Source organism: Salvelinus alpinus, chromosome 12 (genome assembly GCF_045679555.1).
Source record: "Salvelinus alpinus chromosome 12, SLU_Salpinus.1, whole genome shotgun sequence".
Lineage (NCBI taxonomy): Eukaryota > Metazoa > Chordata > Actinopteri > Salmoniformes > Salmonidae > Salvelinus > Salvelinus alpinus.
This window is the reverse complement of record NC_092097.1, coordinates 3630454-3770478: the sequence shown is the minus strand read 5'-3', so window position 1 is coordinate 3770478 and position 140025 is coordinate 3630454. Positions and strand designations below refer to the sequence as shown.

The 140025-nt window shown below is 42.5% G+C and overlaps 1 protein-coding gene across 2 annotated transcripts; it reads right to left on the bottom strand.

Moving 5' to 3' along the window:
* Window positions 1-29721: 29721 nt before the first annotated feature.
* LOC139535386 (protein TMEPAI-like) lies at window positions 29722-109808 on the bottom strand. 2 transcript variants are annotated; one of them, XM_071334740.1, is made up of 4 exons: window positions 109395-109808; window positions 43799-43953; window positions 42224-42277; window positions 29722-41470 (listed from the first exon to the last, which is right to left on the bottom strand). In XM_071334740.1, the coding sequence occupies exons 1-4, from the start codon at window positions 109498-109500 to the stop codon at window positions 40868-40870; spliced, it is 918 nt and encodes a 305-aa protein (XP_071190841.1). In that variant the 5' UTR covers window positions 109501-109808; the 3' UTR covers window positions 29722-40867. The 2 variants fall into 2 exon arrangements, with proteins under 2 accessions (XP_071190841.1, XP_071190842.1); XM_071334741.1 differs by lacking the exon at window positions 109395-109808 and adding an exon at window positions 51834-52014.
* Window positions 109809-140025: the final 30217 nt, after the last annotated feature.

Below are 140025 nucleotides of genomic sequence, written 5' to 3'. Positions count from 1 at the left end.
GAATGAATGGGGCCATGTATCGTGAGATTTTGAGTGAAAACCTCCTTCCATCAGCAAGGGCATTGAAGATGAAACGTGGCTGGGTCTTTCAGCATGACAATGATCCCAAACACACCGCCCGGGCAACGAAGGAGTGGCTTCGTAAGAAGCATTTCAAGGTCCTGGAGTGGCCTAGCCAGTCTCCAGATCTCAACCCCATAGAAAATCTTTGGAGGGAGTTGAAAGTCAGTGTTGCCCAGCAACAGCCCCAAAACATCACTGCTCTAGAGGAGATCTGCATGGAGGAATGGGCCAAAATACCAGCAACAGTGTGTGAAAACCTTGTGAAGACTTACAGAAAACGTTTGACCTCTGTCATTGCCAACAAAGGGTATATAACAAAGTATTGAGATAAACTTTTGTTATTGACCAAATACTTATTTTCCACCATAATTTGCAAATAAATTCATTAAAAATCCTACAATGTGATTTTCTGGATTTTTTTTCTCATTTTGTCTGTCATAGTTGAAGTGTACCTATGATGAAAATTACAGGCCTCTCTCATCTTTTTAAGTGGGAGAACTTGCACAATTGGTGGCTGACTAAATACTTTTTTGCCCCACTATATATATACCGTATACAGTTGAAGTCGGGAGTTTACATACACCTTAGCAAAATACATTTAAACTCAGTTTTTCACAATTCCTGAAATGTAATCCTCGTAAAATTCCCCTGTCTTAGGTCAGTTAGGATCACCACTTCATTTTAAGAATTTGAAATGTCAGAATAATAGTAGAGATTGATTTATTTCAGCTTGTATTTCTTTCATCACATTCACAGTGGGTCAGAAGTTTACATACACTCAATTAGTATTTGGTAGCATTGCCTTAATTGTTTAACTTGGTTCAAACGTTTTGGTTAGCCTTTCAAAAGCTTGCCACGATACGTTGGCAGAGCTGGTGTAACTGAGTCAGGTTTGTAGGCCTTCTTGCAAGCACACGCTTTTTCAGTCCTGCCCACACATTTTCTATAGGCTGGAGGTCAGGGCTTTGTGATGGCCACTCCAATACCTTGCCTTTGTTGTCCTTAAGCCATTTTGCCACAACTTTGGAAGTATTCTTGGGATCATTGTCCATTTGGAAGACCCATTTACGACCAAGCTTTAACTTCCGGACTGATGTCTTGAGATTTTGCTTCAATATATCCATATAGTTTTCCTGCCTCATGATGCCATCTATTTTGTGAAGTGCACCAGTCCCTCCTGCAGCAAAGCACCCCTCAACATGATGCTGCCACCCCCGTGATTCACGGTTGGGATGGTGTTCTTCGATTTGCAAGTCTCCCCCTTTTTCCTCCAAACATAATGATGGTCATTATGGTCAAACAATTATATTTTTGTTTCATCAGACCAGAGGACATTTCTCCAAAAAGTACGATCTTTGTCCCCATGTGCAGTTGCAAACCATAGTCTGGCTTTTTTATGGCGGTTTTGGAGCAGTGGCTTCTTCCTTGCTGAGCGGCCTTTCAGGTTATGTGAATATAGGACTCGTTTTACTGTGGATATAGACACTTTTGTACCCGTTTCCTCCAGCATCTTCACAAGGTCCTTTGCTGTTGTTCTGGGATTAATTTGCACTTCTCGCACCAAAGTACGTTCATCTCTAGGAGACAGAACGCATCTCCTTCCTGAGTGGTATGACGGCTGCGTGGTCCCATGGTGTTTATACTTGCGTTCTATTGTTTGTACAGATGAACGTGGTACCTTCAGGTGTTTGGAAATTGATCCCAAGGATGAACAGTTGTAGTTCTGTGACTAAATAAAGTACATTTTCGTAAATAAACTGTGAACAACGATGAAGCCATGTTTGTGTGTGTGTGATGATATATTATTTAATTGTGTAATATTACACACTCTCTCTCTATCTGTCTCGCAATGTATAACATTTCACTCAATGCATTCCAAAGTAACTCTGTCTGTCTGTCTGTCTGTCTGTCTGTCTGTCTGTCTGTCTGTCTGTCTGTCTGTCTGTCTGTCTGTCTCTGTCTGTCAAATTCAAATGTCAAATTCAAGCTGCTTTATTGGCATGAAAAACATTGTGTCAATATTGCCAAAGCAACAATGTACACAATATACATTGTAATAAAATTATAAACAATGACAAATAATAATATAGAATGGCAGTACATAATAATACAAAATTAAATATAAAAATAGTAACAATAAAATGGTAACAGTCAATAATCGAATGTAATGTAATAAATATAAAAAAGAAAAAAAAGAAATGAAACTATAACTAACTTATAACTAAATAACAGTCATCTTCACCATTACATCGGTACTACAACTACTATCATCATTACCACTACTACCACCACCACCATCATTAAACTGCTATCATTTCCATTACCACCCATACCACTACTATTTGGAATGATAAACAACAATAATAATAGTAATAACAATAACAGTAATAACAATAACAGTAATAATAAGTAAGTTACTGCTTACTATGCAGATGTTATTATTCAGTGTCCCTCAGGCTATGGCAGGCAAATACATATTTGGCTGCAAGAGGAGCCATTGCTCCTTCGCCCATGATTATTTTTAGTTTTTCCTCTGGGAAAAAAAGTTAGTTAAAAAATAGGTTAAAAATAAGTTAAAATTTGGAATAAATCTAGTCATTTCTGTGAATAATGAATCTCTTGGTGGGGAATATTTATCACAGTAAAGGAGAAAGTGCATCTCTGTTTCTACCTCCCCTGTCGTGCCGTGACCACATACACGCTCCTCTTTGGGTAGCCATGTCTTTTTATGTCTGCCGGTTTCTATTGCCAATCGGTGGTCACTCAGCCTGTACTTGGTAAGGATCTGTCTCTGCTTCGTATCTCTGACAGAGTAGAGATAATCAGCCAATTCATATTCTCTGTTTAGGGTCAGATAGCAATTTAGTCGGCTTTGGGATTTTGTTTCGTTTTTCCAATGTTGTATATATGAGTCCTTTGATTGGTTCATGATTTTGTTTATTGTAATTCTTTCTTTTGAAGCAGTGCTGGTGTCAGCTTGGTTGGTTAGGTCCAACACCAGCTGATTGAGAGGGCTCGTTTCTGGGCTCAGCTCTTGGGTTTGAAGTGCTTTAAATTGCAGACTCGAATTTGGACTTGAATTTAGATGTAGCCAACATTTTTATGATCTTTTCTGTATTTTCATTATTACTGGAAAGCGGCCCAATTCTGCCCTACGTGGTGTATTTCTCTGGACTTGTAGGAGTTTCCGACAGAATTCTGCATGTAGGGCTTCAATTGGATGTTTGTCCCACATTTTAAAGTCCAGTTTATTGAGTGGCCCCCAAACCTCACTTCCGTAAAGAGCTATTGGTAGGATTACACTGTCAAATATTTTGGTCCAAATTCTAATTGGGATGTTGATTTTGAATAATTTAATTTTTATTGCATACAATGCTCTGCGGGCTTTTTCTTTGAGTGCATTCACTGCCCTATTAAAGTTTCCCGATGCAGATATGGTCAGACCAAGGTAGGTGTAATTTTTTGTGTGTTCAAATATGGTGTTGTTCAGGGTGAATTTATATTTGTGTTTCTGACATTTGTTTTGTTTTTGGAAAATCATGATTTTAGTTTTTGGGAAATTTACTGCCAGGGCCCAATTATGGCAATAATCCTCTAGAATATTAATGTTCTGTTGAAGACCTTCTTTGGTTGGTGATAGAAGTACCAAGTCATCAGCATATAGCAGGTATTTGACCTCTGTGTCAAATAGTGTGAGTCCTGGGGCTGGAGAATGGTCCAACATGTCTGCTAATTCATTGATATAAATGTTGAAAAGATTTGGACTCAAACTACAGCTTTGTCTCACACCTCGACATTGTGAAAAGAATTCTGTTCTTTGGTTTTTGATTTTTATTGCACACTTGTTTTCTGTGTACATACATACAAGTCATACACCTTACCACCAAGCCCACTTTGGCGAATTTTGTAGAATAGCCCTTCGTGCCAAATAGAATCAAATGCTTTTTTAAAGTCAATAAAGCAAGCAAAGATTTTGCCCTCTTTTTTTTGGTGGACGTGGTTATCAATTAGTGTGTGTAAGGTGTATATATGGTCAGTAGTGCGATGGTTAGGGAGAAAGCCAATTTGACATTTAGTTATTACATTTTTTTCTTGAAGAAAGGTTTAAATTCTTGAATTCAAAATGCTACAGAAACCTTTCCCAAGTTACTGTTTACACAAATTCTGTCTCTGTCTCTGTCTCTGTCTCTCTCTCTCTCCCTCTGTCTCTCTCTGTCTCTCTCTCTCTCTCTCTCTCCCTCTCTCTGTCTCCCTCTCTCTGTCTCTGTCTCTCTCTGTCTGTCTGTCTGTCTGTCTGTCTGTCTGTCTGTCTGTCTGTCTGTCTGTCTGTCTGTCTGTGTCCCTCTGTCTCTCTCTCTCTCTGTCTGTCTCTGTCTCTCTCTGTCTCTGTCTCTCTCTCTCTCTCTCTCTCTCTCTCTCTCTCTCTCTCTCTCTCTCTCTCTCTCTCTCTCTCTCTCTCTCTCTCTCTCTCTCTCTCTCTCTCTCTCTCTCTCTCTCAGGCTATGAAAAAAGACAACAGACATGCCATTGACTCGAATCAAATCACATTTATTTATGAAGCCCTTCTTACATCAGCTGATTTCTCAAAGTGCTGTACAGAAACCCAGCCTAAAACCCCAAACAGCAAGCAATGCAGGCGTAGAAGCATGATGGCTAGGAAAAACTCCCTAGAAAGGCCGGAACCTAAGAAGAAACCTAGAGAGGAACCAGAATTTAAAAAAATGAAAGGACCAAGGCTGAGCATGGACTTCATTGGCATTTGTACTTTGGTCCTTGGGCCTTTAAGGTTAGAAAGTCTGTTTTGGAACCACTATCTGTTTTGGCAATTTATCAGTCCAAGTATAATTCTGAACTGCACATTTTCACATTTACAATAAATTCGAAGTCCATCCTACCTTCCAGGCCTCCTCCTTCAGGTGAGCCTCGATGTCCCTCACCTCCTCCATCAGGTCAATGGGTCCGTTGTTGTCAGCACAGCCCTGGTCCGACTGGACTTTCAGGGCTTTGACTCCCCGCCTGCCCTTCCTCTTCTTGCCCCTCTTGGAGGGAGCTCCAGTGGGAGGGACGGGAACAGGCCACACGCTACTGCTGCTGAATGACTCATTTACCTGGATGGACTCCAGAGAGTGAGATCCGGGTCGAACTTGGGCTCCGTCCACCCCTACCACGTTCTTCAGTGGGGCCAGAGCTATGTGTTCAAGCCTTCGTGGCAAAGGCCTCGGTGGAGCTTTCGGCCGCGGAATGCACTGAATAGAGGGGACGAAGTGGTGCGCGAAGGTGCTTCCAACCCCGATGAGAGCAGTCCGGACATAATTCTCATGGATAGCACTTATCTTTCTTTGCTTTACTTCCATGGCCTCTCTCTCAGCTCTCTGCATCTGCAGAAGTCTGGCATCACTGATGAAGCCACGATGGCCCTCTGGGATTGGGTAGCTCTCCTGATAGCCCTGGATCACAATGGTACAGTATGAAATGAATAGCAGAAGTGAAGTAGACAAAATAGTTTCTACAGTGTGTCAAAAAGCTTGTAGCTAAAGATTTTATGGATGTAGGCCTACTGTATGTCTATGAAACCACAAAATAAACACAGTGATATTTTTGAAAAAACTTTTGAAATACTGATGAGCCTTACAAAACTTGAAAACTTGTCCTGGTCATCCTGTTGGTTTAAAGCCATGTTTTGCTTCCTCAAGTTTTCGATGACGATTTTCATCTGAGAGTTCTCCTTCTGGAATTTGTCAAACTCACTTGATTTTCTTCCTCGATAAGCCATTGATGATGAATATGAACACTCTCAAAATAAGAACTTAACCTATCTCTGTGAGAGATCTATCATGAAATGAGTGGAAATAGAATTTTGCTTGTCAGATGGAACCAGCAATGACATCATGGCAAGGCTTCCATTACATTGTGATGTCATAATGGGGTCTGTTGACAGTGCTGAGCACATTAGCACATGGTGAACATTAATGAAAGCTTTTTGATTCCCATATAAAATCATAAATGTGGTGAATTTGTAAATTCTATATATACACTGCTCAAAAAAATAAAGGGAACACTTAAACAACACAATGTAACTCCAAGTCAATCACACTTCTGTGAAATCAAACTGTCCACTTAGGAAGCAACACTGATTGACAATAAATTTCACATGCTGTTGTGCAAATGGAATAGACAAAAAGGTGGAAATTATAGGCAATTAGCAAGACACCCCCAATAAAGGAGTGATTCTGCAGGTGGTGACCACAGACCACTTCTCAGTTCCTATGCTTCCTGGCTGATGTTTTGGTCACTTTTGAATGCTGGCGGTGCTCTCACTCTAGTGGTAGCATGAGACGGAGTCTACAACCCACACAAGTGGCTCAGGTAGTGCAGCTCATCCAGGATGGCACATCAATGCGAGCTGTGGCAAGAAGGTTTGCTGTGTCTGTCAGCGTAGTTGTCCAGAGCATGGAGGCGCTACCAGGAGACAGGCCAGTACATCAGGAGACGTGGAGGAGGCCGTAGGAGGGCAACAACCCAGCAGCAGGACCGCTACCTCCGCCTTTGTGCAAGGAGGAGCACTGCCAGAGCCCTGCAAAATGACCTCCAGCAGGCCACAAATGTGTATCCTCAATCCGGTTGGCCCAAATAACCACATTTAGCTATTTCCTATAAGTGATTATCAACCAAAATATAACCCACAGACATGGACCTTAATGAAAATCATCATTAGACTTTGCCACAGCAAAGTGGGGAAATTTGGCCCTCTGGCCCATGGACTAATTTGGGATGCATACTGTGTCAATCATTGTGTAGTCCATATTTGGCTCTTAGTGTGTTTTTATATGCAATTTCCATTGTAAATTCAGAATGCATTTCATTTTTTTTTTTAACTGTGAGCAATAAAACCAAATTCTGTTGTCATTGACATCAGAAAAGTGTCCTACAGATTGTAGCTGAGGATCAAACTGACTGACTGCACTACACAGACTCCCTGTGACGACAAACAAATGCAATTCTAGAGCTCAATGCGATGATTACAGTTGACCTTTTTACATTTCTATTGTTTGGATATCAACAACTCACCTCTGAAGTAACAAGCTATAAATCCATGTGAAAACAAATCCCCTCCATCGTATTCATTCTTTTATAGAAATAAGTTCCTCCAGCCTGTGTCTTGAATAGTGATTTCCGCCTCGTTCTAGTGACACTATACAACCACTAGATGGGATTGTGTTTACTAAAGTACATACTTTTCCAAAACCCAATCTGTTTGATTATAAGAGGAATGTATTAATAGTCACTACCCTTTCCAAGCCACAAAGCCTGTTTCTACAAAGGAATTAATAAACTGTTGAGGAGACTGCAGTGGAGGAAGGACCAGAGTTATTCCAAAGACCATTTATTCTGGAACAGAGTAATACATTTAAGCTTTATTTATATAGCACATTTCAAACATGAATGCAACACAATGCACTTCACAGGAAAAAACAATGAAATAAAAACTTTAATATTTACTACACAAGAGGATAAAAAAAACAAAATAAAAATGTAAAACTAAGACTAAAAAATAACCCTAAGGAAAAGCTAAAAAGGTGTGTTTTAAGATCTCTTAAATGTGTCCACAATTTTAGCCCCCCTCGGGTTCTCTGGCAGGCTATTCCAGAGGCAGGGGGCATAGTAACTAAAAGCTGCCTCTCCATGCCTCTTGGTCCAAGGCTTTGGGCTAGTTAAAAGGCCAGTGCCAGAGGACCTGAGGGACCTACTGGATACATAACCTAAAAGCATATCTGATATCAAATCACGTTTTATTTGTCACATACACATGGTTAGCAGATGTTAATGGGAGTGTAGCGAAATGCTTGTGATATGTATCGGGGTGCACAATTGTGGATTGATTTGAAAACCAGTAGGAGAATCTTAACATTAAGTCTAAAACTTACAGGTAGCCAGTGCAGAGACCTTAAAACCGATATAATGTGTGCTCTCTGTCTGGTCTTGGCCAGTACCCATGCTGCAGCATTCTGTATGTTTTGCAGTTGACCAATGGCTTTCTTGGGTAGACCAGGAGAGCATTACACTAGTCAAGCCTGCTTGTGATAAAAGCATGGATGGGTCTCTCTATATCAGCCTGAGATAGAAACGGATGTACCTTGGCAATGTTCCTCAGGTGGTAAAAAGCAATTTTGGTCACATTCTTCAGAATCTAAAATTATACCAAATTTTTTTTCCTGGTGTTTTATCTTTATTGGCCGTGAATTAAAATGTGCAGCCAGATTCTCTCTGTGCTTTGGTTCCAATAATAAGTACCTCGGTCTTGTCTTAATTTAGCTGTAGGAAGTTATGAGCCATCAAAGTATTTAAATGCTGTGTGTGTTGATTTATCTACAAAGTAGCATAACAATGGTTGGACTGTGAAACCATGACAAATATTAACAGGCTACATGTACAGTGCCTTCAGAAAGTATTCAGACCCCTTGACTTTTTCCACATTTTGTTAGGTTACAGCCTTATTCTAAAATCGATTAAATTGTTTCCCCCCCCTCATCAATCGACACACAATACCCCATAATGACAAAGCAAAAACAGGTTTTTAGAAATGTTTACTAATTTATATTTTTTTTAAACAAACAAGCTAGGCACACCTGTATTTGGGGAGTTTCTCCCAATCTTCTCTGCAGATCCTCTCAAACTCTGTCAGATTGGATGGGGAGCGTTTCTGCACAGCTGTTTTCAGGTCTCTCCGGAGATGCCTGATTGGTGGAGTGCTGCAGAGATGGGAGAACCTTCCAGAAGGACAACCATCTCCACAGAGGAACTCTAGCGCTCTGACAGAGTGACCATCGGGTTCTTGGTCACCTCCCTGACCAAGGCCCTTCTCCCCCGATTGCTCAGTTTGGCTGGGAGGCCAGCTCTAGGAAGAGTCTTGGTGGTGCAAAACTTCTTCCATTTAAGAATGATTAAGGCCACAGTGTTGTTGGTGACCATCAATGCTGCAGAAATGTTTAGGTACCCTTCCCCAGATCTGTGCCTCGACACAATCCTGTCTCGGATCTCTACTGACAATTCCTTTGACCTCATGGCTTACTTTTTGCTCTGAAATGCACGGTCAACTGTGGGACCTTATATCGACAAGTGTGTGCCTTTCCAAATCGTGTCCAATCAATTGAATTTACACAGGTGGACTCCAATCAAGTTGTAGAAACATCTCAAGAATGATCAATGAAGACAGGATACACCTGAGCTCAATTTAGAGTCTCAGCAACGGGTCTGGATACTTGTGTAAATAAGGTATTTCTGTGGTTTATTTTTTATAAATTTGCAAAAATTTATAAAAAGCTGTTTTTGCTTTGTCGTTATGGGGTATTGTGTGCAGATTGATGAGGGAAATGTTTTATTTCATCCATTTTACAATAAGGCTGTAACGTAACAAAATGTGGAAAAAGTCAAGGGGTCTTAATACATTCCAAATGCAATACTTTCATAACAAAACATACATTACAAACAAAAAAGTGCACCAAAAAAATGGCTAGTCTTCAAAATGAATAGAAAATGATGATAATAAGACAGGTGGAATTTAGCTGAGAGTTGTTGGAACGAAGTAAACGTGCCGTCAATATACAAATCATTACAGTTTTTTTCAATTGCTAACAAACATTCAATACTGAAGCGACTTTTTCAAAACTCTTCAGTCTGCGTTACCAACATGCATCTTGGCCAAACAGTTCATCTCACCTCCAAAACTCACTCAAACCACCAAAACACTTCATACATGTCTCAAAATAAGCTCATTCGACCATAACACCGGCAACAATTCTCACTCAGAAAGCATACATTGTCACTCATAACACACTGACCTCAAAAACCCTAACAGGGAGCATTACATAAATGTACTTTTCTCTTTGAAGTTTGAATGAATCAGTATTTCATTATAGAATAAGAATGACACCTTTTCACTTTATTGACCGTACTAAAGTATATGTAACAAGAATGAATCAGAAATGCAGCAATTTGCTTCAATAGCCTTTATTTTTTCTATATCTTTGCATATAGTAATTTACTTGTGAAAAATAAAAAGTTGAAACAAATTCCTGAAATTCCAGGTCTGCACTAATAATTACAACAAAAAACATCAACAACATGTATAGTATAATCACTCATACTGTACAGTACTGTGAGGGTTCTAGTTCTCCCTCTCTCTTGCATTTGGCCACACGTTCTCATCAACATCACATCGTATGTCTTCTCTGGCGATGCATCTTGGATAGTATCTTCTGGAATGTCTAATCCAACCCTGGCAGTCTTCAGGAGAAGTGTCTCCACACCCCACGTTCATGGCATCCAGTGAGGACATCTGGCCATGTGGATGGTGGTCATAAACCTTCCACCTCCACGCAGAGAAAAACTCCTCTATGGGGTTTAGGAAGGGGGAGTATGGAGGCAGGAATAGTACTGACATCCTGGAATGTGCAGCAAACCAGTCTGTGACTGCAGCAGAGTGGTGGAATGCAACATTATCCCACACAACAACAAAGGTAGGGGAGTTTGTTGCCCCTCTCTCCTCTGCTGGCACAAGTCCATTATGCAGGTCATCCAGAAAAGAAATTAGCCTCTCTGTATTGTAGGGGCTAATGAGTGGTTTGTGTAAGAGCAAACCATCATTGGACAGTGCTACACACTCTGGTGGTTAATTTCTTTACTATCAAATGAAGAGACAAATTTATCACACAAGTCAGAGTTATACTTAAACTAAATCTTTCATCACTTATTAATAAGGGAGCAGGTCAATACAACGCACACATATAAAGTGAATCGATTGAGTGCTCTACGATAATGATGGCTGGTCGACAATTCACGCTCAGATGATTTGTTGAGAGCCCCGAGACAAAAATACAAAGGTATTTCATAGCCGGGGTGTATCTTGGCTATAAAATACCTTTGTATTTTTGTCTCTGGGCTCAACCTACATGACGAACAACAGATATATAGAATGGGTCACAAGGTTAAGATTTGTATGAAAGATACCTATAATACACAGCAGACAGTATCTGCGTCAACAGTTTTCATTGTGTAGAGACCAGTGTTTGGCCCTCCGGCTCCAAACTGGAGCCATCTCTCCCTGGTACGGTATAGAACAGAAACATTAACTCGTGCTCTGGAATGCTCTTTAGGTTTTATCACCCAAAAGACAACGTAAATCTCTCCTGTCAGTGTTATCTCCCAGAGGCCCAACCTCAGTAGAACACACACACAATAGTTAAGAATACTCTATTCTGTTGAATAAAACAACCATTTGATGCAATAAAAGTATTATAACATAATCTTGCAATTTTTCCACCATAACACATTGTGATTTTAGCTCCTCTCTGGCCTGGGACATCCACGGTTGCTCTCTGGACAATCACATTTCTTCTCCCGCGGTGTGTTTTTGCCAGGTTGAATCCAGCTTCATCCACAAAGATTAATGTATGTGCAGTTTGCCTGGCTTCCATCTCCATTACTCTAAAATACAGTAAATCCACAGTTTTACAGCACTTTACATTATGCATAGCTGTGTATGTACCCTGTTTGGTTAATGAACAGACATCTTACCTGGACATATTGATACCGGAGTTCTTTCACACATTCACCGTTTCTCTCAAAGGGTACAGTGTACCACTGCTTCATCCTTATTTTATGTTTCTCTAGGACTCTGGCAATTGTCGTTGTGCTGACCGTATTCACATTCCCAAAAGTGATATTGTCTGCCAGCACTCTCTCCTGAATTTCCCGCAGTTTTATTGCATTGTGGCCAATTACCATGTCAACAATGGCAATTTCATGCGCATCTGATAATATTCTGCCTCTCCCTCCTGTGGGAGGCAACCTTTGGATCCTACTGAAAACATAAGACAATCAATATATTTCAAAATGTCAGTACATGTAAAAATGTGAACATACTGTATTGTACTGTAATATGTAGTTCAATTATCATTGAAGGATGCACAGCTCACCTGTTGTTTTGCCGAAAAATTCATACTATTGATGCAACTGTTGAACGCTGCAGATTTGGTTGCACCCTTAACCTGTTTGGGCTGCAGGGGCAGTATTGAGTAGCTCTGATAAAAGGTGCCCATTTCAAACGGCCTCGTACTCAATTCTTCCTCGTACAATATGCATATTATTATTACTATTGGATAGAAAACACTCTCTAGTTTCTAAAACCGTTTGAATTATATCTGTGAGTAAAACAGAACTAATTTGGCAGCAAACTTCCTGACCAGGAAGTGGAAAGTCTGAAAACGATGCTCTGTTCTAGGGCCTGCCTATAAATGGGCATGATACGTATTAGTATACATGCACGTCATACACCTTCCACTAGATGTCAAGAGGCAGTGAGAGAAGAAATGGAGTGTTTATCTTGGTCTGAGGTGGAATAAATGCTCTTGGCATGACGTGTCACCCATTTCCTGTTTTCTGGAACGCGCGAGAAGGGACCTGGTATTGCCTTCTGGAAAGCTGTCGTTATAGACGGCTACTATCTCCGGCTTTGATTTTATTTGATAAATGTGACAATATCATCGTAAAGTATGTTTTTTCAATATAGTTTTATTAGATTATTGAAATTTATTCGGGACGTTAGGCGTGTTGCGTTGTGTGCCTTTGTTCAGGAAGGAGAGCTTCGCGCCACTTGGCTAGTGTGCTTGCTAATTCAAGAGGGAAAAAGGACGTTCTAAAACCAAACAACGATTGTTCTGGACAAAGGACCCCTTGTACAACATTCTGATGGAAGCTCATCAAAAGTAGGACCCATTTTATGATGCTATTTCATATATCTGTCGAACATGTTGTACTAGTAGTTTGCCCCCAGATTTTGGGCACTCTCTCGCTATAACTAAGCTGGATGTCGTAATGAAGTTATTTTTAGAATTCTAACACTGCGATTGCATTAAGAACTAGTGTATCTATCATTTCCTATACAACATGTATTTTTTAGTAACGTTTATGTATAGTTATTTGGTCAGAATATGTGAGTGGCAGAAAAATATCCGGACGTTGTGGGAAAAAGATGTTACGTTAGCACAATGTATAACCACTGATTTCAGCTCTAAATATGCACATTTTCAAACAAAACATAAGTGTATGTATAACCTGATGTTATAGGACTGTCATCTGATGAAGCTTATCAAGGTTAGTCAAAAATTATATATCTTTTGCTGGTTTGTTACGATCGCTAACTTTCGCTGCTGGTAAATGGCTTGTGTTTCTGGCTATTGTGGTAAGCTAATATAATGCTATATTGTGTTTTCGCTGTAAAACACTTAATAAATCGGAAATATTGGCTGGAATCACAAGATGCCTGTCTTTCATTTGCTGTAAACCATGTATTTTTCAGAAATGTTTTATGATGAGTATTTAGGTATTTGACGTTGGTGTCTGTAATTACTCTGGCTGCTTCGGTGCTATTTCTGACGGTAGCTGTGATGGTAGCTGCAATGTAAAACTGATTTATAGCTCAAATATGCACATTTTTCGAACAAAACATAGATTTATTGAATAACATGTTATAAGACTGTCATCTGATGAAGTTGTTTCTTGGTTAGTTTGGTTGGTTCTTGGTTAGTTAGGTTGGTTTTGTGCATGCTACCTGTGCTGTGAAAAATGTCTGTCCTTTTTTGTATTTGGTGGTGAGCTAACATAAATATACGTGGTGTTTTCGCTGTAAAACATTTTAAAAATCGGACATGTTGGCTGGATTCACAAGATGTTTATCTTTCAAATGCTGTATTGGACTTGTTAATGTGTGAAAGTTAAATATTTCTAAAAAATATATTTTGAATTTCGCGCCCTGCACTTGAGCTGGCTGTTGTCATAATTAAACCAGCCTCTCTCAAAGAGAGACCATGGTTAAGAACATGGTCAATAATTGTGGCCCTTATCTCATCAGAGACCACCGCTCTTGGTCTTCCTCTCCTTTGTCCTCCACGTATTCTCCCTCTCTCTGCCACTCGTCTTTTTTTTCTTTTCAAAATAATTTTGAAGTCATCCTATTTTGTCTGTTTGCCAACGAAACTAAAAACAGCACAACTGGGTAGGCTTTCAGCTGAAACTTCAATCAGCTGTGTTTGTAATGTGTCACGCCCTGACCATAGAGAGCTTTTTATTCTCTATGTTGGTTAGGTCGGGGTGTGACTAGGGTGGGTTATCTAGGTGATTATATATCTATGTTGGCCTGGTATGGTTCCCAATCAGAGGCAGCTGTTTATCGTTGTCTCTGATTGGGGATCATATTTAGGTGGCCATTTCTCCATTGTGCTTTGTGGGATCTTGTCTATGTATAGTTGCCTGCGAGCACTACATTAGCGTCACGTTTCGGTTTGCACTTTATTGTTTTCTTTGAGTTTCACTTCCAAATAAATAGGATGGAACCATACCACGCTGCATCTTGGTCCACTCATTATAACGATCGTGACAGAATGATTAAATATTCTGCAGAGATTTTCTATATGTTTCAATCTGGTTACTGCAGAAATGCACGACATTTGCCATCATTCTGTTTTCAATGTGTTTTTAACAGTTTTGGAAACAGTGTGTCAGCATTTGAAAACATGTGCAGCAAATAAATAGTTTAGCAGGTGGTGGAGTGTGAATGAGAAAAGAGTTCATGGATTTCGGAAAATGTGGTCATTGAATGCATTTTGTGTGAAGGTTTGGTCCAAATACACTTCTGTTTCGCTGACTGTGTGAAGAGTTTTGACAATGTGACTTCAGTTTTGACCAATGCATGTTAGCAATTGAAAAAACTGTAAATGATTTGATGCCAAGGCTGAACCACATGGAGACGGCTCCATCTACTAGGGAAGTGATGGAAAACTTGATTTCTGAGTAGAAGGGCCCTTAATAGGGGGCTCCCGAGTGGCACAGCATCTCAGTGCTAGAAACCCTGGTTTAATCTTGGGGTGTATCACAACCAGCTGTGATCGGGAGTCCCATAGGGCAGTGGACAATTGGCCCAGCGTCGTCTGGGTTAGGTGAGGGTAAGGCCGGGGTAGGCCATCATTGTAAAATAAGAATTTGTTCTTATTAACTGACCTGCCTAGTTAAATAAAGGTTAAATACATTTATTTTTTAAAGAATAGGTTTGCAAACGAAAGTGACGTCTAAACTGGTTACAGATCTTGAGAGTGGTTTTTACCAAAATGTTAACCTGAAGTAGCAGACTGAATAGGGGAATGTGCCAAAGCTGAGGATGGCATACATGAGGAAGATTCTATCTTTACCTTGTACTCAGAGACTAGGCCAAATGCATTAAGAACAGATAGCACAATGGGTAAGGATACATAGGGGTTTGAGATATAGAGAAGCAAGTCATCAGCATAACATTAGCCCCTTTGTTCGATGTCACCTCTGAACACTCCTGTTATATGTGGGTTGGATCTAAATGCAATAGCGTGGGGCTCGATGGCGATGGAAAAAAGGGAGGGACCTCAGACACCCCTGTCTAGAGCGTATGAAGAGAGGGAAATAGTCTGAGTTGGTGTTATTCATTCTGACAGATGCAAGTGGAGAAGTGTATAGTAACTTGATCCAAGCAATCCATTTTTTACCAAAGCCACATTTTTCTAAAGTATGAAAAAGGTAGCCCCACTCCACTCTCTCAAAAGCCTTCTCTGTGACAATACAGAGGCGGATGCAAGATGCAAGCAACGATGGTTTAATGAATACAGTTTACAGCAGCAACAGGACAGACAGACTGTACTCAGACGGAATCCGACCCAGGGACTAGGGCGCATCTTCCGATGATAGCGTGCTGAGAAATCCAGGGGAGTGTGTCCGGATGGGTAGGAAGGAGCACAGAAGATAATCCACACAAGGGCGGCGAGAGAATGAGCACGGACACACGACACAACCTCAGGGAAGTAACAACGATCTGACAACAAGAAACACTGGTTACAGAACATATAAAGGGAAGATAAGTGATTCCAGCTGGCGCAGACAATCAGGCCGAGATTGGGAACCACGCCCACACAAACACGGGAGAGAGAGAGAGAGAGAGAGAGAGAGAGAGAGAGAGAGAGAAAAAGAGAAAGAGAAAGAGAGAGAGAGGCAGTGGATTCATGAACCGTGACAATACCCCCCCCCCTAGGAACGCCTCTTGGCGTTCCCAGGCGAATTTACCTGTCGATTGAAATCATCGATAAGGGAGTGATCCAGAATGTCCCTAGCAGGTACCCAACTTCTCTCCTCCGGACCGTAACCCTCCCAGTCCACCAGGTACTGGAATCCGCGTCCCCTCCTTCTAGAGTCCAAAATACGATTGACAGAAAAGGTGGGTTCCCCATCAACAAGTCGTGGCGGCGGGGGAACCGGGACCGGCGGGTTAATGCGTGCCTGAAACACAGGTTTTATTTTAGACACATGAAAGGTAGGATGAATTCTCCTATACGCCGGAGGAAGCTTGAGCCGGACCGCCACCGGACTAATGATCCTGGTGACTTTGAACGGGCCGATAAATTTGGGGGCAAGCTTGTTCGAAACGGATCGGAGTGGAATGTTCTTAGTAGAAAGCCACACTCTTTGGCCAACGACGTATACCGGAGGCTTCGACCGGCGGCGATCGGCCTTAGCCTTGGTGCGCGCCCCCACCCGGAGAAGAGTCTCACGGGCTCTGCTCCATGCGTGACGGCACCTCTGGATGAAAGCGTGAGCGGAGGGAACAGTGACCTCGGACTCCGTACTGGGAAAGATAGGTGGCTGGTAACCTAAACTACACTCAAACGGAGAGAGACCCGTGGCTGCCACTGGCAACGAATTGTGAGCGTACTCAACCATAGAGAGTTGTTGACTCCAGGAAGAGGGATTCTTAGAAACCAAACATCGCAACACTCTCTCCAAATCTTGGTTGGCCCTCTCCGTTTGACCGTTGCTCTGGGGATGAAACCCTGAAGACAGACTGACACTCGCTCCCAGTAACCTACAAAACTCTTGCCAAAACTTGGACACAAATTGGGGCCCCCTGTCAGAAACTACGTCCATCGGCAGGCCATGTAAGCGAAAGACGTGATCCACGACAGTTACCGCTGTCTCCTTGGCAGATGGTAATTTAGGCAAGGGAATAAAATGAGCCGCCTTCGAGAACCGGTCCACCACGGTCAAAACAACCGTCTTGCCCTGGGAGGGCGGGAGGGCGGTAACAAAATCTAGCGCGATGTGGGACCAGGGTCTCGAAGGGACCGACAGCGGTTGGAGTAACCCATCTGGGGGTCGATTAGAAGTCTTCCCAGTGGCACAAACCGAGCAAGCCAAGACAAAACTGTGAATGTCACGAGCCATCAGTGGCCACCAAAAGCGTTGCTTAACCAAAAAGCTAGTGCGGCTGACTCCTGGATGACACGCTACGTTGGAGCAATGCCCCCACCGAATAACATCGGACCGACACCCCTCCGGCACAAACAACCGATTAGGCGGGCAACCGGGCGGAGGCTTTACCCCTTCTAAGGCCGTTTTGACCCTCGATTCAACCTCCCATGTGAGTGTGGAGACCACTAGGGTCCCGGGTAGGATGCACTCGGGAGTGGATGGGCGTTCGGAATGGTCAAAAATGCGAGAAAGGGAATCGGGTTTGACATTCTTGGAACCCGGGCGATACGAGAGAGAGAAGTCAAAACGTCCGAAAAAGAGTGCCCACCGCGCCTGCCTGGAGTTGAGTCGCTTGGCGGTTCTGATATATTCCAAATTTTTGTGATCGGTCCAAACTATAAAAGGTACCCCCGAACCCTCTAACCAATGGCGCCACTCCTCCAGTGCTAACTTCACTGCCAACAACTCTCTGTTGCCAATGTCGTAGTTGCGTTCCGCAGGTGATAACCGATGGGACAGGAACGCGCAAGGGTGCATCTTGTCGTCAGAAGAGGAACGTTGGGAAAGTACCGCACCTACCCCCACCTCTGAAGCGTCCACCTCCACCACGAACTGACGCGAGGGATCGGGAGCTATGAGGATGGGGGCCGAAACAAAGCGGCTCTTGAGTTTGGCGAATGCAGCCTCGGCTGTATCGGACCACCTGAACGTCACTCTGGGGGAGGTTAAGGCGGTAAGAGAAGCGACTATCTGGCTAAAGTTGCGAACGAAACGCCGGTAGAAATTGGCGAATCCCAGAAACCTCTGTAGGGCCTTACGGGAATCTGGGCTTGGCCAATCCACCACAGCCTTAACCTTGTCAGGATCCATGCGAATACCTTCAGTCGAGACGATGTAACCTAGGAATGGAACGGATTGTGCATGAAAAATGCATTTCTCCGCCTTGACAAAAAGTCCATTCTCCAACAACCTCTGAAGCACTCGTCTGACGTGCTGAACGTGTTCCTGGAGAGAAGAAGAAAAAATCAGTATGTCATCCAGGTAAACATATATGAACTGATCAATCATATCTCTCAGCACGTCATTGACGAGTGCCTGGAAAACCGCTGGGGAGTTGGATAGCCCAAAAGGCATGACCAAATATTCGAAGTGCCCTCTGGGGGTGTTAAACGCGGTCTTCCATTCGTCCCCCCTCCTTATGCGAACCAAATGATATGCATTACGTAAATCCAACTTAGTGAACACGGATGCTCCCTGTAACCTTTCAAAGGCTGAGGACATCAACGGTAAGGGATAGGTATTCTTCACTGTGATGTTATTCAACCCACGGTAATCAATGCAAGGACGCAGAGATCCGTCCTTCTTCCCCACAAAGAAGAACCCCGCCCCCGCTGGAGAAGAGGAAGGACGAATGAATCCAGATGCCAGAGAATCAGAGATGTATCTCTCCATAGCCTCCCTCTCAGGAACAGAGAGTGAATATAACTTGCCTTTAGGCGGAGACTCACCTGGCAATAATTCTATTGCACAGTCATAGGGACTATGCGGAGGAAGAGAAGCAGCACGGGACTTACTGAACACCTCCTTCAGGTCGAGGTATTCAACGGGCACGTTAGACAAATCCACTGCCTCCTCTAGAAACACAGAATCAGACACAGATGAACAAGCAGACACTAAACAGGACTCAAGACACTTGTTACTCCACATGGATATAGAGTTATGACCCCAGTCAACTCTGGGGTTGTGTTGGGTGAGCCAAGGGTGGCCGAGAACTAATGGTGCAAGGGGTGAGTCCATGAGTAGAAATGATAGTGTCTCAGTGTGATTGCCAGAAGTGATGAGTGTGATAGGTTCAGTGGTGTGAGAAATGTTGGGGAGTTCTTGACCATTGAGAGCGTTGACGGATATCTTGTGCGTGAGTGAGGTGATAGGAATCTGGAGTTTGTGAGCGAGCTTGAAGTCCATGAAATTACCCTCTGCTCCTGAGTCCAGTAAGGCTTGGGTGTCGTGCGTGTGGGTGGCCCATCTTAGTCTTACCGGGAGGAGAGTAGATGATGAGGTCTTCTCAGTGGTGACACCACCCGATAGTAGCCTCATACTTACTACCGGGCCTGATCTTTTACCGGGCAGGAGTGGATAAAGTGGCCCGCTCTACCACAGTAGAGACAGAGTCCTTGGGATCTCCGCCTCTCCCTCTCTTCCCGGGAGAGGCGAGCTCTCCCCAGCTGCATGGGTTCGTGAGCGGAGGCTGAACTGGCCGTGTTCCCGCCGCTGGCATGCCAGCCCTCCGTGTCGTTATACGGTCTGTTAGGGCATGCTCGGCGGCCAATACGACTCAGACGAGCGTCGACCCTCAAGGCTAGTTCCACTAGTCCATTTAAACTCCTGGGAAGGTCCAGAACATAAATCTCCTTCTGGATCCGGTCCTCCAGCCCATGCAGGAACATGTCCCACTGCGCCTCCTCGTTCCACTGACACTCTGCGGCCAGAGTGCGGAATTGGATGGAGTATTCCGATACTGAACGGTCTCCTTGGCGAAGGTCAGCGAGTAGTCTGGCCGCCTCCCTACCCGCCACGGCCCGATCGAAGACCCTTCTCATCTCCTCGGAGAGTGTCTGGAAAGAGGTGCAGCATGGGTCCTGGTTCGCCCACACCGCCGTTCCCCAAAGAGCCGCTTTGCCTGATAGCAGTGTGAGTACGAATGCTACCTTAGACTGTTCACGGTTGAAGGTCCGTGGCTGCAACAAGAAATGCATGGAACATCTCGTAAGAAAAGCTCTGCAATAGTCAGGATCACCTGAATAACCCTCTGGTGTCGGTAGCCGTGGCTCTAGCTGGGAATCCGGCTCTGGCGGGGCGGGTTGAACTGCCGGTGTAGGTGGCGCAGCGAGACCCCTCAGATGTTGTAATTGTTGGGTCAGCTGGGATACCTGCGTCGCAAGGGCTTGTACTGCCCGACCTGTGCTGGAGATGTTCTCCTCTTGTTGATCCATTCTCGTGATACTGCGGGAAATGAATTCGGTCAGACTCGTTGAACTCGCTGCATCCATGGTCTGGTCAGATCGTTCTGTGACAATACAGAGGCGGATGCAAGATGCAAGCAACGATGGTTTAATGAATACAGTTTACAGCAGCAACAGGACAGACAGACTGTACTCAGACGGAATCCGACCCAGGGACTAGGGCGCATCTTCCGATGATAGCGTGCTGAGAAATCCAGGGGAGTGTGTCCGGATGGGTAGGAAGGAGCACAGAAGATAATCCACACAAGGGCGGCGAGAGAATGAGCACGGACACACGACACAACCTCAGGGAAGTAACAACGATCTGACAACAAGAAACACTGGTTACAGAACATATAAAGGGAAGATAAGTGATTCCAGCTGGCGCAGACAATCAGGCCGAGATTGGGAACCACGCCCACACAAACACGGGAGAGAGAGAGAGAGAGAGAGAGAGAGAAAGAGAGAAAGAGAAAGAGAGAGAGAGGCAGTGGATTCATGAACCGTGACATTCTCAGCATCTTTAGAGTTTAGAATATTTGGCTACTTTGAGATTGAAGGATTCTACATATATTGTCTGATATTTAAGAAAGAATGTCTATTTTTTATATATCCTGTTTGGTCAGAGGAAATAACAGATGGTAAAACCGACTCCAAACGCATAGCTAGTAGTTTAGCTCAGAGCTTAACTTCTTTGCGCTACGGATCCCTTTTACGGGATCATTTCCCTAAACAACCGCTGAATTGCAGGGCGCCAAATGCATAAATATTACAAAAAATATTTATAATCATGCAATCACAAGTGAAATATACCAAAACACAGCTTAGCTTGTTGTTAATCCACCTATCGTGTCAGATTTTGAAAATATATTTTACGGCGAAAGAAATCCAAGCTTTTGTGAGTGTAGCTTTCAATGCTACAACAGCTAGCCCCAAATTAGCATGGTCACGAAAGTCAGAAAAGCAATAAAATGAATCGCTTACCTTAGATAATCTTCGGATGTTTGCACTCACGAGACTCCCAGTTACACAATAAATGTTATTTTTCTTCGATAAATATTACTTTTATCACAAAAAAACGCCATTTGGGTTGCGCGTTATGTTGAGAACTACAGCCTCGTTCCGGTCCTGAAAGGAAGATGAAAATTTCCAAACGTATCAGATTAAAAAATATTACTAAAAATATTTATAATCATGCAATCACAAGTGAAATATACCAAAACACAGCTTAGCTTGTTGTTAATCCACCTATCGTGTCAGATTTTGAAAATATATTTTACAGCGAAAGAAATCCAAGCTTTTGTGAGTGTAGCGTTCAATGCTACAACAGCTAGCCTTATATTAGCTTGGTTAGCTTGGTCACGAAAGTCAGAAAAGCAATGAAATTAATCGCTTACCTTTGATAATCTTCGGATGTTTCCACTCACGAGACTCCCAGTTACACAACAAATGTTCTTTTTGTTCAATAAATATTACTTTTATCACAAAAAAACGCGATTTGGTTTGCGCATTATGTTGAGAAAACCAAAGCCGTGTTCCATTCGACAAATTCCAAAAAGTATCTGTAATGGTCGTAGAAACATGTCAAATGTTTTTTATAATCAAACCTCAGGTTGTTTTTAACAAACATAATCGATAATATTTCACCCGGACCATAACCTATTCAATAAGAGACAAATGGAAAACGGGGTGCCCCTCTCTCGCTCGCAGGAAATATTCAGAGGACACCTGACTACTTTTGAAAGATCTCGCTCATTTTTCAAAATAAAAGCCTGAAACTATGTCTAAAGCCTGGTCACAGCCTGAGGAAACCATTGGAAAAGGAATCTGGTTGATTCCCCTTTAAATGGAGGTTAGACGGGCCAGGGAACACAGATTTTTTTTTAAATATATAAAATATCCACTTCTGGGATACATTTTCTCAGGTTTTTGCTTGCAGAATAAGTATTGTTATACTCACAGACAATATTTTGACAGTTTTGGAAACTTTGGAGTGTTTTCTATCCTAATCTGTAAATATGCATATATATGCATATTCTACGATCTGGGCCAGAGAAAATGTCCGTTTACGTTGGGCACGTTATTTAAAAAAATATATATATATTCTGACCCCTAGCGCTAAGAAGTTAACATCCACATCCACATCGAACAGTGAAATTGGGCGATAGGACCTGCAGGAGAGAGGGTCTTTATTATTTTTCAATATAAATGAACTGGAGGCTTGTGTTAAGGTTTGAAGGAGAGAGACTGATTCAGAGGATTCAATAAACATATTATTCAAGAGCGGGTCTAATTTATACAGAAACGTCTTATAAAATTATATTGGGTTGGAGTCTGTTTGATTGAGTGTGTGGACAGGTGTCTTTTATACAGGTAACGAGTTCAAACAGGTGCAGTTAATACAGGTAATGAGTGGAGAACAGGAGGGCTTCTTAAAGACAAACTAACAGGTCTGTGAGAGCCGGAATTCTTACTGGTTGGTAGGTGATCAAATACTTATGTCATGCAATAAAATGCTAATTAATTACTTAAGAATCATACAATGTGATTTTCTGGATTTTTGTTTTAGATTCTGTCTCTCACAGTTGAAGTGTATCTATGATAAAAATTACAGACCTCTACATGCTTTGTAAGTAGGAAAACCTGCAAAATCGGCAGTGTATCAAATACTTGTTCTCCCCACTGTAATTGTTTTTATAACTTTGCACAGTAAGTAGTCACCATCCCTAAGTGAGGTCAGAGAGCGTATCAGCCTGCCAAAACCGCCCCTTTCCTGCAAACTGTATAAATGATGGGTTAAGAAATTAACATACCATACCAGAAAGACGTGAAGCTGCAGCTGCACGTTTAAATTGGTTTGAACTTTGCATCTCAACACGAGGTGGAGACGATAAACTCCCCTCCCGGACAATCACTGGTATGGCTGATTAGCTGTCCTAAGTAAATTATCTTCGAAAGCGAATTTAAGTAGGACCATCCTGTTACTCTGTCAAACCATCGATACGGCTGGCTAGCCTATCTTCAAAGAAACCTCTTCAAGAGTGAATGAAAGGAAAGTCAACTCTGTAGTTCTGTTCAGGACTACATGACAAGTCACCGGACACCGGACAACTACAGAGAAGGTTGGAACCATTTTGGACAATTAAAGCCTTACAAGATTGCCGTGAAAATGCCAACTCCCTTTCCAAGGCTGTCCTGTTCACCGAGAGAGATCCACGGCAAACCCAGGCATTTTACGTAAATACAATCATGATTTCTTACTCAAAGCAGGAGGTGGTTCATGTGCAAAGTATATGGTTACTGTAGGTGAGTATTTTCTGACTGTACCAATGTTAAGTGTCAATGTCCCTCTCTCTCCCTCTCTCATCTCTTCTTTAACATGCAGCCATGTTGTTGTCATTCCGCTAGGGACCTGTTTTCAGCGTATTACGTCTCCAGTCAATAACTGATGCAAAGTGTGTTTGTTTATCCTGTGTTCCCATTTAATTAGCTAGTAAATAAATAATTAAACCAATTTGGGTAGTACTGAATCAAAAGTAAGGCTCGGGTTTTTGCAGATGGAAGGAGGTTATGACTGTTCAGAATGATGATTTGATTTGAGGTTATGATTAATAAGTTGACTGTTTATAGATGTGATAGGTAAAAACCTTTTAGAGTTTAATTCAGGAGATGGTAACTCTTTAAAGATCCACTCTCGTGGTGCTCCAGATCCTAATGTGCTAATTGTTACATGATTAATTTAATCGGGTAACAATTAAACATAGTTAGTTAATTAGATAAACAATAGTCTTCAGATTAATGTTAAAGTCAAGTCACGACAGAGTATTTAAAAAATGTATCAAAAGCCGAGGGGTCAGCAGACTGTTTCCGAAGTGTATAAACAGTCCTTAAACTTGTTACTCATTAGGTGGGGATCTATTGTTGCACCTGTAGGCGTTTGAATGATGTGTTGAGCAGAGGAAGACTGGTGAAGTGGATGAGAAAGCAATTTACTTGCCTTGTCACCATACTCATAGTGAGTATGTTGCGACTTATGCAGCTGTTCCTCAATTTGGCCTGTTGACAAGGTATCGAATTCAGCTTGTAAAGAAAGACGTGGTGGTGAGGTAGCGTAAGTATTGTCTAAATGCAAAATACTAATTGTCAGTTCAGAGTCTCTTTTTTCAATTGTTTTGCTTTCAAAACTAGTATATTTTAATATTTTATTCATTTTATTTAACAGTTATTTAACTAGGCAAGTCAGTTAAAAACAAATTCTTATTTACAATGGCGGCCTACCCCGGCCAAGCCCTAACCCAGACGACGCTGGGCCAATTGTGTGCCACCCAATCACGGCCAGTTGTGATACAGCCTGGAATCAAACTAGGGTCTGTAGTGAGGCCTCTAGCACTGAGATGCAGTGCCTTAGATCGCTCTGCCACTCATATGACATGATTTGATCTCTAATGTAGGCCTTAAACTGAAACGTTGGGATGTCGTTAGTAGCTATAAAAACATAATTCTGAGCAGTCACAAAACATTCATCAGACAGCAAGCGCATATTAAAACGCCAAGGTGCACGAGGCTTAGTCCCACCAGCAAACAATAGCTCTAAAGTCAGAAGGGTGTTTTTTTTCACCTTCATTTAAACAAGTAGGCTAGTTGAGAACAAGTTCTCATTTGCAACTGCGACCTGGCCAAGATAAAGCAAAGCAGTGCGACACAAACAACAACACAGAGTTACACATGGAATAAACAAACATACAGTCAATAAAACAACAGAAAAAGTCTATATACAGTGTGTGCAAAAGAGGTAAGATAAGGGAGGTAAGGCAATAAATAGGCCATTGTGGCGAAATAATGACAATTTAGCAATTAAACACTGGAGTGATAGATGTGTAGAAGATGAATGTGCAAGTAGAGATACTGGGGTGAGAAGGAGCAAAAAAATATATATATAACAGTATGGGGATGGGGTAGTTGGGTGGGCTATTTACAGATGGGCTATGTACAGGTGCAGTGATCTGTGAGCTGCTCTGACAGCTGGTGCTTAAAGTTAGTGAGTGAGATATGAGTCTCCAGCTTCAGTGATTTTTGCAATTCGTTCCAGTCATTGGCAGCAGAGAACTGGAAGGAAAGGCGGCCAAAGTAGGAATTGGCTTTGGGGGTGATCAGTGAAATATACCTGCTGGAGCGTGTGCTACGGGTGGGTGCTGCTATGGTTACCAGTGAGCTGAGATAAGGCGGGGCTTTACCTAGCAAAGACTTATAGATGACCTGGAGCCAGTGGGTTTGGCGACGAATATGAAGCGAGGGCCAGCCAACGAGAGCATACAAGTCGCAGTGGTGGGTGGTATATGGGGCTTTGGTGACAAAACGGATGGGACTGTGATAGACTGCATCCAACTTTCTGAGTAGAGTGTTGGAGGCTATTTTGTAAATGACATCGCCGAAGGCGAGGATCGGTAGGATAGTCAGTTTTACGAGGGTATGTTTGGCAGCAAGAGTGAAGGATGCTTTGTTGCGAAATAGGAAGACGATTCTAGATTTAATTTTGGATTGGAGATGCTTAATGTGAGTCTGGAAGGAGAGTTACCAGTCTAACCAGACACCTAGGTATTTGTTGTTGTCCACATATTCTAAGTCAGAACCATCCAGAGTAGTGATGCTGGACGGGCGGGCAGGTGCGGGCAGCGATCGGTTGAAGAGGATGCATTTAGTTTTACTTGCATTTAAGAGCAGTTGGAGGCCACGGAAGGAGAGTTGAATGGCATTGAAGCTCGTCTGGAGGCTAGTTAACACAGTGTCTAAAGAAGGGCCAGAAGTATACAGAATGGTGTCGTCTGCGTAGAGGTGGATCAGAGAATCACTAGCAGCAAGAGCGACATCATTGATGTATACAGAGAAAAGAGTCTGCCCGAGAATTGAACCCTGTGGCACCCCCATAGAGACTGCCAGAGGACAACATGCCCTCCGATTTGACACACTGAATTTTGCCTGAGAAGGTGTTGGTGTACCAGATGAGGCAGTAATTTGAAAAACCAAGGCTGTTGAGTCTGCCAATAAGAATGTGGTGATTGACAGAGTCGAAAGCCTTGGCCAGGTCTGTGAATACAGCTGCACAGTACTGTCTCTTATCGATCTTAACAGTACCACCGGGAAACTAAAATCCACAGAGCTATGAATGCAATGACTGACAGTCCATGATATCAAAATGATAGTTTTAAACAGATTTTGAAGCTATACATTTTATTTACAAAGACTCAAATGACAACAAAAAAATTAACAATGGAAGTATACAACTTTTGATTTAGGGTTACGATGTGTAAGTTATAGCCTTTAAGAATCAATGGTATATTGTCAATTGAAATAGCCAGAAACAGGATTGTGAATTTGAATATGCTGGAGGTTTATATGCTTCAGTGTAGCTGTAACTGCTAGAGTTTGTCAGGTTAAAGTTACATTTCAGCAAAATTAAATATTTAGACATCAAATCAAAATGTATTTCTCATACACGTGTTTAGCAGATGTTATTGCAGGTGTAGCAAAATGCTTGTGTTTCTAGCTCCAACAGTGCAGTAATATCTAACAAGTAATATCTAACAATACACACAATCTAAAGTAAAATAGTGGAATTGCGAATATATAAATATTTGAATGAGCAATGTCAGAGCGGTATAGACTAAGATACAGTTGAATAGGACAATAGGATACAGTATATGAAGTGAGTAATGCAAAATATGTAAACATTATTAAAGTGACTAGTGTTCCAATTATTAAAGTGGGCAGTGATTTCAAGTCTATATATATAGGGCAGAAGCCTCTAATGTGCTAGTGATGGCTATTTAACAGTCTGATGGCTGTTTTTCAGTCTGTCAGTCCCAGCTTTGATGCACCTGTACTATCTCGCCTTCTGGATGATAACGGGGTGAAAAGGCAGTGGCTCGGGTGGTTGTTGTCCTTGATTATATTTTTTGCCTTCCTGTGACATTGGGTGCTGTAGATGTCCTGGGGGGCAGGTAGTTTGACCCCGATGATCCGTTGGGCAGACTGCACCACCCTCTGGAGAGCCCGCGGTTGCGTGCGTTGCAGTTGCCATACCAGGCAGTGATACAGCCCGACAGGATGGTCTCAATTGTGCATCTGTAAAAGTTTGTGAGGGTTTTAGGTGCCAAGCCAAATTTCTTCAGTCTCCTGAGGTTGAAGAGGTGCTGTTGCGCCTTCTTCACCACACTATGAGGGTGGACCATTTCACTTTGTCAGTGATGTGTACGGCGAGGAACTTGAAGCTTTCCACCTTCTCCACTGCGGTCCTGTCGATGGGGGGATGCTTAGGGGGGTGCTCCCTCTGGTGTTTCCTGAAGTCCACCATCGGCTCCTTTGTTTTGTTGACGTTGGGTGAGAGGTTATTTTCCTGGCACTACACTCCCAGGGCCCTCACTTCCTCCCTGTAGCTGTCTCGTCATTGTTGTTAATCAGGCCTACTACTGTTGTGTAGTCAGCAAACTTGAAGATTGAATTGGAGGTGTGCGTGGCCACGGAGTCATGAGTGAACAGGGAGTACAGGCGGGGGCTGAGCACACATCCTTGTGGGGCCCCAGTATTGAGGATCAGCGAAGTGGAGGTGTTGTTTCCTACCTTCACCACGTGGGACGGCCCGTCAGAAAGGTTCAGACCCAGGGCCTCAAGCTTAATGATGAGTTTGGAGGGTACTATGGTGTTGAATGCTAAGCTATAGTCAATGAACAGCACTCTTACATAGGTATCCCTCTTGTCTAGATGGGATAGAGCAGTGTGCAGTGCAATGGTGATTGCATTGTCTGTGGATCTGTTGGGGCGGTAAGCAAATTGAAGTGGGTCTAGGGTGTTAGGTAAGGTAGAGATGAAATGATCCTTGACTAGTCTCTCAAAGCACTTCATGACAGAAGAGAGTGCTATGGGACAATTGTCATTTAGTTTAGTTACCTTTGCTCTCTTTGTTTGGTTGGCTGGGGAGTAGGGGCTACAGGTCAATTTGGAATATAGAATTAGTATCCAACTAGTCCTCAGTCTCTGTGTAGGCTACTGTGTGTGGTCTATTTATAATAATACATTATAAAAGCCTACCTACCTCCTGTTGGATACTGAGTGTTAATGCCTACACCAGAGAGGAAGAGGCAAAACGAGAGGGATAACTGTGCCCAAAATCTGTCTTCTCCAGCAGGTGGCGTTTAAAACAAATGTTCCGCTTACCAATCAACCAGTTTTTGTATGGTCAATGAGAGTCAAATTTTGTAAACAATAAATGTAATCGCTTATTTGCCAAGTGTGGCTTACTTAATCAAATATACGTTTCGTTATGCTTAAGTTGTTACGAATGTACTGATATAAGTAGGACACGTGACATCCCGGAAACTTATCACACTTGTATCTACCCTCTCATTGGCTAGAATGGTCCCACCTGATCTTGCTTCCTCCCGACTGGCTTTTCATTGTTGGAGCGGCCAATGGTGTATCTGGTCAACATAATGGATCATCTGTATCTACACAAGCATGGTGGGAGTAATGCTTGCAGTGGAGTAATGCTTCAACAAATGTGTATGACTGCCATCTTGTGGTAGTAAATGTTCTCATTTTAGTCATTTAGCAGACACTCTTATCCAGAGTTAGTCATCTTTGAAGATAGCTACAGTCGGTGAGACAACCACATACCACAGAAAAGACAAGTGTGCAAGTATTTTTTAGTAGTATTTACTATCACTATTAAATGAGCAAGACTTTAATTAAACAGGTTGAGTAAAGGACTTTACTCATATTCTATAGCCTCTAAACAGTGAAATGCAACCTGAGAAATTGTCAGCCCATAAGAATAATTTAAGAATTCTTATATGGGTACTCCTGCAACATGTAGCAAGAACCATAACTGCTATATGTCTTAAATTAAGTAGGGCACATTCATACACAGCCATAATATAAGAACCATATGTTTTCCTTATGATGTCACATATACAGTGAGCTCCAAAAGTATTGGAACAGTGATAACTTAGTTGTTGTTTTGGCTCTGTACTCCAGCACTTTGGATTTGAAATGATACAATGACTATGAGGTTAAATGTGTCACTCTCCTAATACTTTTTGACCTCACTGTATTTGACAAACATAGGAATTGCGTAATAATCATATATGTTGTGTTTTCTTATAGAAAGCCATACTCATAGGATTTACTTTATAAAAATGTATGTCAATTCTTTCCATAAGGGAGGTTGTACATTGACATTATGCCTCATAAGAAATTGTGTAGTTGTGGACTAATGTCTGTATTTTACTCTTCATGGTCAGTGATGTGAAAGTGAGAGAGTAAAAAGACAAGCAGACAGTTTTTATAAAATGTTTTTATTAGTTTAATTGGGGTATAATTGAAATGTGTCAGATTCATAGCATGTTCTGTAATATACATTGTCTCTTGTTCTTATCAAATATAGATACAAACCCACCAACACTTTAAGGATCCAATATACAGTACCAGTCAAAAGTTTGGACACACCTACTCATTCAAGGGTTTTTCTTAATTTTTTAAAACTATTTTCTACATTGTAGAATAATAGTGAAGACATCAGAACTATGAAATAACACATATGGAATTATGTAGTAACCAATATATTTTAGCGTCTTCAAAGTAGCCAGCCTTTGCCTTGATGACAGCTTTGCACACTCTTGGCATTCTCTCAACCAGCTTCACCTGGAATGCTTTTCCAACAGTCTTGAAGGAGTTCCCACATATACTGAGCACTAGTTGGCTGCTTTTCCTTCACTCTGCAGTCCAACTCATCCCAAACCATCTCAATTGGGTTGAGGTTGGGTGATTGGGAAGGCCAGCTCATCTGATACAGCACTCCATCACTCTCCTTGGTCAAATAGCCCTTACACAGCCTGGAGGTGTGGTGGTTCATTGTCCTGTTGAAAAACAAATGATAGTCCCACTAAGCACAACCCAGATGGGATGGCATATCGCTGCATAATGCTGTGGTAGCCATGCTGGTTACGTGTGCCTTGAATTCTAAATAAATAATTTACAGTGTCACCAGTAAAGCAACCCTACACCATCACACCTCCTCCTCCATGCTTCACGTGGGAACCACACATGCAGAGATCATCCGTTCACCTACTGTGCATCTCACAAAGACACAGCGGTTGGAACCAAAAATCTCAAATTTGGACTCATCAGACCAAAGACCGGTCTAATGTTCATTGCTCATGTTTCTTGGCCCAAGCAAGTCTCTTCTTATTATTGGTGTCCTTTAGTAGTGGTTTCTTAGCAGCAAAAAGTTATTGAAATTTTCCGGATTGACTGACCTTCATGTCTTAAAGTAATGATGGACTTATTAGTCTTTTACCAAATAGGCCTATCTTCTGGATACCACCCCTCCCTTGTCACAACGCAATTGATTGGCTCAAAGAAGGAAATAAATTCCACAAATTCACTTTTAACAAGGCACACCTGTTAATTGAAATGACAACCTTATGAAGCTGGTTGAGAGTATGCCAAGAGTGTGCAAAGTTGTCATCAAGGCAAAGGGTGGCTACTTTGAAGAATCTCAAATATAAAATATATTTTGATTTGTTTAACATTTTTTTGGTTCCTACATGATTCCATATGTGTTATTTCATAGTTTTGATGTCTTCACTATTATTCTACAATGTAGAAAATAGTAAAAAATAAAGGAAAACCCTGGAATAAGAAGGTGTACTCAAACTTTTAACTGGTACTGTATATTAAAATAAACAATGTTGATACACGTAAGCAATTATTGTCGACAATTGTAGGACCTATATATTTACTGCAATACATCTCGGCATGGAGCTTGTTATAGAATAGAACTGATTTTATATTGACAGTATTACCTCTTCATCAGTACACAAAGCGTCATAACAAAACAAGCACCAGGATCGTCCATTTTTCTGTACAGTTAATAAGTTGCTTAAGAGTTTTATAAATATGCTTATACTGCAACCTTATGTTTAAAAAAAAAATCAATCATCACTCGTGTAAAAAAAAAAAAAAATATATATTTTTAAAAGTCGCAAAGCAACACTGATTTGAAGGGCGAAACAAACAAAGCAACAGAACAGTTAAAAACTGTCAAAACAAAGGAAAAGAGCCCAGTCCAAAAGATTCTGGTTAGGTTTATTCCTTCTTTGAAAATGCCTTTTTTTCCCACACTGAAACCCTCAACAGTAACTTTTTGAAAGAAATAATGCAAATAACAATCTAAAACAGATGATTAAGTACATTTTTTTTTAAATAATGCAGTAGAGGGACATGTATTGTATACTAGTACAAGTTCTGTTTGCTATGTTCCACTGTATATTCATAGAGGTGTGCCCTTAGGAACCTGTCCATCCCACGCTTCTCCCTTTTGGTTTACTTTAGTGCTTCAAGTCTGACATTTACTCTTATCGGTATGTATGCAGTGGAGTTGGAAATGATCATCTTATGATAGAACAGGGAGTCAATTCTTTATTGTATTTTTTTGGTATTGCAAATAAGAAGGGCGATTTGTTTCATGTGAAAAAGCAAAATAATCCAGAGCCCCAAAAAATGGCACTATAACGCATTACAAAAAAAGTCTCAACCACAGAAGGCACACATCTAGAACTGAGCATGTGGTGGAGAAGGGAATCTATCGTGATTTGGGTATGCAGACCATTGGGTAATATGGCAGATTTGAACCCAGTCAGGTCCACTCTACAGTGTCAATATTAGGACAGCCTCAATCGCTGCTGTCCTAATATGGACACCGTACTACTCACACTGGCCAAGGAGACTGTAGTTGGAAGGGTGGAGGAAGGTAAATAAAGTTCTTACCCAGGGTGATGCCTCTACACCTGACCCCATCTGGTTTCTCCTCGTACTCATTTTCAAAATGGCACCCCCAAAAGCTAGAGGAACATTTTCCACATTAAAAACTACAGAGCATGTTGACGACAACTTAAGGGTGAATAGTAGCAAAGGCATCATTCTGGCACCTGATCGATCACCTAATAGTACTTCCCATCAACTCTACCAGTTTGACTTAAGTGCAGAAACTTGTGGTCCTGGATACATTGAAACAAAGTGATGCCCAACCTAGTTTGGGCCATTGTCTCCAAAGCCTTACTCACTATGGTAGACAGTATTGCTTGTGAAGACACCTGGTGGTCACACCATGGAATACATGTTCTGTTATTCATTTGCGAGTTATACAGCAAAACCATCATACACATGTACAATGAATTGGAGCAAAATGTATAACCATTTTTTTTTTTTTTACAACAACATAGAAAACAATCATTACATTTCTCCAAGTTAAACAACGACTACATTATCAAAAGGCAAAGATTAGGTATATTGCAACGCTCTCCTTGACACCTCTATCAACATTATCATGATTGTTATCATCAACTATAAGTCTCTGTCAATATGTGAGTCAGTCTAGGGCCAGTCTAGGCAGATTGATAGTACAGACGGAGCCCAATCTGTCAGCACAGGCAGGCACACAAACACCGAACATTTTCAATGGGACCGACAGCCAGCCTATGGCAGCACAAGCGGGTCTGTGTGGGACTCCCTCATTGAACACAGGCATCTCTATGGAACAGGAAGAGCTCATTACAGACAGGGAACGGGGGTGATCGAGTCAACCCTAAAGGCACACCATTTGAAATCTTTGGGATTATCTGTTTTGTCTGAGTGGTTCTGGTTTGCTTTCATCTGAGCACCCGGTCTAGAGGGTACAGTTCATTAGCGGGGCAAGGCAGCGTACATTACCAACACAAACAAACATGTTATGGGAGAATGAAAAACATTGGATCTCGCAATGACTTAAATTTCTCTATGAAGTACATTGTATTAGCAGATATGTTGAAAAGTTAAGTTCTGAGGAAAAAGTTGCTCTTTACTTGATGCAACTTGACATGATACCCACATTATGTTGTTTTCATTAACATTCCTTCATGTCTGTCGTCATTATCCATGACATTTCATTTCAAGTGCCGAAAAAAGGTTGTTGTAATGAACAGTCATGCAATGTTACGACGGGCATAATGCCAAGTGTTATGTCAAGATTACAAAGCAGTATGGTTTGGTATGCCAATAGTGGGTCCTCCTTCTTCGTTTCTAATGGGTCAATTCCCACCCTGCCTGCATAGTTATCAGTCAGCACTGGTTTCCCTGAAGAAAATACTGGAATCCAACCAGGAAACCTACACAAGCTCCCCTGAGGTCATCAAACTGCATCATGAGATGTCACCAGGGGTGAGAAGTCAAAGAGCCACGCCCCTTAGATCAATCCTTTAGCTGCTTGCTTATGAGGGGTCAGACATTTTTCTTTTGATTTAGGTATTTGTCCTCAAATTGAATGTAAAGATACAGTACAAAATAAATTAAGCAGGGCCAATGGGAAGAAAGCGAGAGGGGCGAGCGGACAGCCTTGTCTGGTGTTTTTTTCCCGTCGACATCTGTCCTCTCTTCCCTCCCTCTCTCTTCTTTGCTGTGATACCAGCTTCAGTTGGGACACCTTGCAGTTTGAGTCTTGCCTCGGACGAAGAAGTTGAATCATGTCAATAGAGAAGTGCGACCAATGCTGACAGAGGGAGATTGTGTCTCTCTCCTTCTTAATTAAAGTGCTAAGAGATGCCTGTTGGAGAGAAGCCCAGACAGTAGGCGGATGTGTCCAGCGTACAGTTGCCTGCTAATCTCTCTCCCTCTCCCTTTCTTTTCCTATCCTCACTACCTCTCTCCCTCAGCGTCTTGGGGCAATTTCACCCTACTTCTGGTCAGACCATCTGGGCTCTCTGCAGATAAAGGACTCGAACTGGAGTTTAAAGGTATGATGGCTCTGTCATTCATGATCACACATGTACACAAAACTCCAGGAACCTCATTTATAAACATTGTGCGTGTACAAAATATGCATGCGCCAGTTTTCACGCAAAAGTTGGCATTCATAAAAACTGACCTTGACAATTGAATGTGCTTATTCTCCCACAAACTCTAGACCATGGGTAAGCACAGTTTTTAGTGGTTGAAGTATTGCATTGCAAGAAGGCAAATGTACCCTAGTAGCCTTGTGCAAATTGGGAATATATAATGACTTATTCATAACAAAAAAACAGGTAGCTAAATATAATAATAAGATGCAATCATTTGCTGTTAGTGAGAAGAGCAAAATTCAATTTTTTTCATCTTTGCATTCTAAAATAATTTGAAATCTATTTCCGATTATTCATTCAGTTTCCATGATAATCGCAGAATAAATTCCTCACCTTTTCTGACTGTGATGGTTTCATGCTAGCGAAATAGCCTATAGGTCTACAACAAGATAGGATGGGCTACCATTCGTCCCATCTCTCATTTAATTGGACCACTTCATAATAGTAAAAAGATAAGCTTCCGGTATTTGAAATATTTTGCTCTATTCGATCTGATGTGCAGTTTAACGGTAGAAGAAGGCTCACCATTTCCATTGACGTTTGAATACTACGTCTGAATACTGTAATGTCAAATTTCTCGAGCAGCCTAAACAATATTTTATTTGTAAAAATGATGCATAATATCATAACGACTGCACCTTTTCTGGCCATGATAGTTCATATTCCCGAAGTAGCAATACAACAAACGACCATGCACATCTCTCATTTAATTGGGCCTATTAGAAAGGCTATTATAATTTCATTTTTGTATACGTTTTTGCTCAATGCAGCCGAAATGGAGTGCAGTTTATAACATACAGTAGAATTTAACAGGTGAACAGACAGTTGATCTTTTGCATTGAAGTGTGTAGGCTACCACTGTAAGTAGACCTACTGTAATTTAAATGTTTTTCCGAATTCGTGGACAGTGCATCACATGTAGGTTCGTGCGAAAGTAAATGCAAAACATTATTGAATAAAAAGTCCACAACAATTTGCAATTGTTTTTGTGGTTCAGAAATGGTCAAACAGCAAATGTCACTGAAAAAAAAGACATTTTGACAACACCTCCAAAGACATTTGATCAAGTTCACAAATGTATATTTCCTTTAGATATAATGTATTGGCCTAATTTCAATACTACCAAATTATACAGCAAATAAGGCTATTATTGTCACGATAAAAGGTGAATGATGAGTGTTATTCAGGCGCAGTTATAATGCTCAATTCACATGTGGACAGTTTTTTTCGACAGGTCAGATTTTTAATGGGAAACATGCATGTATGGCGTGCTCCAAGTGTATACATTTATTTATTTTTCTTCCAGAAATAGAGCACGCAGCTATTGAGAGTAAAATATACGCAATGGTTATAAATGAGGCCCCACGTTTCCTTGACAATAGAGGTGAATTTTTATTTCTCGTTCCATTTCATTATAATAAAAAATAGTGCAATTCCTTTGAACAATTAGGCTATATAAATAACTCTAAAATCGCCATTTTTAAGTTTGTTTATTTGTTTCCATATATGTGTAAATATATATATACACATATATACACGCATATATATACACACATAGATATATATATATACACATATACACATACAAATACATTATATATATATATATATATATATATATATATATATATATAGTTGAAGTCAGAAGTTTGCATACACTTTGGTTGGAGTCATTAAAACTTGTTTTTCAACCACTCCACAAATTTCTTGTTAACAAACTATAGTTTTGGCACGTCGGTTAGGACATCTACTTTGTGCATGACACAAGTCATTTTTCCAACAATTGTTTTCAGACAGATTATTTCACTTAAAATTCACTGTATCACAATTCCAGTGGGTCAGAAGCTTACATACACTAAATTGACTGTGCCTTTAAACAGCCTGGTGTTCTTCGGCTTGCAAGCATCCCCCTTTTTCCTCCAAACATAACAATGGTCATTATGGCCAAACAGTTCTATTTTTGTTTCATCAGACCAGAGGACATTTCTCCAAAAAGTACGATCTTTGTCCCCATGTGCAGTTGCAAACCGTAGTCTGGCTTGTTTATGGTGGTTTTGGAGCAGTGGCTTCTTCCTTGCTGAGCGGCCTTTCAGGTTATGTCAATATAGGACTCGTTTTACTGTGGATATAGATACTTTTGTACCCGTTTCCTCCAGCATCTTCACAAGGTCCTTTGCAGTTGTTCTGGGATTGATTTGCACTTTTCACACCAAAGTACGTTCATCTCTAGGAGACAGAACGCGTCTCCTTCCTGAGCGGTATGACGGCTGCGTGGTCCCATGGTGTTTATACTTGCGTACTATTGTACAGATGAACGTGGTACCTTCAGGCATTTGGAAATTGCTCCCAAGGATGAACCAGACTTGAATTATAAGTGAAATAATCTGTCTGTAAACAATTGTTGGTCAAATTACTTGTGTCATGCACAAAGTAGATGTCCTAACCGACTTGCCAAAACTATAGTTTGTTAACAGGAAACTTGTGGAGTGGTTGAAAAACGAGTTTTAATGACTCCAACCTAAGTGTATGTAAACTTCCGACTTCAACTGTATACACACAGTACCAGTCAAAAGTTTGGACACACCTACTCATTCAAGGGTTTTTCTTTATTTTTAATATTTTCTAAATTGTGGAATACTAGTGAAGACTTCAAAACTATGAAATAACACATATGGAGTCATTTAGAAAGCAAAAAAGTGTTACAAGAAATCAAAATATATTTTAGACTTTAGATTCTTCAAAGTAGTTACGCCTTGATGACAGCTTTGCACACACTTTGCATTCTCTCAATCAGCTTCACCTGGAATGCTTTTCCAACAGTCTTGAAGGAGTTCCCACATATGCTGAGCACTAGTTGGCTGCTTTTCCTTCACTCTGTGGTCCAACTCATCCCAAACCATCTCAATTGGATTGAGGGTGGGTGATTGTGGTCATCTGATACAGCACTCCATCACTCTCCTTCTTGGTCAAATAGCCCTTACACAGCCTGGAGGTGTGGTGGGTCATTGTCCTGTTGAAAAACAAATGATAGTCCCACTAAGTGCAAACCAGATGGGGTGGCGTATCACTGCAGAATGCTGTGGTAGCCATGCTGGTTAAGTGTGCCTTGAATTCTAAATACATTACTGACAGTGTCACCAGCAAAGAACCCCTACACCATCACACCTCCTCCTCCATGCTTCACAGTGGGAACCACACACACGGAGATCATCTGTTCACCTACTCTGCGTCTCACAAAGACATGGCTGTTGGAACCAAAAATCTCAAATTTCGACTCATCAGACCAAAGGACAGATTTCCACCTAATGTCCATGCTCGTGTTTCTTGGTCTAAGCAAGTCTCTTCTTATTATTGGTTTCTTTTAGTAGTGGTTTAATTGCAGCAATCGACCATGAAGGCCTGATTCACACAGTCTCCTCTGAACAGTTGAAGTTGAGATGTGTCTGTTACTTGAACTCTGTGAAGCATTTATTTGGGCTGCAATTTCTGAGGCTGGTAACTCTAATGAACTTATCCTCTGCAGCAGAGGTAACTCTGGGTCTTCTTTCCTGTGGCGGTCCTAATGAGAGGCAGTTTCATCATAGCGCTTGATGGTTTCTGCGACTGCACACCCCCCCTACCTTGGCACAACACAACTGATAGGCTGAAATGCATTAAGGAAAGAAATTCCACAAATTAACTTTTAACAAGGCACACCTGTTAATTAAAATGCATTCCAGGTGACTACCTCATGAAGCTGGTTCAGAGAATGCCAAGAGTGTGCAAAGCTGTCATCAAAGCAAAGGTCGGCTACTTTGAAGAATCTCAAATATAAAACATATGTAGGTTTTTTTAACACTTTTTGGGTTACTACATGATTCCATATCTGTTATTTCATAGTTTTGATGTATTCACTATTATTCTACGATGTAGAAAATAGTAAAAAATAAAGAAAAACCTTTGAATGAGTAGGTGTGACCAAACTTTTGACTGGTACTGTTTATAGAACACACACACATACATTGATACATATATAGTCATGTCTAAAATGAGTGGCACATTTGATAAAGATGAGCAAAAACCTTACTAAAATAAATACTGCAAATACTGCGCTATATTGTATGCTACCAAAAAGTTGGGAAATTACATTATTTTATACTAATACAATAGCTCAGAGATGCAAGATAGGTGGCAAAATTATTTTCACCCCTGTTTTATGAGATTGGAGAACACATTGGGAGGGATCTTAGACCATTCCTCCATACAGAATCTTTACAGATCCTTGATATATCTTGCCTGCGCTTATGGACTGCACTCTTATTCAAACCATAGGTTTTCAATGGGGTTCAAGTCCGGACACTTTTATTCCCATTGTAAAATGTTGATTTTCTGGTCAATTAACTACTTCTCTGTGGATTTTGATGTGTGCTTGGGGTTATTGTCTTGCTTGAATGTCCACTTGCGGCCAAGTTAACGTCAAAGGCCCGCCACCATATATTACAGTAGGAATGAGGTTATTTCCTGTATTTGCATCCTTCTCTCAATGCCAAACCACCACTGGTGTGCATGGCCAAAGAGTTCTATTTTCATGTCATCTGACCATAGCACAGGTACCAATCTGTGCAAATGCCATTTAGAAAATTCCAGGCGTTTACATTTGTCGGTTGCTTTCAATAAAGGCTTTTTTCTAGCAACCCTTCCCAAAGACATATTGGCATGGAAGTGGCGTATAATCGTAGATGCGACCAAGTTTTGTAATTCTCCAATTTTGGCCTTTAGATTGTTCACTGCCTCCTAAGCCATCTTCCTCACTGTGCATGGGGACAAGATACACATGCATCCAATACCAGGCAAGTTGACCATTGCTCCAGTGGTTTTAAACTCCTTAATTGTTTCCCTAATAGTGGTAAGTGGTATATTTGTTTTTTGTGTGCTTATTCTTTTGTACCCATTGCCTGATTTATGAAGGTCAACAACCATTTGTCTCTTTTCATTTGTGAGTTCTTTGCCTTTCCCCATGGTGATAGATGACAAAGGGATTTTACATGCATGTTACCTCATTTTTATACCCCGGTGAAACAGGAATTCATGGAAAGCCATAATAAAGTTCCTTAAACTGAGATTAATTTTAAAAAGTAGAATGATATTACAGATAAAATGTTGTTTGTTTTTACTTCTAAGAATCTGTAGGGTGCCAAAAAGTACTTGTTAAACAAAATCTCTTTCTCTGAGCAATTGTATTAGTATAAAATAACTTAATAATCTTTTTTTGTTGTTGCATACAATAAATAATTATTGTATTATTTATTTTATACAGTCTTTTTTTGCTTATCTTTATCAGGGTGTCAATTATTTGTATATGTATAGATAGCACAATGTTAAACACGTTTGAGTTGGCACACCAACAGATTACCGTTTTTACCTTTTCTTCTAGAGCAGACAAAACATTTTTTTTAAAACGTATTTTTATCTTTAGAATCCATTTGTTTACAAAAATACCGCCGCTCTCCTCTCTTATGATACATATTGCAGATTGATTTTCTTTTTCTCCAGATAAACAGTCTTGAATCTTGTGCAAACATCTCTTTAAAAAAGATCATAATAAAAAAAACAAGAAGAGTATTCGCACACAGGAACTCCTGAACTTCTCTGGCCAAAGACACACAGACAGTACTAAACTCAAATAGACAAAGAACTAAAGTACAGTACTAACCTCCAGATAGTACGATGGATATATATCACTTCAGTGGGCACAGTGCTGAACTCAATTGACCCAGACTCAGGACTCTAATCCAGTACTCATGTTGACACACATGGCCTGACATCACAAACCCAGTCAGCTGTCAATCATGTGTTTCCATAGATGCCAACGTTGACCACCGCACCCTCTGATGCGGATTGATGAGGAGCGACGGGGATCTGTCTGGCAGTGAGGCTAACTGGGTCATGAGCTGAGAGGCTAACTCGGGCTAACGTATGAATCTAAATCTTGGAATCCGTGAGAGCCTGAACCTGTCAACCTGTTACAAGAGTGCTATCAAGGCCCTCCCTGTACAAGCCAGGTACACAGACAGTATTCAAAGCCAGAAAGGGGTTAGGGGGAGGCTCACTAAAATAACCATCTGCATCTCAAAAAAAGGAAGACCTGGTCATTCTGAAAGACTCCCGGAGGAACTAAGGATAAACTACGAGGAGATAAGTAACTAGAAAATGATGCAGTTTGTTGTGAAGCCCAATGCAAAGGGACACAAAAACAAAATAAACCTAAACACTTGGAGAGAATATTGTTTTGTTTTGTTGTTTTTGCATTTGCCAGTACAGAAAAAAAGCTGAAAGCAAGGGAAAAAAACAAGTAAATATTTATACAACGTAAGTTTAGGGGTGACGGGTTTCAGTAAGACGGTGACCGTGGCTAAAGATAAGAGGGGAGTGCAGTCCTTTGTCTTTGTGCGCCTGCCCCCCCTGCCACTGCATGTCGCCCTCTCCAACCCTGCTTGCCACCAACAGTTCAGCTAAAGTGCGCCGAGAAGGAGAAAGCAGCCTTGGAAACAACGCCCGAGACCAACACTGTCGTCACACCTGTTCAGGCGTCTGCTTCTCCTTTTTGTTGCTCACATTCCTGCTCTCCAGGCTGCCCAGGTGGGCCTGCTTGAGAATCCCGTGGAGTAGCAAGGACGGCGACGAGGTACCCGGGCCTCCTAACCCGACTCCACGCCCCGTGTCCCTGCCGCCACTGGAAGTCTGGTGGTGGTGCCTGGGTAGTGAAGAGGGGTGGTAGTAGTGCCCTATCACCTCGCTATAAGTTGGTGGTGCCCCTTCCACTCGGCTGGAGTAGGCCTGGGCAGCCGTGGCTACCGTGGTAGTGCTGACCCCGGGGTTGAGGCTGGGCGGTGGGCACAGGGAGGTGTCGAGGAGGTGGCTGTCATAGACTGTGCGGTTGGGGGGCGCGCGCACCGACTCCCTGTTAAGCTCCATCTGCTGCTCAGGGTCGCGGAGCTGCAGAGTGCAGGGGCCCTGGTAGGGCGGGGGCTCTTCGCCGTCCGACAGCGAGATGGTGGGCGGCAGGTCAATGATGGGGTGGGGCAGGTAGGGGTAGGTGGGCTGGAAGCGGGCCAGACGCTCCCTCTGCAGATAGGAGGGGACGCGGTCCGGGGGACGCGTGGTGTACACCTGCTGCTGTAAGGGAGGAGGACAGGAAGAGTAGCACACACATTTATATTTGGTCATTCATCTTCGTGAGGACAACACAAAAAAAGTTTAACAAGGTATTTCCAATGTCATCTCCTTGTTCAGAACCCTCTTTTATCCACAGTGACTTAGTGTGAGGGTATATTGATACAGCACCATTGTTGTCATTGCTATGCTATGAACATCAATAAACTCTCATAGCCCATCTGCTCTAATATCCAAGGACAAATCCATAATTAATTTCCGGACAAACACAAGTAGTGTTCCCAGGTTCCTGGGTAGGTTCTTCAAGTCTAGGGTTACGGGCCAAATGGCACCCTATTCCCTATACAGTGCACTACTTTTGGGGCCCTGGTCAAAAGTAGTGCACTTTAAAGGGAATAAGGCCCAGACTAGGTCCCTGTGTTTAGGGATGACCCCTATAGACCTAAAGCAGGGTTGGGCAAATGTTTTGGCTCGAGGGCCACATCGGGATTTTGTAGTTGAACGGAGGGTGGCAAAGATTTCTTTGGTCACGATTTGTTAGTCAAAATCAATTTGCTGTCAGAAAATGTGCAGTTATTTATAAATATATAGGCCCATTACCATTTCTACATTCTTACTATCTAGTTTTAGACGTTCAGGAGTGGCTTGGAATGTTTTTATTGCCCATTATAATCATTGCCCCCCCAAAAGTAAAACTCCTGTGGGACAAATTGAACGGGCAGTAGTTTGCCCACTCCCACCCATAATCCACTTTACCTCGCTCATTCCACTGGCGTGCCCTGTGCCATCTGAGGACCACAGACTCCCGTCCTGTGAGAAAGAAAGAGACAGAGAGCATGTATATTGTCAATGGATACCATGTTGTGCCACTAGGTGGAGGTCTTCCCTTTCCAGCCAAAGAGCCAACCACAGAGCATAGGGTGGGGGAGATGAGATTAATCCCTGTGCTCTTCACAGAAGCAATCCCAACACACACAGAGAGAGAGAGAGAGAGAGAGAGAGAGAGCGAGAGAGAGAGAGGGGGGGGGGGGACACACGCTCTGTCATCTATGACTCATACCCCCTCCTGCAGAGTACGCAGAAGTCTGCATAGCTCAAAGGGTTGTGCTCAATTCAGAATTGGATTGAGAATGCCTCATAAATTCCAATTACATTCTTGAATTTGAATCGAAGCCGTAAACAGGATACAAAATTGCAATTTGAATTAAAGGAAATATAATTGAACTCAGTGAAATTCAAATGCCTTCGTCTATTCTACATTAGGTGTAAGCCTATTGTATTGAAATATGTGAATATTCTAAGTTATTATATTTCATGAATCACTTAAATTTTGTTCAATATGGGGGAAAGACTACATTTCCCGGAATGCATTAGGTCAGCCCTCAAGTTGACCCTAAAGCCTTCAAAAAGAAGCCAAACCAATGAAATGAATGGTGGAAATAGAATTAGCTATTCTAAGCACTGAGGTTAAAATAATATTTGAACATTGTTTCTGGAGTAAAGTGATATATTATTTGGTATCTTGAAGTGTAACCTGTCAGATTCAATGAAACTCTCATGTTGGATAACTGAGTGGAATTTCATTGAATTGCACTGAATTCAATTCTATGTCCTGTCACTTAAACTCAAATTCTATGTCCTGTGGGGTGTGGCCAATGCAATTCTAATTCCAACTCCTGAGTTGAATGGGAGTCAATTCCACAATTCTGAATCAAACACAAACCTGATAACACACACACACAGCATCCTGACCCATATTTCCTAACAGATGAATCCCGGGCTAGGTGATTCAGAAAGCAACAGTATGTGTTGGTGTGTGACTCAGAAAGCAGCAGTGCAGTCATATGGTCCTGGAATCTCCAGATCACTGCACTGAGCGATGTGGCAGACATGTGGCAGACAACCCGTCTCCAGTGAGCCTCTGTCTCACAAAGAGACACAAAGAAAGAAACACCGACATCAACACATATAGTGTATGTAGTATACAGGTCCAACTGAATTCCATTGTCTGATTATCACGTGTGTTTGCATTAGTAAAAAATGATCTGCTTTTCTGACATGGCTAGTTCGGGCCTGCCATGATGTCCAAATAGGACCCTGTACTATGGCTTGCCTATTTCCAAGTAGAAACATGGTGGTTTTAGTTTCATATTAAGTCTATGCCCTGGTTTGTGTGGAGGCTGTAAAGTAGTCTACACCCTGGTCTGTGTGGAGTAAATGCTGTAAAGTAAAGTCTATGTCCTGGTCTGTGTGAAGGCTGTAAGTCTACCCCTTAGTCTGTATGAAGACTGCAAAGTTAGTTCACAGCCCTGGTCAGGGTAGAGTACTTACAGAGGGCAGTGGTAGGTGGCGCCTGCGGGCCTGGCTGTCCCTGGACATGAAGGAGCGTTCCGACAGGCGGTAGTGGTTGAGCAGGCAGGTGATCACTACCACCATCACCATCATCACCACAACGATCACCAGGATCTGCACAAACTCCAACTGGGCTGGAGAGAGACGAGAGAGAGAGAGAGGGGGGACAGGTTAGAACTAGTGGAAGACGTTCTGATTGCATCACCTAAGCTTCATCAAAATATCACATTTTGGAGCAGAGAACCCGATATGCACATTGCACAGTTTATTGGGAAAGGGTGTTTGGGACAGTTTGGGACCATGGTAATTGAAGGTCATGACGACTTAATCCGGTGTTACGAAAAGCAACTAGCTCGTTTTTACTGATGGCCTAGAAACCAATATTGTAGAAATGATTTTGTTGCGGCCATGAGTTTTCACAACTCAACTGAAATGTAAGCACGCATGGCCAACTCCTTCCTAATCTGTCTCAGTTCATTGTATGTTATAACTTGCTGTAAGTTTAGCTACATCAATTACGCTACTTATGAGGTTATAACTATGTAATAAAGCATAAAACATGAACTAGAGTCAATGTCCGCAACCAGGTGGGGGAAAAATTTGCAAAATGAAACATGTCCCATCCAAATCTCTCTGTTTTAAGCAGTTTTTTTTGCATGGGCTGCTTCTCAATCCACCACATCCACCTATGTCAGCCTTCCACATCTGTGGTGGAAGGTGGCAGAGCTGGAGTGGTGTTTTTCAGACCATGAGACATCCCGAAAATCAGTCGAACGGTTTAGGCTACAAACTAATATCACCCCACTATGGAAAGTTGAGACTCTCACAAACACGGTGCTGTTTTCCGTGATCTACGACCCCTACAAGTGTCACGGGACTCGTCAGAAGTTGGTACAGCCGATGTGCCAACTTCTGTCTGTAGAATCCGCACGGTTTGGGCTGCAGACTAGAATGACCCCACCATGGAAAGCTGAGACTCACAAGCACGTACATGTCGGTTGTTTTGCTCTATGACCCGCAAAAAGCTTCAGAAGACTCGTCTGAAGACAACCCAGTATCGGTTTCAAAAATGTATGGAAGTAAGGCATATGGGTAAATCATTTATAAAAACTATTTCCTGAGCTTTCTTATATTTATTTATCAGACACTTCAAAATATACTTCCTTTTGAAAAAAAATTGGACTGACTATCTGTTATGCCATATATGAATATGTTATTCAATGCATTTATATGGGCTAATAATAGCAGTAAGGCCAAATTCAATGTTTCATTAAATATATATACTGTACATACACTGAGTGTACAAAACATTAAGAACACCTTCCTAATATTGATTTGCGCACCCCCCCCCCCCCCCCCCGCCCCTTTGCCCTCAGAACATCCTCAATTCGTCAGGGGCATGGACTCTACAAGGTTACGAGGTGTCGCAAACGTTTCGCAGTGATGCTGGCTCGTGTTGATTTCAATGCTTCCCACAAGTTTGTCAGGTTGGCTGGATGTCCTGTGGATGGTGGACCATTCTTGATACACACGGGAAACTGTTGAGCGTGAATAACCCAGCAGAGTTGCAGTTCTTGACACAAACCATACCCCGTTCACCCTCTGAATGGCACATATACACAATCTATGTCTCAATTGTCTCAAATCTTAAAAATCCTTCTTTAACCCCGTCTCTTTCCCTCCATCTACACTGATTGAAGTGGATTTAACAGGTGACATCAATAAGGGATCATAGCTTTCACCTGCATTTACCTGGTAAGTCTATGTCATGGAAAGAGCAGGTGTCCTTAATGTTTTGTACACTTGGTATGACCATCTTAAAACAATTCCTTATGTTAGCTTTGCAGACTCTAGGGCAGGGATGGGCAACTGGCCCGCAGATCAATTTCCAAAGGGGGGGGGGGGGGACTCAGTCAGGGTCTCAACTTAATGTGGAACATTAGAATAGTAGTGCATCAGCAGTTGTTTTCTTATGTCAGTCACTGACAGTCACTCAATGAGCCTATGTCAGCAACAACAAAAAAGACTGATAAGTTAGTCTAGCGGCCAGCTATCTAAACTTGTAGTAATCATGGTTGAATTACTGACCGGGGGCACCCATTGATTTTGATAGTCACTCTCACACAGATATCATATTAAAAACTGCAAACATTTATCCATACCTACTGGCAAAATGTTTAGATTTGCTGCAAATTTGCTTTAAAACTGCAACATTTTCTCTATACCCCATGGCAAAATATGGACAAACGTGAAAAAAGTATTCTTTTTTGCTTAGCACCGGCTCTGACTACGTGTGGGTATGGATGTGGATACGCAGACCCGTGAGCCACTGCATCCCCCCCCATGATTTGAGTTCAGATGATTGATTTTGAGGCCCCCACCCCTATCAAAGTTGCCCACCCCTGCTCTAGGGGGTACAACATCATCACAATGACATGAAACACATTTCAAGTATAATTTATGACAGGTATGATGTTATTGATCTGACAACCTATACTGTCATCATGATTATCAATAGTAATGGCGCCGGAGGGGATGGCTGCCGTTTTACAGGCTCCTAACCAACTGTACTATTCTGTTTGTTTATTTCGCATTGCTTGTAACTAATTTTTTTACATAATATGGCTGCTACCGTCTTTTATGACCAAAAATAACTTCTGGACTTTAGAACAGCAATTACTCACCTCAAACTGGACAAAGATTTTTTCTTTAATGAGTCCGACACGAAGGATATACTGCTTTGTCAAGACAAGGCCGAAATCCCCGTCGTCAGTGTCAAGAAAATACGGAGAAAAAAGGGGAGAATGGCGGGGTGTATTGTAAGAATTCACAGACCAGTAGGTAAACCACCACTACCCTCCGTATTATTGGCCAATGTGAAATCATTGGAAAACAAACTGGAGAATCTACGATTAAGACTATCCTACCAACAGGACATTAAAAGCTGTAATTTCTTATGTTTCACCGAGATGTGGCTGAAAGACGACATGGATAATATAGAGCTGGCTGGCTTCTCCGTGCATCGGCAGGACAGAGCAGTTACGTCTGTTAAGACGAGGGGCGGGGGTGTGTGTCTATTTGTCAACAACTGCTGGTGTGCAATGTTTAATATTAAAGAAGTCTCGAGGTATTACTCGCCTGAGGTAGAATACCTCATGATAAGCTGTAGACCACACTATCTACAAAGAGAGTTCTCATCTATATTATTCGTAGCCCTCTATTAACCACCACAAACCGATGCCGGCACTAAGACTGCACTCAACGAGCTGTATAAGACCATAAGCAAACAAGAAATTGCTCATCCAGAAGCGGCACTCCTAGTGGCCCGGGGACATTAATGCAGGCAAACTTAAAACCGCTTTACCTAATTTCTACCAGCATGTCATATGTGCAACCAGAGGAAAAAAACTCTAGACCACCCTTACTCCACACACAGAGACGCATACAAAGCTCTCCCTTGCCCTCCATTTGGCAAATCTGACCATAATTCTATCATCCTGATTCTGCTTAAAAGCTAAAACTAAAGCAGGAAGTACCTGTGACTTGCGCAATTCGAAAGTGGTCAGATGACATGGATGCTACGCTACAGGACTGTTTTGCTAGCACAGACTAGAATATGTTCCGGGATTCATCCAATGGCATTGAGGAGTATACCACCTCAGTAACCGGCTTCATCAATAAGTGCATCGACGGCATCGTGCCCACAGTGACCATATGTACATTTCCCAACCAGAAGCCATGGATTACATGCAAAACCCGCACCGAGCTAAAGGCCAGAGCTGCCGCTTTCAAGGAGTGGGACACTAATCCGGACGCTGATAAGAAATCCCGCTATACCCTCAGGCGAACCAACAAACAGGCAAAGCATCAATACAGGGCTAAGATTGAATCCTACTACACCGGCTCTTGACGTCGTCGGATGTGGCAGGGCTTGAAAACTATTTCGGACTACAAAGGGAAACTCAGCCGTGAGCTGCCCAGTGACGCGAGCCTACCAGATGAGCTAAATGCCTTTTAAACTCGCTTCAAGGCAAGCAACACTGCATAAGAGCACCAGTTGTTCTGGACGACTGTGTGATCATGCCCGCCATAGCCGATGTGAGCTAGACCTTTAAAACAGGTCAACATTCACAAATCTGCGGGGCCAGACAGATTACCAGAACGTGGACTCAAAGCATGCGCGGAACAACTGGCAAGTGTCTTCACTGACATGTTCAACCTCTCCCTGACCAAGTCTGTAATACCTACATGTTTCAAACAGACCACCATAGTTCTTGTGCCCAAGAAAGCGAAGGAAACCTGCCTAAATGATTACCGCCCCATAGTACTCACGTCGGTAGCCATGAAGTGCTTTGAAAGCCTGGTCATGGCTCACATCAACACCATCATCCCGGAAACCCTAGACCCACTCCAATTCGCATACCGCCCCAACAGATCCACGGATGACGCAATCTCAATCGCACTCCACTCTGCCCTTTCCCACCTGGACAAAAGGAACACCTATGTGAGAATGCTGTTCATTGACTACAGCTCAGCGTTCAACACCATAGTACCCACAAAGCTCATCACTAAGCTAAGGACCTGGGACTAAAACACCTCCCTCTGCAACTGGATCCTGGACTTCCTGTCGGGCCGCCCCCTGGTGGTAAGGGTAGGCAACAACACGTGCGCCACGCTGATCCTCAACACTGGGGCCCCTCCTGTGCTTAGTCTGTATACTTCTGGCCCTTCATTGGACGCTGTTAACAAACCTCCAGACGAGCTTCAATGCAATACAACTCTCCTTACGTGGCCTCCAACTGCTCTTAAATGCAAGTAAAACTAAATGCATGCTATTCAATCGATCACTGCTCGCACCTGCCCGCCCGCCCGTCCAGCATCCCTACTCTGGACGGCTCTGACTTAGAATACGTGGGCAACTACAAATACCTAGGTGTCTGGTTAGACTGTAAACTCTCCTTCCAGACTCACATTAAGCATCTCCAATCCTAAATTAAATCTAGAATCGGCTTCCTATATCGCAACAAAGCATCCTTCACTCATGCTACCCTCGTAAAACAGACCATCCTACCGATCCTCGACTTTGGCGATGTCATCTATAAAATAGCCTCCAACACTCTACTCAACAAATTGGATGCAGTCTATCACAGTGCCACCCGTTTTGTCACCAAAGCCCCATATACTACCCACCACTGCGACCTGTATGCTCTCGTTGGTAGGCCCTCGCTTCATACTCGTCGTCAAACCCACTGGCTCCAGGTCATCTATAAGTCTTTGCTAGGTAAAGCCCCGCCTTATCTCAGCTCACTGGTAACCACAGCAGCACCAACCCGTAGCACGCGCTCCAGCAGGTATATCTCACTGGTCATCCCCAAAGCCAATTCATCCTTTGGCCGCCTTTCCTTCCAGTTCTCTGCTGCCAATGACTGTAACGAATTGTAACGAATTGCAAAAATCACTGAAGCTGGAGACTCATATTTCCCTAACTAACTTTAAGCATCAGCTGTCAGAGCAGCTTACAGATCATTGCACCTGTACATAGCCCATCTGTAAATAGCCCACCCAACTACCTCATCCCCATGTTGTTATTTATTTTTTTGCTCCTTTGCACCCCAGTATCTCTACTTGCACATTCATCGTCTGCACATCTATCACTCCAGTGTTTAACTGCTAAATTGTCATTATTTTGCCACTATGGCCTATTTATTGCCTTACCTCCCTAATCTTACTTCATTTGCACTCACTGTATATAGACTTTTCTATTGTGTTATTGACCGTACATTTGTTTATTCCATGTGTAACTCTGTGTTGTTTATGTCACACTGCTTTGCTTTATCTTGGCCAGGTCGCAGTTGTAAATGAGAACTTGTTCTCAAATGGCCTACCTGGTTAAATAAAGTTGAAATAAAAAATATATATAAAAACATTAGTCCCCTCCTGTACTCCCTGCTCACCCACGACTGCGTGGCCAAGCATGACTCCAACACCATCATTAAGTTTGCTGACGACACAACAGTGGTAGGCCTGATCACTGACAACGATGAGACAGCCTATAGGGAGGTCAGAGAACTGGCAGTGTGGTGCCAAGACAACAACCTCTCCCTCAATGTGAGCAAGACCAAGGAGCTGACCGTGGACGACAGGAAAAGGCGGGCCAAACAGGCCCCCTATTAACATCAACGGGGCTGTAGTGGAGCGGGTCGAGAGTTTCAAGTTCCTTGGTGTCCACATCACCAATGATCTATCATGGTCCAAACACACCAAGACAGTCGTGAAGAGGGCATCTGACCATAAGGCGCTACAGAGGGTAGTGCGTATGGGCCAGTACATCACTGGGGCCAAGCTTCCTGACATCCAGGACCTATATACTTGGCGGTGTCAGAGGAAGGCCCAAAGAATTGTCAAAGACTCCAGTCACCCAAGTCAGACTTTTCTCTTTGCTACCGCATGGCAAGCGGTACCGGAGGGCTAAGTCTAGGACCAAAAGGCTCCTTAACAGCTTCTACCGCATAGCCATAAGACTGCTGAACAATTAATCAAATGGCCACCCGGACTACCCCCTGTATATAGCCTTGTTACTGTTATGTAAATCTTGTGTTACCTTTTGATTTTATTACATTTTTTAAAAAATGTTGTTTATTTTGTAAATATTTTCTTTACTCTATTTCTTCAACTGCATTGTTGGTTAAGGGCTTGTAAGTAAGCATTACATGGTAAGGTGATATTCAAACAAAAGAATGTCTTAAGAATGTCATAAGCATTTCACGGTAAGGTCTACTACACCTGTTGTATTCGGCACACGTGACAAATAAAATGTTATTTGATTTGATTGGCTGCTTCCAGTGAAAAGTTTGTTATTTACTTCCTGGAAAATCCCAACTTGGGTGACATCTTGCCCAATACCAACAGAATCCATTAAAATCAAATCAAATGTATTTGTCACATGCGCCGAATACAACCTTACTGTGAAATGCTTATGACATTCTTAAGACATTCTTATGTTTGAATATCACCAGTGATCATCACCATAGTGATACACTCCAAAAGGTGTGTGTGTACAGTATGTTTGTGCCTGTGCGTCTCTGTTTGTCTGTCTGTCTGTGCATGTGAAGTGAAAAGAGTGAAGTTATTGGTCAGCTTAGAGGCTCTATTGATCCTGAGGCCATGGGAGCTCTTTTCCGCAGCAGAGTTCACAACAGTGTCGATGCAGACAGACAGAGCAATCTTTGTTTGGAGACAGGGCAGGACAGCCTGACCTTCCCCTCCCCCATGTGACCCCAGACAGACAGAGCATGCACGCGCACACACACACACACACACACACACACACACACACACACACACACACACACACACACACACACACACACACACACACACACACACACACAAACATCCACTCTTTCTAACTCAGACACACTTGGTGACACTTCAGCAGTCAGAGAGAAAGAGAGAGAAAGTTCACGGACAGCCCTACATACAAAAAACCAGCAGGGACTTTTGCCCCAAGCAACTACTTCCATCAAACACAGACAGCCTAACTAAACAGATAAGCAAAGCATAAGATAACACAGTAGCTTCCTCTATGAAACAGTCTAACCTATTCTATTCAAGATGACAAAGAGACCAAGCTATGCAAAGAGTGTGCACATAACCCAGATACTGAAATGCTCTCGCAGGCTGGACAGACTTGATAATAGTTTGTTCCAAAATTCCATAAAACTCTTACCAGCAACTATTACACAACGTTGTCTGACTTGCAGCTGCATTCAAGGAGAGTTTGCCATCCTCACACATCAACAAAGGCTTTTATCGCAGTAGTTAAACACAGACAACCACACAATTGGAAAAGGTACTGAAATTCGAGAAAGTCCAGAAAAAGAGCACAATGACTCATCGCGTTACACTTTTGACTTGGGAATAAAAACTCCAAATGCATTATGAACTTTACACAATCATTAAAATACAAGATACACAAATATTAAAATCCCAAATCCAAGAATGCACAACTCACCTCTACATGGAGTTTGAACGCAGTTATAGTGGTGGTGGGGACCTCCTGAAACCGGCTGCATCGTGTTACCCCCCTGAACCTGAACTTTGGTGAGCGAGAGCGAGACGACACACACACTGCGACTCACAAAGGTCTGCAGCCTTGCCCCCACTTTTTCTCACACACATTCCTCGACAGACACAACAGCTGACTTCCTGCAACCCCCCTCCCCCAGAAATATGGGGGGCAAGTAGAGGGAGGAGTCAACGAAAGAGAACAGACAGACCTCGTTTTCCAGAGGGAGAGAGCGTGATAGGCGGAGTGGTAGGACAGACCACAGAAAGACAGATGGGTCAAAGATGGAGGTAATAATGATATGAGAAAGACAGAAAGAGGGAGAGGGATGAGGAGGGTGAAAAAAAGAGAGATCAGATGTGGCCCAAGCCATTGAGTCTAGACTGATTTTTTTGATCGAGTTAATTTGACTTGAAATTAGAGAAAGGAAATTACCAGCATTACCACTGCAAAGCACATTCCTATATACAGTGGGGAGAACAAGTATTTGATACACTGCCGATTTTGCAGGTTTTCCTACTTACAAAGCATGTAGAGGTCTGTCATTTTTATCATAGGTACACTTCAACTGTGAGAGATGGAATCTAAAACAAAAATCCAGAAAATCACATTGTATGATTTTTAAGTAATTAATTTGCATTTTATTGCATGACATAAGTATTTGATCACCTACCAACCAGTAAGAATTCCGGCTCTCACAGACCTGTTAGTTTTTCTTTAAGAAGCCCTCCTGTTCTCCACTCATTACCTGTATTAACTGCACCTGTTTGAACTCATTACCTGTATAAAAGACACCTTTCCACACACTCAATCAAACAGACTCCAACCTCTCCACAATGGCCAAGACCAGAGAGCTGTGTAAGGACATCAGGGATAAATTGTAGACCTGTACAAGGCTGGGATGGGCTACAGGACAATAGCCAAGCAGCTTGGTGAGAAGGCAACAACTGTTGGCACAATTATTAGAAAATGGAAGAAGTTCAAGATGACGGTCAATCACCCTCGGTCTGGGGCTCCATGCAAGATCTCACCTCGTGGGGCATCAATGATCATGAGGAATGTGAGGGATCAGCCCAGAACTACACGGCAGGACCTGGTCAATGACCTGAAGAGAGCTGGGACCACAGTCTCAAAGAAAACCATTAGTAACACACTACGCCGTCATGGATTAAAATCCTGCAGCGCACGCAAGGTCCCCCTGCTCAAGCCAGCGCATGTCCAGGCCCGTCTGAAGTTTGCCAATGACCATCTGGATGATCCAGAGGAGGAATGGGAGAAGGTCATGTGGTCTGATGAGACAAAAATAGAGCTTTTTGCTCTAAACTCCACTCGCCGTGTTTGGAGGAATAGAAGGATGAGTACAACCCCAAGAACACCATCCCAACCGTGAAGCATGGAGGTGGAAACATCATTCTTTGGGGATGCTTTTCTGCAAAGGGGACAGGACGACTGCACCGTATTGAGGGGAGGATGGATGGGGCCATGTATCGCGAGATCTTGACCAACAACCTCCTTCCCTCAGTAAGAGCATTGAAGATGGGTCGTGGCTCGGTCTTCCAGCATGACAACGACCCGAAACACACAGCCAGGGCAACTAAGGAGTGGCTCCGTAAGAAGCATCTCAAGGTCCTGGAGTGGCCTAGCCAGTCTCCAGACCTGAACCCAATAGAAAATCTTTGGAGGGAGCCGAAAGTCCGTATTGCCCAGCGACAGCCCCGAAACCTGAAGGATCTGGAGAAGGTCTGTATGGAGGAGTGGGCCAAAATCCCTGCTGCAGTGTGTGCAAACCTGGTCAAGAACTACAGGAAACGTATGATCTCTGTAATTGCAAACAAAGGTTTCTGTACCAAATATTCAGTTCTGCTTTTCTGATGTATCAAATACTTATGTCATGCAATAAAATGCAAATTAATTACTTAAAAATCATACAATGTGATTTTCTGGATTTTTGTTTTAGATTCCTTCTCTCACAGTTGAAGTGTACCTATGATAAAAATTACAGACCTCTACATGCTTTGTAAGTAGGAAAACCTGCAAAATCGGCAGTGTATCAAATACTTGTTCTCCCCACTGTATTTATTAATTTACTGTAAATTACACTTCTTCAAAACACATTTATTTACAACCTTAAATATACAAACCTGCGGAGAATACAAAAGTATGTTACTAGAATTCCTCAAGTCATTAAAGTCAACTGTTATGGTAAAGAAACACAAATACAGTGCCTTCATGAAGTATTCACACCCTTTGACTTTTTCCACATTTTGTTGTGTTACAGCCTGAATTTAAAATGGATTCAATTGAAATGTTGTGTCACTGGCCTACACACAATACCCCATAAGGTCAAAGTGGAATTATGTTTTTTACAATTAAATAAAAGATGAAACGCTGAAATGTCTTGAGTCAATAAGTATTCAACACTTTTATGGCAAGCCTGAAAATTTGCTTAACAAGTCACATAATAAGTTGCATGGACTCACTCTGTGTGCAATAATAGTGTTTAATATTTCTGAATGACTACCTCATCTCTGTACCCCACACATACAGATAATTGTAAAGGTCCCTCAGTCGAGCAGTGAATTTCAAACACAGATTCAACCACAAAGACCAGGGAGGTTTTCCAATAAAAGGCACCAATTGGTAGATGAAAAAATTGAAAAAGCAGACATTGAATATCCCTTTTAGCATGGTGAAGATATCAATTACACTTTGGATGGTGTATCAATACACCCAGTCACTACAAAGAAACAGGCGTCCTTCCTAACTCAGTTGCTGGAGAGGAAGTAAACCATGAGGCCAATGGTGACTTTAAAACAGGGATAGGAGAAACACTGGGGCTGGATCAACAAGATTGTAGTACTCCACAATACTAACCTAAATGACAGAATGAAAAGAAGGAAGCCTGTACAGAATACAAATATTACAAAACATGCATCATGTTTGCAATAAGACACTACAGTAAAACTGCGGGGGAGAAAATGGCAAAGAAATTAACTTTATGTCCTCAGTACAAAGCGTTATGTTTGGGGCAAATCCAACACAACACTGAGTACCACTCTTCATATTTTCAAGCATGGTGGTGGCTGCATCATGTTATGGGTATGCTTGTCATTGGTAAGGACTAGGGAGTTTTTTAGGATAAAAAGAAACGGAATGGCTCGGTCTGATTTCCACCAGACACCGCGAGAGAAATTCACCTTTCAGCAGGACAATAACATACAACACAAGGCCAAATATATACTGGAGATGCTTACCAAGACGATATTGAATGTTCCGGAGTGGCCTAGTTATAGGACCGCATCGCCGTGCCCACTGGCTTGCTTTCTCCCTTTCTTCACCCCCCTCCCTAGGCCCCCTCTCTCCCTATCCAGCTGGGCTTCAGCTCTCCAGCCCAAACACTCACTCTCCTCCCCTTGGGGGTTCCATAGACAGAGCCAAATGTCTGGTTCCACTGACATGTCTATTTGGGATATTATATTATGTAGAATCCAGGGACATGGTGTTATTGGGTACCCTATGTCATAGGCTAGGCTTACATCATATCAGAGGCTATATATCAAAGCAACAATGAAGCCAGCTACATCGTCTACAACCAACATTGTGTCTTGTGAGAAGTCTTTTTGTGCTTGATTTTTTACGAACCCCATTAGTCGATGCCAATGGAGACAGCTAGTCTGTCTTACTGGGGTCCAACACATAACGAAAAATACATTACAGACAAAAGACTTTACAATTGACGTACAATAATGCACTTTATTCCAGTAGTCCATTTTCTATCTATCGTTTCTGGGTCATTTTAACAGACGAACCATTGCATGAGAGAAGTAATATTGTTATGAGAAAGGCAAGCGAAATGGAAGTTATTCATCTTATCGTTGATTCAGCTGCACTCCCCTTCATGCTCCTGATTGGCTTACCTTGAGGAATGCAAATGCAAATGAGTCTGGTCCAGGAATGGTTGTTATCCCATAATATCAGGGTGCGGTTGGACCTGCAAACTGTATTGCTGGGGGATTTGAAGGACCACAGTCAGTCAATGGGAAATATCATTGTGCTCTTGGGTAAAAAAAAATATTTTTTGGGTTTATTTTTTCGGAAGAAATGTTGCAGCTGGGGAAGTGCAAGTCTCTATTAAGACACCATGGGAGAATGGAGGGATGTATTGCGAGAGGAAATGGTAGAATGACGATTTATTGGGAAAGATTGTTTGATCTGTGGCTGTCTGAAGGGTGGAATTGAAGAGTGTTGGAATAATTATATACATGAATGTACAATATAAATGTTTGAGTTCCTCTAAATCAGGAGTGAGGGTGGGGATGGGATTATTGTATGTTTTGCATTTTGCTATTTATGTTTTATGGTTTGGTTTCATGCTGTGTGTTCTGGTCGTGGCAGTTATGGGTGCGCTCGCTTCCATGCCGGCCCGGGCGACGGGTGGAGTTTGGTTTTTCCCCTACCTTAGAAAATCCCTTTGGGCCGGGAGCAGGGCCTTGCCTTTGCTGGCGTCTCTGGGAAGGTGGGAGCGAGCGCACACACTGACCAGAGCACCTACGGATGGGAGCGGACATTTTTATTGTCTGTGTATAGTATTTTATTGTTGTTTTAAAGAAAAAAATTATTATAATATTACATATACAGTGCCTTCGGAAAGTATTCAAACACCTTGACTATTTACACATTTTGTTTCGTTACAGCTTCATTTTAAAATGAATGACAAAGCAAAAACAGGCTTTTAGAAATGTTAGCAAATTTATTAAAAATAAAAAACAGAAATACTTTATTTACATACAGTACCAGTCAAAAGTTTGGACACTCATTCAACGGTTTTTCTTTGTTTTTACTATTTTCTACATTGTAGAAAAATAGTGAGGACATCAAAACTATGAAATAACACATATGGAATCATGTAGTAACCACAAAAGTGTTAAACAAATATAAATATATGTTATATTTGAGATTCTTCTAAGTAGCCGCCCTTTGCATTGATGACAGCTTTGCACACTGTTGGCATTCTCTCAACCAGCTTCATGAGGTAGTCACTTGGAATGCATTTCAATTAACTGGTGTACTTTGTTAAAATTAGCTTTTCACACTTTTCTCTCTGCGTTATGCCACTGATAGGCCAAGTTTGGGTAGATACTGGCTATAAAATAAGCAGCTGTAACATCACACTGCCTTCAATCTTACGGGATGAAGATTTAACATTCTGGCAAATTTATCACGATATTTGTGAGGAAGAACAGGGCTACCCGGCTGGCAACGAGCACACTGCAGGCAGGCTGTCCTCCAAAGTCATGGCACAGTGCAGAGAGAACATGCTTTTCCATCCGATCCTCCAACCGCATTTGATTTTCCTTGATTTTTCTCTTCTGGACTCCAGAGAAGTGACGTAATAGGCCTATATCCCTAGTTCATATTGGCCGCTAACATGAATGACTTTCAGCTCCAAATGCAGGTGTAAAATGCAGTTTATTTCTGTAGCCTATCTTGCGTTTTGAAAATGCATCACTGTTTATGACTGTAATAACAGGCTACATTTGTACAGTGATTGTGCGCGCATGTTCACACGTTTTTAACCATTCCTTTTTGGGGGCCACGGGTCAAAAAGTTAGAAAACCACTGGGATACATGAAAGTGGCAAAAAAATGGAGTTGGGTTGGATATAGTCATGGTAGCCCATTATTTCTTGCAATCTTCTATTTTGACTGAAATTGTGTTGGTCTTTGTTAAGGGCAGCATTTATTCCAGGTCAAAATAGTTTGGCAAAACACGTCCATCAGATTGGGCTGCTTTCCCCTCTTGTAACAATTGCTCAACGAGTCTCTGACCGCAGTCGCGTGATTTTTGTTGTTTTGGAGCACACGACCCCCCAAAAGGTCTGTGCACTTCCCATCCAAAACCGTTTGGAACAGTTCGTACATATATTATTGAGACATTTTGTGAAATTTAGTTCCGTTTTGGTCTTTGGCAAGTTTTTTTCCAGCTGTTCGTGCAAAAAGTCTACGCCCCTTTGTTGGTCACTGGTCAACAGTCTTTAAGTGTTTGTTGTCATTCAGCGATAGATGACTCGTTTTACATTTTAGTTTGATGAAAGATTGTACGACTAAGATCTCAGTAAGAAACAGATGGACAAACAGTACCTTTTCTCATTTTTCAAACAAAGGTTTTAAGGGAGTAAGCGAGCGCACTCGTTTAGGTGCCTGCCAAACAGAAGCATGTGGAGGCCTTTAGTCGTGGGAAGTTGGGAGTGGCCAGATAGCAGTTTGTGTGTGTGTGTGTACAAGGAAGGGTGGGGGTTATCAGTCTGTAAAACTGTCTGTTCACATGGGCAGGAAGGAGGGGTGTGTGTGTGTGCGCATGCCTGTGTGTGTCTGTGACAGAGGGGGTTGTACATGAGAAAAGACTGCGTTGAAAGGGGCTGCAGTGCTCAGAGCAGACAGGGCAGGTTTGCACTGTGCAGAGTCACTGAGAAGGGCAGAGCAGCGAGAGACCTAGACAGAGAAGAGTGATAGAGAGACACGAGGGGGGACAAAGCACATCACTTTTCATTGACTTTGGAGTCACAGTCACACAACCAACAAGTGTGGGAACTTTAGACTGGGATACTCACACTATTGATACGGGTGAGGAAAAAAGGAGTGGCAAGGGGGAAGTTGGGCTAAGTGAATTATTTAGCTTTCGGGTGATTTCTCACAAAACTAAAAGGGAAAAAAAGTCATGATGTAAGGGAGTTTCACAAAATGTTATCCACAGAACAGTCCTTTGGAGGAAGGATTGTTGACATATTTGTGACATTTTGGCCGTACCCAGGCCTCCTTTAAGACTACATAATGCTTCATCTGTAGGTGCTACAAGGCAAACATGTGTGTCATATGAGCCTTTGCCGCCTGCACTGTAATAGGAGTAGTATTTTGATTTCAATAACAATTTTATTTAATTACATTCATTTATGAATAACGGAAAATAAAAACATTAATATTGAAAATATATTTTTCAATATTCAAATATTAAATGTAATAAAATGTAATAAAAATACTCGTGTTACAGAGAAAACGGTAAACACCAATCTTTCTAGCACCTTCAAACATTTTGGAGTTTTAAAGGAGGCCTGGGTAAGGCCAAAATGTCACAAATATTGCAACTTCAACTCAATATTTCTCAATTATGCTTTAAGTTACAAATGTCAAGTAAATCAACTGTCCTTCCTCCAAAAAGGACCCTTCTATGGATTACGTTTTGTGAAAATCAATAAAAGCATGGTATTTTTGGTTTGTTTTAGTTTTGTGAGGAATCACCTTTTGCCTTATATAGGGAAATTATAGCGTAGATGCTAACACTGATCTGCTCAGTCAAAAAGTTGCGAACTTAGATAGAGGTTAGTCAGTAGGACTGGGCGATATGTCCCAAATATAATATAACAATATTTTTGGTCGATTTATACTCAACCAAACTAGGAGAAAACATACAGTGAAGTCGTCTGACTTCTACAACTTTACATTTTGGCTGGCATTGTATCTAAACATTGTTAAAGACTATATTGTAAAAATCAATACCAGTGTGTGGAGCTTTCAGTGAAATTCTGAGATTACGCTTTCTTAGAAGAGCCAATTGAACTGCAAGCAAAGCATGCACCACCCAACACCCAGCTTATGGCTGGAGCTTTGGTGAACTTCATAGGTGTTTGTGAGTATTTAAGTGTATGTTCACACATGTCTAGTGGGTTAGGTGGTGGGGGAGAGAGAGAGAGAGGGTGAAAAGGCCCAAAGTAATGGGAAACCTTCCTGGAGTCTTTGTTTGGACAAGTCTTGGGGGGGAGAAAATGTTCAATAAACAAAGCTGACTGTGCTTTAATCAAACTCAAGTTATAGTAATTATTTCAACCCAAACAACAGGGGCATGCATGAAGGAGTCTAAATGGATTTGATAGAACGAGCGGTGAGTCCAGACAAGAGCTGTCGGAAAACAGGTCTAGTGGAACTATGGTTGTCAACTAGTCAGGAGGAAAGGGGGCCATTAAGACCAACAAAACCAGAATTGTTGCTCTTTCAAATCTCTGCCTCTGTATTTTATGTTTTCAGACTTAGCTTAACGCCTCAGAGCGACTTTCAATTGCTGCCCGGCGTGTCTGTTAAGCATTTCCGGACTCAGGAGCAACCCACACCCCGTTCAAACCCAGTTTTACTGAGATGCTGAATATGACACTCATAGGCCTAGTTAAGAGACATTCACAAACACATGTTTACACAAATGTTTTTGTCATTTAGCAGACGCTCTTATTCAGAGCCACGTACAGTAGTACATGAGTGTATACATTTTTCATACTGGTCCCTCATGGGAATCGAACACACAACCCCGGCATTGCAAGTGCCATGCTCTACCAACTGAGGCGAACGGGACACACAGTATGGGAATATACACACACACTAAGTGGACATAACGCACACAAACACTATAAGGGAGATAAGCAGGCAGACTTGACACAATGATATGGAGTGCACACAGTGCAGTGCTTTTTTCAGTTGACCTTTATTTCACCACGCTTGTCCCATGAATGGATTTATAATGTATTTTGGTGCCAATATATTTTCACAAGAGCGGAATTGCAAAACAGAGAGAGAAACTAAAGCCACTGCAATGAAGCACTGGGAAGGGACTCGAACCATCATCCCATTCGTGTGTGTGGGAGACGCTTAGCCATCGAGATGCAGGGGTTGTGGGCCCATCCATTAGCCTACACGAACCCTCATGCACTATGCCAAGTTACACCAGGCAGCACACAATCCCAGTCCAACGAAGGGCAACAAACTACCTCAAGAACCAAATGAATTGCAAAAAGCAACTGTTCTCCAAAGTGCAACGTAGTCTGTCCACCGAAGGAACACAACGCTATGGCTTAATTAAGAACTGGTCCTAAACCAGGAATGAAGGAAATGTATAATCTGAATGCCTACAGACTTTGCAACTAGATAAATATCGATTCTTGATTTCAAGGTACAGCTTAGAAAAAACCCACACAGACTGGTATTAGAGTCTTTCCATGTCCTTTCAGCAAGCCTGACACCCACCATCACAGATTGTTCTGAAATCCTTTCTGTAGTTAGAAACAGATAAGACTAGCATTCCTGCAACATTATTTTCTTTATATTTTATTTGATCTCTGAGAAATTGATTGCACTCAATTGGCTCTTTTGATTTATAGGATCCATTTACTATTCATTAAATGTAGTACTGAATATCCAATTTGGATATAATACTGAACAACTGAATTGGATATACTACTGAACCTGTGATTTGGACCAAAATTCTTCTTACCATTCGATAAGACGTAAAATTGTCAAAACCATAAGTGAGATACTTAGAACGAGTATTACTACAGTATTAGTTCTACATGTCTGACAAGTAGTATCGAGTTGCCGCTTGGAGTATTGTGTCGTCATCCTATGTAAGGTATTCCCTGTGGATCTGGTGGTTTTTACCACCCTGTTCAGAGAAATTAAACATTGTAGTCGCTTGCAATATTTAATACAAATTATTGTGAAAGTAGGTTTTGCCCACTACAGTCTTGGCCCAAAGTTTTGAGAATGACACAAATATTAATTTTCACAAAGTTTGCTGCTTCAGTGTCTTTAGATATTTTTGTCAGATGTTACTATGGAATACTGAAGTATAATTAAAAGCATTTCATAAGTGTCAAAGGCTTTTATTGACAATTACATGAAGTTGATGCAAAGAGTCAATATTTGCAGTGTTGACCCTTCTTTTTCAAGACCTCTGCAATCCGCCCTGGCATGCTGTCAATTAACTTCTGGGCCACATCCTGACTGATGGCAGCCCATTCTTGCATAATCAATGCTTGGAGTTTGTCATCAGAATTTGTGGGTTTCTGTTTGTCCACCCGCCTCTTAAGGATTGACCACAAGTTCTCAATGGGATTAAGGTCTGGGGAGTTTCCTGGCCATGGACCCAAAATATTGATGTTTTGTTCCCCGAGCCACTTAGTTATCACTTTTGCCTTATGGCAAGGTGCTCCATCATGCTGGAAAAGGCATTGTTCGTCACCAAACTGTTCCTGGATGGTTGGGAGAAGTTGCTCTCGGTGGATGTGTTGGTACCATTCTTTATTCATCGCTGTGTTCTTAGGCAAAATTGTGAGTGAGTCCACTCCCTTGGCTGAGAAGCAACCCCACACATGAATGGTCTCAGGATGTTTAACGGTTGGCATGACACAGGACTGATGGTAGCGCTCACCTTGTCTTCTCCGGACAAGCTTTTTTCCGGATGCCCCAAACAATCGGAAAGGGGATTCATCAGAGAAAATGACTTTACCCCAGTCCTCAGCAGTCCAATCCCAGTACCTTTTGCAGAATATCAGTCTGTCCCTGATGTTTTTCCTGGAGAGAAGTGGCTTCTTTGCTGCCCTTCTTGACACCAGGCCATCCTCCAAAAGTCTTCGCCTCACTCTGCGTGCAGATGCACTCACACCTGCCTGCGGCCATTCCTGAGCAAGCTCTTCCGATCCAGAAGCTGAATCAACTTTAGAAGATGGTCCTGGCGCTTGCTGGACTTTCTTGGGCGCCCTGAAGCCTTCTTCACAACAATTGAACCGCTCTCCTTGAAGTTCTTGATATCCGATAAATGGTTGATTTAGGTGCAATCTTACTGGCAGCAATATCCTTGCCTGTGAAGCCCTTTTCGTGCAAAGCAATGATGACGGCACGTGTTTTCTTGCAGGTAACCATGATTGACAGAGGAAGAACAATGATTCCAAGCACCACTCTCGTTTTGAAGCTTCCAGTCTGTTATTCGAACTTAATCAGCATGACAGAGTGATCTCCAGCTTTGTCTTCGTCAACACTCACACCTGTGTTAACGAGAGAATCCCTAACATGATGTCAGCTGGTCCTTTTGTGGCAGGGCTGAAATGCAGTGGAAATGTTTTTTGGGGATTCAGTTCATTTGCATGGCAAAGGGGGACTTTGCAATTAATTGCAATTCATCTGATCACTCTTCATAACATTCTAGAGTATATGCAAATTGCCATCAAACTGAGGCAGCAGACTTTGTGAAAATTAATATTTGTGTCATTCACAAAACTTTGGGCCACGACTGTAGATGTCTGCCACACCTTTTTTATCAATATTGTTAGTCTCTTGTGTATATTAGACGGATCACAACGTTTTCTTTGCAACTTTGGGTAGTAAACCAACAGCTTTTGCACGTAATGAAATTCAATTATATGGGCATCCTCACAAATCAAGGCATTTCTCCATGAAAGCAATTCAGTTTGTCCTTCTCTTAGGCTTAAACCTGTGTCCAGGAAACGGCCCCTGTGTGTGTGGTTTATTTCCTTCAAAAAAGGTTTGGATTAGTTAAACCTTCCTGGTGAACAAGCAAACCATTAGGCAGTTCTAATAGTTTCAATGTTGGCCTCTTCAATGGTAAAAGCACAATCTGAGACCCTCTTCTGCTTTTCGAGGTGGAATGACCCATAAGGAAGAAAAGCAAACCCGAGGAAGCACGGCCAATGTTTGTTCCAGCGCACAGCTTGTGCTAACCCACTTTCGGTCTGTGACTGAGGCCGACGCTTGTCTGAATCGGTCAGGCTTTGAAGAGTGAATTTTATTTTTTTGGGGGGGGGGGCTCGAGTCTCGTCATAACCAGGTCAAGGTGCCAGGGGCAAAACAAGACACCCGTGCCATCTTTACCATATTCACCATGTCTGTGCCACTTTAAACTCGTGAAATATGTTGAATGTCTGGGACTTCGTCCCAAGGGAGATGTCACCCCCTCCCTATCCTCTCCCAGACTAGACAGAGCTGGCAGCTTCAGGGAATCCTAGACTACATCCCCCATCTACCGCCCCACCTAATTTCGCCCCTAACTCCCCACCCCATCTATCATAAGACACAGTGGAGGCCTGGCTGGCAAATTACTGAAACAAACAAGTGAGGGGAAGAACAAAGGATGAGCCGGGCCACTGGATTAACTTGACTACTTCCACACTGCTACAAGAGTATCCTAAAGCAAATAGGAGTTGGATGGGTGAAGGAGCCCTGGAAATGGGAAGAATAGGGCTGCTTGAGTCTGTGGCTACAGGACAGAAAGGGGAGTTTCAAAAGGTCCAGTTCTGGCGAGACAGACCGTGGGTTGGAGGGGAGGTTGCCGGTTAGTGCCTTTATAGTCTGGGGTTGTGTGTGTACTGTATGTTTGTGTCCTAAGGTACAGTACATACCCTCCCTGTGATTCACCACCCTTGAAACATGGACGAATAGACAGCAACGTCACAATATGGAGCTGACAATAGTGGTACTAAACAGACAAAAATAACCATCTCTAACTAAAGATTGAAAAGGGAAGCTTAAGAGCCGTCTGCCACGTCTGCGCCCTATGTTTGCAAAGCATCGTGGCGGAATCGCAAGTGGAGCTTCCTCCTCTGTGCCATCCTTCACAGCTCAGCGGACGACTAGTGCACAGGCACCTCTGCCCACCGCAGGCACGAGTCTGCCTCACCTTCCGGCAGGTACGCACAGACCTGGATGTCTGAAGCGTATGAAAATCTAACCTTGTTTTTAGCTGGCCTGTCTGCGGGCCGAGCGGGGGGGACGCTCATTGTTATTCTAGCCAAAGGGAGCTAGCCCTCGGTTCGCCTTCCCCGGTCCCAGGCTCACCACCTAATTTATCTGTTGTCACCAAGGGCACTCATCCACACCCCCCTTCATTTGAATAAGATAAAAGAGGAGCCAGACTGGGGAGCAAAGAGCAAGTCATCCAGCGCTTGGCTAGCTCCAGCACCCCTCGCTCTGTCTGACAGTCACTCCCGTTTTGGGCTGGGGTGGTGCTAGATATAATTATTATATAGGCTACAGTCTGAATAGGGTGGATCTGCTTTGTCTCCCCTAACAACATCCATAAACATAGACATCCAAACCTAAAACCTGTCCACTGTGAGTGCCTCCCTACAATAAATCTTTCCAACGGGTGTCCAGACATAAGACATGACAGGCCAATTGCAGGGAAAACATACTACTACTATTTATATAACCGGGCCATATAAAGGAAGGGATTCTTATGGGAATAGAAAGTTCAAGACTTCAAGTGAAAATGTTTCACTTTCACTCTGATAATAAAAACCCAACAGTCTGCTCTACTGTTGACTTTAAAAGCTTGTGGGAACAGAACAACTAATGACTGCATGGGCCTAAAATGCTGATAGAGAGAGGCCATTTCCAGGTGCTGCTACAGGTGCTAGGTTTTATGTTCCAGGTCTGCGCTGTGTAAACGGTCTCTTGGAGGGAACACAGACGTTCGCTAGCATGGCAACCTCATCTATAAACAGTTGGCTGCCAAGTTTCTCCAGCGCTGAAAACGTGCCATGCCTGTCAGCCACAGCTGCAGACAGACTCAACACTCGTCCAGACATAACACTGTGTCTAGAGTGAGAACACCACCTCCACCACCACAGTCAAACCCGTCTAACTACAAGAGCCCTGGCAGGAATCCGGTTAGTTTTCGTCTGGGGCGGGAACTAGACAAAACAAACCTAAACAAGAACCAAACAAACCCCAGCTAAACAAACTCCACTACATGAAAGTACACTGTAAAAATGAATCTACAAAAATGTGGGTAACACAATAACATGTGATATTACTGAGTATATTTAATTTCCTATGTTTTTTTTGTATTTAAAAAAATATATATATATAAGTCCAGAGAAATAATAATAGCCATGTTGGATTTACTGATAATATGATTAAATATGTTGATGTAACACAAATATTTAGTAAAAACACAATGTTTAACATTGTTTATTGTATTCAATAATTTGGCATTTAAACTAGTGATGTGCGGTTCACAAACAATTCAAATTTTTTTTTTTTACAACTTTATACTAACTCGAGAGTCATGCTCCGTTTTTCTGAGTGAGTTGTTCAATTTAGCCAACTACGCCATCTGGATTAAGTGATCATTGGATGCAATTGGGTGTCCCAGTAGTACCACCTAAAGTTTGGTAATCCTAGGACACCTGATTCCTTTGGCAGTTGGAGTGTTTTGTACCCCACCCTTGGTTTTTTACCTTGCCATAGGAACCTTAGACAGTCTAATTGTTAAAATATGGATTCTGGGACCAGAACAGGAAGAGTCTGAAATGGGAATAACAGCCTGGGGAGAATATTCATCTTAATTGTTTCCACCTTTCCTGTAAATAAAGAGGTAAAATCTTCCATCATCTAAGATCTATGGTTATCACATACATGAATTAGGTATAGTTTGTTTTAGACTGGTCCTCGAGAGGTAGTGATAGCAACACCTAGGTATTTTATTTCCTTGTCAGGCCACCTGAAAACTGACAGGCAGGGTACCTGATGGGGGGGGTGAACCCATTCAAGAAGTTCAGTAGTAATGTCAAAAAGGAGCGTGCTCGGTGGGCAACCTTGCCAGACCCCTATTTTACTGATAAAAAGTGCAGATAAATGTCAATTTACTCTGACTCTAGCGTGAGGGGTCGAATAAAGGATTTGGACCCATCTAATGAACTTGGGGCCAAATCTAAATTCATGCAGCACTTGAAACCCAATCAAAAGGCCTTCTGTGCATCCAGGGCCAGTGCCATATTTTCCCCACCCTGAGTCTGGGCAGATGATATAACATTTAGGCATCTTCTTATATTATCCGAGAGTTGACGACCAGCAATGAACCCTGTTTGATCAGGATGTATAATATCTGTTATGAACTTTCCTAGTCGCTTTGCCAAGATGGAAGTAAGCAGTTTGTAATAGTTTGAGCAAAGCGATAGGTCTATATGAATTACAGTCAGTAGCATCTTTGCCTTCTTTATGTATAACACTGAGTGTAAGGCAGCTCTCCAGTTTCTAGTACATTTGAAAACACTTCCACTATTATTGGAGTGACATGGCATGGGAAGGTTTTATAGAATTCATTAATGTACTCATCAGAACTTGGACTTATTATAATTTTTTAATATATATTTTTCATAGCCATTCTGATATTGGTCTATCCAGTTCTGTCCATGGTGAGCTCATCAACTGAGGGACTTCAATACCTCGGAGGAATCCTTGTAGTTTATCAGGCTCAGGACATCTAAATCCGAATATACATTATTTTTTTTAAACTCTGCAAAAGGTTTCAGATATATCCTGGGGTCTTGTTGCAGGGAGTGCATTAACATAATTTGTTTTAACCTTCTGAATTACAGCTGCTTTATAAATCACATATGTCCCTCAATCTTTTCGGTAAGCAGAGAATCAAGTGCATTTACGAGCCTCTTTTAATTGGATGAGGATTGAGGGGGATTGTGGATCTTTATACACGGTTTCCAATCTCTCAATGTCATCTTCCATGCTTTACTTTTATCCATGCCCTTATGCTTTATTTTTGGTGTAAAGAAGTAATCAATATGAAAATAACATGTATGGAGGTGGGAGTAAAATGTCAAATCTCTTCTATTGGGGTTCAAATGTCTCAACACATCCACTAGGCCCAGCTCCATCGAGACATTTCTTAAAGCGTGGCTCATTCTGTATATGGGTGCTCTCGAGGGGGGAGCCTTATCTTCAGGACCGGATAGAATGCAGTTAGTCTCCTCCCATCAAAAACAACCCTTTTACATGATCATAAATCAAACAGCCTTATTAACTCAGGTTTATCCTCATTAGGTGCATATACATTACACATTGAGACATTCACTCATGCAATGGACCAGTTGCATAATATGCATCTCCCTTCCTTAGCTTTTACTTCATCATGCAAAACAAAATGGGGTAGATCTGTGTATTAGAATAGCTACTCCCGTCTCCTCTCAGAACTATGTGATGAAAAAAAAAACACCTGATTAGCCCAGGTTTTATTGAGCTTGAGGTGCCCACTATCTGGCAGGTGTGTCTCTTGTAAAAAAATATATTGCACATTGTAAGTTCTTCAGATGTAGGATAATTTTTTTCCAATTCCTTCGACCTCATGGCTTGGTTTTTGCTCTGACATGCACTGTCAACTGCGGGACCTTATATAGACAGGTGTGTGCCTTTCGAAATCATGTCTAATCAATTGAATTTACCACAGGTGGACTCAAATCAATTTATAGAAACATCTAAAAGATGATCAATGGAAACAGGATGCACCTGAGCTCAATTTAGAGTCTCATAGCAAAGGGTCTGAATACTAATGTAAATCAAGTATTTCTGTTTTTTTGTTTTTATACACTTGCAAAAATATCTAAAAACCTGTTTTTGCTTTGTCATTACGGGGTATTGTGTGTAGATTGATAAGGAAAAATGTGTATTCAATCCATTTTAGAATAAGGCTGTAACATAACAAAATGTGTATAAAGGGAAGGGGTCTGAATACTTCCCGAATGCACTGTTAAATCGGAACAGACCCAGCTGTTTCCTATTTCGAGGTTAGGTAAAGGAGACACACCCCTCTTTATGGGGCCACACACACACACACACACACACACACACACACACACACACACACACACACACACACACACACACACACACATTAACATTCAGCACCAGTATGCTGCATTGTTTACTGCATGCATCAGCAAGAACACCCAGCCGGCAGCCAGTCTAGACAAGGCCGCTAACAATGACCACTTCAGACCGGAGGGTAGCCCCAGCACACACCATCACCAACATAAACATTCAACATTTTCACCACCTCTTCCCTCCCCCTCACAGCCAACTATTAACAGGCTTTAAGACGTGTGTATGTGCTACTGTGCTTACCAGCTAGACGACAGCAGCCAAACTCTTAAAAAACAATGCAGAATTCAACAACGTTTGATCAAAGTATGAAGTTACGTTTGATCAAAGTATGAAGTTACGTGTTTTACTCCACAGAGGGAGCAGGAGTGATACATGCATTGACTTGATTCAATCGACTTCAAATTCAAAATCCTACTCAATAACAATCACCCAGAAAGCAACAAAAACCCAGATCTAAACTTCCCTCCCTTTGTGACTGTCTGGAAAGTCTATTATAGTTGGCCACAACACAGACTAAGCGGCTTAAAAGTGGGGGGGAAATAAGTACTCGATACAACAAGCTTCAGGCCTCCGTCTGCACAGTTCTTCAGACATGAAAGTCAAAAGACATAATGAAACCAGGAAAAATACATTTAGAGAGATTGCTTCCTAAATAAACATACTGTATAATGTTGTAAGCATTTTAATACGTTTGAGAGGAAAAAATCAGGATGGGGAACTTTACCTTACGTACTCCAACCTCTTTAGGTGGCACATTAGCTGCTGATGCTAACTGCAGACAGCCTAAATGGTAATTAACAAGGACATTCATTTAGACAGTGGCAAAGCCGGCGGTGCTAAAAAAAAACATTGATAATAAATGTACAGTTGTCAAGCTAGGACATCAGGGAGCCGGTGCCGTGCAAAAATGATTACATTTGCCATTTAAGATTTCAGAGGACGTTATCCTTGCGCGGCTGGACTAAACTTCATTAGGTTTCAACAACCATGTTGCACTTAATAAATAGTGCCCGGGTTAAAGGTTCACACAGTCGCTTCCTCCGATAGTTTCAAGCTATAATAAAAAAATATATAAAGGATCATGGTTTTGTTGCATCACTGGAAAGAGAGCAAACCTTCACAAATGGTCCAAGTAAACTACCCAAGTGAATCCCATAGGGCAGAGAACACAGGAAGCGGATGCGTATGACTATTGCTCATGAGATTGATCTGTCACACTGGACACAGCCAGCTAAACATGCTGTACAGTACAATGACAGGATGGGCTGGGTGAGTCTGTTCAGTTGCACTCTGCACAATGTCCCAGTTGGGAGGTTAGGGAGCTGGGACATACACACTCCCACACACACAGACATGGACACACACAGACATGGACACACACCCACACAGACATGGACACACACACACACACACACACACACACCTCAGCCAGCAGCCCCGCTCTGCTCCAGACGGAGGCACATCAAGCAGTTTTCAGGAAGAGCACATCAGACCCAGAGGACTGCTTCCTGGGTTTCTACTTTTATAGCGTCGTTTGAGCGGAGGAGAAAAGGGGGCTTTACTTTCAACTCTGTCAGCGCCTGAGACTCAGGTTCAGATGACTTTAGTTTGGATGGGGGGGAAGTTGGGGCAAAACTTGAGCGACTGACTACCAAAATCCTCATATCACTCGCAGACTAGTATCGAGGAACACTTGGTCCCATGTCATGTATAACTGGCAGCCATTGGGAGGACCAAACCGAAAGGGACATTTAGTGTGTGTGTGTGTGGGGGGGGGGGGGGCAGAATGCCTTTAAAATTAGAGTGTGTCTGAAATGACAGCCGCAATTGTGAGTGCAATATTAATAACAGGGGTAAAAAAACGGATGGTGTGTGGGGGTGGTAGGGTTGATTTCAGGCTAGCTCTGTTGTCTTGGGGCAACAATAACTACCCCCACCACACCAGCACTGCTTGCCCCCACCCCCAGCCGTTGTGACAATGAACCCTTTGCTTTGTGTGCAGGGGTGCCACCCCTTAATAACCAATGACCTTTCCCCTCTGACCTTCACCACTCAGACACCGCCAGGTTGCCGGGAGACTCCCACCGGCCCTTCCCATCTCCCTGCAGATGCACGCCAAGCCTGGTTTCATATGCAAAACCGCATTTACATAAATCTGAATTCCAATCATTATAGTGGGGCGGGATGGGACTGGGAGGCGTAACCCGGGGGTCTCCACGCTGGTCTTTGTGTCCAGCTGGGTTTTATTAGGTGACAGCCCACAGCCACACATAGGAGAAGAATGTTCACAGCCTAGTACACTATATCAGAGGGCTGTAAAACTGGATAGGCCTTATAACGCTCATCTATATGTGTTATTGCTACCATTTTGAGTTACAAGTACAGAATAATGTGGCATGTACGGGCACACCATTGTAAAATGGATATGTCCTATGGACTGTGTGCATCTTATATACATACATTCATACAAAGTTATAATACAAAAGAAAAAACAGAATTGCAGTAGTTCTGTGTGTGTAGCCAGTTAAAATGAGAGTCATGACATGTTTCCGACCTCATTAGTTGCTCTAATCAGGGATCTAAATGAACATGTGCAGGAGCACAACATAAAATCTAGGAGCACCAGGACAAAAAAAATAAAATTGTATTGATTGAGATATAGCATATTGAACTGTAGTTACTTTTGAAGGACATGCTGTGCTCTAGAAACAAATATGTAACCCTGTAAAGACATTAGTTTATTATAAAAAGCTAAAATGTTGATACAAAAACCTGTAACTGAAAATACAAAGTCATTTGTGGAATATTAGGCTTCCTGTGACATGGCTGAACAGGGCCTAGAAACAAATGTTTTGGTCCACCAGCCAGATAAAATCTACCAACCAATCATTTTATTCGCCATAATAACACCAGAAAACACTGGATTTTTTTTCTCTCCCAGGTTTCGGATTTCCCCGAGTCTTTTTTTACAGCTTTTCACTCTCAAAATCAATTTTTCTTAAATTGAAAAACAACTAAATTGGATTATGTAAGTCCACAACAATGCTTAACCCAGATCAGGAGACACTTTTTGAGGTCAGGGGAAGAAAACAATTCTTTTTTTTAAATTGTGAACCTCAAGAGACTGGTGTTTGGCTGGTGGTATTTCTGTACTGCATGCTCAACAGTAGTTTGCAAAACAAAAGACCACCTGATTGATACAAATCTTCATAAGATCATATCACTCTGCCAGGTAAACCTACTTTGCAGTTAACATTTCATTTGGAAAGCCTTTAAAAATGACTGTTTCGGCATCGCTAACTGGCTACGCAAAAGTGGTAGACACAGGCATTCCCATGCTGTTACTACTTCAGAAAGAAATACAAATCACTGATGCAATCTTTAAATGTAGATTAAACAAATCTGCACTCATTTTTTTATTTAGGGCACTCTGAAACAACTGCACAGTGAAGCCTATCATTACAACAATTATTATCTGGGTGATTTTTTATTTTAAAAAATACAAAAATATCTAGGAGCATATGCAGCCAAAATGGTTGCACTTTAGCAGGCACTTGAACAGCTAGGAGTCCACCTGTGGCCGAGCAGCTGCCGCTTTGCCCTCCCATTCACCAAGTTCCCTTTTGGGTGGTGGCACACAGTGCCTTCAGAAAGTATTCGTACCCCTTGACTTATTCCCAGTAGCGGTGCAAGGGTAAAATCACCTATAACCTGTTCATATGCCTCAACACCGTGATATATAGGCCTAAGGCCGAGACAATAAGAAGACACAGTATCAGAATAAATTCAACCAAGCTATTGTTTCATCACAAAACCGGAGAGCAGCATCTGTCCAGTGATGTCCTCGTGTAACAAACATGACCTAAGGGCCTCCCGGGTGGCGCAGTGGTCTAGAGCACTGCATCGCAGTGCTATGCTGCGCCACCAGAGTCTGGGTTCGCGCCCAGGCTCTGTCGCAGCCGGCCGCGACCGGGAGGTCCGTGGGGCAACGCACAATTGGCTTAGCGTCGTCCGGGTTAGGGAGGGTTTGGCCGGTAGGGATATCCTTGTCTCATCGCGCTCCAGCGACTCCTGTGGCGGGCCGGGCGCAGTGCGCGCTAACCGAGGGGGGCGGGTGCACGGTGTTTCCTCCGACACATTGGTGCGGCTGGCTTCCGGGTTGGAGGCGCGCTGTGTTAAGAAGCAGTGCGGCTTGGTTGGGTTGTGCTTCGGAGGACGCATGACTTTCGACCTTCGTCTCTCCCGAGCCCGTACGGGAGTTGTAGCGATGAGACAAGATAGTAATTACTAGCGATTGGATACCACGAAAAAATTGGGGAGAAAAGGGGATAAAATTTAAAAAATAAATAAATAAATAAACAAACATGACCTACAGCATGGTCAAGCAAGGTAATGTTTCCAACATTTTCAGACGACTAAACGATTGATTTAGAACCATGGAGAGTTACAGCAAGTCACAAAGAAAACAGGCGCTGCCTCCACTAACTCAGCTAATACAGTTACAACAAAAGATACCATTTTTTTTGTTGTCCAATCAACGTAAGCTAAATATGATGTGGTTGTGCATGCTATGGATTTCTGTCTGTGTGTGCGTGCATGCCTGCAAGTAGAAAGAAACATGTTGACTCACCCTATTTGTAGAGAAATGCCAGCAATGCTTTTCTCCTCTATCCGGTTGCCTAAACGGTCTATGACTCTGTCATACAGTACACGCTATTCATTTTTGTTGTCCTGGGCTACCTGGCTAAAATGCTAGCCTAACTTCCTTTCATGGGCAACGACACGCCAGGCCTACTACATCTAGCTACATGTTTAACTATCCTCTCAGGCCAGGGGCACAATGTATAGATTTATGGTTGCATCAGAATCGGCGTTATAATCATTGGCCAAATTAAGTAAAACCACAAGCCCAAATACCTATCTCCATCCATGGCTAATTTAGGAATGTGACGATTTTACCACCGGATGCAATGTTGTTGTTGTTTTTTTTTTTTTTTTTGTCAATGTTTGGATTCTGGTGATATGATAGATGTGAAAGCTAAAGCCAAACTGGCTTCACTTGACACTCTTTTGGGGTGAGCCAGGAACAATCACAGCTGAGCTCACTCAGTTTAGCTCAACACTGAGTGGCTATAATTTTATTGAAAAAATTATCAAGGGAGGCCAAATGCTCGCTGGCTTCCTTTGCATTCAATGCTACGGGCGGCAACAATGTCATACTCTTTTTGACCAGACAGCATCAGATAGTTGGGCTACACATACTGAGACAGAGGGGCGCAGTTTCATTCAGATGCTTTCCCCGGTGAGATACATTTCCTTCAATTTGCAAGAGGCTGAATGTATGAAACACAGAGAGACGAAAAATTAATTATTTTGTATGTTGTTTTACTTAGTTAATGATTTGGGAAAGCCTGGTTTCCCTTGACATCCATGACTACACGTCACTGCTTATTCCACATTTTGTTGTGTTGCACTCAGATTTGTTTTTAAATGTTTGCAAATGTATTGAAAATTAAATACAGAAATATCTCGTTTACACAAGTATTCACACATTTTAGAAATCACCTTTGGCAGCGATACCAGCTGTGAATCTTTCTGGGAAAGTCTCTAAGAGCTTTGCAACAAAATATTTGCAACATTCTTTTAAATTCTTTAAGATCGGTCAAGTTGGTGGTTGATCATTGCTAGACAGCAATTTTCAAGTCTTGCCATAGCTATTCAAGCCGATTTAAGTCAAAACTGTCACTAGGCCACTCAGGAACATTCCATTTCGTCTTGTTAAGCAACTCCAGTGTATATTTGGCCTTGTGTGTTAGGTTATTGTCCTACTGAAAGGTCAATTTGTCTCCCAGTGTCTGTTGGAAAGCAGACTGAACCAGGTTTTTCTCTAGGATTTTGCCTGTGCTTAGCTCTATTCCATTTCTTTTAATCCCAAAACACTCCCTAGTCCTTGCCAATAACAAATATACCCATAACATGATACAGCCAACAAAAAATACAAGTGTGGTCAACATGAAAGAGAGAAGGATGGCATTGGCGTTTATCGACAAGTAGGGTGAGTCAACATGTTTTTCTACTTGCATGCACACACACACACACACATCAGAACCATGGACAGTCACATCATACTTAGCTTACATTGACTAAATCGTTTTTGGTATCTTTTAGTTGTCACTGTATTAGACTAAGCAGAGGTGATTTGATGATCTTGAAATGGTGCTGGAATTGAGACTTGCGCTAACTCGATGAAGTTCTAAATCAATAGTTGTTTAGTAGTCTGAAAATGTCAGAAACATTAACTTGCTTGGTCATGAAACTGTTTGTTACATGCAACATGCTTTGTGGACTTCACCTGACAGAGGTTGTTCTCCGGTTGTGTGATGAAACAAAGGTGTGGTTGAATTTATTCTCCAGTGTCTTCTTATTGTCTCGGCCTTAGGCCTATATACTGTATCACGGTAGCAAGGCATATGAACTAACCGGTTTTAGAGCAAACAACGCAATTATCACCACACATGGGTTGTAATATGTTTGTTTTTTTCCCTGACTTGGCTTCCCCAGTGATTTTACCCACGCACGCACTGCTACTATTGAAATTTCTGCTTGTTTTGCGTGGGTGGAATTTTGGCCTGCCTAGCGACATCAGGCGCTGAAATTAATAGAACAATAAAGGTTTCAAACCTCTCTGCCAACAATAAGTAGTTTTCAGGTTATGTATCATTTCAAATCCAAAGTCCTAGAGTACAGAGCCAAAACAAGAACAAAAATGGTCACTGTCCAAATACTGTTCGACCTCACTGTATTTAAATATTCTAAATATTTCTAGAGATACATGAAAAGGCCAATTTCAACTATGCTCATGTATGTTTGTACATATATTTAAATATATGTACATAAGGCTTTATTGAGTTGCACCCCTTTTTGCCCTCAGAACAGCCTCAATTTGTGTGGGCATGAACTCTACAAGATGTGCTGGCCCATGTTGTGTCAAGTTGGCTGGATGTAATTTGGGTGGTGGACACAAAGCAAACGGTTGAGCGTGAAAAAACCCAGCAGCGTTGGGCACCTACTATCATACCCTGTTCAAAGTCACTTAAATCTTTTGTCTTGCCCATTAACCCTATGAATGGCACACATACGCAATCCATGTCTCAATTGTCTCAAGGCTTAAAAATCCTTATTTAACCTGTTTCCCTCTCTTCATCTTGTAACGTCTGCTTCCAACTCACACTCTCAAACACGTAGTTCCCCTGAACGCAGCTCACTTTCCAGCCCACTTTCCAGCTCACACTCTCAAACACATAGATCCCCTGAACGCAGCTCACTCTCCAGATCCCAATCACCTGAATTCTGATCACCTGTTCACACACCTGTATGTCATCATCACACACTATTTAGTTCAGTTCTTTGCACCCCATCATTGTGAGGTATTGTTTGTTTTGTGACACACTTCTATTCGGAGCGCTGTGTTTCCCGTAATTTAATCCTCCTGTGTCTGATAGTTTTGCCTGCCTCACTAACGGTGCCTTTTGTCTATTCCCTACCTGTACTTTAGCCTATCGGATTTCCTGTTATTAACCTATTGCCTGATCTCCCGGACGACGTTACTAGGCTTTTCCCTGCATGTACTGTTGCCTTTTTGGACCCCCTGTGTATGACCTTCTGCCTGCCCCTGGACCCAGCTACCTGCCTCCTCCTGTGGTCCTTCACAAATACACACCTGCTGCGCCCTGCGCTTGAAAGCAGCTCTCTGTCTCCCATCATGTTCATTACAGAGCTACACTGATTGAAGTGGATTTAACAGATGACATAAATAAGGGATCATAGCGTTCACCCGGATTCACCTGGTCAGTCTGTCGTAATGTTTTGTACATTGCATTAGGAAAGTATTCACACCCCTTGACTTTTTCCACATTTTGTTACGTTATAGCCTTATTCTAAAATAGATTACATTTTTAAAAATCCTCAATCTACACACAATACCCAATGATGACAAAGCAAAAACAGTTATTTAGAAATGTTTGTGAATGTATTAAAAATAAAAAACTGAAATACCTTTTTCAGAGTCTTTGCTATGACACAAAAAATTAAGCTCAGATGCATCTTGTTTCCATTGATCATCCTTGAGATGGTTCTACAACTTGATTGGAGCCCACCTGTGGTAAATTCAATTGATTGGACATGATTTCGAAAGGCACACACCTGTCTATATAAGGTCCCACAGTTGACAGTGCACGTCAGAGCAAAAAACAAGCCATGAGGTGGAAGGAATTGTCCGTAGAGCTTCGAGACAGGATTGTGTCCAGATCTGGGGAAGGGTAGCATTGAAGATCCCCAAGAACACAGTGGCCTCCGTCACTCTTAAATGGAAGACGTTTGGAACCACCAAGACTCTTCCTAGAGCTGGCTACCCAGCCGAGAAGGGCCTTGGTCAGGGAGGTGACCAAGAACCCGATGGTCACTCTGACAGAGCACCAGAGTTCCTCTGTGGAGATGGAAGAACCTTCCAGAAGGACAACCATCTCTGGAGCACTCCACCAATCAGGCCTTTATGGTAGAGTGGCCAGACGGAAGCCACTCCTCAGTAAAAGTCACATGACAGCCCGCTTGGCGTTTGCCAAAAGGCACCTAAAGGACTTTCAGAACATGAGAAACAAGATTCTCTGGTCTGATGAAGCTAAGATTGAACTCTTTGGCCTGAATGCCTAGCGTCATGTCTGAAAGAAACCTGGCACCATCCCTACGGTAAAGCATGGTGGTGCAGAATCATGCTGTGAGGATGTTTTTCAGCAGTTGGGACTGGGTGGCAAGTCAGGATCAAGGGAAAGATGAACGGAGCAAAGTACAGAAAGATCCTTGATGAAAGCCTGCTCCAGAGCGCTCAGGACCTCAAACTAAGGCGAAGGTTCACCTTCCATCAGGACAACGACACCAAGTACACAGCCGAGACAACACAGGAGTAGCTTCGGAACAGGTCTCTGAATGTCCTTGAGTGGCCCAGCCAGAGCCCGGACTTGAACCTGATCGAACATCTCTGGAGAGATCTGAAAATAGCTGTGCAGCGACACTCCCCATCCAACCTGACAGAGCTTGAGAGGATCTGCAGAGAAGAATGGGAGAAACTCCCCAAATACAGGTGTGCCAAGCTTGTAGCATCATACCCAAGAAGATTCAAGGCTGTAATCGCTGCCAAAGTGTGCTTCAACAAAGTACTGAGTAAAGGGTCTGAATACTTATGTAAATGTGATATTGATTTTTTGTTTTATTATATACATTTGAAAAACATTCTTAACCTGTTTGTGCTTTGTCATTATGGGGTATTGTGTGTAGATTGATTTAATATAAGAAATCCATTTTAGAAATAAGGCTATAACTTAACAAAATATGGAAAAAGTCAAGGTGTCTGAATACTTTCCGAATGCACTGTATCTGTGATTTACGTGTACATAAATAAATGCACATACATGTTGTTAAAATGAATGTAACTATATAATTTTTCCGCATGGGTGGTCCAATTCTTTCCCCCACAACAGATACAATGCTGTCCCAAAAAAATAACACGTGCGCTGTTTTTTTGCTACAAAGCTCAGATACATCGAGCTCCAGTGCAAGTTGTGCAACATATTTTCATTGGGAGAAAAATGTCCCCCACATCCTTTCTCAGGACATGTTCAACTGCAAACCAGGGCAATATGACACACACACACACACAACCCAATGCAGATGACAAAAGTTGACATAACACACAGTCGAGGAGGATTGCCCCCACTTTGCTAAGATACATCATACTTTCAATTCCATGACTCAGAACTGAAGGAGTCTCCCAGGATGCCAGAGACATTTTATGCCGGAGTGCGAGACATTGTTCTCTGGGCTTTCCCAAAAGTGAACATATGCACTATCCAGGGCCAATATGGCTCAATACAACACAGAGAGTGAGAGAGGGAGAGGCAGAGACTGAGGGACAGACAGCTACCCCACCCCAGACCCCACAGCCCAACCCCCGACCCTCCTGAAACAGTGGTGGCAACCAGTCATGGGGAGTGACTACCAGAATGGTCTAATGGTAGGGGGGTTGGGTTGGTTTGTTCTGATGGGAAGGTGCCCTCTTCTGTGCCAACATACGTCCCTCCCATCTCCACTTCTTCCCATGACCCACTCCACTGTCCAGGCACCGCAGTGAATAACCCCTTTGTGAGGAGAAACAACTAAGGTTTAGGATAATATTTATACAGGTGAGACATGAGACCTTTTAAAATCATGTTTTCAATGAATGGCGTGACTGACCAAGATAAATTATGACCCTTCAGGAAAAATATACAGTACACTTTTGCCAAAATCCTTGCTAATGCTAACACAACTTAGATTCGCTTAAGGATACAACTTACAAAGACACCATACCAAAACTACAACTTAAGTTATTCGTGCCTTATCAAAGATGATGGGAATATCAAATAATATGTTACGTCTTCTTTGTCAAAAGCCTGTGCCAAAAAATACCCCCCAACTCCAGCCTGTAAAAACCTACTAGGTTTGCCTTCAAGTTGACTTATGGACTGTAAATCCATAGGCAAATGCCAGCAGCCAGCTCAAAGTGCTGAATAGCACAGAAACAAAGCTGATCTCCGTGGAGCTTCAACACGGGCTGCCAAAAACCAAAGTCACTGGGAGAACAACATATGGCTCAAGGAGGATCTACTACAACAGGGCAGGGAGAGGACGGGACGAACACTAACAGAGAGAGGGAGAAAACGAGAGAGAAAGAATAAGGGAGGTGGTGTGATGAATAGCACCACTGGGCTCTATTTGTAACACATGGTGTTCTGTTTATAGTGGGGCTGGCTTGACTCAGGGGACCTGCAAACCACTGATTAAGAGGCCAAAGTCTTTGTGGCCGGCTAACATTCAAAGAGGGGAGCTGGAGAGTGTAGCGACACTTAGCCTAGCCATTCTAACTATGTGTTACTTGCCACGTGCGCCGAAAACAACATGTGTAGACCTTACCGTGACATGCTTACTTACAAGCCCTTAACCAACAATGCAGTTAAGAAAAATAAGAGTTAGGAAAAACTTTTATTTGACTAAATAAACTAAAGTAAAAAATAAAAGAGCAACAACAAAATAACAATAAAGAGGCTATAAACAGGGGGTACCGGCACCGAGTCAATGTGCGGGGGTTACGGTTAGTCGAGGTAATTGAGGTAATACGTACATGTAGGTAGGGGTAAAGTGACTATGCATAGATAATAAACAGAGAGTAGCAGCAGCATAACAAAAAGGGAGGGGGGGGGGTCAATGTAAATAGTCCGGGTAGCCATTGATTAGCTGTTGAGCAGGTTTACGGCTTGGGAGTAGAAGCTGTTCAAAAGCCTTTTGGACCTAGACTTGGCACTCCGGTACCACTTGCCATGCGGTAGCAGAGAGAACAGTCTATGACTAGGGTGGCTGGAGTCTTTGGCAATTTTTAAGGCCTTCCTCTGACACCGCCTGGTATAGAGGTCCTGGATGACAGGAAGCTTTGCCCCAGTGATGTACTGGGCCGTATGCACTACCCTCTGTAGCGCCTTGCGGTCGGAAACCGAGCAGTTGCCATACCAGGCGGTGATGCAACCAGTCCGGTTGCTCTCAATGGTGCTCTCAATGGTGCAGCTGGTGCTCTCAATGGTGCAGCTGTATAACTTTTAGAGGATCTGAAGACCCATGCCAAATCTTTTCAGTCTCCTGAGGGGGAAAAGGTGTTTTCGTGCCCTCTTCACAACTGTCTTGGTGTGTTTGGACCATGATAGTTTGTTGGTGATGTGGACAGCTCTGAACCTGCTCCACTACAGCCCCGTCGATGAGAATGGGGGCGTGCTCGGCCCTGTTTTTCCTGTAGTCCACGATCATCTCCTTTGTCTTGATCACGTTGAAGAAGAGGTTGTTGTCCTGACACCACACTTCCAGGTGTCTGACTTCCTCACTATAGGCTGTCTCATCGTTGTCGGTGATCAGGCTTACCACCGTTGTGTCGTCGGGAAACTGAATGATGGTGTTGGAGTCGTGCTTTGTCACGCAGTCATGGGGGAACAGGGAGATGGGTTGTTGCCTATCCTTACCACCTGGGGGCAGCCCGTCAGGAAGTCCAGGATCCAGTTGCAGATGGAGGTGTTTAGTCCCAGGGTCCTTAGCTTAGTGATGAGCTTTAAGGGCACTATGGTGTTGAATGCTTAGCTCACATAGGTGCTCCTTTTGTCCAGGTGGGAAAGGGCAGTGTTGAGTGCAATATAGATTGCGTCATCTGTGGATCTGTTGGGGCAGTATGCAAATTGGAGTGGGTCTAGGGTTTCTGGGATGATGGTGTTGATGTGAGCCCTGACCAGCCTTTCAAAGCACTTCATGGCTACAGACATGAGTGCTATGGGTCAGAAGTCATTTAGGCAAGTTACTTTGGTGTTCTTGGGCACAGGAACTATGGTGGTCTGCTTGAAATATGTAGGTATTACAGACCAGGGCCAGGGACAGGTTGAAAATGTCAGTGAAGACACTTGCCAGTTGGTCAGCACATGCTCGGAGTACACATCCTGGTAATCCGTCTGGCCCTGCAGCCTTGTGAATGTTACAGAATGCTACGGAGAGCGTGATCACATAGCTGTCCGTAACAGCGGGTGCCCTCATGCATGCTTCAGTGTTGCTTTCCTCGACGCGCGCATAGAAGTAATTTAGCTCGTCTGGTAGGCTTGTGTCACTGGGCAGCTCGCGGCTGGGCTTCCCTTTGTAGTCAATAATAGTTTGCAAGCCCTGCCACATCCGACGAGCGTTGGAGCCAGTGTAATAGAATTCCATCTTAGTCCTGTATTTACGCTTTGCTTGTTTGATGGTTCGTCTGAGGGCATAGCGGAATTTCTTATAAGTGTCCGGGTTAGAGTCCAGCTCCTTGAAAGTGGCAGCTCTACCCTTTAGCTCAGTGCAGATCTAGTCTGTAATCCATGGCTTCTGGTTCGGGTATGCACGTACGGTCAACGTGGGGACAATGTCATCGATGCACTTATTGATAAAGCCAGTGACTGATGTGGTGTACTCCTCAATGCCATCGGATGAGTCCCGGAACATATTCTAGCCTGTGTTAGCAAAACAGTCATCTAGCTTCGTATCTGCGTCATCTGACCACTTCCGTATTGAGCAAGTCACTGGTACTTCTTGCTTTAGTTTTTGCTTGTAAGCAGGAATCAGGAGTATAGAAAATGGTGGTCTAGAGTTTTTTTCCCCTCTTCTTGCACATGTACAATGCATGCAGAAACTAGGTCAAATGGATATAAGTTTCCCTGCAATAAAGTCCCCGGCCACTAGGAGCGCCGCTTCTAGATTAGCATTTTCTTGTTTGCTTATGGCTTTATACAGCTCATTGGGAGTGGTCTTAGTGCCAGCATCGGTTTGTGGTGGTAAATAGACAGGTACGAAGAATATAGATGAAAACGCTCTTGGGACTTATCATGATACTCATGATACTCTACCTCAGGCGAGCAAAACCTGGAGAATTCCTTAATATTTGATTTCGCGCACCAGCTGTTATTGACAAATAGACACAGACCACCACCCCTCGTCTTACTGGAGGCAGCTGTTTTGTCTTGCCGATGCATGGAAAAAAGAGCCAACTGTATATTATCCATGTCGTCGTTCAGCCACGACTCGGTGAAACATAAGATATTACAGTTTTTAATGATTGCACGTTGGCCAATAGGACGGATGGTAGAGGCGGGTTACCCACTCGCCGACAAATTCTCACAAGGCACCCGGACTTGCGTCCCCTCTATCTGCGTATTCTCTTCACGCGAATGACAGGGATCTAGGCCTTGTCGGGTATCTGGTGTAAATCATTCGCGTCCGACTCGTTCAAGAAAAAATATTTGTCCAGTTCGAGGTCAGTAATCGCTGTTCTGAAACCCAGAAGCTCTTTTCGGTCATAAGAGACAGTAGCAGAAACATTATGTACAAAACAAGGCAAAAAAACACAACATAGTACAATTGGTTTGGAGCCTGTAAAACGGCAGCTATCTTCTGCCCTAATCTACTATACTACAAGGTCCTACATTGTGCACATAAAGTAGAAAGAATCCCTAAATAGAGATCTGCAGTAGCCTACACTCAGTTTACCTATATTCAATCCTAACCCTTACCACCACCCTAAATTAGTAGACATTTGTCTGATTCATTCCAGACAGTTTCAGACAGGACCCCGGGGCTGCCAGCCAGCCACTGTGGATAATAACTAAATGACAAAAAGAGACACCACCTGTAAATGGGTATAAAAATAGTGAGGGCCCCCATGTGATCTCCGTGACTTTTACACTGGGCGGCAAGAGAAGGTTAGTGTGACTATGAGTGTACACTGTAGAGGAGGGAGGGGTGGTAGGGAGGGGGGTTGGAGTGACAGGGGGGTTTTTGTATTTATAGAGAGGGAGAACCTCTGCTTAACGAGTGTGAGAACTCGTGCCAGATGGGCAGTGAAGGATCCTTTGGGTTTTAAATGTACAGAGAAAGGGGTGGGCCTTGTCGCTTTAAAAAGGGGCACCGTATTGAATATAGGTGCCCCTGTGTCCTCATTGCTTCAGCTGCCACTCTTTCCGCATGGGGGTGCTTTTTGTGTGTCCTACCGACCTAGAATCCTTTAAACCAAGAGCCCTGGCTACACAGAATATAACAAGGCCAAAGGACTCTGGGTTTGCAGACTAGCTTCTAAGCTAATCCTGCGGATAGTGTACTGAAAGGACTCGACTGAGCCGAAGCACTGCCAACAGACAGACACAAAAAAATGATCCTGTCGATAGTTAAAATTCTTCAGGGGCCTCATTTCTAAAAAATATAAAAACTGAGCTTGACGTGATAATATAATTTCCTCCAAGCAAGCCATGCATTCACACGTCTTCTAGTGGTTGAAGAACTGTCTTGAAAGCAGGCAAGTAGACCTAAGTATTTTGTGCAAATGGGGGATATGACGACACGCTTATTCATAGAAACATAATAACAAGATTCAGGCATTTGCCATTAGATGATTTTTGGAATGGGTAGTCTGAAATATCTTTTCGTAAATGTGAGTGAATGTTTCAGTCCAAGAGTCTCTCTTCTCTGGCACTAGAGTCCTGCATCAAGCAGTAACAAAACTCCGGGTGGTCCCGGAGTTGAGAGAGAACTTGTAAATACATTGGCGCAATTACAAATGTGGACTGACGATTTTCAAAATATAGGCACTGTGGACTTTCGGTTTCTATCCCTCTAAAACCAGACTGAAAATAAATTCTAAATAACAAACTGGCTTTATTTACCACAGTGTGAAAGAGTGACAGGCCCTCTATATAAAGTGAGTTTCTGTAACTGAATGAAAGAGAGTCCAGAGAGGATAGGGAGGGGAAAAGGGTTGCCCATATTTTCAAGACCTGAGCTACTTCATTTATTTATGAAGTGTACTAGTGTACTAGTTAAGTACCAACATTTTTTCTGATGGTCTTTAAAAAATAAATGTTTTGACCAAGTTAATCTGCACAAGTTGTGTGCGTTCAATTATCTGTGACATTGTGGTTACAATGAAAAATGTCAACTAAATAAATTGAATAAATTCTATTAAAAAAAGAATAATCAGATGCGTGTTGCAAGCTTGTAATTTTTCCTGATTACATTTTTTTTGTAAGATTTTATTTGATCTTTTCAGACAATACAAAACATACACATACAAATAACAACTACATCACACCTGCCCAGTGGGTTGTTTGAGCAGACACATGCACATTTGTGGCCTGCTGGAGGTCATTTTGCAGGGCTCTGGCAGTGCACCTCCTTGCACAAAGGCGGAGGTAGCGGTCCTGCTGCTGGGTTGTTGCCCTCCTACGGCCTCCTCCACGTCTCCTGATGTACTGGCCTGTCTCCTGGTAGCGCCTCCATGCTCTGAACACTACGCTGACAGACACAGCAAACCTTTTTGCCACAGCTCGCATTGATGTGCCATCCTGGATGAACTGCACTACCTGAGCCACTTGTCTGGGTTGTAGACTCCGTCTCATGCTACCACTAGAGTGAGAGCACCGCCAGCATTCAAAAGTGACCAAAACATCAGCCAGGAAGCATAGGAACTGAGAAGTGGTCTGTGGTCACCACCCGCAGAATCACTCCTTTTTTGGGGGTGTCTTGCTAATTGCCTATAATTTCCACCTTTTGTCTATTCCATTTGCACAACAGCATGTGAAATTTATTGTCAATCAGTGTTGCTTCCTAAGTGGACAGTTTGATTTCATAGAAGTGTGATTGACTTGGAGTTACATTGTGTTGTTTAAGTGTTCCCTTTATTTTTTTGAGCAGTGTATTTCAGCACCGTTTCGCGCTGCTCTGAGACCAGCATGGGGAATGGTCTTGATAAACAGATTTTTCTTTTCACGGAATCTCCGTTTGGGTATTAGTTAGACTACAATTAGCGTTGTTATTATTTTGCTCTTCACTCGCAATCGATTAGTAGCCTAGGCCTACTCCCGACCTGTCACGTTGTACAGAGCCATATTTTTAGCCTAGGCTACTGTAAAATGCATCTTCATTTTTCTTGGAATAGAAACACCATAATATTAATACATGTAATTCAGCTACATTTATAACAGTATAAACAGCACAACAAATACAATAATCAATCGCATATAGTCTGTTCTAACAAAAAAAGGTTTGAAAGTCTCTAGTACAGCCAATATTAAAAACAGTCAAAGGCATTCGTGAATTCAATCCCTTAAGCCGACACTTTGCGATTTATTCATTGTTTCATTATTCAAGGCTCCCTTTGTTATTTTGTTGTATAACTAAAATGCTTGACTGTATTTAAAAGACATGGATGGCTCGTATGCTGTGTGATGACATACACAAATGAATGAATGATTGATTGATGTACTGTACATTGTAGTCGGCCTTTATGCCAATAAGTAAGTTACACTAAAACAGCTACAGAAAACAAGACTCTTAGGCCTACAGCTCCATGTCATTTCAATAACTTAGCTTCTCAAAGATGCCCTCTGGTCGTCCAACTAGTATTAATGGCAACAATGGTTGACAGTAAAATACTATGACGTCATGCACTCCAACATGCCATACCATTCCGCAGCACTCATCAAGCGTGCAATGGTATGACGCAACTTTTAAAGGAATAACCACTGTATGTAAACATATAGGCTACGTGTTTAAAGTTTTGCTGTATGTGATCCCATAGGCAGCGCCATTTATAGGCTACAGACGAATTTGACTGGTGAACACGAGAGGTGATCTTTTACTGTGAAGTATTTATGCTACTACTGTATGTAGCCTACTGTAATTTCAATTTTTGTTTTGAGTAGCTTAGACAATGTTTCAGAATTCACGGGCAGTCCAACATATTTAGGTTCAGGGAAAAGTCGATGCAAAACATTGTTGAATTCAAACGTGCTGCTGACAACAACAAAAATACAACATTCTGCCAACACAGTACATAGACCGGTAGCTTATGTAGTATGGGTAGGTTAAAGTATTGCTGTGCGATAGGTGCACAACACCATAAACCTATTTAATCTCACAGCCTATACCAAGGGAAGACATAGAAATAAAATAATCTATTGACAAACAAAATATTGAACAACAATAAAGTCTATCCTTCGCTTAGGGGGATATAGTAGCCTACTTTTAAAAAGTTTCCAATATACAATCAATCTGGCAGAATGCCCGGACAGGCACTTACTATAGGCAGCATGCATGTTTAGTTTGAAAAAGTCACTGCAAAATATAAAAACATTGTGCTCACACCTCTACAGGAATGTGATCAAATATGCCATTGTTCTTTATTTTACAAACTGGCGTGGCCTAAATCCAATAGCACCAAATTATAAATAGCATTATTGTCATCATAAAAGGTGAACGGGAGGGCTTTTTTTTAATGCTTGTTCAAAGGCGTACATTTTTATGACAGGTCTGATTTATAATGGGAAACGTGTGTGATTTATAATGGGAAACGTGTATGCATGGCATGCGCCGATATTTAGTTTGAAATGTACACATCGGTTAAAAATGAGGCCCCGGGTGATTACGTTTTGATTACAAAATGTGTTGCAACAACAGTGTCTGTGTCCATCTGGTATCTTTGAAGGTATTGTTTGGGAATAATTGCAACCGAGTGATGGGAGATCAAAGAAAGACGTATCTCTGTGAAGGTTTGTTCGTTAAAGGAAAGAAAAGACCTTCAGTTAACGTTGATCTTTTCCAAGTTGGCAAGATGTGCTGGTGGCATTCGCTAATGCGAGCAGGAATTTTGACTCTACTCACCCAGATCGCTCGCACACACTCACACAAGCACTCACCACTGTTATTAGTGCCAGCAGTGATGTAGTGGGTAAACTATAAACTCCAGTGGGCGATCGAGATAAGACGAAAAACCACCGATATGAACCAAAATATGACATTTTGGGGGTGCTAGCGAGCTCCTACTGAAATTGCATTTATTTAATCATTTCTTTGCACCTTTACCCCAAAAGAAGGGCGTGCTTTACTTTGCACAACATTTATTATTATTATTATAAAAAAAAATTATTTCACCTTTATTTAACCAGGTAGGCTAGTTGAGAACAAGTTCTCATTTACAACTGCGACCCGGCCAAGATAAAGCAAAGCAGTGCGACACAAACAACAACACAGAGTTACAAATGGAATAAACAAGCGTACAGTCAATAACACAATAGAAAAAAAAGAAAGTTTATATACAGTGTGTGCAAATGGCGTGAGAAGGTAAGGCAATAAATAGGCCATAGTAGCGAAGAAATTACAGTTTAGCAAATTAACACCGGAGTGATAGATGAGCAGATGATGATGTGCAAGTAGAAATACTGGTGTGCAAATGAGCAGAAAAGTAAATAAAAACAATATGGAGATGGGGTAGGTAGATTGGGTGGGTTATTTACAGATGGGCTATATACAGCTGCAGCGATCGGTTAGCTGCTCAGATAGCTGATGTTTAAAGTTAGTGAGGGAAATATAAGTCTCCAGCTTCAGCGATTTTTGCAATTCGTTCCAGTCATTGGCAGCAGAGAACCGGAAGGAAAGGCGGCCAAAATAGGCGTTGGCTTTGGGGACGACCAGTGAGACATACCTGCTGGAGCGCATGCTACGGGTGGGTGTTGTTATCGTGACCAGTGAGCTGAGATAAGGCGGAGCTTTACCTAGCATAGACTTATGGATGACCTTGACCCAGTGGGTTTGGCGATGAATATATAGCGAGGGCCAGCCGACTAGAGCAAACAGGTCGCAGTGGTGGGTGGTATAAGGGGCGTTGGTGACAAAATGGATGGCACTGTGATAGACTGCATCCAGTTTGCTGAGTAGAGTACTGGAAGCTATTTTGTAAATTACATCGCCAAAGTCGAGGATCGGTAGGATAGTCAGTTTTACAAGGGTATGTTTGGCAGCATGAGTGAAGGATGCTTTGTTGCGAAATAGGAAGCCGATTCTAGATTTAATTTTGGATTGGAGATGTTTAATATGAATCTGGAATGAGAGTTTACAGTCTAGCCAGACACCTAGGTATTTGTAGTTGTCCACATATTCTAATTCAGAACCGTCCAGAGTAGTGATGCTAGTCGGGCAGAGCGGGTGCGGGCAGCGAACGGTTGAAAAGCATGCATTTGGTTTTACTAGCGTTTAAGAGCAGTTGGAGGCCACGGAAGGAGTGTTGTATGGCATTGAAGCTCGTTTGGAGGTTAGATAGCACAGTGTCCAAGGAAGGGCCAGATGTATACAGAATGGTGTCATCTGCGTAGAGGTGGATCAGGGAATCACCAGCAGCAAGAGCGACATCGTTGAAATATAGAGAGAAAATAGTCGGCCCGAGAATTGAGCCCTGTGGAACCCCCATAGAGACTGCCAGAGGTCCGGACAACAGGCCCTCCGATTTGACACACTGAACTCTGTCTGAGAAGTAGTTGGTGAACCAGGCGAGGCAGTCATTTGAGAAACCAAGGCTGTTGTGAGTCTGCCGATAAGGATACGGTGATTGACAGAGTCGAAAGCCTTGGCCAGGTCGATGAAGACGGCTGCACAGTACTGTCTTTTATCGATGGCGGTTATGATATCGTTTAGTACCTTGAGCGTGGCTGAGGTGCACCCATGACCGGGTCGGAAACCGGATTGCACAGCGGAGAAGGTACGGTGGGATTCGAGATGGTCAGTGATCTGTTTATTAACTTGGCTTTCGAAGACCTTAGATAGGCAGGGCAGGATGGATATAGGTCTGTAACAGTTTGGGTCCAGTGTGTCTCCCCCTTTGAAGAGGGGGATGACCGCGGCAGCTTTCCAATCCTTGGGGATCTCAGACGATATGAAAGAGAGGTTGAACAGGCTGGTAATAGGGGTTGCGACAATGGCGGCGGATAGTTTCAGAAATAGAGGATCCAGTTTGTCAAGCCCAGCTGACTTGTATGGGTCCAGGTTTTGCAGCTCTTTCAGAACATCTGCTATCTGGATTTGGGTAAAGGAGAAGCTGGGGACGCTTGGGCGAGTAGCTGCGGGGGGGGGGCGGAGCTGTTGGCCCGAGGTTGGAGTAGCCAGGAGGAAGGCATGGCCAGCCGTTGAGAAATGCTTGTTGAAGTTTTCGATTATCATGGATTTATCGGTGATGACCGTGTTACCTAGCCTCAGTGTAGTGGGCAGCTGGGAGGAGGTGCTCTTGTTCTCCATGGACTTTACAGTGTCCCATAACTTTTTGGCGTTAGAGCTACAGGATGCAAATTTCTGCTTGAAAGAGCTAGCCTTTGCTTTCCTGACTGACTGCGTGTATTGGTTCCTGACTTCCCTGAACAGTTGCATATCACGGGGACTATTCGATGCTATTGCAGTCCGCCACAGGATGTTTTTGTGCTGGTCGAAGGCAGTCAGGTCTGGAGTGAACCAAGGGCTATATCTGTTCTCAGTTCTGCATTTTTTTGAACGGGGCATGCTTATCTAAGATGGTGAGGAAGTTACTTTTAAAGAATGACCAGGCATCCTCAACTGACGGGATGAGGTCAATATCCTTCCAGGATACCCGGGCCAGGTCAATTAGAAAGGCCTGCTCGCAGAAGTGTTTTAGGGAGCGTTTGACAGTGATGAGGGGTGGTCGTTTGACCGCGGACCCGTAGCGGATACAGGTAATGAGGCAGTGATCGCTGAGATCCTGATTGAAGACAGCAGAGGTGTATTTGGAGGGCAAGTTGGTCAGGATAATGTCTAAGAGGGTGCCCATGTTTACGGATTTAGGGTTGTACCTGGTGGGTTCCTTGATGATTTGTGTGAGATTGAGGGCATCTAGCTTAGATTGTAGGACTGCCGGGGTGTTAAGCATATCCCAGTTTAGGTCACCTAACAGAACAAACTCTGAACCTAGATGGGGGGCGATCAGTTCACAAATGGTGTCCAGGGCACAGCTGGGAGCTGAGGGGGGTCGGTAGCAGGCGGCAACAGTGAGAGACTTATTTCTGGAGAGATTAATTTTTTTAATTAGAAGTCCGAACTGTTTGGGTATGGACCTGGAAAGTATGACATTACTTTGCAGGCTATCTCTGCAGTAGATTGCAACTCCTCCCCCTTTGGCAGTTCTATCTTGACGGAAAATGTTATAGTTGGGTATGGAAATCTCAGAATTTTTGGTGGCCTTCCTAAGCCAGGATTCTGACACGGCAAGGACATCAGGGTTGGCAGAGTGTGCTAAAGCAGTGAGTAAAACAAACTTAGGGAGGAGGCTTCTGATGTTGACATGCATGAAACCAAGGCTTTTTCGATCACAGAAGTCAACAAATGAGGGTGCCTGGGGACATGTAGGGCCTGGGTTTACCTCCACATCACCCGAGGAACAGAGGAGGAGTAGGATGAGGGTGCGGCTAAAGGCTATCAAAACTGGTCGCCTAGAGCGTTGGAGACAAAGAATAAAAGAAGCAGATTTCTGGGCATGGTAGAAGAGATTCAGGGCATAATGTGCAGACAGGGGTATGGTGGGGTGCGGGTACAGTGGAGGTAAGCCCAGGCACCGGGTGATGATAAGAGAGGTTGCATCTCTGGACGGGCTAGTTAGGCTGGGTGAGGTCATCACATGTGTGGGAGGTGGGACAAAGGAGGTATCTGAGGCATGTTGAGTGGGACTCGGGGCTCCGCAGTAAACTAAGACAATGACAACTATCCTAAACAACAGTGTGCAAGGCATATTGACATTTGAGAGAGACATAAAGCGAGGCATAAAGCAATCACAGGTGTTGATTGGGAGAGCTAGCTATGGCAACAACGGGTAAGACAACAACAGCTAATCAGCTAAGACAACAACAACAGGTAAAATGGCAATGAATGGGCAGAGAGGGTCGGTTAACTACAGTACACACAGGGCCTGAGTTGGGGCCGACAGATAAACAAAAAATAAACAAAATGGAGTACCGTGATTAATGAACAGTCCAGCAGGCATCAGCTATGTAGCCAAGTGATCATAGGGTCCAGTGAACAGCAATAGATGGAACAGGGAAGCTGCGGGGTAGTCGTTAATACGCTAGCATGCGGGAGACACGCCATTTAAAGTTAGCAGGCTGGGGTATGTAGAAGCGTCTGCTCCGACGTGCGGCGAAGGCCGGTTGAGGGCGCAGCGGATGGAGTTAAGTCGCCGGACCAGTCGTGGTGGTACGGCGGGGGGCCGTGTCGACAAAGGGTCCATACCAGATGGCGAAAGAGGTAATTGTAGTTGTAGTAATTTCGTTTGCTCGCCGGGAGATGTGCCTGGCTCACGGCTAACTGATGCTGGCTTCGGGGCAGGGGCGTTAGCCACTATAGCCATTTGTGTCAATCTCATATTCATTATCTCCAGCACAATACCAGTGTCTGCATGTGAAGACGGCGCGTTTCTATGATCTGTGGTAAAAATATGATGATGTCATCAGGTAGAACTTTTTTACCTTATATATTTTTCTACAACCCTTTCAAATGCGCAGTTTTCTCATATGAAGACATTTCCAACTTTAACATGAGACAAGACAGGGTTGTCTTCTGTCCCCTCTGCTATTTCCCAATTGAGCCGTTAGCTATAGCAATAAGGGTCTTAGAGCATAAAGTGTCACTTTATGCGGATGACATGCTACTTGACCCTTTATCTCGTCTTCCAGAGATCCAGGATCTACTAAAGAAATGTGGTAAAATATCCCGGTATAAAGGGAATATACAAAAAAGTTAATTGATGTCTATTAATCCTTCAGCCGTGCAAACACATTTTTGTCATGTGCCCTTCAGAGTGAGTACATAGAAATGTAAGTACTTCTAGAGATCTCACCCCCTGGGTGGTCTAGCACTTCCGAACTTTCAATATTACCCTGCTTCCTCTCTCTGTCTCATCTGCCTCCTCCTGCATTGCAGCTTGCCTCACCACTGTGTCACTACTCTCTTTTAAGCAGTTTAATACATGAAAGCTGTATATACATGAGATTAGGTCCAGCAGGCTGTTCCAACACATAAAGACATTCATTCTTACAGTGCAAAAGGCCCTTAGTTGACTTGAAAATGTTATATTCCATACCAATTTAAAAGAGAAACTACTTATTCATATTTTTGCTAAGATAACAGATTCTCTCAGGTGACCCCATTCAATTGCAGGGGACCCCACATGGGTCCCCGATCCCAAGATTGGGAACCACTGCATTACTAACCTCTCTCTCTGCTTGCTTCCTCTCTATGTGTATCCTTTGACTCCTGCATTGCAGTCTGCCACACCACTGTCTGTCTCAATACTTTCTGTAAAGCAAGGTTATTTTGTTGAGAACTTACACTACCGTTCAAAAGTTTGGGGTGACTTAGAAAAGTCCTTGTTTTTGAAAGAAAATCACTTTTTTTGTACATTAAAATAACATCAAATTGGTCAGAAAAACAGTGTAGACATTGTTAATGTTGTAAATGACTATTGTAGCTGGAAATTATTTTTATGAAATATCTACATCACTCCTGTGTTCCAATGGCCCGTTGTGTTAGCTAATCCAAGTTTATCATTTTAAAAGGCTAATTGATCAATAAAAAACCATTTTGCAATTATGTTAGCACAGCTGAAAACTGTTGTTCTCATTAAAGAAGCAATAAAACGGGCCTTCTTCAGACTAGTTGAGTATCTGGAGCATCAGCATTTGTGGGTTCGATTACAGTCTCAAAATGGCCAGAAACAAAGCACTTTCTTCTGAAACTCGTCAGTCTATTCTTGTTCTGATAAATTAAGGCTATTCCATGCGAGAAATTGCCAAGAAACTGAAGATCTGGTACAACGCTCATTCACAGAACAGGCCAAACTGGCTCTAACCAGAATAGAAAGAGGAGTGGGAGGCCCAGGCGCACAACTGAGCAAGAGGACAAGTACATTAGAGTGTCTAGACTGAGAAACAGACGCCTCACAAGTCCTCAACTAGCAGCTTCATTAAATAGTACCCGCAAAACACCAGTCTCAACGTCAACAGTGAAGAGGCGACTCCGGGATGCTGGCCTTCTAGGCAGAGTTGCTCTGTCCAGAGTCTGTGTTCTTTAGCCGATCTTAATCTTTTCTTTTTATTGGCCAGTCTGAGATATGGCTTTTTCTTTGTAACTCTGCCTAGAAGGCCAGCATCCCGGAGTTGCCTCTTCACTGTTGACGTTGAGCCTGGTGTTTTGCGGGTTCTATTCTGGTTCTAAAGAAGGCCAGTTCTAACATAATTGCAAAAGGGTTTTCTAATGATCAATTAGCCTTTTAACATGATAAACTTGGATTAGCTAACACGGCGTGCCATTGGAACACAGGAGGGATGGTTGCTGATAATGGGCCTCTGTACGCCTATGTGGTTGTTCCATTAAAAAGTCTGCTGTTTCCAGCTACAATAGTCATTTATAACATTAACAATGTCTACATTGTATTTCTGATCAATTTTGAATTAATTAATTAAATAATTTGATGTTGTTTTAATGGACAAAAAAAATACGCTTTTCTTTAAAAAACAAGGGAATTTCTAGGTGACCCCAAACTTTTGAACGGTAGTGTATATGACCCTCTTTTGTTAAGACTACAGCTAGCTTAATTTCAGACAACACTCCTGTTGAGGTCAGGCTCTGTTTAACGTTATCTATAAACTTCCCCCTTCTAGCCAGCTAGGGAACGTTAGCTAGCCACCTGACTGAATATCAGCGACTATTTACCAGTTGTACACTCATTCTCCGAGAGTCAGGTTTTTGTTTGGGGGAGATGTCTGTTGACAGGGCAGGAGTCGAGGGACGTTAAAAAAAAAAATGGCTTATGTCCGGCATCTCACAAGCCCACTGTCAGCGGCATCTCTACTTGCCCCTTCTCTACTTATTTTACGCCTGCTACATTATCTCTCACTGGGGTCAGGGGATATAGAGAGAGGAGCAACATTCTGTTAATTTTATGGATCTCTTCCAAACAGGTTGGGGAGCTTCTCCGTAGTGTTTGTGTGTGTGCAGGCAGGCTAAATAAAGCCAGAATTACAGAGCAGAGCGGCCTGTAAAACAGCTGTGTGCAGCAAGCAGAGAGCCTAGATTCCTTGGCCGGGGTGAGATTGCAAAAGCCTGTGATGTGGTTTGCGTATTGCTATATAAATATAGTAATCCAAAAAAGAAGATGGTAAAATGGAGGCCCTCGCAGAACAATAATGTGCCGCCTCTGCTCTGGGCAGGTTGAGATCTTTCTTTCTCTTTCGTCCTCCCTTTCTCACTCTTCTTCCGTTTGGTTGTTTTGAAGAGAGAGAGAACTATTTCATAGAGAAAGTAGGGCTGTTATGGTGTGGAGTGGGCTGTGTAAAATGGAGAGAGAAAGGCAACTGGTGAAGCACACAGATCACTGCTTCTCGGTGTTGTGGTTACAGTGTTAATGGAACAGTTCTGGATCCCGGAGCCACAGAAAAAGGCACACAATGTTCAGAGTGGCAAGGAAAGAGAGAAACAAAACGAAGGATGGTGAGTGAGAGACTGGAGGGGAAAGAAGAAATTGTGTTTTTGTTTGGGGTCTTTTGCAGGACGGTGAAATACCTGTGTTTCGTGGTTGATACAGTGCTGTACCAAAATGCTTTTGTCATAAAAATTCCCAGATGGGAGTAGGATGAGCTTGAAAGGTGTGTGTGTGTGTGTGTGTGTGTGTGTGTGTGTGTGTGTGTGTGTGTGTGTGTGTGTGTGTGTGTGTGCAAAAGTGTGTTTTTAGAACCAGACACAATAACCTTACATGATGTGGTCAAACAGCTCCGCCCCCCCCCCTGTTCCAACACACCCAGTTCCAGCACGCACAAACGCACGCACAGGCACACACAAATCCTGCGGGCTCGACAGACAGACAACCCCTGCAGCAAGCGTCTAGGCTTGCTGCAGCTGCCCTCAGCTGAGCTCAATCCTCGCGCACGCACCCACACGCACACACACAATTAAACAAGGTCTCTGACCCAATTCCAGCCAAGGCTGTCCATAATAATGCTCTGCTCTGCCTTTTTAACAACACTATCAACAACGCAGGTCCTACAGGCCCTAGTTTTGTCGCACCTGGACTACTGTTCAGTCGTGTGGTCAGGTGCCACAAAGAGGCACCTCAGAGAATTACAACTGGCCCAGAACAGGGCAGCACGGCTGGCCCTGAAATGAACACGGAGAGTTTACGTTAATAATATGCAAGTAAATCTCTCATGGCTCAAAATCGAGGAGAGATTGACTTCATCACTACTTGTTTTTGTAAGAAGTGTTGACATGCGGAATGCACCGAGTTGTCCGTTTAAACTACTAGCATACAGCCCGGACACCCATGCATACTCCACAACACATGCCACCAGAGGTCTCGTCACAATCCCAAAGTTAAGAACAGACTATGGGAGGCGCACATTACTACATAGAGCAATGGCTACATGTAACTGTATTCCACATCAGGTAACTGATGCAAGCAGTAGAATCACATTTAAAAAATCGAATAAATAAATACACCTTATGGAACAGCGGGGACTGTGAAGAGACACACATACACACGCCTAAACACACACGATAAAACACACACGTACACATTGATTTTGAATTGTAGATATGTGGTAGTAGAGTAGTGGTCTGAGGGAACACACTTAATGTATTGTAGATATGTGGTAGTAGAGTAGTGGCCTGAGAGAACACACTTAATGTATTGTAGATATGTGGTAGTAGAGTAGTGGCCTGAGAGAACACACTTAATGTATTGTAGATATGTGGTAGTAGTGGTCTGAGGTAACACACTTAATGTATTGTAGATATGTGGTAGTAGAGTAGTGGCCTGAGAGAACACACTTAATGTATTGTAGATATGTGGTAGTAGAGTAGTGGCCTGAGAGAACACACTTAATGTATTGTAGATATGTGGTAGTAGAGTAGTGGCCTGAGAGAACACACTTAATGTATTGTAGATATGTGGTAGTAGTGGTCTGAGGGAACACACTTAATGTATTGTAGATATGTGGTAGTAGAGTAGTGGCCTGATGGAACACACTTAATGTATTGTAGATATGTGGTAGTAGAGTAGTGGCCTGAGAGAACACACTTAATGTATTGTAGATATGTGGTAGTAGAGTAGTGGCCTGAGAGAACACACTTAATGTATTGTAGATATGTGGTAGTAGAGTAGTGGCCTGATGGAACACACTTAATGTATTGTAGATATGTGGTAGTAGTGGTCTGAGGGAACACACTTAATGTATTGTAGATATGTGGTAGTAGAGTAGTGGCCTGATGGAACACACTTAATGTATTGTAGATATGTGGTAGTAGAGTAGTGGCCTGAGAGAACACACTTAATGTATTGTAGATATGTGGTAGTAGAGTAGTGGCCTGATGGAACACACTTAATGTATTGTAGATATGTGGTAGTAGAGTAGTGGCCTGATGGAACACACTTAATGTATTGTAGATATGTGGTAGTAGAGTAGTGGCCTGAGAGAACACACTTAATGTATTGTAGATATGTGGTAGTAGAGTAGTGGCCTGAGAGAACACACTTAATGTATTGTAGATATGTGGTAGTAGAGGTCTGAGGGAACACACTTAATGTATTGTAGATATGTGGTAGTAGAGTAGTGGCCTGATGGAACACACTTAATGTATTGTAGATATGTGGTAGTAGAGTAGTGGCCTGAGAGAACACACTTAATGTATTGTAGATATGTGGTAGTAGTGGTCTGAGGTAACACACTTAATGTATTGTAGATATGTGGTAGTAGAGGTCTGAGGGAACACACTTAATGTATTGTAGATATGTGGTAGTAGTGGTCTGAGGGAACACACTTAATGTATTGTAGATATGTGGTAGTAGAGTAGTGGCCTGATGGAACACACTTAATGTATTGTAGATATGTGGTAGTAGAGTAGTGGCCTGAGGTAACACACTTAATGTATTGTAGATATGTGGTAGTAGAGTAGTGGCCTGAGGTAACACACTTAATGTATTGTAGATATGTGGTAGTAGAGTAGTGGCCTGATGGAACACACTTAATGTATTGTAGATATGTGGTAGTAGAGTAGTGGCCTGAGAGAACACACTTAATGTATTGTAGATATGTGGTAGTAGTGGTCTGAGGGAACACACTTAATGTATTGTAGATATGTGGTAGTAGAGTAGTGGCCTGAGGTAACACACTTAATGTATTGTAGATATGTGGTAGTAGAGTAGTGGCCTGAGAGAACACACTTAATGTATTGAAGATATGTGGTAGTAGTGGTCTGAGGTAACACACTTAATGTATTGAAGATATGTGGTAGTAGTGGTCTGAGGGAACACACTTAATGTATTGTAGATATGTGGTAGTAGAGTAGTGGCCTGAGGTAACACACTTAATGTATTGTAGATATGTGGTAGTAGAGTAGTGGCCTGATGGAACACACTTAATGTATTGTAGATATGTGGTAGTAGAGTAGTGGCCTGAGAGAACACACTTAATGTATTGAAGATATGTGGTAGTAGTGGTCTGAGGGAACACACTTAATGTATTGTAGATATGTGGTAGTAGAGTAGTGGCCTGAGGTAACACACTTAATGTATTGTAGATATGTGGTAGTAGAGTAGTGGCCTGATGGAACACACTTAATGTATTGTAGATATGTGGTAGTAGAGTAGTGGCCTGAGAGAACACACTTAATGTATTGTAGATATGTGGTAGTAGTGGTCTGAGGGAACACACTTAATGTATTGTAGATATGTGGTAGTAGAGTAGTGGCCTGAGGTAACACACTTAATGTATTGTAGATATGTGGTAGTAGAGTAGTGGCCTGAGAGAACACACTTAATGTATTGTAGATATGTGGTAGTAGAGTAGTGGCCTGAGAGAACACACTTAATGTATTGAAGATATGTGGTAGTAGTGGTCTGAGGTAACACACTTAATGTATTGAAGATATGTGGTAGTAGTGGTCTGAGGGAACACACTTAATGTATTGTAGATATGTGGTAGTAGAGTAGTGGCCTGAGGTAACACACTTAATGTATTGTAGATATGTGGTAGTAGAGTAGTGGCCTGATGGAACACACTTAATGTATTGTAGATATGTGGTAGTAGAGTAGTGGCCTGAGAGAACACACTTAATGTATTGTAGATATGTGGTAGTAGTGGTCTGAGGGAACACACTTAATGTATTGTAGATATGTGGTAGTAGAGTAGTGGCCTGAGGTAACACACTTAATGTATTGTAGATATGTGGTAGTAGAGTAGTGGCCTGAGAGAACACACTTAATGTATTGTAGATATGTGGTAGTAGAGTAGTGGCCTGAGGTAACACACGTAATGTATTGTAGATATGTGGTAGTAGAGTAGTGGTCTGAGGGAACACACATAATGTGTTGTGAAAAGTGTTATGAAATGTAACGTCATGGAATATTTGTGATTGTAGATAACTGGCTTAATGTTGCTGGACCCCAGGAAGACTGCCTTGGCAGCAGCTAATGGGGATCCTTAATAAATACAAATACATCTCAACTGCACAAATTGCGTTAGCCTTGGCTTCATGCAACCACTTACGGGCCATTTAATAAAGCTCCTTAAACAGGATGGAACAGATATGAATCTAGGCATGTGCCCACTCACTCAACACCTCCGCTATACACTGGACATGCAAGCTGCCAGGCAGATCTCCAGTGAAGAGCTTTAGCACAAAGTTTCACACTGTGGATATTGACCGTCGGGAGAGTTGATAAGGGGTATACAGTGGCATGATTCTCAAAATACACGAGGTATTCCACAGTACGTCATAGGGAGAGAGGTGATGTGTGTGAGCTAGAAGGGTTTGACTGTACGGGCTTGATGCGCACTTACTGTCGAACACGTGCGCACACACACAAACACTTGTCCACACTCACACACTCACTTACTAGCATGTGTACCGTATACATGGCGTGTGTGCGTGCACTCTCACAAACACACAATCTAAACAAACAAACACGTAAAGTGACACGAACACATGCACACGCAAACATTATACACACACGGATACCCTCTCTCTCTTCTACCTGTCCCTCTTTATCCAGAACTGAATAACCCAAATAAATGCTAACTCCCCCCCAAAAAGTCTCCAGTCTGGCACTCTGGCCAGCATCAGACAACAAAGGTCATGCATGTTAGTGCCTATCCCCTAGGGAAATAACTATTATCCATAAAGCTGAGACGCTTTAATATGGACAACTAGTTGGTTCCAAAGTTGTGTGTTTTCCCGCAATTGCATTTTTGAAATGTTATAAAATCAAGAGGGGCACATGAGGGTGGAAAGAGCATGTGAGAGGCTCGCTCATTACAGCCGCGGGCCCCAGCGAAACAGGCAGGCCAGACACTTTTATTACAGGAATCATGAGGATAATGCACTTTACTGTTGAATAAATTCATGGTTTTATCCCCCCTAAAAATAGACATTTTGATCGAGGTGACCAGGTAGAATGTGCAGCTCGCACCATGCGATACTCGCACAGCCAAGTTAAAGGGTCACAAAATGCGACTAAATGGTCGCATTCTGGAGCCCTACCGGGACTAGACTGATAACAACAGACGGGATGGGGGGGGGGGGGGGGGGGGTATATAAAGCATCATACATCTCGGAGCTCAAACTGCTTGCTCGCAAAGCCTTAAAATGCACCCTTATCCCTCACAGGCAAGTCCTCACATGTGCCCGATGGGACCCAAGGAGAGAGCCGTAAGAGGAGAGCTGAAGGGAGTTGAAGAAGAAGCCGGATTGGCTTGATAAGTAGGGCGAGGGAGTAAGGTACGCGGTCAGGACTCCCTTTGTGAAGTTTCCCCCCCCTTGTGTTGCTGCGAGGTTTTGCCACGTCTTGTGACTTCACCTCATTTCCAATGCAAATGGAGGCTGCTTGGCTAGCTAGTGTGTCAGAGCAGATGAGTGAAGACTTCAAAGGGCAGAGGCCTGTGTTTTCTCTATGACTGGGGAGTGAACGGTATTGATGAGATCATCAATACCACTAGCTTGCTAACCCACGGATATGTGGGTAGGTGGCTGGGAAGGGTGTGCACTCAGGGTTATGGAGAGTGACTAAAATAATCTTACCCTGCAATTACTGTACATACAAGATCCGGGGAGGGAGTACATTTGAAGGTATAAGCAAATAGTAAACTCCACAAAGTTACAGTCCTTCAACTTGAGTCAACGATCTAGGGTCCTGGAATATGATATGGAAATTAGGGTTTGATTAAAAATGGTTTCCAATAAGCAGTCACAAACGCTCTAAAAACAAGATCGTGCAACACCCTTACTTTCTCCCTGTCCTACATGTTCAGATAGTACCTCTCCGTTTCAGAGCGTTTTCGTACGTTTCATGCCCACTGAACAGGACCCTGATGATCATTAAACCCTGTTTAATGCCTTTTGTAACTATATGTTACTTTTGACTGGCTTCTGAAGGGAAAAATATATTCTTCCATTTTTAAAAAGAACAAGTGTAGGAGAAGTCATAATATCTAATGGTAGCCTAATTTGACCATTCACTTGTGATTGGCCACTTCAAAACATTTCAATCCAACCACTTTATTTTCGTTTCATTTCAGGAGGGAAGGGTTACTGGACAAAACCTGTATCCTGTCCGGAGGAATATTCCCCATGTCATTTCCTTTTAATTAGGAGCAGATTAGATTTTTTTTGTCACTGCCTGGGCCAGTTCTATGCCGTCCAGACGGGTACACTTCATAATCGTTTGATTCTCCAAAAGTAAATAGGAAGTGCCACTCCAATAAACAAACACAAGATGGCGTGTTAGTTAGCCTCACTGAAAAGAAAGCGCCTGATAGTTCTGAGGTAACGCTTAGGATGACCACAGCTTCAGTATTATGCCTCACACACAATGGGTGTATCCAATGTGTCATACTATGTCCTATTTAGTCGGTTTTTCTGTCAACATGGAATATGCGTTGAATGCCAGGATGTCCTAGTTAATTTAGTATTTTCATAAAGTAGGAATTCACTGTACAGGAATTCTCTGCGAAGGGAATCACCCTTTTTAGACCCACAATTGAATGCAACAGGCTGTAAAAAGAAAAGTGAGCAAATGGTGGTTGACAACATGTAGCATGTAGACCTAGTGCATAACAGTAGCATGCAGTAGCTTACTGCATACATTTTTACTAACAGTATGTTCTAAATAGTAGGCTATATGTAGTACAGGGTAAATATTCTTATGAGAATTCCCAGCCATTGTGGTGACGTTCCCAGGAGACACTGAAAAGTATTTCCACATAATTTAAGAGATTTACAGCATGGCAAGAAACACACTAAAATAGGCCTAGTGGTCGCCGAAAACAGAGAGAAATAACAGTCTTTGTTACTCTCCCAAGTCTAATTTGATCACAATCAAGACACTACTTCACAATGAGAAAGAGCAGAACAGATTTGAATCTAAATCATCTGAACCTCTCAGCGGCCACACTTTGATTCCATAGACGGGGGAATGGGTTATTATTTCTCCTGCCAACCTGCAGCTGTTCTCTGTACTTTGCTGTTCTCAGTTCTGCGCAGACAGTCACCTGAAGTTCAGACCTATGAGAGCTAGTCAGACAGACCCGCTTCTTGCCCAGTGCTTAAATTTGTAAATCGGGAGGTGCCGGAACAAAGAGTGAGCGTGAGAGGGAGGTGACCTGGGGAGCTCTGAGGTACCAGAACACATGAGAAAAAAAGAGAAAAAAATCCCTTTTATTATAAAGCATTGCATTTGCATAGTGGCATAGAGCAGAGGCACTTACAGAAGTTGCACACATGGGGAACATTTTTAGTAGCCTAGGGTCCGAGAAGAATGTGGCCTTTTATAAATGCATTTCATGCAATACTATGTCGTTTTCCATGACTGGCTACTTTGGCAGAACCTTTTTTAATTCAGCAGTAATGACTGAAATGACAGGCTACTTTGACACTGACAAACTGAGAATCTGATATCAATAAAAAAAGACCTTGTCTTGAATCCATCGATAGCCTAGGCCTAGGTGTGTGGAGACATGTTGTCGGCTACATATATGAGGAGGGAAAATACTTTCCAGTTTCACTGACCCACTCGCTGACGCGTTTCACTTTGTAAAACAATATTTGGAAGTTGATCAAATATTTTGGTAGTCTACGGCAGAAAGATTAGTCTTCTCTTTTCTGCGGGAGTTTGTGTTTTCCCGCAATTGTATGTGAAATATTGCCAAAGGCCTGTTTTGACTGCATGTTGTTTGTTCACTGACAGACTTGCCACACATTCCCGACAGTAGGCTTTGCTTTGTTATTGGGCTACACACAATCCACAGCTAGGCTATTTTTTTAAAGAAACTATTGATCCTCTGTGGCTACATTATGGGCCTTATCATGGTGTAGTAGGCTATTCTGAATTATTTGACATTTTTTCCTTCTCCCTTAACCACGGCCACGCGTTGGTCTCGGGATATATCGGTGAGAATATCGGAATTGGCCAATGTTAGCCAAAAATGCCAACATCGCCATCAGCCGATGTGTAAAACCAGGTGTCAAAGCTGAAGGGCATACCTATATAACGTAGATAGGTGACGTAATGACGTCACAAAAAAATACAGCGCTTACACGTGCAACACAGCATTCCTAACCTAGCCCACTGTCACGCCCTGGCCTTAGTATTCTTTGTTTTCTTAAGTATTTTGGTTAGGTCAGGGTGTGACATGGGGAATGTATGTGGTTTTTGTTGTGTCTAGGGTGGTTGTAAGGTTTAGGGGGTTTATTAGAGTAGTTGGGTTTATGTTTAGTATAGTTGTCTAGCTGTGTCTATGGTTGTGTGTATGTTTCTAGGTATGTCTATGGTTGAGTGTATGTTTCTAGGGTTGTCTATGGTTGCCTGAGTGGTTCTCAATCAGAGACAGATGTCGTTCATTTGTCTTTGATTGGGAGCCATATTTTAGGCAGCCATAGGCATCAGGTTTTTGTTGGGTCGTTGTCTAGTTCTGTTCTATGTCTAGGTCTGTGTCAAGGTTGCATGTTTGCATTTTGTCGGTTAGAGCTTCACGGTTATCTATTTGTTGTTTTTGCTTCGTTGGTTATCTTCTAAATAAAGAGAAGAGGTATTTTTTACACGCTGCGCCTTGGTCCTCTCTCTCTCCCATGGACAATCGTGACACCCACAACATCTGCGGTGTGGATCTATTTTGAAGTTTCAAAGGAAGAAAACAAAAAGGCCATATGCAATGTTTGTGACGCTATTATTTCCAGAGGAGAGGAGAAATTGAAAGAAATTGGTTTTACTGGTAATGGGGACATACGTAAATGCCAACAAATAACTTTTTAGTCAGTGTGTGTGTGTCTCTGTGAGAGAAAGACGCATTGTATTTTCATTTTCTGTTACTACATCGGCCAACATTTCCAATGTTGATCTATGCCTAATGATCCTTTGGAATGCAAGAATAATGCAATATGTTGTATTAAATGTACTAACCCCCCCCCCTTTCCCATTATTTGCAGATACTAGGATACCTGACAGAACCTACTATTCCTAGGAATGAAGATCCACTTGGATACTGAAGAAGTAACAAGCACCGTTTCCCCATCCTAGCTAAAGCTGCGCGCAAGTATCTTGGTTCTCCCTGTACTAATGTGGACAGTGAGCTCCTTTTCAGTGCAGCTTCACACATTGTAGACGGGGAAAAAATCAGACTCTCTTGTGACAAAGCCGAGCAGGTCCTCTTTGTGAAGAAAAACCTCCCCCAAATGTTAAAATTGTAAATTGTCAAAGTCATATTGTAACCCAGCCATCTAGAGTCACTGGAAAAAATGTTTACTGAGCACAATGGCTTTTCTGTTGTTCATTCATGGCTGGTATAGGTCACGATTTTCATTTCATTTAAAACAAAGCAGTTGTGTTTGTTTTTGTTTTGTTCCTAAATGAAAGATGAGATGTGTTGGACATTTGCTCTCATTTTACTAGTCAAATCAGTTGAGCACATTTGAAAAGTTTAAGTTGTGTCATTTATAGCAGTTTATGACAGCCGAGAGACAGTCATTTTTTCAAGCAGTTAAAGCTAAAATGATTAACTGCATTTTAGTTTAAACCAATATTTATTTCAAAGCTTTTAAGTTTCTCCATACGGTCAAGATTGGATAGTAAGACGAGCCACCAACCACTTAACCATCTTTGTAATGCGGGGTAGCTGAAATATGTGTCTGTTGTGCGATAAAATACATTCATGGATGTGTCATTTTTCTAATTTACCAGTTATTAAACAATCTGTTCCTAACTGAACATAATGGCACTTTGTTTCAACTATTTAACTGTACTGGAATGCTTAAAAGGCTGCTAAAATGTTAAATATCGGTATCTGGGGTATTTTTGGCAAGGAAAATATCAGTTATCGGTATCGGCCAAAAATGTAATATCGGTGCATCTCTAGTTACAATGTTGCGCAAACCATAAGTCCGGGCCAACCCAACCCGAATCAACTCTTAGACTATCAGACCAGGCCTGAAAATCTACTTTTTTACATTATGTTTTTTTGGGGCAGGATAATTAACGAATGAACTTTGATCGCTTTTATTATCATTTTTTACATTGAAAAAAGTAAAAAAATATTTTTCATGCCACGAGATGTACCGGATCCGGCCAAATACCCAGATCCGGTCTGTGGCTGGGTACGTTCCCACCTTCTGTTTTCCTGCTCATCTCCAAAGTGAGGCTGCAGAATAATGATTTTGCCTGCCTGATTCCCAGCCTGGCTCACAGGTGTGTACGTGTGTGTGTGTGTGTGTGTGTGTGTGTGTGTGTGTGTGTGTGTGTGTGTGTGTGTGTGTGTGTGTGTGTGTGTGTGTGTGTGTGTGTGTGTGTGTGTGTGTGTGTGTGTGTTCTCTTTTCACAATAAAAGCCCTTGCCTTTAAAAAAAAAGTCCAAACTGCAGATGGAATTACAGAGTTACACAATACTAAGTCTATTTTCTTTTTTTATTATTTCGCTACAAATGATTATGCCTATCTTCACTGCACTGGAGCCATCATTTCTTCAAACTTTTGGCCGAGAATATGGACAGAACCCACAGCATATCATATTTGGTATCTAAAGTTTACAATTGATTGAGAAATTAATTTCCCTTTGAAAATAGTGCGACAACCATCCCTTGCCAAATACCCTTCCTTGTTTCTAAACCTTGGGAGCATTTAAGGTGGATTTAACGTCTGTAAGCCTCATTAGCGTTGGTGAGACTGCTCTGTTGGTTTTGCACCTCCAAGTATACACCAAACTGCTGTTAGTTAGTTGGTTGTAGAGCAGCATTTACTGTGGCTTATACTAGAGGTCGACCGATTAATCGGAATGGCCGATTAATTGCACTCCACGAGGAGACTGTGTGGCAGGCTGACTACCTGTTATGCGAGTGCAGCAAGGAGCCAAGGTAAGGTGCTAGCTAGCATTAAACGTATCTTATAAAAAACAATCAATCTTAACATTATCACTAGTTAACTACACATGGTTGATGATTTTACTAGTTTATCTAGCTTGTCCTGCATTGCATATAACCGATGCGGTGCCTGTTAATTTATCATTGAATCACAGCCTAACGGGTGATGATTTAACAAGCGCATTCGGGAAAAAAGCACTGTCATTGCACCAATGTGTACCTAACCATAAACATCAACGCCTTTCTTAAAATCAATACAAGTATATATTTTTAAACCTGCATATTTAGTTAATATTGCCTGCTAAGATGAATTTATTTTAACTAGGAAAATTGTGTCACTTCTCTTGCGTTCCGTGCAAGCAGTCAGGGTCTATGCAGCAGTTTGGGCTGCCTGGCTCGTTGCGAACTGTGTGAAGACCATTTCTTCACACAGAATTGTACATAATTATGACATAACATTGAAGGTTGTGCAATGTAACAGCAATATTTAGACTTAGGGATGCCACCCGTTAGATAAAATACGGAACGGTTCCGTATTTCACTGAAAGAATAAACGTTTAGTTTCCGAAATGATAGTTTCCGGATTCGACCATATTAATGACCAAAGGCTCGAATTTCTGTGTGTTATTATATTATAATTAAGTCTATGATTTGATAGAGCAGTCTGACTGAGCGGTGGTAGGCAGCAGCAGCAGGCTCGTAAGCATTCATTCAAACAGCACTTTCCTGCATTTGCCCGCAGCTCTTCGCAATGCTTCAAGTATTGCGCTGCTTATGACTTCAAGCCTATCAACTCCCAAGATTATGCTGGCAATACTAAAGTACCTATTAGAACATCCAATAGTCAAAGGTATATGAAATACAAATGATATAGAGAGAAATAGTCCTATAATAACTACAACCTAAAACTTCTTATCTGGGAATATTGAAGACTCATGTTAAAAGGAACCACCAGCTTTTATATGTTCTCATGTTGTGAGCAAGGAACTTAAACGTTAGCTTTCTTACATGGCACATATTGCACTTTTACTTTCTTCTCCAACACTTTGTTTTTGCATTATTTAAACCAAATTGAACATGTTTCATTATTTATTTGAGACTAAATTGATTGTATTGATGTATTATATTAAGTTAAAATAAGTGTTCATTCAGTATTGTTGTAATTGTCATTATGACAAATATATATATATATATATATATATATATATATAATATATAAAAAGATATATATATTTTTTTAAATCGTCCGATTAATCGGTATCGGCTTTTTTTGGTCCTCCAATAATCGGTATCGGCGTTGAAAAATCATAATCTGTCGACCTCTAGCTTATACCCCTGATAGCATTACCATGCCTATTAAAGGCAAACTCATATTTATATTTTTGGGGAGAGAGAGAGAGAGAAACAGATTAAAAGAAAACCTGAACCTCTGCCCTTCATGTTTGTATAATGGGAGAATATCGTATTACGATTAATTACAGTATCACGATGTCGATATCTCGAACTGAGGAAAGTTCTTTTTGATTCCTCTCCGCGTCTGTCTTGCTGGGAAGGAATCAGAGCCTCGACAGAATCAAATGATCATCAACAGGAATTTGTCACATCAAGAAACACAAGATGTTTTTGGTTTCTAGTCTGGGCACAGCAAAATAGCCATTAAAGGTAATAGCTTTTTATTTATGATAGACATAGACAATTTGGTATAGTGCATCAAAAGCTATTTTCCACCAGTGTTTATCATCATTGCATCTAATGAATAGGCTAAGTGTTGAGCAGTATTGGAAGCATAGACATACACTGAGTGTACAACACATTAAGAACCCCTGCTCTGAAAGCTATGATCCCTTATTGATGTCATTTGTTAAATCCACTTCAATCAGTGTAGATGAAGGGAAGGAGACAGGTTTAAAAAATGATTTTTAAGCCTTGAGACAGTTGAGACGTGGATTACGTATGTGGGCCATTCAGAGGGTGAATGGGCAAGACAAAATATTGAAGTGCCTTTGAAAGGGGTATGGTAGTAGCTGCCAAGCGCAACGGTCTGTGTCAAGAACTGCAACGCTGCTGAGTTTCACGCTCCACAGTTTCCCGTGTGTATCGAGAATGGTCCACCAACCAAAGTACATCCAGCCAATTTGACACAACTCTGGGAAGCATTGGGAGTCAACATGGGCCAGCATCTCTGCGGAACACTAAAAACACCTTGTAGAGTCCATGCTCCGACAAATTGAGGCTGTTCTGAGGGGAAAAGGGGTGGGGGGCTATTCTCAGTGTATAGGCTAAAGCGTTACTGAATAAGTTAGGGGGGAAAGAGAAGATTGTGTACTGAATAAGTGCATTGTATAGGCCTAATGTGACAAATACCATCCTGAGAAAAGTGTGGGTTGCGCAATAGCTTTCACTTCTGTCATCCCATGTAGAACTGTACATTCGACTGGCTTGCCAAATGTGTGCTCTTTAGAACGCCAGACAGCGCCAAATCAAAGCTTGAGATGAGCTCCCCGCCAACCCCACCCACACAGTCAGATAATAAGCGTTGAAATAGATTTGAACATATTATTTTAAATGCGCAGAGAGAGAGAGAGAGAGAGAGAGAAAGACAGAGAGCATTCCCAAATAGACTGAGTTGTTGGTTAACAGAGGCAAACAGAGGTAATATCCTCATTCTGGCAGTGGTATTTAGATTTTCTGATTTTGAAGCTCGCTTGGGCATCCACCACATCTCGTTGTTTTGGCAGGCTGTCTAGACGAAAGGAAGTGACTTCACAGTGTATTTAGACGTGCACTTTACACTTCATCTTCAATTGAGAATTGCCCTACCACAGAAAAACAAAGCACTTCAGACAGGATACAAGAGGGCACCCTAATTATGGGGAAGCCAAGAGCAGATCACATTCGAAATTCCATAATCGCTGCACAAGCACTAAAAATAGAGACATTTTGGCTCGTTCCTTGCAGAAAATATTTCTCTGGAAAAGAGGAGACTGTACGCAGAAGGAGACAGGAGCTCACAGTCCATTCCTTAGAGGTATTGAAAATGTCCAGATTTTTCTCTAAGATATATAGACCGGTTGTCTCCTTTGGGAAACTCTTATCAAACGAAGGAGCATCTCAATCTCTTGTTTTTATCCCCTCCATCTCTAGACAAAACATCACACAGCTCTTGCAGGCAGAGCTTAGCTTAACTGTCTTTAGAGGAAATTCCTCTTTTCTCTTAAATTACTTTTTGAGACTAGAGGGTCTGTCAGAGTAATATTCATCAAAGATGATACATTAATTCCACTTGCCCCTGCCAAAATATGAGTCAATCAATAGACCACACATCATACGTAGGTAGACATGTCCAAGTGGATTTAGATGGGAAAATAATTGTATTATTATTGTTGTTAATGTTTAATAAATGTCCCCTCAACTCTAATTACACTATTTAATAAAAAAATATTTATATTTGTTACCCAATTTTATTGGGTTTATTAAATTAAATTATTCATCCCTGTCTGAAAAATCAATCTATTGATTTAAATATCCAAAATACTACTGTTTGCTGTCACTCCACCATTGAAGATTTTGGATCACATGGTATGAACAAGATTTCACTTGTGAATAGAGCTCACTTCAATAACCTGAATTTGCTTTTATTGCTTATAGACATACACAATTAATTTACAAGGTTCGTAGTATAAAACATATTCACTGAGACACCTTTTATAGAAGTGTAATTGACCTTATTTAGGGGCAATTAGTGTATATCAGAGATAGCCAGACGTCTGGCTTGCACAAAAATAAACTTTGTTGTGACGACCAGATAAGCGTTCGTTTCATCATGTCAAACAATGGCAGACAGTTTAGACGTTCAGTTCAGAAAATCCCAATGTTAAGGACTAAAAGTTGCTTGCTGGGAGTTAACTCATGATATAGGCTGACAAACGTTGCACACACAAAAAAACAGGGCAGTCAGCCAGAAATTGTGCTGAATTGAAAGTATAAAGAGGTGGGATATCTAATAGTTTGCCTACCTGCCACGCAATGGAAGCCTGTGCTAGCTAATAGACCAAATCAAGCTTGGTCAGTCCAAGTGGGAAAGAAACGTGCAGAAAAGTAGCAATAGTTCGCTTGAACATTACAAAAAAAGTACTTACTGATCTCCATGCTTTGGAATGAAGTCGAGCGTTTGCAGTTACATGTACAGGATACATTGGTCTGTATGGCCGCTGTACCGTTTATTAGACCCATGAAGTTGAACATTTACATCTGGAAATCTAAACGAAAAACGTCTCGTATCTATCCAGTTCACTTTTCATGCGCGCGGAGGGGCAGGAATCACAAAAAAAAACATACGATATTTTATTTCTCGGTAAAGTCTTCAGCGGGTGGAAGTCAGTGGTCTAGGGTCTCAGTTGCCTTCGTCCTCCCCCTCCCCCTACCCGGACCGCAGCCTGCCGTCGGTACTCCAGTATCCCTGATGTTAGTGAACAGACAGCTTGTGCTACTTTGTATCAGTCTGTCTGCTGGGCTTCTGAGCTCACCACCTCATTCAAGTCCAAGTCGGCTGAGCTCCTATTGGGGGGGTCCATGCTATCCGGGATCCTTGGGACGTCCCTACCCCCCCCATTGAAGTTTACATTTAAATAGGTTAATGCAAGGGTTAAGGTTAGGGTTATGGATATTGATATGGTTATGGTTAAGGTTAAGGTTGGGGTCAGGTAAGGGTAGGAGTTAGGGTTAGGATTTAGGGTAGGGACGTCCCGAGGATCCAAATTGCATTTTGTCTATTGGGGCGGGGCTTGGATGCAGACAGGATTACGTCAACATCAGACTTGAACAGGCAACAGTGACAGGATGTCTGTCCAATCGGATCGCAAAATCTGAAGTTGACGCAGTTTATTATCGTAGCAATTGAGGGATTTCGATTAAGTGCACCGGACTATGGCCTGTGACGTACTAGCAAAAGTGGTGAGGGAGGAGCGACCTCCTCAAATCGAACGGTAATCTGCCCGCTCGGTCATGGCGTCAACAAAGCAGCACGTTGCATCGTTTTCCATAAAATATTTTTTTGAATTTTCAAACTAGTTTTCATTGGGATGCCACGTAAAGCCTTTTTTAATCAAAAGCAATTATATTTGCATGTGAAAACACAGAATCTTACTCATTACTCTACGTCACTTTTCCTTTGAGCTGAGTTCGCTGTCAGCCAAAACGGGGCACCTGGCTCACGCCCAGGAGGCAGCTCTGTTCCAAAGCGAATGCGACCAACGCTAGCCCGGTCCGCCCGGGGCATTAATCGAATCCCCTCAATCTGAACGTGAAACTGCACCAGTCAGTCATACGCTGATTTATTTAATATATTTTCAGTGCTCAAATACAGTAGTGACTTGCTCTATTTAACAATGACGTGCGGTGAGGTCGGTGGCTGGGTAAGCACTGGCTATTATCAAAGCCAGATTTACTCACAAATAAACCTTGATGAAGCCCAAATTCACCATACAACAGATAGCTCCAACAACCAGTGACATGGGCTATTATACGAAATGGACAAAAAAAAACACAAATGTAAATACCAATGTAGCCAAGATACACTAGCTTTCGATTGTGGCATGTTTCACATAATCTGAAAAAATGACACTACTCAACTGAGCTCAGGTCAGCCATAGACCGATGTAGCATCCAGAGTTACAAGGCGGCACTAAAATACCAATTTATGGACACATTTAATCCGAATAATTCGCATTGCAAACTCCATACCCTTTCACAATGGATTTACAATTCTTCCAACGTGCAGCACCTGCAAATACACAAACACACACATAATATTGTTATGTGAAATATTATTAAACACATATTTAATAACTACGGTTCTAACGAAATGTCCATATCAACAATCTAAATCATTGAAAAACACAGTTCAAAACATTAAAGTGTCTCATCAAAACTAAATTCTAGCTTGATGAATCAAATGCATTCGAAGGGATGCTGTCTATTCTCATTATTCAACCGTAGAATAACCCTCAAATTGCTCAGGAAAATGCATTTAGGCCTTTACTTAAGTCCATTCGTCTGGTGAATCTCTCGGTGAGAGCGTTGTAGAAGTCACAGCAGAACCCCATGTCCATTATTTATTGTGCATGCACACAGCAGGGAGACACATTCACAAGGCCACTTTTGGTTCCATTTTCACTCGGACACAAAAAGTCATTCCCATTCCATCCACAAAGCAAAAATAAATGTCCAAGATGTGTAAAAGTCCAGTTGAAAAGTATTAATTGGTAATGACGTTTCAGACAAATGGTCCAGTACTCACTGTTCGCCTGCCTGACAGCTAGGGAGATGGTGGTTTCCTGTCATGTCACGTGTTGTGTGTAGAGCCTCTGTATGGGCGGCAGGTAACCTAGCGGTTAAAGCCATAGCCCGAGCTGACAAGGTGAAAAATCTGTCGATATGCCCTTGGGCAAGGCACTTAACCCTAATATTACTATAGCTGGTAAAACAACACATTTCACTGCACCTGTCCGGTCTATGTGACAATAAAACATATTTTTTGCTGCCTCTGCCTCTGTCGGGTCTAAACGTTCATTATAGTTGACATTCCACTCTTCAAACCTTCAAAACGGCGCACTAAATTATTCTTGGATATTTTTTGTGGTCCAATAGTGTCCATTTGTCAGGTTGGTCTTTTTGCAGATAGCTAGCTTTGTTCAGTTAAAAGGATGCGAGCGACAAGTTATGTAGAGACACCCAAATGTGCACAGCTTACTCTACCCACACAACATCTTTAGGCAATAAGGGTGGCAGGTAGCCTAGCTATTAAAAGTGTTGGGCCAGTAACTGAAATGTTGCAAGGTGGAAAAAATCTGCCGTTCTGTCCTTGAGCAAGGCAGTTAACCCCCAACAACAACTGCTCCCTGGGTGCCGATGATGTGGATATCATTTCTTTATTGTGTGTTCCTTTTGGTAAATTTGTCTTGCATCTCAATAAACAACTGTACAGCATCACCAATAGGTGCATAAATACATCAATCACAAGCAATAACTACAGAAAAAATACACATGTGGATACAGTTTGTAATTTAGTTCGTAAATTCTGGGAGGGGGGGGGGGGGTTGAGCAGTTATTTATTCAATTGACTTATACTGGTGAGAATGAATGATTTATGGGTCTCTGGCGGTTTTGTAAAGATGGACTCTATTTCGACAGCCTGATGGTAGGAGTTGGCACTGTCAGGTCGGTGGCAATTCTCGCTTCTGCCCTCACCACTCTTTCCAAGAACAGCGCTTCCATGTTCTTGAGATTAATGCCACTGATTTTGCTTGACAGCTTTACTATTTGTGTAGTTGATATTTATTTGCGATGGATAGCTGATTGTACCAGGCTTGGAAACAGAAAGTGAGAACACTGAAAAAAAGGACGTGTAGACTATGGTTGTTATTCTTTTATTGACCTGATATTTATTTCATCTCATGAAACACAGTCGTTGTTGTCCCTTTTTGTATATCTGTTGTGTTTGCAGTCCAGGAGAGTTTTGAGTCAATTATATTTCCAAGATATTTGTATTGCTCAACTGATTCTATTTGCTCTGAGTCAATGTGGATGGGCCTGGTGTCGTCTTTTATAGTTCTGAAGTTTATTGTCATTTCCTTGTTTAGTTTTTTTTACATTAAGAATGAGTCTGTTTTCCTTGTACCATTCAGTGAAGTGTGTTATTTCTGTCCTGTAGTCATCCTCTGACCCCTCTATTAGACCAACAATTGCTGTATCATCTGCATACTTTACTGTTGCACATTCTGATGTTATTTGGGTGCCACCGTTAGTGCAAAGGGTGAACAGAACTGTCGAAAAAAAACACTGCCCTGGGGTACCCCTATATTGTTGGTTAGTGGGTCCGATGTATTCACATTGAACCACTCTTCTGACCTGACTGGTGAGAAAACACCGGATCCAATTGATGAGATGCTCATTGATGCCCTTGGTTGCAAGTTTGTTCACCAGAATATCCGGATGTAATTTGTTGAAGGCAGATGAAAAATCATCAAAACTTTTTCTGGCATATGAATGTGGTTTTTCCAGGTCCATGTAGATTTTATGAAGGAGGAAGAGCAGTGCATCTTAAACTCCACGGCTTGGTTTATATGCAAACTGGAACGGGTCCAGTAGGCTCTCCGTGTGTCAGAGAAGGTGTCCAAGGACAATGCGACATTTGATTATTCCGAGGTCAAGCATAGGGGACGATAGTCATTCAGGTATTTGGTATTATTCACAATAGTTGCTCTTTTCCAGATTTGGGGGAATCTGCAGCTGTCCAGTGACATTTGAAAAAGTATTCTGTATATAGATGTTGATTAAGGCAGCCCCCGCACCTCTCTGATTCAGAGGGGTTGGGTTAAATGCAGAAGACACATTTAGGTTGAATACATTCAGTTGTGCAACTGACTAGGTATCCCCTTTCCCAATACATGTGCAAAATATTAAATTGGCTCAATGCAACTAAAGAAGGCTAGACAAAGCAGCGATGTCCATGCTGACCCTGTCCATTAATAGTGACTGGACTCAGGAACGGCCTACCCTGTCTGCACGTCACTGCTATTTAATCAAGAATATACACTGAGTGTACAAAACATGAGTGTAGGAACATCTTCCTAATATTGAGTCGCGCCCTCTTTTGCCCTCAGAAGAGTCTCAATTTGTCGGAGCATGGACTCTACAAGAAATCGAAAGTGTTCCACAGAGATGCCGGACCATGTTGACTCCAATGCTTCCCACAGTTGTGTCAAGTTGGCTGGATGTCATTTGTGTGGTGGACCATTGTTGATACACACGGGAAACTGTGAAGTGTGAGAAACCCAGCAGCGTTGCAGTTCTTGATACACTCAAACCGGTGTACCTGGCACCTACTACCATACCCTGTTCAAAGGCACTTCAATATTTTGTCTTGCCAATTCACCCTCTGAATGGCACACATACATAATCTATGTCTCAAATGTCTCAAGGCTTAAAAATCCTTCTTTAACCTGTCTCCTCCCCTTCATCTACATAAGAGATATCTTTCACCTGAATTCCCCTGGTCTGTCTATGTCATGGAAAGAGTAGGTGTTTCTAATGTTTTTTACACTCAGTGTATACCACATATGGGTAGGCTATAAGTAACTTTTTTTTAAATCTAACTTTCCCACAGCCTCATTTGCTTCTTGTCTACTCTAAAGCCAATAGATTGTCACCTTTCTGTGGTTTTAACAATGACTTGGCAACATATCGAAAGCTGCATAACAGTTCAGTGACCCAGAGAAATAATAGCTTATTTTATTTCTGAAGATATTAGCTTATTTTAATTGCTATACGGTGCCTTCGGAAAGTATTCAGACCCCTTGCATTTTTCAAAATTTTGTTAAGTTAGCCTTATTCTAAAATGGATTAAAGAAAAACAATACTCAGCAAACTACACAAAATACCCGATAATGACAAAACAAAAACAGGTTTTTAGAATATTTAGCTAATTTATAAAAAACAAAAACAGAAATACCTTATTTACAAGTATTCAGACCCTTTGCAATGAGACTCTAATTGAGCTCAGGTGCATCCTGTTTTCCAGTGATCATCCTTGAGATGTTTCAACAACTTGATTGGAGTCCACCTGTGGTAAATTCAATTGATTGGACATGATATGGAAAGGGACACAACGGTCTTTATAAGGCCCACCGTTAACAATGCATGTCAGAGCAAAAACCAAGCCATGAGGTCGAAGGAATTGTCCGTAGAGCTCCGAGACAGGATTGTGTAGAGGCACAGATCTTGGGAATGGTACCAAAAAAAGGTCTGCAGTATTAATTATTATTATTATTATTAAATGGAAGAAGCTTGGAACCACCGACACTCTTGCTAGAGCTGGTTGCCCAGTCAAACTGAGCAATCAGGGGAGAAGGGTCTTGGTCAGGGAGGTGACCAAGAACCAGATGGTCACTCTGACAGCTCTCTAGAGTTCCTCTGTGGAAATGGGAGAACCTTCCAGAAGGACAACCATCTCTGCAGCACCCCACCAATTAGGCCTTTATGGTAGAGTGGCCAGATGGAAGCCACTCAACAGTAAAATGCACATGACCGCCCGCTTGGAGTTTGCCAAAAGGCACCTAAAGACTCTCAGACCATGAGAAACAAGATTCTCTGGTTTGATGAAACCAAGATTTAACTCGTTGGCCTGAATGCCAAACATCACATCTGGAGGAAACCTGGCACCATCCCTACGGTGAAGCAAGGTGGTGGCAGCATCATGCTGTGGGGATGTTTTCAGAGGCAGGGAATGTGAGACTAGTCAGGATCGAGGCAAAGTTGAATGGAGAAAAGTACAGAGAGATCCTTGATGAAAACCTGCTCCAGTGCTCAGGACCTCAGACTGGGGAGAATGTTCACCTTCCAACAGGACAACAACCCTAAGCACACAGCCAAGAAAACGCGGGAGTGGCTTTGGGACAAGTCTCTGAATGTCCTTGAGTGGTCCATCCAGAGGCTGGACTTAAAACCGATCAAACATCTCTGGAGAGACCTGAAAATAGCTATGCAGCAACACTCCCCATCCAACCTGACAAAGCTTGAGAGGATTTGCAGAGAAGAATGGTAGAAACAAGGAATGACGCTGGAGAGACGAAGCAGGTACGCGGAGTAAAACATTTAATAAAGAATGGACATTGAACGAGACAGGAACAGCGTCAGCAAACTAGTAAACACAGACAAAAAACAATCAATGCAGAAGCGGGTAACAGAGCTGGGAAACTGACAAATATAGGGGAGGAAATAACAGGTGATGAGTGAATCCAGGTGAGTCCAATATCGCTGATGCGCGTGACGAGTGAAGGCAGGTGTGCATAATGGATGATAGGAACGCATGATGAAGGGCAGCCTGGTGCCCTCAAGCGCCGTGGGGGGGGGGGGCAGACATGACAGTACCCCCCCTCTTGGGGCGCCACCTGGCATCCCACCTGGGCGAACCGGCCGAGACATGGGCGCTGGGCAAGCCGGTTGGGGCTTGGGTGACCAACGAACTGGCAGGCGCGTGAGAGCCTGGCGAGCCGGCTTAGGCATGGAAGCACAACGATCTGGCTGAGGCAAGATGCCTGTTGATCCCGCTGCAGAGAGGGGGCCTGAAGATCCGGTGGAGTGTGACGTGGGATGGGAAGCTGCCGAGCCAACCAAGGCAAGGAAACCTCTCGAACCAGCCAGGGCGTGAACGCCCGACGGGGTGGCTTAGGCACCCCCGGTTCCATCGGTGGCGGAATCCACCCCGACGTCACCAACAAAACCCCAAAAACTCCTGGACTGGCTGGGCGAACAAGAACTGACGAGCCGGCTGAGGCCCGACGTGGGATGGGCGCCATCCGAACCAACCAGGACAAGGAAACCTCGAGCCAGCTAGGGTGTGGAAGCCCAACGAGCTAGCTAGGCACCCCCGGTTCCATCGGTGTCGACCCAGAGCCGATGCCACCCTACCAACCGGAATGCCAGTACTCCCCGATGCTTCGTGTGGTGGCTTCTGCATTCTGTCACATGGAATGACGCTGGAGAGACGAAGCAGGTACGGGGAGTAAAACATTTAATAAAGAACGGACATGGAACGAGACAGGAACAGCGTCAACAAACAAGTAACACAAACAAAAGACAATCAATGCCTAAGTGGGGAACAAAGCTGGGGAACTGACAAATATAGGGGAGGTAATAACAGGTGATGAGTGAGTCCGGGTGAGTCCAATATCGCTGATGCGCGTGACGAGGGAAGGCAGGTGTGCGTAATGGATGATAGGAGTGCATGATGCAGGGCAGCCTGGCGCCCTCAAGCGCCGAAGGGGGGGAGGTGGGGGGGGGGGGGGCTCGAGCAGACGTGACAGTAACTCCCCAAAGACAGGTGTGCCAAGCTTGTAGCGTCGTACTCGTAAGACTCGAGGCTGTAATCACTGCAAAAGGTGCTTCAAAGTACTGAGTAAAGTAATCCTCCTAACCCCACCCCTCCCCCTTAAAAGAGTTAGATGCACTATTGTAAAGTGGTTGTTCCACTGGATTTCATAAGGTGAATGCACCAATTTGTAAGTCGCTCTGGATAAGAGCGTCTGCTAAATGACTTAAATGTAAATGTAAATGTAAAGGGTCTGAATTCTTACTGTGGTAAGAAAAATTATGTGAACCCTTGGATTTAATAACTGGTTGACCCTCCTTTGGCAGCAATAACCTCAACCAAACGTTTTCTGTAGTTGCAGATCAGACCTGCACAACGGTGAGGAGGAATTTTGGACCATTCCTCTTTACAAAAGTTTCAGTTCAGCAATATTCTTGGGATGTCTGGTGTGAACTGCTCTCTTGAGGTCATGCCACAGCATCTCAATCAGCTTGAGATCAGGACTCTGACTGGGCCACTCCAGATGGAATATTTTCTTCTGTTGAAGCCATTCGGTTGTTGATTTACTTCTGTGTTTTGGGTCGTTGTCCTGTTTCATCACCCAACTTCTGTTGAGCTTCAATTGGCGGACAGATAGCCTAACATCATCCTGCAAAATGTCTTGATAAACTTGGGAATTCATTTTGTGCTGTGCTTTTTTTCTCCACACATAGTGTTGTGTGTTCCTTCCAAACAACTCAACTGTAGTTTCATCTGTCCACAGAATATTTTGCCAGTAGCGCTGTGGAACATCCAGGTGCACTTTTGCAAACTTCAGACTTGCAACAATGTTTTTTTTGGACAGCAGTCTTCCGTGGTGTCCTCCCATGAACACCATTCTTGTTGAGTGTTTTACGTACCGTAGACTCGTCAACAGAGATAGCATGTTTAAGAGATTTCTGTAAGTCTTTAGCTGACACTCTAGGATTCTTCTTAACCTCATTGAGCATTCTGTGCTGTGCTCTTGCAGTCATCTTTGCAGGACGGCCACTCCTAGGGAGAGTAGCTACAGTGCTGAACTTTCTCCATTTATAGACAATTTGTCTTACCATAGACTGATGAACATCAAGGTCTTATGTCTTCTGAGATCTCTTTTGTTCAAGGCATGGTTCACATCAGGCAATGCTTCTTGTGAATAGCAAACTCAAATTTTGTCAGTGTTTTTTATAGGGAAAGGCAGCTCTAACCAACATCTCCAATCTCTTCTCATTGATTGGACTTCAGGTTAGCTGACTCCTGACTCCAATTAGCTTCTGGAGAAGTCATTAGCCAAGGGGTTCACATACTTTTTCCAACCTACACTGTGAATGTTTAAATTATGTATTCAATATAGACAATAAAAATACAAAAAGTGTTGTGTTATTAGTTTAAGTACACTATGTTTGTATATTGTTGTGACTTTAGATGAAGATCAGATCAAATTTGATGACCAATTTATGCAAAAATCCAGGTAATTCCAAAGGGTTCACATACATTTTCTTGCCACTGTATATGGACAGGGGGGCCTAGCCTCGACCTCCAGTGTACTAGGAGAGGTTCTCAATTTTTTATTTTTTTTATAAATGAGCAAACATTTCTAAAAAACTTTTTTTCTTTGTCATTATGGGGTATTGTCTGTTGGTTGATGAGGGGTAAAAAAAACAACAATTTAGTCCATTTTAGAATAAGGCTGTAATCTTACAAAATGTGGAAAAAGTCAAGGGGACTTTCCGAAGGCACTGTATGTAATGTACAGACAGACTATCATTGCAGATCATGTTAGGTTGTAGGCCTTAAACTTGCTCAACTTAAATCTCATGAGTTACTTCAGACTAGAGGAACAACTGCCCTCCAATGGAGAATATGGAAATACACGTACACCATTTTCTAAGGGGGAAATGTAATATGATGCATTTTGATCCTTTATGTGGATTTAAGTGAAATGTGTAACATTTTGACTGATGACAAAAAGTATGAATGTTTCTTACCTGTAGGCTCAGAGTATCTCCTGGGGTGTATTCAGTAGGAACCGAATGGAAGCAAACAGACCGAAATAGGGAGGGACTAACCTGAACGTTTTGATGCAAAATGTTTTCAGTTTCAAAATGTCTTGCTACGGTTTGCAATGGTGTGCACTAATGAATACACCACAGGGTCTGACACAATAAAACTCATCCAGAACGTAGCATGGCCATCTCTTGGTTGTTTAGTATTTTCTAATTGATGTACTGTATCGGCATTGCAATGCAATGGATGTCAAACCATCTCTGTCATGCCCTATTTTCACAGAGGCACACAGTATTTGCATATGCAGTATAAACAACCATTACCTGTAACGATCGTCTTCGGGAGAAAGAGAGGAGGACCAAAGCGCAGCGTGGTAAGTGTTCATGATGTTTTTAATTAGAACACTAAACAAAACAATAAACGATGTGAACAAACGAAACAGTACCGTGTGGCGACAAACACTGACACGGAAGACAAACACCCACAAAACCCAACAGAAAACAGGCTACCTAAATATGGTTCCCAATCAGGGACAACGATTGACAGCTGCCTCTGATTGAGAACCATATCAGGCCAAACACAGAAATACAACACAGAAACACAAAACATAGATTACCCACCCAACTCACGCCCTGACCACACTAAAACAAAGAAAATACAAAAGAACTAAGGTCAGAACGTGACATTACCTCTTATATTAGGCCAGTAATGCCACAAGTCATGTCAACATTGCTTCATATTTTGAGGCAAGGAGAGCTTGCTTCAACCAACATCAAATAAAGCATTGCATAATGCATTAAAATATCTATTTAGGGTGCCATTTGGGACTCAGCCTTTGTTTATATATGGCATATGACACACCATGTCTAGACAATTTAAATGCTTCCTCCAAACCCTGGTATTAAGTACAATGTTTAATTTGTAGGTTTGGCTGAAATGGTCAAACTCACCCCAGTGTTCCTCTAAAGGCAAACTGTTGTCTTCTTCATTTAAAATCCACTATGCATGCCAGAGACTCAAGCTATGCATACATATATAATTGTTACAGTTTTCTCAATCAAGTAAGTACAAGCATTTTTGGGAACTGTGGTTAAATGTACCTATAGCAGAACAACAATGGTAAAATGCTTAAATACATTTCAGAATGTCTGATCGTTTTCTTGCCTTTGTACACAGTAAATCAAGGAGTTTTTTATATCCTATGTTTCTTGGAGTCGTGGCTGAACAAGGACATGGATAATAAACATCTGGCTGTTTTATCTAGGCATCGGGCTCCCGAGTGGCGCAGGCACTGCATCTCAGCACAAGAGGCGTCACTACAGTCCCTGGTTCGAATCCAGGCTGGTTCACATCTGGCTGTGATTGGGAGTCCCATAGGGCTGCTGACAATTGGCCCGGGGTAGGCCGTCATTGTAAATAAGAATTTGTTCTGAACTGACTTGCCTAGTTAAATATAAATTAAATAAAAATCGCCAAGACCGGACGGCAGCTTTGGGTGAGGTGTGTGTCTCTTTGTTAACAACAGCTGGTACTCTATCTCTAATGTTAAGGAAGTCTCAAGGTTTTGTTGGCCTGAGTTAGAATACATCATGATAACCTGCAGACCATACTATTTACCAAGAGAGTTTATCTATATTTTTCTATTTACCACCACAAACCGATGATGGCGCTAACATGCTGACCTCACCGCTCGTGTCACATGCGCGAGCGTTGCAAAATACATGTACACATGCATGTTATTCAATCATTGCACCCACACTGCTCGCGCGCGTCAACTAGCGTCTGTATAGCCAGGCGCTAAAATATAACTTGGTTCTATTTGTGACGCTTGACTCGCTGCAAGTCTCCTCATTGGTTTTTAGGAGCATATACCCACATGCGTGATTGAAAGATGAACTGAGGTCCACACTCCAGTCCAGTTGGTGGTGGTAATGGACGTTAAAGTTGGTTGCCAACCGCCATATAAAGTCCAAAGAAGAAGAAGCCTGAAGGAGGAGAGATTACTAGCAACAAACTCAGTTTACCCTTTTATCTGTGGATTAATTGTTAGAGTAGAGGACCTTGTCCATTTCAGGTAAAATAACAACCCAATGTTTATATCCCAGGACAAATTAGCTAGCAACAGCAAGCTAGCTAGCTAAAATGCCATAAATTGTTTAATGCTTTTCGACCTGTCCTCAAATTAATATAGTTGGTTCAGAGTTCGTTTTGATATTTCAACCTGCTTGTCCTGGTATGGGTGACAAAATAAACATGCGCGCAATGGCGGACTCACATGCACGAGCAGTCTGGTCAGCATGTAAGGTCCCACTCAATGAGCTGTATAAGGCCATCAGCAAACAGGAAAATGCACATCAAGAGGCAGCACTCCTAGTAGCCAGTCATTTTACAGTGCCCTCAGAAAGTATTCACACGCCTTGGATTAACTTGAGATTTTTTTGGTCACTGGCCTACACACAATACCCCATAATGACACTGGCCTACACACAATACCCCATAATGACACTGGCCTACACACAATACCCCATAATGACACTGGCCTACACACAATACCCCATAATGACAAAGTAGAATTATGTTTTTCGATATTTTAACAAATTCATAAAACATGAAAAGCTAAATTGTCTTGAGTCAATAAGTACTCAACCCCTCTGTTATGGCAAGCCTAAATACATTCTGGAAATACACCGCTCGGGGATTTCACTATGATGCCAATGGTGACTTTAAAACAGTTCGAGTTTAATGGCTGTGATAAGAGGAAACTGAGGATGGATCAACAATATTGTAGCTACTCCACAATACCAACCAAACTGACAGAGTGAAAATGAATCCAATACAACACATCACTGAATACCACTCTTCATATTTTCAAGCATAATGGTGGCTGCATCATGTTATGAGAACGTTTTGTATTCGTTAAGGACTGGGGAGCTTTTCAGAATAAAAATAATTTCCGGAATGGAGCTAAGCATAGGAGAAATCCTGGAGGAAAACATGGTTCAGTCTGCTGTTCACCAGACACCGGGAGATGAATTCACCTTTCAGCAGGACAATAACCTAAAACACAAGGCCAATCTACACTGGAGTTGCTTACCAAGAAGACAGTGAATGTTCCTGAGTTTTAACTTAAATTTGCATGAAAATGTATGACAAGACTTAAAAATGCTTGTCTAGCAATGATCAACAACCCATTTGACAAGGCTTAAAGAATATTTTTTTTTAAATATGGGCAAATATTGTACAATCCAGGTGTGCAGAGCACTTATTAGAGACTTACCCAGAAAGAATCACAGCTGTAATCACTGCCAAAGGTGATCGTAACATGTATTGACTCAGGGGTGTGAATACATGAGGTATTTCTGTATTTAATATTCAATACATTTGCAAACATTTCTTAAAACATGTTTTCACTTTGTCATTATGGGGTATTGTGTGTAGATTGGTGAGGGGGAAAAAATATCTATTTCATCCATTTTAAATTCAGGTTGTAAAACAACAAAATGTAGAATAAGTCAAGGGGTATGAATCCTTTCTGAAGGCACTGTATATGCAGAGGAAGGGATGCTGCCGTGACATGCAGTACCAGTCAAGTTTGGACACACCTACTTTATTTTGACTATTTTTGACATTGTAGAATGATAGTGTAGACATCAAAACTATGAAATAACACATATGGAATCATGTAACCAAAAAAGTTTTAAACAAATCAACATTTATTTTATATTTGATATGTTTCGAATAGCCAACCTTTGCCTTGACGACAGCTTTACACACTCTTGGTATTCAGCTTCACCTGGAATGCTTTTACAACAGTCTTGAAGGAGTTCCCACATATGCTGAGCACTTGTAGGCTGCTTTTCCTTCACTCTGCGGTCCAACTCATCCCAAACCATCTCAATTTGGTTGATATCGGGGGATTGTGGAGGCCAAGTCATCTGATGCAGTTCTCCTTCACTCTCCTTCTTGGCCAAGTAGCCCTTACACAGCCTGGAAGTGTGTTGGGTCATTGTCCTGTTGAAAAACAAATGATAGTCCCACTAAGCCCAACCCAGATGGGATGTCGTATCGCTGCAGAATGCTGTGGTAACCATGCTGGTTAAGTGTGCCTTGAATTATAAATAAATCACAGACAGTGTCACCAACAAAGCACCCCCACAACATAACACCTCCTCCTCCATGCTTTACGGTGGGAAATACACATGTAGAGATCATCCGTTCACCCACACTGCGTCTCACAAAGACACGGCGGTTGGACCCAAAAATCTCTAATTTGGACAAATTTCCACCGGTCTAATGGCTCTTGCTCATGTTTCTTGGCCCAAGCAAGTCTCTTCTTATTATTGGTGTCCTTTAGTAGTGGTTTCTTTACAGCAATTCGACCATGAAGGCCTGATTCACACATTCTCCTCTGAACAGTTGATGTTGAGATGTGTCTGTTACTTGAACTCTGTGAAGCATTTATTTGCAATGCAATTTCTGAGGCTGGTAACTCTAATGAACTTATCCTCTGCAGCAGAGGTAACTCTGTGTCTTCCATTCCTGTGACTGTCATGACCCCACTATTTCGTGGCAACAGAGGGCTCTCAAGTGGTGGTCACGAGAGTGCTCAGGGAGTTGTGTGGGGGTTTCCATCAGTGCGACTACAGTGGAAAGTCCCGACCAGGTCTCCACCGTGCGCATCCCCTCAGAATATGCCGATTTGGCTCTCGCCTTCTGTAAGAAGAGGGCGACTAAATTACCACCTCATCGATGGGGGGATTGTGCGATAAATCTCCTGGTAGACGCAGCACTTCCCAGGAGTCACGTGTATCCTCTGTCACAGGAGGAGACGGTGGCTATGGAAATATATGTCTCCGAATCCCTGGGGCAGGGACACATTCGGCCCTCCACCTCATCTGCCTCCTCGAGTTTCTTTTTTGTGAAGAAGAAGGATGGGGGTCTGCGCCCGTGTATTGACTATCGAGGTATCAATCAGATCACTGTGAGGTACAGCTACCGGCTGCCTCTCATCGCCAGTGCGATCGAGTCAATGCACGGGGTGCGCTTCTTCACAAAATTGGATCTCAGGAGTGGTTACAACCTGGTGCGTATCCGGGAGGGGGACGAGTGGAAGACGGCTTTAAGTACCACCTCAGGGCACTGTGAGTACCTCGTCATGCCGTATGGGTTGATGAATGCTCCATCAGATTTCCAGGCCTTTGTTGACGAGATTTTCCGGGACCTGCACGGACAGGGTGTAGTGGTGTATATAGACGACATTCTGATATACTCCGCTACACACGCCGAGCATGTGTCCCTGGTGCGCAGGGTGCTTGGTCGACTGTTGGAACATGACCTGTACGTCAAGGCTGAGAAATATCTGTTCTTCCAACAGTCCATCTCCTTCCTAGGGTACCCCATTTCCACTTTAGGGGTGGAGACGGAGAGTGACCGCATTTCAGCCGTGCGTAATTGGCCGACTCCCACCACGGTAAAGGAAGTGCAGCGGTTTCTAGGGTTTACCAACTACTACCGGAGGATTATACAGGGTTTAGGTAAGGTAGCAGCTCCCATTACCTCACTGCTGAAGGGGGGACCAGTGCGGCTGCAGTGGTCGGCTGAGGCGGACAGGGCTTTTGGTCACCTGAAGGCTCTGTTTACCTCGGCTCCCGTGCTGGCTCATCCGGATCCCTCTTTGGCGTTCATAGTGGAGGTGGACGCGTCCGAGGCTGGGATAGGAGCCGTGCTCTCTCAATGCTCGGGCACGCCACCAAAGCTCCGCCCCTGTGCTTTCTTTTCGAAGAAGCTCAGCCCTTTGGAGCGAAACTATGATGTGGGGGACCGGGAGCTGTTGGCTGTGGTCAAGGCTCTGAAGGCGTGGAGACATTAACACCCTTTTCTCATCTGGACTGACCACCGCAATCTGGAGTACATCCGGGCAGCGAGGAGACTGAACCCTCGCCAGGCAAGGTGGGCCATGTTCTTTACCCATTTTGTTTTCACTCTGTCCTACAGACCAGGTTCCCAGAAAGCTAAGGCAGATGCACTGTCCAGGATGTATGACACAGAGGAGTGGTCCATGGATCACACTCCCATTCTTCTGGTCTCTTGCCTGGTGGCACCGGTGGTGTGGGAGCTGGACGCGGACATAGAGCGGGCGTTACGCACAGAGCCCACTCCCCCCCAGTGTCCAGCTGGGCGCCTGTACCTTCCGTCTGCTGTCCGCGACCGTTTGATCTATTGGGCCCACACGTCACCCTCCTCTAGTCACCCTAGCATCGGTCGGACGGTGCGTTGCCTTAGTGGGAAGTACTGGTGGTCCACCTTGGCCAAGAACGTGAGGGTTTATGTTTCCTCCTGCTCGGTGTGCGCCCAGTGCAAGGCTCCCAGGCACCTGCCCAGAGGGAAGTTACAACCCCTACCCGTTCCACAACGGCCGTGGTCGACACCTGTCGGTGGACTTCCTGACAGAACTTCCTCCCTCACAGGGCAACACCACGATCCTGGTCGTTGTGGATCGGTTTTCTAAGTCCTGCCGTCTCCTCCATTTGCCCGGTCTCCCTACGGCACTACAGACTGCGGAGGCCCTGTTCACTCACGTCTTCCGGCACTACGGGGTGCCTGAGGATATAGTCTCTGATCAGAGTCCCCAGTCCACATCCAGGGTCTGGAGAGCGTTCATGGAACGTCTGGGGGTCTCGGTCATCCTCACCTCAGGTTTTCACCCCGAGTGTAAAGGGCAGGTGGAGAGAGTAAACCAGGATGTGGGTAGGTTTCTGTGGTCATATTGCCAGGACCGGCCGGGGGAGTGGGCGGCGTTCATCCCCTGGGCAGAGATGGCCCAAAACTCACTCCGCCACTCCTCCACTAACCTCTCTCCTTTCCAGTGCGTACTGGGGTATCAGCCGGTTCTGGCACCTTGGCATCAGAGCCAGATCGAAGCTCCTGCGGTGGACGAATGGTTTAAGCGCTCGGAGGAGACCTGGGACGCCGCCCATGTGTACCTGCAACGGGCCGTGAGGCGGCATAAGGCGAGCGCAACCACCACCGCAGTGAGGCCCCGGTGTTCGCACCGGGGGACCGGGTCTGGCTCTCGACCCAAAACCTACAAACATACAGTATATGGGCTGTATGATGCAACTGTAGACTAAAAGTTTGCGCTCTGTTCCTTGCCACAGGCTGCACAGCTGTTCTCTCATCAAGTGATCATATTTTCATACATCAGACTATTCTCAATTTAATATTGTCTTTACTAATATGTAACATTTGTTTGGATTTAGAATGGCCCAGTATGAAATGGGGAGGAACAGGATCAGGGGAAAAAAAGACATGTCATCGGTATGCACTCGAAAAGCGAATGGAGGCCAATGCTTTCCTGCCGGTCCGTTTTTCAATAATGCTGGATAGGCTACTTCAGTTTAATAGTGGAGTATATGCTTAATATGAACAGCTGATATGTAAATATAACAACACTTATTTCACTCCATGCATCAACCACTGTTTGTGGAGCATGCTCTCGCTGCGCGACAGGTGATACTCCGCCCAAACTCTGTATGCCATGGGCTCTCCAACCCTGTTCCTGCAGCTACCCAGTGCTTCATTTGGGAAGCCAAGTGAAATCTGCAATTAAGCATTTTTTACTAAACTGTTGACAGGCTCTCTGCATGCTCGAGAAAGGAATAAAGGAGAGAAAGGAGAATATGGAAACACACTGGTGAGATATTCTCTATAGCTAAAGGTAATGTGTCACCCAATTCATTATGAAAATAAAATGCACTATAATTGTAGGCTAACTGTAAGCCACCCTGCACAATCAATGAACCAACAGCATCACCTAGGGATATAAGTTCTCTCCCATATTCATGGATATACATTTTGGACAGTAGCATAATGTAACCAGTCCATCCAGTATGCATAATAATACAGTCCACACTCAAAGGCGATTACTCGAGTATAGGCTAGACCAATTATGTATCAAAGACATCTTAAATCAGTTTTATTTTTTGTTTTTCTGACATGCCTAATATGCGGTAGGCTATGTATATTGTATAATGGCACAATCATCATTTTAATACATATTTTTTTTGGGGGGGGGCTTGGGCTCATAAGCCTATGCATAAGCTCTAATATGCATATGGATGTTTTGAATGAATCATCACCTTAGAAAGTGCTGTCCATTTCATTGTGTTAGGCTTTAAAAACAACATCCACAACTACAATGTTTTACACTCAGTTTCAACCTGCTGTTGAACTTCTTTTTTCAAATGAATCATCACAGTGAGGTGAGTTTTAAAAGCAGGATACTGTTTTGATGGTAAGTGTTTGATGTGATATCCGATTGCATTTGCATTGATGTCAAAGTGTACAATAGAGCCCTGTGTATGAGCCCATTAGGACCTGATGGCCGTTAATGAGTTGGATACTGCCAACACATGTCCAGAGTGCAAAAGAGGAGATTACCCTGACCTTTTACTGTAATCATGACTCATGACTGCCGGTGTGGCGATAATACCTCACAGCAACAGCCCTAACCACCACCACAAAAATAATCCCCACAAATACTGACTACTACAGACCACAACTACTGACCACAGCTACTGACCACAACCATACAATTACTGACCACAACTATTGACCACAACCATTGACCACAACTACTGACCACAACCACACAACTGCTGACCAAAACTACTGAACCACACACCTACTTACCAAAATTACTGACCACTACTGACCACAACTATTGACCACAACCACACAACTACTGACCACACAACTACTGAACCACACAACTAATGACCACAACCACAAACCTACTGACCACAACCACACAACTACTGACCACACCTACTGACAACTACAGATCACAGATACTGAGTTTTAAAGAATTTGAAGTTAGGATAGCCTGTTTGTGGTCAGAAGTTGTGGTCAGAAGTTTTGGTCAGTAGTTTTGGTAAGTAGTTGAGTGGTTCAGTAGTTGTGGTCAGATACTGAGCACAACCATACAACTAGTGGAACTAAACCACAACTACTGACCAAATACACAAAACTACTGACCACTACTGAACACAACTACTGACCACAACTACTGGCCACAACCACGCAACTACTGACCACAACTATTTAACCAATCAACGACTAGCTCACCAACTGTCACGGATTCCCCCGGTACTGCTGCTCATTCCATTCACCAGCTCGGAAGGTCTTCTTGGTGTCACTGAACTGGATCATCACCACCAAACCCGGACTGTCTTGTATCATTACGCACACCTGGTTCCCATTCCCCCTGATTAATATGTGTATATATGTGCACTCTGTTCCCCATTGTTCTTGTAGATCATTGTCCTACAGTGGTTCCTCCTTTAAAAGTTGTGTCATACTGCGGCACACCTTGCCGGCTACTGCAGCATTCTGTTTACTGACACCGGCCATATTCAACGGGTGTTGAGCGCTCGTAAATTCATTATTCTGCGCTCTGGTACACTCAGACAAGAGTGCTCTGAAATCGGAGTAGATAGCCAGAGCGAATTTACGAAAGCATCCGAATGTCCATTGAGAATGCACAATGACTATACCATTTTGCTCAGCTAAGAATTACGGGAATAATCAAGTCAATAAACGTTGGGTAGTTAGATAACTATAGGCTAATATACTGTCAAGTTTGATGTATAACTACTAACGTTAGGTAGATAACTAACAGGTAACTTATTTGAAAAGTCAGTACTTTATTACATTGAGTAGCAAGCTAACGCAAGGACACGCTCCATCAACTCTGTGGCTTGAGTATGCTTTTGGTGCACAGTCGATAGCGAGCTGGAATTCGGGCAAGAAGGTTGAGGGTTCGAAACCTGCTCTCTGCTTGTTTCATTTGATGTCGTGCACAATTATCCATTTATTATTTGGTTTATATTGCCCATTCATTGTCAGTTAGAGACACAGTAGTGCATTGGGACCCAAAAGCATAATCAGTGCTCTAACTCCCCCTTGGTCATTAGGGCAAATCTGGTCTGTGATAGGACGGGGTTTTTTCACACCGAGCCCGGCTATTAGACTATTCTTCAGTAAAGGTTGAATAGTCTATTGTTCAGCTATTAGCCCCCCTCCCCAACTTGCAACAAATTGATGTATTTTTGGTCGAGAGCAAAGCTTTTTTATTTTCAATCAAAAATAATTGTTCTGAAAGCAAAAACGAGGTTTCAAAGTAAAACAAATATTTTTTTTATTAAATATTTTGTAATAGACCGCAAATCTTTAAGCATTTTATTCCCCAAAAATATTTAGAGAACAAAACATTTATTTGGTAAACAAAACTCTTTTAATTTTGCTATCAACCACCCTCCATTTTGGCCATTTTTGGAGGGTCCGTTTGGCTACAACCAATACTGTTCAATACAGCCTTTCTTTCGACACAAAGGAAGTCATAGCGGACACCTACAAAGGACTGTGTGATGATGGCATCTCAGGTAAGCGGCACTGGGCGTTCTTCCGTCCAACTTCTACATAGCTAGTAGTTAGCTCCTACGATTCCGTGTCGGTTCATAACATTCTACTATATTACATACACACATACATACCTTAGAATGATAAATCATGCAATTACTATTCTCAAGCTAACCAAAAACATTTAGCTGCGAACGCCTGTTCTCGCCATTTTCAGTTGAATTCATCTAACTTTTCTTCATGGCAACTCATAAGCAGGCCATGTCCTATTTGTTTCATAGGCGATGTAAATCAAATCAAAATCAAATCAAATTTTATTAGTCACATACACATGGTTAGCAGATGTTAATGCGAGTGTAGCGAAATGCTTGTGCTTCTAGTTCCGACAATGCAGTAATAACCAACAAGTAATCTAACCTAACAATTCCACAACTACTACCTTACACACACACACAAGTGTAAAGGGATAAAGAATATGTACATAAAGATATATGAATGAGTGGTGGTACAGAACGGCATGGCAGATGCAGTAGATGGTATAGAGTACGGTATATACATATGAGATGAGTACTGTAGGGTATGTAAACATAAAGTGGCATAGTTTAAAGTGGCTAGTGGTACATGTATTACATAAAGATGGCAAGATGCAGTAGATGGTATAGAGTACAGTATATACATATGAGATGGGTAATGTAGGGTATGTAAACATTATATTAAGTGGCATTGTTTAAAGTGGCTAGTGGTACATTTTTACATAATTTCCATCAATTCCCATTTTTAAAGTGGCTGGAGTTGAGTCAGTATGTTGGCAGCGGCCGCTAAATGTTAGTGGTGGCTGTTTAACAGTCTGATGGCCTTGAGATAGAAGCTGTTTTTCAGTCTCTCGGTCCCTGCTTTGATGCACCTGTACTGACCTCGCCTTCTGGATGATAGCGGGGTGAACAGGCAGTGGCTTGGGTGGTTGTTGTCCTTGATGATCTTTATGGCCTTCCTGTGACATCGGGTGGTGTAGGTGTCCTGGAGGGCAGGTAGTTTGCCCCTGGTGATGCGTTCTGCAGACCTCACTACCCTCTGGAGAGCCTTACGGTTGTGGGCGGAGCAGTTGCCGTACCAGGCGGTGATACAGCCCGACAGGATGCTCTCGATTGTGCATCTGTAGAAGTTTGTGAGTGCTTTATGTGACAAGCCGAATTTCTTCAGCCTCCTGAGGTTGAAGAGGCGCTGCTGCGCCTTCTTCACAACGCTGTCTGTGTGGGTGGACCAATTCAGTTTGTCCGTGATGTGTACACCGAGGAACTTATGTATATGTATGTATAATCATATTTCATGACAGTGTAACGGTTAGCTTTTTGGGAATGCTATTCTGATATGTCAGATGAAGAGTTAGACCAGAAAGTCAGGGTCATTAAGGCAAGGATGTCCCATGCAGGCCTTAGAATGGTCAAAGGAAGTCTCCAAGCAATGGGCCATCGTGTACAATGGTGATGAGTTAGGGAGTCTTTGCAGCGTGTAGATGGTGCAGGTATCATTTGCCAGAATGATCTAGCTTCGTTGCATTGCTTTGCAAAAATACTCTGTTCCTGCTCCCCTGTCTCTCGTCCACATTCATAAAATCACAAATCATAAATTAATAAGGTACTAAGATGTATAATGTCTCCATCAAACCTAAGAAGTTATTTTAACTTTTTTATTCCTACTTATTCATAGACAAATTTTCAATGATGTATGGTGTTGTTCTTCATCAACTGGTAATACATTAAAAAATAATAATGTTAAACATTTCACTTTTAATTCCAATGCTTTTTTTTAAGATACAACATTGTCATTTTTGGCGGTATAGATGGATTTTGAAGGAAGGTAAGTATATTATTTTGTATGCATATTGCATATTTCCCATTACCTAATGAACAACCACAATTACCAGTCTGGTGTTAAGCGTAGGCTATCTCTTGTATAGTTCTATCAGCACACTGCGGCCAACAACAAAGCAGCAACTGCTTTTGGATACTTTATGGATGGAGTCGGCAAATATTGATATGGTAGAATGAAAATAATAATTACTTGTATTATGTATATTGTAAAATCATGAGAGGAGTTACTTTCTGTATTAAAACCCTTGACATCTTCCTCATCAAACTCGCAAGATTGCTTTCTGTGCTGTATTGACGTATCCTGAAAATGACATTGCTGCTTTAGATTGAACAGTCATAACTCAGGTATTGTGTTCATATCTACAAAAACAAGCTATTTTCTTTACTTTCAGAGAGCGAGCTGATCAAGGGGTCGAAAATGTAGTTATTTCCAGATGTATGTTCACTGTCCGAGGAACACGCAGTGGAAGCTTTATTGCTGGCAAAAGTGTCCATAACCAGAGGTAATTAAATTGTTCTGTGTTCTTTTTCTGTCTTCCTCTCTGCCTGTCTTGTTGTACATGGAACCTGTCTCGCATTAATTAAAAATCCTTGTTTTGTCAGCTGCTAATTTTAAGATGTACACTACATAAACACTCAGCCATTTTCACTGGACTCAGCCTGTTGCTGACAAATGTATCGTCACTAATACAGATTTGTTTATTTTGAGCATTCCAGATTCAGCAGGTGGAGGAGAATCTGGAATCTGGAAACACTGACAACGGGGTCATTGTTCCTGACATCCCATGCCCCCTGTCTACTGAGAATCTTGCTGTGCTGCAACGTCAAGTGAACCCAACCACTGACTCCTCATCTTTTGTTCAGGACATATACATGCGTGCTCTTCGATTAGTTATGAGTCTCCAGCCTTTTTAGGTGCAGTCCTCCCACACTATGTAGGATATTGTTTTAGCCCCAGTGCCACTGTTGATAATGGCAAACATTTGTATTTTTTGGAGAAGGGTGAAAGGATAGCAGGCTCAGCTGTCAAAGTGAGAGAGTATGCTATTCTGGATAGAGCAGGAACATTTGTGTAGTCTATTTCTTGTGATGTTTTCTGTCCTCAGATACAGAGAGCTGTGAAAGCCTGTCTGCAGATTGAGAGGTCCCAATGAAGAGCAGCGCTTCTCAGTCCTAGTCCTGGGAACTCAAAGGGGTGCACATTTTTGTTTTTGCCTTAGCACTACAAAGCTGATTCAAATGATCAAGTCATCATAAAGCTTCAAGTGGTATTCATGCATTCATTTGTGACGCTATCCTTGATATGATCCTGTTATTGTCACATGCTGCACATGCACATGTATCTATCTATCCAATGTTTTCATGAGTTGTTATCAGTGACATTATACTTTTATAATACAGGAAGTATTATTAAAGAGATGCTTTACATTGAAATACAGACAGTGATGTAGTAGTCCCAGAGTTAATGATCCAAGGTCAGTTTTGCATTTCACCTCCTGATGATTATAATGACTGACTGTGTTAGAATAAAAACAACAAAGCTTAATCATGCTCTCTCTCTATCCATCTGTCTCTCGTCAGCAGGTATGTTTTGATCTGAGAGAGGAAGCCAGTCCCGTCATCGCCCCCTCACCTGCTCTTAAGATAACCTTCGGGCCGACAGGGAGCCCAAGGCTGGTTAGGAGACACAGCTAGAGACACTATGTAATTGTGATGATGCGAGATAATATTAGGGTAGCACTGTAATTCATTAATCATATGCTGTCTTCCCTGCACCTCTGTTTTACCTCTTTCATTTTCTGTCTTCCACCCCTCTCTCCCCACCTCCTCTTTCTTCCTCTTTTTTTATTCATTGAAGTACAGATTGAACTTGTCTTCATAATATAATATTACAATTATAATATGTATAATGCATGTATTATGTATTTAAAGCACCTGGATAATGAACTTTCAGTAAAGCGTTTCACATTCTCCACTGGTTGAAATGAAGTATCTCATTGGAATACTACACCTATCCTGTGTCCTCAGATTAATGCAGATGAAGGGAGTTTGATTTGCATAGGTGTATTTCTGTATACTTGAATTACATATCAGCCTTTACTTAAATCATGTTTCTAGTCTATTGTATAGTTACAATGTGTAATCATTGATGTCCCAGGAGCAGGAGTGGTAAACACTGTTAAAGTGTATAAATGTAATACATACATGTAAACACAGCATCATTCAAAGTATGGAGTTTGATACACCTGGTATTGGATATGACTGAAAAAGAATGTCTCACAGAGATTCATACCTGAACCACACCTTTATTTGCCAAGAAAGAGTACATGATCAGTGAATATATTCAATGTACAGGCTACAATGTGGGGGATCTCATGCGTGGTAATAACTACAGTACATGTGTATATAGGACTTGCGCCCTTGGCACAATAAAGTTATTATATTCAACTCAATCCATAGGCTTCACTAATGCCAGTCAGACTTGAAGTCAATACAACAACTATGATAGCTGAGGTTCATAAATAAGTTCTGAACTAATATTCATTCCAAACGTTTTAGGGTTCATACACAGATCAGCTACATACTGTAGCTAGCTACACATTCATAGGCATACAGTTATTTTTATCCTCCACTACACAATAAGCAAATAAATAAAGCTAGCTTACTTCAGCTGTATTGCATGGCAAATATAAGCAAAGCAAGCTAACACAGTTGTAAATTCAATGTGCAGTAAATGTTTTAGCTAGTTAGATTCTCTACATCCACTGTTTCACAAGATGACAGCCTGGTTTGCTGGTTTTCTCAGGAGTCCCTAAAACATTACAAATTAAAAATGACAAATTCATACTCATGTCATAACACTAGCTAGCTAACGTGAACTAACTCACTTTTGTACATCGCGCTGGTCCGTACAATTGACCTAATTTTAGCGCCCAAAAAACGTAATACTTCCAGATCAACTGTAATATCAATACCATTGTAAAGTACAATTTCTCCCCTTTCCAACAAAATCAATGATGAGACCTTCATGATGCCCATCTCTGCATAATTCAAGAAGGCAATGAGCTCCGTCAGATCTTTTTTTAAATGGCGGGTGGGGAAGCTAAACCTACTGCGTGATAGTGAGAAGGAGAGATGTCGTGTGGGGCAAACTTTTTTTTTCACTCGATCTGTTCAACTTATCACCTTGTCGCCTCTAAAATGTAAATAAGAGACTATAAAGAGTTTATATAATGTGTCATTACATACCTATTTGAAGGTTTGTGTGGAATTTGAATCGGGATTTTAGGGCGGTGCTAAAGTGATCTTCAGAAGTAAACAGCGGCTTTTGAGAGTCATGATAGCTTGCAGTGATGACGCAAAAAAATGACTAGGTATCCCCCCTTACCCTGTCCCTGTCCCTTTCTTGTTTTTAAACGATGAGAGAAGTGCTACACCTGGTGGAGAGCGGCTGTAAGACAGAATTAGTTGCTTTATGCGTGATGTACGTTACGCCATGACATGTCACAATGTAACGTACAGCGTCAGAGGGGTCAGTTTTTAAAAACTTTTCTCCAATACTATAGAGCCATTACAATGTCAATCAACGCTTGAATAGAAATGTAGTTCACACCCCCAGATGTTGATGTCAACACAGTCGCTACAGTCCCATTAGTTTTCTTTGCAGCCTCGTTTGAATGTCGCGGTTGCGCACATTTGTATGGAATGGGGTTAGCGTACGTTAGCTGGCTAATGTTAGCTTGTCAGCTAACTTGTTAAATCGCGATTTTCGTAAATTTACTTTCTCACAAAAAATATGCACAAACGTTTGTTTCTTCATTAACTAGCATATTCCTCTCAATTGTAAATGTTTTGCTTGACTCGTTATGACATTATAACTACTTACATTTGCTTCCACCGTAATGTTTTGTCAGCCATCTTTGCTGAAGAAAGTCACCAGGGACGGGTGGCTCGCGTCAAATTCGTCATTGGAACCACTCGATATGATTGGTCATATAAAAACTTTGGGACCCAAATGCATAATGAGTGCTCTAACTCCCCCTTGTGGTGGTCTGGAGCAATGAAGTCGTGATGCTGGGTACCCCTAAGTCACGCAGTGTAAGCTCGTAACTTTTAAAGGAGGAACCACTGTATGTCCGTTGGTCTTGTGAGTACTTGTGCTCTGTTTTATTCGGTTTTTGGTGCTATGTGTATTTTTGTGCACTTGTTATTACAGGTCTCGTCCCGTGAATTGTGTTAGAGGTTTACACCTCGCTCTGTGGTTTTGGGTCGAGAGTTAAAAAAAACGATTACGTATTCCTGCGCCTGTCTCCCGTCCTTATGCAACGTGACACCAACAATAACTCTTGAACGTTTTAAGCTATAGACACCAACCCAGTTTATACATGTTAAGGCTAACCTAGCTTCAGATTATTTAAAACTTTCATAAATTATAACTATATACATTTGCATAACCTTTGCATAAAATAACCTACCAACAGTAACTCTTGAATCGTTCAAGCTAGAGACAGACACCAAACTAACTAACTAACATGTTCAGGTTATCCTAACTTCAAATTCTTAAACGTTTACACTGCCTTCAGAACCGATTCACACCCCTTTACTTTTTCCACATTTTGTTTTGTTACAGCCCGAATATAAATATATTAAATTGAGATTTTTGTGTCACTTATGTACACACAACACCCTATAATGTCAAAGTGCAATTTTGTTTGTAATTTTTGTTATTGTTGAAATTACTCCTTTAGAACACACAGAGGCCGTCAACAGCCTTTCTTTAAATTACTATAGCGGCCAGGAACAGCCTTGTTTTTCAAACAATAATATCTGTCAACATCGCAAAATTCATGAATATGTTGCCGAATTCAACCAGACACCGGAAACAGGGTATGCTGTCATTTGACTTTTAAATTTTAAAAAATCACTCAATTACTCAAAATTATGGAGCCGAAGCGGCCTCGACTTTTCACTGTGGAAGAGGCTGCATCTATTTTGGTTGATGATACGGATTCGGACACGTCCTTCTTGCACTTTCAAAGCAATGATGTCAAGGTGAGTGAAATAAGTAAACATCAAATATACAGTACCAGTCAAAAGTTTGGACACACCTACTCATTCAAGTAAAAAAAAAAAACGATTTTCTACATTGTAGAATAATAGTGAAGACATCATGTCAATACTTCCTCCGAAGTTGGTCCCTCTCCTCGTTCGGGCGACGTTCGGCGGTCGACGTCACCGGTCTTCTAGCCATCGCCGATCCACCTTTCATTTTCCATTTGTTTTGTCTTGTCTTCCCACACACCTGGTTTCAATCCCATCAATTACATGTTGTGTATTTAACCCTCTGTTCCCCACATGTCCTTGTCCGGTATTGTTTATTTGTAAGTGCTTGTGCATGTTATGTTCTGGTGTGCGTCGGGTTATGTACCCATTTCTTATTGTTCTGTATCCGGTGGGTTTTTATTATTAAACTGAGCCGTTGGAACCACAGTTTTTGCTCTCCTGCGTCTGACTTCTCTGCCGCCAGTGCGTAACCTTTACACATCAAAATAATTAAATAACACATATGGAATCATGTAGTAACCAAAAAAGCCAAAACAATCAAAATATATTTTATATTTGAGATCCTTCAAAATAGCCACTCTTTGCCTTGATAACAGCTTTGCACACTGTTGGCATTCTCTCAACCAGCTTCATGAGGTTGTCACCTGGAATGCATTTCAATTAACAGGTGTGCCTTGTTAAAAGTTAATTTGTCTAATTTCTTTCCTTCTTAATGCGTTTCAGCCAATTAGTTGTGTTGTGAGAAGGTAGGGGTGGTATACAGAAGATAGCCCTATTTGGTAAAAGACAAAGTCCATATTATGGCAAGAACAGCTCAAATAAGAAAAGAGAAACGACAGTCCATCATTACTTCAAGACATGAAGGTCAGTTAATCTGGAGTTTCTTCAAGTGCAAGTGTTATGATAAAACTGGCTCTCATGAGGAACGCCACAGGAAAGGAAGACCCAGAGTTCCCTCTGCTGCAGAGGATGAATTCATTAGTTACCAGCCTCAGAAATTGCAGCCCAAATAAATGCTTCACAGAGTTCAGGTAACGGACACATCTCAACATTAACTGTTCAGAGGGGATTGTGTGAATCAGGCCTTCATGGTCGAATTGCTGCAAAGAAACCACTACTAAAGGACACCAATAATAAGAAGAGACTTGCTTGGGCCAAGAAACACAAGCAAGGGACATAGGCTTTGGACGGTGTATTAATACACCCAGTAACTACAAATATACAGGTGTCCTTCCTAACTCAGTTGCCGGAAAGGAAGGAAACTGCTCAGGGATTTGACCATGAGGCCTATGGTGATTTTGGTCCCGCTTAAAATGACGTGCAGCTTTAAAGGTGTTACAAATAATCTATAACCATATGTCATGCGTTATAAAAGGTTCATAAATGTGACATAACTGTGTGACATAACCACCAATGTCAAATGTGACATAACCCACAATGTCAAATATGACATAAACGTGTGCTTTATAAAGGGTGGTATAAGCACCACTTAATAAAGGCCTTATAAATTGAGGCTTCACAAAGCATTTGTAACCCTGTCATGCATCTTGGTAGAGCATTGCAACGCTAGGATATTGGGTTTGATTCCCTGGACCCCCCATACGTAAAACTATATTCACGCACGACTGTATGTCACATTGGATAAAAACGTCTGCAAAATGTTATATATTATATTATATTTCACTAAAACATTTCTGGGATGGGCAACCTCTTTCCCTCTTGGGTGCATAGTCAATATGTGACTCGTTTCAGGAAACTAGGAGTATATCATGCGTCACTACTTGACAGGAGAGGCATTTGAACGTAAATGTTATTTTATTTGATCAAAATATGTAATTTTGTCAGAAAGTCGTTTTCATTGCAAGTTAAAGTGTACCGTTAGCTAAGCTAGCTAACATTAACTGGCTGGCTCGATAGCTAACGTTACGTGTATGATTTGTGTAGTAATATTATTTGTATCTGAGAGCCATTTGCATTGCTAGTTATAGCCTAATGTTAGCTATCTAGCTAACATCGAACCTGGATGGTTAGCTACCTGCAGATTCATGCAGGGTAGTAACATTAAGAGTTGGGATTATGGTTAATTGTGAATACAGTACCAGTCCAAAGTTTAGACACATCTACTCATTCAATGGTTTTTCTTTATTTTGACTATTTAATACATTGTAGAATAATAGTGAAGATATGAAAACTATGAAATAACACATATGGAATCATGAAGTAACCAAAAAAGTGTTATACAAAGTGCTATTGTAACGGTTTTCGTCGTCTGAAGAACAGGAATCGGACCAAAGCGCAGCGTGGTAAGTGTTCATGCTTTTTATTGAAACTGAACACTATTAACAACATAACAAAGAGAATAACCGAAACCGAAACAGTCCTGTCAGGTACAAAACACTAAACAGAAAATAACTACCCACAAAAACCATGTGGGAAAAAGCTACCTAAGTATGGTTCCCAATCAGAGACAACGATAGACAGCTGTCCCTGATTGAGAACCATACCCGGCCAAAACAAAGAAATACAAAGAACATAGAATGCCCACCCAAATCACACCCTGACCAAACCAAAATAGAGACATAAAAAGCTCTCTAAGGTCAGGGCGTGACAGCTATGATGAAACTGGCTCTCATGAGGACCGCCACAGGAAAGGAAGACCTAGAGTTACCTCTACTGCAGAGGATAAATTCATTAGAGTTAACTGCACCTCAGTTTGCAGTCCATATAAATGCTTCACAGAATTCAAGTAACAGACACATCTCAGCATCAACTGTTCAGAGGAGACTGTGTGAATCAGGCCATGGCTGAATTTCTGCAATGAAACCACTACTAAAGGACATCAATAAGAAGCAGAGACATGCTTGGGCCAATAAACATGAGCAATGAACATTAGACTGGTGGAAATCTGTCCTTTGGTCTGAGGAATCCAAATTTGGGATTTTTTGTTCCAGCCGCCGTGTCTTTGTGAGAAGCAGAGTGGGTGAATGGATGATCTCCTCATGTGCGGTTCCCACCGTGAAGCATGGAGGAGGAGGTATGATGGTGTGGGGGTGCTTTGCTGGTGTTACGGATACAAGTGTTCTGTGTGTATCCTGTGTGTATTTCTTTTCTCTCCTTCTCCCCTACTCACAGGTGACAATAATCATTCCCCAATCAGTCATCAATCAGTCGCTAATCAGAAGACACCTGCTCCTTTTCCCTTACCCAATCACGGTCCCTTTCCCTTGGTTTAAAACCCCTGTCAGTTGTTTTCTCCCCAGCTCAATCTCTTTTGTAAATGCCTTCTGTCTGTAGATCGCTTGTGTGTTTTGCATCTACATGTCACTTTGTCCCCACCTGTGAGTATTGTTCTGGTTATGGTGTTTGAGTGTTTGTTTGATGGTGGGAAAAGGGGGTAACCAGACAAGTCGCCCTTGGGCATACACTACCCGTAGGTAAACTTTGTTATATAAACACTAGTTAGAACTGGGCGGACCACCCCCTGTATTTTTGGTTAGTTAGTTAGCTGTTTGTGAAGTAGGC

What these genes read in the sequence shown, in the direction of transcription:
- LOC139535386 (XM_071334740.1), bottom strand. Translation starts at nt 109,500, where the DNA reads ATGTTCAACTTCATGGGTCTAATAAACGGTACAGCGGCCATACAGACC. An exon ending in ATTCCAAAGCATGGAGATCA is followed by an intron (nt 43,954 to 109,394) that starts GTAAGTACTTTT and finishes GTCTCTCTCCAG; the next exon opens with CCCAGTTGGAGTTTGTGCAG. An exon ending in GCCACCTACCACTGCCCTCT is followed by an intron (nt 42,278 to 43,798) that starts GTAAGTACTCTA and finishes TCTTTCTCACAG; the next exon opens with GACGGGAGTCTGTGGTCCTC.